This window comes from Clupea harengus, chromosome 26 (genome assembly GCF_900700415.2).
Source record: "Clupea harengus chromosome 26, Ch_v2.0.2, whole genome shotgun sequence".
In the NCBI taxonomy this organism is placed as follows: domain Eukaryota; kingdom Metazoa; phylum Chordata; class Actinopteri; order Clupeiformes; family Clupeidae; genus Clupea; species Clupea harengus.
In genome coordinates, this window is record NC_045177.1 from 3,572,809 (window position 1) to 3,695,696 (window position 122,888).

General features: G+C 40.5%; 5 protein-coding genes, 1 long non-coding RNA gene and 1 pseudogene across 6 annotated transcripts; 5 read left to right on the forward strand and 2 right to left on the reverse strand.

Moving 5' to 3' along the window:
• The first annotated feature begins 24,802 nt into the window (after positions 1 to 24,802).
• Positions 24,803 to 31,671, forward strand: LOC116219721 (zinc finger protein OZF-like). Its single transcript, XM_042703832.1, has 3 exons — positions 24,803 to 24,842; positions 30,137 to 30,579; positions 30,748 to 31,671. Exons 1-3 carry the CDS (start codon positions 24,803 to 24,805, stop codon positions 31,624 to 31,626), a joined length of 1,362 nt encoding a protein of 453 aa, XP_042559766.1. The 3' UTR covers positions 31,627 to 31,671.
• A 13,999-nt stretch (positions 31,672 to 45,670) lies between these two features.
• Positions 45,671 to 47,916, forward strand: LOC116219807 (annotated as a pseudogene).
• A 16,932-nt stretch (positions 47,917 to 64,848) lies between these two features.
• Positions 64,849 to 70,401, forward strand: LOC122128895. The gene is made up of 3 exons (XR_006151680.1): positions 64,849 to 65,072; positions 68,437 to 68,738; positions 70,276 to 70,401. It is a non-coding gene; the product is annotated as an uncharacterized LOC122128895 (long non-coding RNA).
• Positions 70,402 to 70,958: 557 nt separating this feature from the next.
• On the forward strand, positions 70,959 to 72,702 carry LOC116219722 (zinc finger protein 665-like; the record flags this gene model as incomplete). The annotated part of the gene is made up of 1 exon (XM_042703833.1): positions 70,959 to 72,702. A coding segment is annotated over one exon (1,584 nt), but the record flags the coding sequence as incomplete, so codon positions are not given.
• Positions 72,703 to 87,011: 14,309 nt separating this feature from the next.
• On the forward strand, positions 87,012 to 88,070 carry LOC116219806 (zinc finger protein 239-like). Its single transcript, XM_031563752.2, has one exon. The coding sequence runs from the start codon at positions 87,164 to 87,166 to the stop codon at positions 87,914 to 87,916; it is 753 nt and encodes a 250-aa protein (XP_031419612.1). The 5' UTR covers positions 87,012 to 87,163; the 3' UTR covers positions 87,917 to 88,070.
• Positions 88,071 to 96,979: 8,909 nt separating this feature from the next.
• Positions 96,980 to 100,430, reverse strand: LOC116219802 (zinc finger protein 239-like). The gene is made up of 2 exons (XM_031563742.2): positions 100,404 to 100,430; positions 96,980 to 97,870 (listed from the first exon to the last, which is right to left on the reverse strand). The coding sequence occupies exons 1-2, from the start codon at positions 100,428 to 100,430 to the stop codon at positions 96,980 to 96,982; spliced, it is 918 nt and encodes a 305-aa protein (XP_031419602.1).
• A 695-nt stretch (positions 100,431 to 101,125) lies between these two features.
• Positions 101,126 to 111,192, reverse strand: LOC122128874 (gastrula zinc finger protein XlCGF49.1-like). The gene is made up of 3 exons (XM_042703834.1): positions 111,138 to 111,192; positions 110,437 to 110,499; positions 101,126 to 101,993 (listed from the first exon to the last, which is right to left on the reverse strand). The coding sequence occupies exons 1-3, from the start codon at positions 111,190 to 111,192 to the stop codon at positions 101,365 to 101,367; spliced, it is 747 nt and encodes a 248-aa protein (XP_042559768.1). The 3' UTR covers positions 101,126 to 101,364.
• Positions 111,193 to 122,888: the final 11,696 nt, after the last annotated feature.

Genomic DNA, 122,888 nt, shown 5'->3' on the forward strand with positions numbered 1-122,888 from the left:
TTTTATAGATGAGCGTGCATAGGTTTACAGAGTATGCATGTATGTGTGAGTGTCTCAGTAGTGAGTGTGAGTCCTAAAAGGCCCCTCATACATGCATGCGTGCGTTTCAGTCTTACAGTCATAAAAACACTTTCTGGCTTTCAAATGTAACAGACTGTAGATAGGTTTCCACGATTGAGGTATCCCATAGTATATCTATTCTCTCCATGAGTCTCACATTTTGCTAAGTAAAACACAAGTAAAACCATTCGCTAACCATTCAGTGTTTAGTAAATCTAAACGAAACATTGTAATTAATTAGATCTGAAATCTACTTTTCAGCAACTTACTTGTAGAAGAATCGTCATCACCACATTCTCTTAAATCTGGTTCCTCTTTAATTTCCATCAGAGAAGAATTTTCTTCTTTGCAGGTCAAGGTTGGTGATGTGTGTGTCTCAGTCTTACAGTCATGTTCCAGTTCAGGCTTTTCTTCCACTGTCTGAATTTCAAACAAATACTCTTGAAGGAAATTATCAGATTCTTCTTCCTCTTTAATTTCCATCAGTGAATCATTTTCTTCTTTGCAGGTCAAGGTTGGTGATGTGTGCGTCTCAGTCTTACAGTCATGTTCCAGTTCAAGTTTTTCTTCCACTGTCTGAATTTCAAACAAATACTCAGATGGGAAATAATCAAATTCTTCTTCTTTTATATTCTTCACTGACATGAGTAGTTGTGATGGTTCAGTAGATCCTGACATTGTAGACCTCAGCTGTCTTTTGCAATGGAAACCCAGCAGGACATTTCTGCAATGCAGGTAAAATATTAGCAACATGCCCAAACACCACAAAGACACAAACAGACAGAAAGACACAAAAAAAACACCAACAAAACAGCCTAACATCTGACAAAAGATAACCAGGGACAAATGGATGGTCTGTACAATATCACACAAATCAGACAAAAGTTTTTTAAAGTCAGAAAAAGAGAAACATTTTACAAAAGCATATTTGAACAAATCTGTACAGGCTTAATGTAGTCTTCATCCTACCCAAATCAGACATCTTTACTCAGTGCTAGCCATTTTGGTGCCCTAAGCATAACTCCTTTATAAAGAGCAGATCAATAACTTTGCAGCTAAAGTTGTGATTCCTGGTTGCTATGGTTATCTAGCTAAGGCTATGGTTAGCTAGCTAAGGAAACTTTTAATAACAAACGATTTAAATGGAAGATTTCAGCGTAACCTTTTTTGAGCAATTAAATATATCTCTTGTTCTGCCTGTTTTGTGATATACATGCCTAAACGATGCCTAATATTTCTATATGAAATAATATCGGCATTATAATTATTATAACTGATGATTTTTCAGTTGCCTATTTTTTGGTGCACCCACAGGAGTTGGTGCCCTACGCACAGCGCGTAGTGCGCGTTATGGGAGCGGCCGCACTGTCTGTACTGGCTTAATTTAATCACCATCCTACCTAAATCAGACATCTGTACATGCTTAAAGTAATCACCATCCTACCCAAATCAGACATCTGTACTGGCTTAATATAATCACCATCCTACCTAAATCAGACATCTGTAAGGGCTTAACGTAATCACCATCCTAGCCAAATCAGACATCTGTAGAGAATGATTTCAGGTTCAGATTTTGTAATGTTTTTCATCAAAAGCTGCCCTTTCTCTCAAATAGCCCCTGCTTGCTTGCAAAATCGCTCTGTTCCTGCTCAAAACAGTTTGTCTGCACTCAAATACTCTGTTGCTTGCAGAAATGTCCGGTGTTTCAGTTCTTGTCCTCGCCCTCGGGCCGCTTCAGCTCACAGACTTCTGCTCGCTCTCGCTCTCTCTCTGATTGTTATGAAATAATCGTAGCAAAATTCACCAACCAATACAAAATCATAACGTGAAATGAACTAAAATGCTCTCAGATTGCAAGACCACGCTCTATATTAAAGGATAACAACTTCATACATCGACAAGTTAATCAGCTATTGTTAGGCGCATATTTACATTTAGTCATTTAGCAGACGCTTTTGTTCAAAGCGACGTACAGGGGAGAAGCATATGAGCCCCAATCGCAAACTTTACACACACCAGATATGCCCGAGTTATGGTATACATACATTTGGCATCACAAGGCTACTCGGCTTACCTAGAAAACGGGAGCTCCACAGAAACTTATGTTAGGCGTCGGTCAGTCGGGGTCATATCCTCATAATGCTCACTGTGGGACCTCGTTTGCAGCCGTGTTCGGTTCCTTTTAGACGGGCAACAGCTAAATTAAAATTGTAAAGAACTATTATCCAGCCTAGAACGCATTAATAGGAACCCTTTCTTCTCTAACCACCGTAAACATCTATGCCTCTTTTCCCCGTGTTCACAACACGTTGTCTGTGATGAAAGTTCCTTGGAGCTGGCGACAATAAGCGACATTAAAACCGACAAAGAGTGTCAAAATAAAAGTCAGTTTAAAATGTTGGTTCTGCTAACGTTTATACGTTTTGCACAACATATGCCCATTGTACTGCTAGCTAGCAAAGATAAATACAGTCAGGGCCGTTGTGGGGCCACTTTTCAGCCCGGGAATTTCAGGCCCAAGATCGGCCCACCTTTTCCATGGTAGAGGAAATTGGATAAACGAAACAACAGTTCAGCTCTTACTATCCTGTAGTTTTTTTTAAATTAATACCATGGTTCAACAAATAATGTAAAGGTTAAATAATAATCCATTTAAGATGAGAAGTTAACAAAATATGTTCCACTATTCCACAAGGATAGGTTGATAAATTAACAAAAGCAGAAATAAATAAATAAAGCATTTGAAACGTATCCCACTCTTCAACAAAGAGGCATGTTGAACTAATGTTTACAGTTCAACTCACAGCACAATATACAGTTACATTGCGAATAGCACCAACAGCATCTACAGCATCAGTAGCCGCCTAAGCAGTGCACTGGTTTTAGCCACTTTATCTATAACTGTGTCCTTGCTTATAGACATGAGGATTTCCTTCTCAGTGCACATTAACATGAACGCCTCCAAGTTGTCCTGACTCAATGAGCTTCATAGCCTATTCTTCACAAATTTTAAGGTTGAGAAGCTTCTCTCACATGCAACCTGTGTGATGGACAAAGTCAACAGAAACTTATATGCTAACCCAATGACATGATAAGCATCTGTGAGGAGGTTGTACTGTGAGAGTATTAAATGGACACAAATGGCACAGTTTTTGCAGGAGGAACAGGTCCTGCTTTCACGCTCCATCTCTGGTTCTTCCATATATGGTAATCCGCCACTATCCTCCTGACCTTCCTGTGCCACCTCACTACATGCCCTGACAGTATAACCTTCAAGAGAGGACTTTTTCAGTCTCTCCCACTGGTATGCAAGGCTAGACAGCTCAGTTTGTAATTTGCTAACAGTAGCTCGGTCATCAAACGTAAGCAGACATTTGCTGATTTCCTGGAGTGCCGAGTTAGGAAGCCCATTTATCTTTATTTCAGGAAAGTTTTTAGGTTCAAGACAAGCGAAATCTGAGGCAAGTTTTGCATTTGCTGAAAACCTCCTATCCATGCCACAGTGTCCAGAATAACATTATGGCCACCCACCTCAATGGCAGCATCAGATGAGGCTACTGGTTCATCATCTAAAATCTCCCCTGGCATTCTTTTCTTTTTTCAGACACGCTTCTCTGGAAGTGTAGTCTGCACAACTAGCTCATAGTTGTCCATATCTTCCAGCTTTTCATTGGCCCAACTCACAAACTTATCAGCTGCCACTTTCACTCCCTCAAAGTCCCTCACATATTTTTAGACATTTTACTGCATACACAGATAAAGTTTGAGTTTTGTTATCAATATTTGCATAATATTTGCAAAGTCTATGGATCGCCATATATTGGGTGATATAAAAATGCTAATATTTTAATTCAATTTAATATTTTGCTTGCGAAGGTTGACAACGCTACAACGATATTAACCAACGCTACAACGTTAGCCAAATAGTTACGTTGCTAATCATTAGGCCTATGTCTCTCTTTACCAGTTGCCACTTGTGTTTGTCCTCTTGAAAATAAATCGGTAAGCTTGGCACATTTGGCAGCATCCTCCTCCAATGCCTCTCTTTTTTTCAACCTGGCTTTTTAAGCCCCTCCTGGCCTCTTCCTCCCATCCATTCACCCTGGCGCGTATCGTTGCGGTAGGGCCGGCCCAGCTATCTGTAGCCTATCTGAGAAAACTTTTTAGAAAAGGTGGGCTATGGACCCAACCAACTCTATTTGGGAGGAGAGAACTTCCTCGCATGGTACAACCCATGCAGAGGCTGCGGTGTGCTTTGGCCACTAACCCATCCACATTACATTACAAGCCTTTGACCACTAACCCATCCACATTACATTACAAGCCTTTGGAACTGACCACTAACCCATCCACATTACATTACAAGCCTTTGACCACTAACCCATCCACACTACATTACAAGCCTTTGGGGGGTTATACCCCTGGCAGGTACTACCAAGCCAGGCAGTTTTCAGGTTAGAGGCCAGTCTAAAAGCAGCAATGCCATCACCCATTGGCAGTAGGATGATTGGATGAAGATTGGGCCGATGTATTTGTTATACATATGAATGGTGTTTCTGTCTATGCGAATTATGACGTATTCAATAAGTGTGGAGCTCATGTGCATATTCAAATTCATTTCAAAAGAAACTTGTAATACAAAAAAAGTGACTTTTCATGTATACATTTACTATGTAAAGTTTTATTGTGGTAGGAGTAAAGGAAAAATGTAAGCCTATTTGGGTGTATTTTGGGCATATTCGATTAGTGTATAGCTCATTTGCATATTAAAATTAATTTTCAAAGAAACTTGTAATACAAACATTTTTACTTTTCATGGGTAGCTTCATTGTGTAAAGTTTCATTTTGATAGGAGTAAAGGAAAAAAATAGCCCCATTGGGGTGTAATGTTGCCTGGCCTTATTGGCACACATCTCGGATTGATGAGAATTTAACATATTTCCTCAACTAGGATTTCTTAGGACTTTTAGTATGTTGTTCTGGACACCTCAGAGAAATGATCTAAGCTGCAAAAAATGGTTTGTCACCAATACACACAAGAGTGAGGGTTGTCACATATCATCATCATTGTTTATTCAGGGAGAAATTGAATGAGCACAGGGCTCTTTTGCAGCAATGCCCTGATTGAGGCTACATAGTACAGAAGAACAATAAATAAACAAACCATAACAAAACAAAACAGACAAAATAAATTAAAAAAAAACACATTAAACAACTCAGAAATTAAGTATAAAAAATAAATAAATAAAATAACATAAAGTAAAAAAAATATGCTATATTGCATCAGCAAATATTGTGATTCCATTAAATTAAATTACATTTTATTTATATAGCAACTGAAATTGTCTTGAGTCTCAGAAGGAACGAGGAATATACATGAAATACACAATATAAATAGAAGATACGACACAGTGTCTTCATAAGACTACTATTATAAGGATATAAAGAGCAATGAAGCAGAAAACTACGTTAAACTTCATCAAAGCAGAGAAGAATCTTGCAAATAACCGAGAACGAAATGAACACTAACCCATCCACATTACATTACAAGCCTTTGGCCACTAACCCATCCACATTACATTACAAACCTTTGGAACTGACCGCTAACCCATCCACATTACATTACAAGCCTTTGACCACTTACCCATCCACATTACATTACAAGCCTCTGACCACTAACCCATCCACATTACATTACAAGCCTTTGGCCACTAACCCATCCACATTACATTACAAGCCTTTGGAACTGACCGCTAACCCATCCACATTACATTACAAGCCTTTGACCACTTACCCATCCACATTACATTACAAGCCTTTGACCACTAACCCATCCACATTACATTACAAGCCTTTGGAACTGGCCACTAACCCATCCACATTATATTACAAGCCTTTGGGCAACTAACCCATCCACATTACATTACAAGCCTTTGACCACTAACCCATCCTCATTACATTACAAGCGGTGGTGTGTACGTATGTCTCTGTGTGTGTGGCATTGACCCATCTTCCATACTAAAAGGACATACATACGTTCAGGAGTGGGAATAGAGACGGATATGTAGAGTCAAAATACAGGTTTAGGAAGGAGGTGAGAGATGCGAAACGTGTGTATTCTAAGAAACTTGAACACCAGTTCTCAGCCAACGACTCTGGCTCTGTCTGGAAAGGGCTTAGGCTGATTACCAATTGTAAGCCTAGAGCCCCCCACTCCACTAACGACTCACGCCTGGCCAACAACTTGATTGAGTTCTACTGTCGCTTTGATGGACAATGGAACAGTCCTGACACCATCCCCCATGACACCTCCCTCCAGCCCCAGCCCCAGCCCATCAACTGCACCGCCCCCACCACAGCAGAGGCCTGCGCCTCACAACTGCCCACCTCAGAGCCCCCTCCCTCCTCCCCCTCCACAGTGACGACTCTCTCCATCCTTGAGAGAGACGTCAACAGACTTTTTAAGAGACAGAACCCCCGCAAATCAGCCGGGCCAGACTCTGTCTCTCCATCAATCCTGAAGCACTGTGCTGATCAGCTGTCTCCGGTGTTCACAGACATTTTTAACACCTCCCTGGAGACATGCCACGTACCAGCCTGCTTCAAGACCTCCACCATCATCCCCGTCCCCAAAAAAGGGGGGATGAGTCCGCTTACAGGTGGGAGATTGATCATCTGGTGACCTGGTGTGGGCAGAAAAACCTGGAGCTAAATGCTCTGAAGACAGAGGAGATGGTCGTAGACTTTAGAAGGAACCCAGCCCCACCCACCCCCGTCACCCTGAGTGACTCCCCAGTCGACACTGCGGAGTCCTTCCGCTTCCTGGGCACCATCATCTCCCAGGACCTCAAGTGGGAGCTGAACATCAGCTCCCTCACCAAAAGAGCTCAACAGAGGATATACTTTCTGTGGCAGCTGAAGAAGTTCAAACTGCCAAAGACAATGATGGTGCACTTCTACACCTGCATCATTGAGTCCATCCTCTCCTCCTGCATCACTATCTGGTACGCTGCTGCCACTGCCAATGACAAAGGCAGACTGCAGTGTATCATCCGTTCTGCCGAGAAGGTGATTGGCTGCAATCTGCCATCTCTACAGGACCTGTTCGCCTCTAGGACCCTGAGGCGGGCAGGTAAGATTGTGGCCGATCCCTCCCACCCTCCCATCCATCAGGACCAAAACCTCACGCCACAAAACCAGCTTCTTCCCGGCTGCCGTTGGCCTTGTTAACAAGGCCCGGGACCCCCACCTGACGTGGACACTTATCCCACACCTCAAGCCTTTGTTATGTTGACACTTATCCCGCCCCCACACCTCAAGCCTGTGTTATGTTAACACACACAACATTGCACACTGCACATTGCACATCCACTTTTGCACTCCTGCCCTGCTTTTTGTATTGTAGTACTTATTGTGTTTGTGTAGTACTTATTGTGTTTGTATGTTTTATGTTCACTGTATGCACCTATACACCAGAACAAATTCCAGGTAGGTGTAAACCTACTTGGCAATAAATACTATTCTGATTCTGATTCTGCAGCGCCCACCCCTAGTGGAGACGTACCTGTAATGTTATTGCATCGCCCCTAGTGGAGACGTGCCTGTATTACAGCGCCCTCTAGTGGAGACGTGTCTGTATTGTTATTGCATCGCCCCTAGTGGAGCCTGTGATGTCACCATCATCACATCAGTGATATTAAAAGGCCCGTTTTCTGCTCTTTCTCAATGCAAACTCATCAATGAGCTCTTCAAAGTACAGTTGGCGCAGTATTTCATGCTCTATTGATGTCCTCAGTCTATGCTTAATAATTCCTAATTTTGGAGAATGATCTCTCCCCACTGGCATTACCAACGGGCAATGTAAGGTAAATCCTCAGCGCTATGTCCACATTAGGGAAAACACATTGGAGATGCCTCTCCCGTATTAATGAAATTAGGTTTCTCTGTGTTGCTGGGTCAGTGAGAGCAACTCACAAACTGCGCTATTTTGTCGGGAAAGTAATCCGCAATCTGACACTTTGTTCACGTATTTCACTGAGGGAGAGTTTTTCAAGTCGAGTAAGAAATCCAAAGTATTTACAGGTTTCTTTATAGACTGCATGCCTCTGTTGTAATGCATTTATAAGTTTGTCTATTATCACAAAGAATGTCTCCACACAGAATTTGTCCTTGCCCTCATTGACAGGGTCAGGTTCGTTGGAGTCATTGGCTCGGGTGGTGCCCTTAACAGGTCGAGTCGTTCTGTACTCTTGCGATAATGACAGTGATCTGGCTTTGGATTCAGATTTCTGACTGGCATCTCCGGCTATCTGCGTTAAAGTACCGTGAATATTTCTGAAATTTAAACGAAGAGCTTTTGTAGCCCGTGCATGTGCCGACCATCACGTGGATGAAACTCCCTTCACTGTCTCAATGCGTTTATTCTCGTTAGACTCAAGCCCATTCATTAATATTTCCTAGCGGCCAGGCGAGGGTGAGAAGTTGAAAATGGATTGAATTAGCTTAAGAAAATAAGTGGCGTCAAACCACACTACACACACCAACAAGGTTCAGGGAGTGGGCCGCACATAGAATCCAATCAACAAGGGGGCTTCTTTCCTGAATACGAGCCCTCAATCCCTTGTAAGCACCAGACATATTAGACGCATTGTCAAAGCACTGTCCCCTGCAATTTTTTATGTCGACATGCATGTGCTGTAGCACATTCGTAACTGAGTCAAAAAGGGACTCGCCTGTATGGCTAAATATCAGCAGAAATTAAACTTTGTCCTCCTGAGAAACATAATGTACCACAAGCGTTAGCTGGTCTATGTGACTTAAATCGGGTGTTGAGTCAACAATCAAAGAAAAGTACTTGGCTTTCTGCAGCTGAAGAATTATTTCTGCTTGAACCCGCTGACCCATTAGACTTATGAATTCTTCATAGATAGTGGAAGACAGATATGAGGTTGTCCCTCAGCCTTTATTCCCATATTGTTTTAAATGTTCATCAAGAAAAGGGTCGAACTTGCTCAGTAATTCCGAGATTCCCAAATAATTGCCATTGTGGACAGAGCCTAATATTTCATTGTCTCCACGGAATGCAAGGCCACGTTCTGACAAAAACATTATTACTAGTGCTGTCAAACGATTAAAATATTTAATCGCGATTAATCGAATTTATGTCATAGTTAACTCAAAATTAATCGCGATTAATCGCACATTTTTATCTATTCTAAATGTCCCTTAGTTTATTTATTTTTTCCATCATTTTATTTTTATTTGAATGCCCTTATCAACATGGAAAAGTGGATTGGCTTGCTTTATGCAAATGTTTTATTTTATTTAAAACCAATATTGCCAAACAGGGCGGTACAAAATAAAATTATAAAGTGCACATTTCAGGTAAACAAGGACTCAGCCTATAGTGCAGTTAAACCATGGCTTAATATTTTCTTTTTTTCAAGTTGGCTGGGAACATAGCAGTCAGGCATCTTATTTCAGAAACATTGAACCGTAACAGTTAGGTTACCAATAAAAGGTAAGCCTACTACTTCTTTACTGTCAGCCAGCTGCCTGTTGACATTTTCAGACAACAGTGAAGCTCGCTTCTTTTGCACAACACAACTTTTAAAAGTAAACTTTCCATTCAGAAGCTTTTTATCATCCATTTTGCCGTATCGCGCTCACCATTCACTCAAACCATAACGTTCGCCTACTACACAGTTTGCGAGGCCAAAAAGAATGTTTATCTAAAAAAAAAAAAAAAAAAAAAAAATTATAATTAAAAAAAAAAATCGCGTTAATCTCGCGATAAAAAAATTAACGGCGTTAAAATGGGTTTGCGTTAACGCCGTTAATAACGCGTTAAACTGACAGCACTAATTATTACTGCCACAATTCTCCTCAGTACTTCTCGCCAGTAACTAGCCTCATCTCTGAATTGATCCAGCAGCTCCGCATCTATCCCACGCACACACACACACACACACACACACACACACACACACACACACACCGGCTCTCTCCATTAGTATTTACTATAAATTTAGTTTTATGTATATTCCTTCTGTAAAGAGACTCGAGACAATTTCAGTTGCTATATAAATAAAATTGAATTGAATTTAATGAAATTACAATATTTGCAGATGCAATATAGCATCGACTGTATTTATATTTCCTAGCTAGCAGTACAAAGGGCATATGTTGTGCAAAACGTAGTTAAACGTTAGCAAAACCAAAATATTAAACTGACTTTTATTTTGACACTCTTCACCGGTTTTAATGTCGCTTATTGTCGCCAGCTCCAAGGAACTTGCATCACAGACAACGTGTTGTAAACACGGGAACAAGATGCAGAGATGTTTACGGTGGTTAGAGTAGAAAGGGTTCCTATTAATGCATTCTAGGCTGGATGATAGTTCTTTAATATCCTAATGAAGCTGTTGTCCGTCTAAAAGAAACCGAAGACGGCTGCAGAAGATGTCCGACAGTGAGCATTATGAGGCTATGACCCCGACTGACCGACGCCTAGCATAAGTTTCTGTGGAGCTCCCGTTTTCTAGGTAAGTCGAGTAGCCTTGTGATGCCAAATGGATGCCATTACTCGGGCAAATCTGGTGTGTGTAAAGTTTGCTATAGGGGCTCATATGCGCCTAACGATAGCTGATTAACTCACGTAAATAAACTTGTCGATGTATGACGTTTTTATCCCTTAATATAGAGCGTGGTCTTTAAATCTGGGAGATCATTTTCGTTAATTTAACGTTGTTATTTTATATTGGTTGGTGAGGGTAATTTCATAACAATCAGAGAGAGAGAGAAAGAGAGAGAGAGAGAGAGATAAAGCCAGAAAGCGAGAGCGAGCAGAAGTCTTTGAGCAGGAGGAGCCCGAGTACGAGGACAAGAACTTAAACTGAAACACTCCAAGCAACAGTGTATTTGAGTGCAGACAACCTGTTTTGAGCAGGAACAGAGCGATTTTGCAAGGAATCAGGGGCTATTTGAAAGAAAGGGCAGCTTTTGATGAAAAACATTACAAAATCTGAACCTGAAATGATCCTGTAAAGATGTGTGTTTTGGGTAGGATGGTGAACACTTTAAGCCCGTACAGATGTATGATTTAGGTAGGATGGTGATTACATTAAGCCCATACAGATGTCTGATTTGGTTAGGATGATGACTTCATTAAGCCCGTACAGATTTGTTCAAATATGCTTTTGTAAAATGTATCTCTTTTTCTGACTTTAAAAAAACTTTTGTCTGATTTGTGTGATATTGTACAGACCTTGTCCCCGGTTATCTTTTGTCTGATGTTACGGTGTTTTGTTTCTGTCTGTTTGTGTCTTTGTGGTGTTTGGGTATATTGCTAATATTTTACTTTCTATGCAGAACTGTCCTGCTGGCTTTCCATTGCAAAAGACAGCTGAGGTCTACAATGTCAGGATCTACTGAACCATCACAACTACTCATGTCAGTGAAGAATATAAAAGAAGAAGAATTTGATTATTTCCCATCGGAGTATCTGTTTGAAATTCAGACAGTGGAAGAAAAGCTGGAAAATGACTGTAAGACTGAGACGCACACATCACCAACCTTGACCTGCAAAGAAGAAAATGATTCACTGATAGAAATTAAAGAGGAAGAAGAATCTGATAATTTCCTTCAAGAGTATTTGTTTGAAATTCAGACAGTGGAAGAAAAGCCTGAACTGGAACATGACTGTAAGACTGAGATGCACACATCACCAACCTTGACTTGCAAAGAAGAAAATTCTTCTCTGATGGAAATGAAAAAGGAACCAGATTTAAGAAAATGTGCTGATGATGATTCTTCTACAAGTAAGTTGCTGAAAAGTAGGTTAAGTAGAATTCAGATCTAATTAATTCCAATGTTTCGTTTACATTTACTTAACACTGAATGGTTAGTGAATGGTTTTACCTGTGCTTTACTTAGCAAAATGTGAGTCTCATGCAGTGGCGGCGCCAGACATTTTTTTTCTGTAGGTGCTATGGGGGGGCTCAGCGTTTTACTGAGGGTGCTATGAAATGAGGGTGATAGCCTATGTGTCACATGGTTCTCTACTACAACACCTCCCCACCATATCGTCGATCATATGTTTACATGTTTGCTCTCTGAAGCGTCTTTGGTGTCCATGAAAAGCGCCAAACAAACCGATTGTATTATTGTTATCATTATCTAGGCTTCTTCCGACAGACACGCACATCTGCGAAGGTCACTGACAAAAGGCATACAGCATTTTATAGAGTCCGCAATCCCAAATACTTAATTTACTTTAAAACACTTGTGGTAGTGAGGGTTAAAGTTGGGCGCCAGGTGACCACTACCATGTCAGACAGAGTGAAATTAATCTTGGAACAGCAGATAGAATGAACTAAAACAGTCAAAGAGTCAGAAATGCGTTAAAAAGGTATATATATATTATTTCAGTTCACAATCATCAATAATCACATATGGTATGTATACCTAGCACACAGACAGACTGCTTGCCCTAGGCTAAAGAGTCTATGATTTTTTTAAGGCGGCTCCAAAAAAATCCAAAAAAGAGGAAAAAGGAAAAAAGTTAAAATCTTCGGCAAAAAAGGGCATCTCCGCTGCTAATCAACCAAAACGAGTCTTCAACAACACAGGGCAATCAATGCATGCAATCAGACAGCTTTCATTAATGTTACACAGCTAACAATACCTTAGTTACATTGTACTCCAACGATGCAAACTGTTCCAACCAGCTTTTACAAAAACTCTTTTGTTGGACTCCAAACATGCAAGATGAATATTTCTGGAGTTTTGGTCTTCTCGGACCACCCTGACAGTTCATGCTAATGTCACTGATGCTGCTAGCACCATGGTTAGCACCATCAGTAGTGGTGGAGGGTTGACCTCCTTGACCACAATGTTCCTCTCCTTAAAAATCCACACCAGATTCCCCTGGCATTTCTTCTTCTTCTACGTCACTCTCGTGTCTTAATCGTTCTTCCAAACGTGGACATTTAGGTAGCAAAAACCGATGCATTGTTGATGTTAACTTGAAACTACCACGCACTAGCTCGCTTTCTCCTTCAACTGCCTGGTACTCGTGCAACGTGAAAATTGGGTCAAAGGTAATGACAGAATGATTGCTCTGTGTCTAAAACAATCTGTTAATTTCAATCTGTTATTATTTTCTTTTGTGAGTTAAATATTATTATCACACAATAAATAACGCAGAATGAAACTATAAAAAACAATAATAAATAAACCATTATTTTCTTGGGGGTGCTATGGGGGTGCTATGGCTAATCCAGGGGGAGCTATAGCACCCCCTAGCCCCCCCCTGGCGCCGCCCCTCGTCTCATGGAGAGAATAGATATACTATGGGGATACCTCAATCATGGAAACCTATCTACAGTCTGTTACATTTGAAAGCCAGAAAGTGTTTCATGACTGTAAGACTAAAAGGCACGCATGCATGTATGAGGGGCCATTAGGACTTAACTATTGAGACACTCTGACACATACTACTAATGAAACACTCTTACATTCACTATTGAAACACTCTCACACTCACTACTGAAACACTCACACATACATACATACTCTGTAAACCTATGCACGCTCATCTATAAAACATATACTCGTCTGAAACACACATACATATGAGAAACAAGCATACATAAATTTTTCTGTGTCATATACACATACATATGAAATGCTTACATGCATACAAGTTAAACATTTATACGTATCTATCTGAAACACTCATGCATGCACATATGAAAAGGTTGTATATATATATTGTTGAACACTTATACATTCATAACTGAATCTCTTGCATATGATTACAAAGATATAAAACGTTTAGATACATGTGCAAGTGTTTCACATATATTTGTATAAATGTTTCAAATGTGTATGTACGTTTTTCAGTTATATGTATGTATGCTCTAACATGAGGATGTGCAAGCATTTCACATGTATTCATACAAGTAATTTCAGAAGTGTAGGGCCAATGATTTTCCGTTTAAAAAAAATGAGTTTTCCGTTTCACATTTGGTGAATTCCGTTTTTTCCCGTTTCGGCTCATTTTGTTCATCTTGAGATAGATTGATAGCTTAAAATGAATAAATAATATGTGCCACAAGTGACCCAAACCTTCTAAGATTGTTGTTGGCCAGCCATCAACAGAACAGAAGCCTAAAAAAACATTATTTGCAGGCGATTGGGAAGATGAGCGAATTAATGTGTAGCGTGAACCGTTGATAGGGGGGCGTGGCCGGAGCGGAGTTCAACACAGACGTGACATTTTCTGAATGTTTATTTATTTATTTTTTTAATTAATGTTTGTTCATCCTTGCAATCGTTGTTGTGCTTATTTGAAATAAATACAGTCTTGCAGGACAAAATACAGGGGAATTTGGGCGATTTTGATGCACAAAATGGTGTTACCGTTTGAAAGTTGCAATTCCGTTTGAAAGGGTACATTCCGCGAATTCCGTCCGTTTTCCGTTATCGCGGAAAATCATTGGCCTTAGAAGTGACCGTGAGAGCGTTTCAATAGTGAATGTATGAGCGTTTCAGTATTTATGAAATTTCACTAGCATACAGAAGGTACTTCGGTAACACCGGAAGGCAGAAGCAAAGAGTGCAGGTTTTGAACAGCGACAAAGCGCCAATCTTAGCCAACGCCAACGGTCAACGGTATGGCAGTGTATCCCTACTGAGGAACTTGCTTCAGTGACCTACGCTGATTTACTCGATATCTAACTCTGTAGATACACCTTTGAATGCAGCAGTTAATTCTGAAATAAGGTATCTCTCTACGAACCCGGGTCTAGCAGCATGCGCACCTGCTCCAGACAACGGCATTTGGAACTATGAAAAGATACTTACAGCCCTGGATGAACTGTATGCCTGGGTGTCACCTGATCTGAAAGCGATATTGCGTGCCATCAGCAAAAGGCGGACCTCCCTGTTCATCCATTGCTTCTGATTAGGGAAGGTGGTGATTTGTTTGAGGTTGGTGACACTGTTGATGTTGGTGTTGATAAAGTCCAGTACAGAGGAGGCATAGGCGTTGATGTCGGTGTGGGAGTCCAGTGTGGCCTGCGTGGCAAACACACTCCAGTCTGTGTGTCCAAACCGGTGCTGTAGTGCAGAGTCTGCTCCCTCTGGCCACACTTCAACTGTCCTCACTGTGGGTTTCACACGTTTGATGAGTGGTGTGTATTTTGGGGGAAGAAACAAAGAGAGGTGGTCAGACTGTCCTAGGTAGGGGAGGGGGGCAGCTTTGTAAGCATCAGCCATGTTGGTATAGACATGGTCCAAAGTCTTGTCTCCTCTCGTGTGGCAGGAGACATGTTGGTGAAATTTGGGGAGTACAGTCTTCAGGTTGGAGTGATTAAAGTCACCCGCAACAATAAAGGCTTCCTCCGGATGTAAAGTTTGTTGCTTGCTAATGGCAGCATGCAGTTCTTTCATTGCCAGCTTAGCATTAGCATCTGGGGAGATATAAGCTGCAGTCACAGCTAGGGCTGTATATATTTGCGATTTAATCGCGATATCATAGAACGCGATTTTCTAACCGCAACGTTCGCGATTAAAAACGTGATCTAAAAAAAATAAAAAATAAATAATATATATATATTTTTTTTCTTAAGATGGTACATTTTGCACACAGTGTTTAAAAAGTGCATGCCTTGTGTTTATTCTTACAATGACTTTGTTTAAATTACTTAAATGCACAGTGCCAAAGCCACCGATTTGTTGTTCTTGATTCTGTAATGAGCAGTTAAATAAACAACAATTACAATCGGGCTCACTCCCAGCACAAGGCTGAAAATGAAGCCCTGATAAACACATCGCATAAGGTTTATATACACAGAAGTTTAGTGTTCAGCAGGGATAACCACGTGGTGGATCTCTGATGTCCAAGGCAAGGATGGAAGTTTTGCACAAGGTCGGAAGAAGCTTATCACCTCTTGTTACGACCCCCTGTGCCCCTGCGCACCCTGCCTGCAGTCCCTATACTGCCAATATGGAGGCAGCAGGCTGTGGACCTCCAACGGAACATGATGAGCGGTGATTATCCGCGCCAGGTGTGGATATAAAAGCACTGCTACGTCTGATGGGAGGCCCCTTCTCAGCTTCCGCTACTCTCACACACACTTTTGGCGAACGCTCCTACTCACCTACATACCCACAACACGCATCCACGCATCTTTGAGAACCCCTGGACTTTTCAGTTGGATCGACCTTTGTAGTAAATAAATAGGCTTTTTGTTACAATCTACCACGTTGTCTGTCTTTACCGTTTCATGTTGCGACCCCACGAGCCGGGCGTAACACCTCTGGTCTAAACATGCTCTTGTAAAAATGCAGACTAAGTGGCACCTAATAATCGAAGTTCCGTACACGCAGAAACACAGAAAAGCCATGTTCCTGCTTACATAAGTACATGATTCATATAAGGTGATTAATTATACAAGGCACTTGATTATTATATTCTTAAGTCATTAACAGTGTTTGGAAATGATCTCCATCACCTATAATAACTCATCTAACCACAAGGTACACATGAAGATCCATACTGGGAAAAAGTCCCATCAGTGATCTCAGTGGAAAGGGTAATCTCAAGATACACCAGAGGATCAACACTTCCTATGTGCTGCCCTTATATTACTTGATAGATGATAATGTCCTCTGTAAAAAAAAAAATTAAATAAAAATGTGTTAGGTTCCGTGACTTCTATTTAATTCCATAGTTTTTTTAAAGTGAAGTTTCACACGGGTATGTAGGTCTGATATTATATTTACTTACTCTCTATCCTTATATCAGTATGATAGACACACACTTACATAGTAAATACTCACATATGCACACAGTATGCACAAGCTTTGAGGCAGAATAGAAGCTTCCCTCAGTTTACCACCCCAACCCAACCCAACCTTCCCCATCACTTTTCAGTTCACACCCCCAGCCCCCTACTACACTCCTCTGTGGAGTTTCTGCAGGCTGAGCTATGGCCACGCCCACCTGAGAACCATAAGACGTGTAATGAAATTCCTGCCCATAATCCTTTGATTTGATAGTTTGCATTCCAAAAGCTCCTACGGTGAGTTTAGTAATCTGACTCCACGCTGTGGTGTTAATATATTGCTTCTTCTGTCTGACCAATTATCTTCCTGCATTCAGACCTAGCCAATCAGCTTCTTCTGTCTGACCAATTATCTTCCTGCATTCAGACCTAGCCAATCAGCTTCTTCTGTCTGACCAATTATCTTCCTGCATTCAGACCTAGCCGATCAGCTTTTTCTGTCTGGCCAATTATCTTTCTGCATTCAGACCTAGCCAATCAGCTTTTTCTGTCTGGCCAATTATCTTCCTGCATTCAAAACTAGCCAATCAGCACCTTAGCTTCAGACAGAAGAAGCAATATATTAACACCACAGCGTGGAGTCAGATTACTAAACTCACCTTTTTAAGGCTGCCACTGGTGTGCTCTGGAAGTATAAAGTATTTGTAATTCACCAGCACATTTTCACTGTATCTTTGCATCCAATGTGTGACCAATTTTCTTTTTCCAAAACAGAACTGAAAACAGAAATGTCTGGATTTACTGAACCTTCACAACTGCGGACTTCAATGAAGAAGGAGATAAAAGAAGAAGAATTTGATGAGTTCCTACAAGAGTATCCGTCTACATTTAAGACAGTGGAAGAAAAGCCTAGACTCGAATATGAATGCAAAACTGAAATGAACACGTCACCCAACATGACTTTGAGAGAAGTAAAGTATTCACCAATGGAAATCGAAGATGAAGAAGAATTTGATTCAAGAGAATGTGGTGACTTAGACTATTCACCTACAAGTAAGTTGCGTGTTTATTGTCATGTGTTGTGTATATTTACAATACTTGAATTTTAGAGAATGGCTAACTTGTGCTTCACAATGTAAGACCTATTCAGAGAACAGAAACACTGTGGGTATATGTTAGTCATGGGATAATATCTGCAGTCTGTTACATTCAAAAGAGACAGTGTCTGCCACCATTTTTTTCTCCAGCTCTTTAATTCATGTGTGTGTATCTCTGTTTACATTTACATTTAGTCTCTAGGTAGACACTTTTATACTAAGTCACTTCCAAATGATGTGCAATTTTAGCAAATGGCCAATAGGTATGAATATAACAAAGGATATGTGTTTGCTGGTATTGTCGAAATTACTGAGGAGAGGGATGTTGTTGAAACTTTTTTTTGCTAACATTACAGGAGACGTTCAAATGATCCAATCTAACAAAAGAGGGAACATTGAGCAAAAAAGGAACAAAGAGAGCAGTCATAAACGCCCCCAGACTTCATACCATGAATTACATCAGCGACTGGACACCAGGGAGAAACAATATGAATGCTCCCAGTGTTTCAAAACATTTGAAAGCCATTCCTCTTTTGCAATTCATCAACGAATACACACAGGAGAAAAGCCCAATCAGTGCAGTACATGTGGGAAGGCATTTAGTCAATCATCTCATCTCAAGAGACACCAGAGGGTCCATACTGGAGAAAAGCCCCATCAGTGCAGTACATGTGGGCAGGCCTTTAGTTGCATGTCTCATCTCAAGAGACACCAGAGGGTCCATACTGGAGAAAAGCCCCATCAGTGCAGTACATGTGGGCAGGCCTTTAGTTGCACGTCTGCTCTCAAGATACACCACAAGATCCATACTAGGGAAAGGCCACACCAGTGCAGTACATGTGGGAAGGCCTTTAGTCAATCGTCTCATCTCAAGAGACATCAAAGGATCCATACTGGGGAAAAGCCACACCAGTGCAGTACATGTGGGAAGGCCTTCAGTAGATTGCCTCATCTCAAGAGACATCAGAGGATCCATACTGGGGAAAAGCCCCATCAGTGCAGTACATGTGGGAAGGCCTTCAGTACATTGTCTCATCTCAAGACACATCAGATGATCCATACTGGAGAAATGCCCCATCATTGCAGTACATGTGGGCAGGCCTTTAGTTGCATGTCTGCTCTCAAGAAACACCAGAGGATCCATACTGGGGAAAAGCCGTATCAGTGTACTTTATGTGGAAAGTATTTCAGGGTAAGCTCCAACTTATCCAAACATCAGATTACACATACAGGAGAAAAGCCACATCAGTGTTCTAAGTGTGGAAAGACCTTTAGTCAAATGTCACATCTCAAGAGACACCAGAGGATCCATTCAAATGATGTGCTGCCCTGCTAATACATGGAGTATCTCTAACTGAATTATTTCTTGAATAGCTGAGTTTTCAACAACATTTGATGTACAAGGTGAAGTATTATTTGATCATATTTGAAACTTGTGTTGGGGTAGAGTTTGAAACATAAATTGTTAGGGTACATGAATCCAATAAAACAAAAACTTGAAGTGAGTGTTTTTTTTTTCAAGTATGTTTGTTGGGATTTGTGTGTGTGTGTGGGTGTACATTTTATAATTGACCAGTAGCAGTTAGCGCTTGTACAAAAAAAAGTAGTGTTTGTGCAAGCTTCCTAGACCCATGGCCTAAACAGAACCTCATCTGAAGGCTGTGGGCTCATCAACAGCTCATAGATCTGTTAGTGTCAGAGGGGGGAGGGGAGGGGGAGACTAAATGTCTCTCTATTCCTTATTATAGGGAACTCTGTATTTCATCTGTTAAACATTCTCATGTCAAATATGTAAAAGAGTCAGTGGGGTCAGAGGGAACTGTTGTTTGACAACGTGCAAGTCATATTTATACTGAACAGAAAGAGAAATCACATGCATGGATTAAGTCATGAAAGGAACTCACTTCCTCAGATCTTCACATTTACCTGTGCGCCATCTGACTTTCAAATACTACAATCAGAAATTATAATCCATAATAATGATGATAACTATATACCCCCGTATGAGTCTGAAATTATATAGTTCCAATCTGAAGGCCCAGTCTTGGTTATGGGAGAAATGAATGGAAAGAGAACTGACAGAGAATCAGATTATATGAAATCAAATGGGAATACATACATTGATGACGCACAGATTAATCAAAGCAAACAACTTTAGACCACGTGAGAACAATGACAGTATTGTAAACAGAAATAGCAAACAGGTACTACAGCTCTATAACAGCCTGGGTCTGTTCATTTCTTATGGTCGAAAGAAAGGTGACTCTCTGGGTAGATTGACCTACTGCTCCCCTCTCTGCAGTAATGTAGTAGCTTATGCAGTCACAGATCCAAGTCCTATCAACTACTCCACAGTAAGGCCTCAGATTTCACTCTCAATCACAGCCACATCACATTAAGCTATAAACAAAAATCCTCTGAAACAGGTAAACAACCTCTATCCTCTCCAAACTCAATTTCTGTCTGTCAATATGAGATTGAACATCATAGCAAAGATACAAATTGAAAATATGATATACACATTTTATGTTTTTAAAAAGCCTCTACAGGGAGGGAAAAGAGATACTGCTCAAGGACCATTGATTGATGAATTACACAAACTAGAATCAAATATAAACTACAAACAAATAATCTGGATTCTTCTGTATCATACCGCTATGTCAGAATGAAGCATTACATCTATAAGATATGAAATTGGACAAAAGTGTGTGCAATGAGCTCGTAGTATGATGCCACCGTTGCTGAAAATGCCCAAGAAGGCCTTTAGTCAATTGTCTCATCTCAAGACACACCAGAGGAAAAAAGCCGTATCAGTGTACTTCATGTGGAAAGTGTTTCAGGGAAAGCTCCAACCTCACCAAACATCAGATTACACATACTGGAGAAAAGCAACATCAGTGTTCTCAGTGTGGAAAGGCGTTCATTCAGATGTCTGATCTAAAGAAACATCAGAGGATGAGCCACACCAGTGTAGTACATGTGGGAAGGCCTTTAGTCAAATGTCTTCTCTCAAAACACACCAGAGGATCCATACTGGGGAAAAGCCATACCAGTGCAAAACATGTGATAAGACACATTTCTATTCTAAAGGTACACAAATGTTTCCATACTAGAGAAAATCCCCATGGGTGTTCTCAGTGAGGAAAGACCTTTAGTCGAAAGGGTAATCTCAAGACACCAGAGGATCCACACTTGTGATGTGCTGCCCTGATAATACATGATAAAGTATCATTTCTTGAAATATGTTTGAGTAAATTAGTTTTAAACAACATATGTAATGTTCACAGCGATGTATAATTTCTTCATGTCTGAAGCTTTTGTTGAGGTAGAGATTGAAAACTATGTTTTTTAAAGTAGGTGTTAGGTGGGGGGGGGGGGGGGGGGGTTGTTTGTATACAAACTACAATCTACAAGCAGCTACAAGCACTTGTACAAGAAAAGGTAGTGTATGCATAAGCTTTCTATATTTAAGGCTGAAACCGGAGCCTCATATGAACGCTGTGAGCTTGGCAACAGCTGGTAGCTTGGCAACAGCTGAAATATGTGGGTGGATCTTGGGGGGGAATTACACTGGGCACCAACATAAATCTTCAGTGTTTCCTTAACTACAAGTCAGTCAGGCAGTGTCATCTTAATGACAAGTCATCTGATATACGCTGTTACGGCAGAGTTATAATGTCACACTTGTGCCAGAGTCAAAGAGGAATAAAGTGTGACCCCCCAGAGGTGTGATGTAATGAAAATCAGAACTAATGTCTTATGATTCTTATATTCACATGTACTTTATGCCCTTGTGTATCTTAGAGTTAGAGTTAAGGTTAAGCAGAGGACCTCTTGAAGTATATCTGGTTGTTACATGTGTGACTCTGTTCCTGAGCTGTATGTGTGAGGCTGAGCTCTAAGAGGAAAATAACTGAATGATTTGGGGACCTTGTGTCTCTAAAATCACTGTTAAGCCTGAGTGTATTTAGTGTGACCCATGTCAGGGGGCCTGGAGATTAACTCCTTCTCCTGTCAGACCAAGGATACTTCAACTGGGACTTTCTTTGTTCTAATTAGAGAAGTTGATGGATCTACAAGTGAAACCTTCTTCTCTCACTTGATGGGCATTATTGTAAATAAAACCTTGTTCCTCATTTTTCCACCATTGCCTGACTGAGTCTCAAATGCTGATAAAACAGCACATTTTCAAATTAACAGTAAGAATTCCAGTATATTTATACCACTAGCTCAAGATGAAGCATCACATTTACAAAAATCAAACACTTTATTCCTCTGTGTGAGACATTTGTGTGCAATGAGAATGTAGAATCAATTTCTGGAGACAAGCCTTTTGTTTGATATGAATGTGGGAAGAGCTGTCTTTGTGTGTTAAGTACTGACTTCAGAGAATCCACACTGGGGAGAAACCTTATGCAAGATGTGTGTGTGTGTGGGAAGATGTTTGCTCAAAGCTCTCAGCTTTGGAGCCATCTGAAAACAGAAACCTAATGGCACACACACACACAAAGGATGTCAAAGTGATGCTCCCTAATTCTAGAATTTGGTTACAATAAGAAGGTGTTCTACTCTGGTCTAACAATCCCGGAACCCACCGAGTGGCAGTTAAGGTAAACCTTCTATTAAAACTGATTATGACACAGTGTCACATCTCATTGGCTGCTTTAATAGTGTCACATCATCTCATTGGCTGTTAGGGTAGCAAATACTCATTGATATAGGAGTGTCATGATAAGATTACTGTACTGAGAGTTGATGTGAGATGCTAATAAACTCCTGGAGGTAAACTTTCTATTAAAAACTGATGCAATTATGTAACCAATAAGTCATGAAACAGTGTGACATCATCTCCTTGGCTGCTTTCATATTGTCATTGTGTTGAAGTGAGATGCTAATAAACCCTCTCATCATTGAACATGAGAGCTTCTATGATGTTAACTGATACTGGTAAGGTGATACTGTTGTGTCATTCTAAATAGAATGTCGTGAACCTGTTCAAGTTAGTCTGGCAGTGGCATCTTAGCGTATATGCGTCAGTTATCGGACAGTTTGTTGAAAAATCGATATGCGTCTATTTATAGATTAACGTTATGTATAAGGTTAGCCAAACTTACGGTTTTCGAGAGAGATATTTGTCCTTTTTAACTTGTAAGACTCGTTTAACACCGCAAGAAAACGTATTTCTAAAAATTTCTATTAATGTTTAGGGTGACACGTTACATGAGTACGTTTTCGCCTGCGTCAATTATAGGACACTCCCACTTTGTTCCACTTACCGCGTTGGTTTTCGAGATAATAATATGCTTTCCTCCTCCTTTGACATATACCGGTCTAATTTCTGTACAAATGACTTTGTCACAATATGTTTTGACAAGCAAATGTTAATCTAACTAGTGTTATTTTTGTTTAATTTGGGTTATTTGTGGGCTTTCTTTGACCTGATTCAGTTGTAGGTGCAGTCTATTCACTTAAACATGCACAAAACAAACATGGCATGATTATGTATGCTATGTATTAAAAATGAAGACATTTATCATAACGGTATTGTAATTGTACTTTTGTTCGTGGAAATACAACATTTTAATCTAATTCAACTTTGTTTAAGTTAAACTGTAAACGCAACTACGGAAGGCGACCTTCATCACCAAATCGCGTTATTCTCCCGCCCAATTTCTCAACAAGTGCCTTTCATATTGACATAGGTCTAAACGACCAGAGTAATCGGATTTGGTCTCTGTAAGCATCCGTACTTACATTACATCATGCTAGCTGTTTTTAGCATTTGAAATGGCAGTTTAAAATCACAGTCAAACTTCATCTGGAGAGAATAAATCTGACAGTACAACTTTAAGACCAAATAAAATATTCGTCGCGCCGCTAAGTGTTCCAAACTATAATGTACACGCAAAAGTACAACACTATTTCACAAGGTTAAATTAGATCTACAGAGTTAATTTTTTTCACAAGTAAAGCTTAAATGCCCTATTTTTGTGGGAGCTTACGTTTCTTGCCATAGTCGCCCGAAGTTGATCACGAGAGTGAATGTAAACATGACAACGCCGAATGTGTCCTATAATTGACGCATGCCGGTAATTGACGCAGCTCCGCTAACACTACAAAGTCCCAACCTGTTTTTCACTCTCTGAGGTAGTCTGCTATGCCTTATTGTTGTATATTTCACCTAACTAAAACATTGAGGCAAAAGTGCCATGTATGATTATATTCATCACAGTTAGCCATGCCTATCATGCCGTCCCCCGGGCTGCACTGGGACACTCTGACCACGTCATGGTCCATTTGATCCCTGCATACAGGCAGAAATTAAAACTCTGCAAACCTGTTGTGAGGACATCTAAGCAGTGGACCAGTGAAGCTGTGGAGGATCTTCAGGCGTGCTTGGACTGTAGTGATTGGGAGGTCTTCAGGACCGCTACCAACAGTCTGGATGAGTACACAGAAGCTGTGACATCATATATCAGCTTCTGTGAGGACAGCTGTTTATCATCACGCACCAGGGTGAGTTATAACAATGATGAAGTGTAATGGCTATGCATGCAACCCGAATTGTCCAACGCACTCCTTGACAACGACCTCTCCAACTCCAGTTTCTTGTGCCCGACAACTTGGCCATCGGAGGGTCGGACTTATATAGTGGAGATGAGGGGGAGCCTTGAAACCGGTTTGAAGTGATCAAAAGGTCCGTAAATTTCCACTGTGCACGAGCCCCACGGAACTCTGGGATCAAATGATAGGATGACCTCTCTATGGACCCCAGGCCCACACAGTGGGGTGCACAGCTGGATGCAACTGGTGGAGGCAGCATTTTTAACACTATGGCCTATGGCAAGAACCATGCACACTGCTCATAAATCCAGTGGTGACAAAGCCCCAAGTAAGCAGTTGGCTACAAAAGAGTTCCAGCCACTGATGGCATGAAGAAGCCTCACTGTTACAGGCCCACTTGTGAAGTTCCCTTTTTCTGTCACCTCTTAGTATGGAAGATGGGCCAATGCCACACACACACACACACACACACACACATACACGCCATCGCTTGTAATGTAATGTGGATGGGTTAGTGGCTAATGCCAAAGGCTTGTAATGTAATGTGGATGGGTTAGTGGCTAATGCCAAAGGCTTGTAATGTAATGTGGATGGGTTAGTGGCTAATGCCAGAGGCTTGTAATGTAATGTGGATGGGTTAGTGGTCAAAGGCTTATAATGTATTGTGGATGAGTTAGTGGTCAAAGGCTTGTAATGTAATGTGGAAGGGTTAGTGGACAGTTCTAAAGGCTTGTAATGCAATACAGATGGGTTAGTGGCTAATGCCAAAGGCTTGTAATGTAATATGGATGGGTTAGTGGTCAGTTCCAAAAGCTTGTAATATAATGTGGATGGGTTAGTGGCCAAAGGCTTGTAATGTAATGTGGATGGGTTAGTGGACAGTTCCAAAAGCTTGTCATATAATGTGGATGGGTTAGTGGCCAAATGCTTGTAATGTAATGTGGATGGGTTAGTGGACAGTTCTAAAGGCTTGTAATGTAATGTGGATGGGTTAGTGTCCAAAGGCTTGTAATGTTATGTGGATGGGGTAGTGGTCAGTTCCAAAGGCTTGTAATGTAATGTGGATGGGTTAGTGGCTAATGCCAAAGGCTTGTAATGTAATGTGGATGGGTTAGTGGCTAATGCCAAAGGCTTGTAATGTAATGTGGATGGGTTAGTGGTCAAAGGCTTGTAATGTAATGTGGATGGGTTAGTGGACAGTTCTAAAGGCTTGTAATGTAATGTGGATGGGTTAGTGGCCAAAGGCTTGTAATGTTATGTGGATGGGGTAGTGGCCAAAGGCTTGTAATGTAATGTGGATGGGTTAGTGGACAGTTCTAAAGGCTTGTAATGTAATGTGGATGGGTTAGTGGCCAAAGGCTTGTAATGTTATGTGGATGGGGTAGTGGCCAAAGGCTTGTAATGTAATGTGGATGGGTTAGTGGCCAAAGGCTTGTAATGTACTCTGGATGGGTTAGTGGACAGTTCCAAAGGCTTGTAATGTAATGTGGATGGATTAGTGTTCATTTCTTTATCGGTTATTTGCAAGATATTTCTCTGCTTTGATGTAGTTTGACGTAGTTTTCTGCTTCATTGCTCTTTTTATCCTGATAATAGTAACCTTATGAGGACACTGTGTACCCACTACGCTGTTCTACAACCAATACTCTAAATGCTGGCTCTCTCCATTAGTATCTACTATTCATATTGTGTATTGCATGTATATTCATCCTTCCTTCAGTAAAAAGACTCAAGACCATTTCAGTTGTTATATCAATACATTTGAATTTATTTTCATGAAATTACAATATTTGCAGATGCAATATAGCATACACTGCATTTATGTAGGCTAGCTGGCAGTACAATTGGTATGTGTTGTGCAAAACGTAGAAACGTTAGCCAAACCAACATTTTATACTGAACTTTGTATTGGACTTTTATTTTGACACTCTTAACCGCCTTCAACGTCTCTTATTGTCGCCAGCTCCCAGGAACATTCATCACAAACAACGTGCTTGGAACCCGGGAACAAAACACACAGATGTTTGCGGTGGTTAGAGTAGAAAGGGTTCCTAATAAGGCATTCGATGCTGGATTATAGTTGTTTAAAATCCTAATACAGCTGTTGTCCGTCTAAAATAAACCTAAGACGGCTGCAGAATATGCCCGACACTGAGCATTATGAGGCTATGACCCCGACTGACCGACGCCTAACATAAGTTTATCTGGAGCTCCCGTTTTCTAGGTAAGCCGAGTAGCCGTGTGATGCCAATAAGCCTATATATGCCATAACTCTGGCATATCTGGTGTGTGTAAAGTTTGCGATAGGGGCTCATATGCCTCTCCCTTGTACGTCGCTTTGGACAAAATTGTCTGCTAAATGACTAAATGTAAATATGCGCCTAACAATAGTTGATTAACTCACTTAAATAAAATTGTCGATGTATGAAGTTTTTATCCTTTAATATAGAGCGTGGTCTCGCAATCTGAGAGCATTTTCGTTCATTTCACGTCATGAGTTTGTATTGGTTGGTGAATTCAGGTAAGGTTATTTCATAACAATTAGAGAGAGAGAGCGCGCTAACCCGATAGTGAGCAGTCTGTGAGCAGAAGCAGCCCGAGTGCACAAGAACTTAAACTGAAACACAGGACATTTCTGCAAGCAACAGTGTATTTGAGTCCAAGAAGTTAAACTGAAACACAGGACATCTCTGCAAGCAACAGTGTATTTGAGTGCAAGAAGTTAAACTAAAACACAGGACATCTCTGCAAGCAACAGTGTATTTGAGTGCAGACAAACAGTTTTGAGCAGGAACAGAGCGATTTTGCACGCAAGCAGGGGCTATTTGAGAGAAAGGGCAGCTTTTGATGAAAAAACATGACAAAATCTGAACCTGAAATAAACCTGTACTGATGTCTGATTTGGGTAGGATGGTGATTACATTAAGCCAATACGGATTTGTTCATATATGCTTTTTGTAAAATGTTTCTTTTTTTCTCACTTTAAAAATCTTTTTCTGACTTATTGTACAGACCATCTATTTGTCCCAGTTTATATTTTGTCAGATGTTAGGTTTTTTTTGTTTTTTGTTTTTGTCTTTGTGTCTGTTTGTGTCTCTGTGGTCTTTGGGCATGTTGCTAAACTTTTACTTGTATTACAGAAATGTCCTGCTGGGTTTCCATTGCAAAAGACAGCTGAGGTCTACAATGTCAGGATCTACTGAACCATCACAACTACTCATGGCAGTGAAGAATATAAAAGAAGAAGAATCTGATCATTTCCTACAAGAGGAGTATCTGTTTGAAATTCAGACAGTGGAAGAAAAGCCTGAACTGGATCATGACTGTAAGACTGAGATGCACACATCACCAACCTTGAGCTGCAAAGAAGAAAATTCTTCTCTGATCGATATTAAAGAGGAACCAGATTTAAGAGAATGTGGTGATGACGATTCTTCTACAAGTAAGTTGCTGAATAGTTGGTTAAGTAGAATTCAGATCTAATTCATTGCCATGTTTCGTTAACATTTACTAAACACTGAATGGTTAGCAAATGGTTTTACTTGTGCTTTACTCAAGAATGTTAGTGGCATACTGGGTTAGGTACAGCCTGATTTTGCGGATGTTGTATAGCGCAAAGCGGCACGACCTGGAGACAGAGGCGATGCGGGCCGTGAATGTCAGTTGGTCATCAATAATGACCCCGAGGTTTCTTGCTGTTTTGGATGGAACAAGAGATAAAGAGTCGATATTGATATTGAGTATATGTAAAACACGTAGCGAGAACAGTTTACAGCCCTAACTAAATTAAACTAAAGTTTTTTTTTTTTTAAATGGTCCCGCTGCAATTAATACGCCGACGTCAATCAAAATCTATTGTCTATAAAGGAAAGCAATGCCATAAATCAGGGGTAAAAAAAATGTATCTCCCATTCATCACGTCCATTCGCCCCACCTTTCACGTCTCTGCGCCCCACACTTTGAGAAACGCCTACTCTTCCATCTAACTGACTGCAGGCACGCACGTAGTCTATTCCCCTGGTCCCTGGCTGTTTTCATAAATATACTCTGTTTCATTGTAAATACCCGTCTGAGACGTTACGTCCCGTGACAGCAGGGGAGCACTGGAGGCACTGCTAAGACACCGATGGCCAATGACCAGATCAGACATAGCACTGCAAATAGCTTCATGTTGAGGATGATTTGAATTGGAAAAAACTTTTGCATTTTGTCAATGTTTTTTAAGTTGGAGTACTGCCAAGAATTAAGGTATTATTATTGATATGAATTGCATACGTTCTTGTGGGGTAAATAATTGGGATTCTGGTGTAAATGATAATGTTTTCTGTGTACTTACAAAAAAAAGTTTGTTACGTTTCGTGATTTTTATTTAATTCCATAGTTCTTTTAAGTGGTATATAGGTCTGATATTATACTTACTCTATATCTTTATATCAGTATTACAGACACACACGCTTACATGAATAATCACATATGCATACAGTATAAACAAGCTTTAAGGCAGATTGGAAGCCTCCTTCAGTTTACCAGCCCAGGTGCACCTTTCCTCACCATCCCCCATCACTTCTCAGTTCACACTCCCAGCCCCCTACTACACTCCACTGTGGAGTCTGCAGGCTGCACTTCCACCTCAGGACCATCAGACGTGTAAATGGTGCTTATAAACATGTAATTACTGCCCATAACCCTTTGTGATGCTAGTTTGCATTCTAAGAGCTCCTACAGCTGATTGGCTAGGTTTGAATCCAGGAAGCTAATTGGTCAGACAGAAGAAGCAATATATTAACACCACAGCGTGGAGTCAGATTACTGAACTCATCTTTTTAAGGCTGGCACTGGGATGCTCTGGAAGTATACTGTATTTGTTATTCACCAGCAGTTCAACTATACTGTAGTTCTTTCTTTGCAGATTTTCACAGATTTTCTTTTTCCAAAACAGAACTAAAGTCAAGAATGTCTGGATTTACTGAACCTTCACAACTGCCGACTTCAGTGAAGAAGGAGATAAAAGAAGAAGAATTTGATGCTTTCCTACAAGAGAGTCTGTCGACATTTAAGACAGTGGAAGAAAAGCCTGGACTGGAATATGAATGCAGGACTGAAATTAACCCATCACCCACCATGGCCATGAAAGAAGAAAAGTATTCACCAATGGAAATTAAAAATGAAGAAGAATTTGATTCAAGAGAATATGGTGACTTCGACTCTTCACCTACAAGTAAGTTGCTTGCTTATTGTAGAGGGTTGTGTATATTTACAACACTTGAATTTTAGAGAATGCCTAACTCCTGCTTCACACTTTGAGACCTATTCAATGAACAGAAATACTGTGGGTATATTTTAGTCATGGGATAATATCTGCAGTCTGTTACATTCAAATGAGAGAGAGTTTCTGCCATCCGGTTCTGTACTTCATGTTTGTTTATCTCTGTTCTCATTTACATTTAGTCTGTAGGTAGACACTTTTCTCCTTAGTCACAATTCAAGTGACATTCAATTATATCAAATAACCAATATATAAAAAACATAAAAAATATATGTACCAGTATTGTAGAAATAACATACCAGATAGAGGAGAAGAGAGAATATATTGTTGAATTTTGTATTCTTATAATATTCTAGGAGACATTCAAAGGATCCAATCTAACAAGAAAGGGAATACTGAGGGGAAAAGAAACAAAGAGACACGTCATGAAAGCCCCCAGTGCAGAAAGACTTCATACCAGGAAATACTTCAGCGACTAGACACCAAGGAGAAACAACATGAATGCTCCCAGTGTTACAAAACATTTGCTAGACGTTCTGATCTTGTAATTCATCAAATAATTCACACAGGAGAAAATCCCCATCAGTGCGGTACATGTGGGAAGGCCTTCAGCAAAGTGTGTCATCTCAAGACACACCAGAAGATCCATACTGGGGAAAAGCTATATAAGTGCACTACATGTGGGAAGGTCTTTAAACAATTGTCTAATCTCAAGGGACACCAGATGATCCATACTGGGGAAAAGCCACACCAGTGCAGTACATGTAGGAAGGCCTTTCGTCATATGTCTGCTCTCAAGGTACACCAGAGGATCCATACTGGGGAAAAGCCCCATCAGTGCAGTACATGTGGGAAGGCCTTCAGGCAAATTACACTTCTCAAAACACACCAGAGGATCCATACTGGGGAAAATCCCCACCAGTGCAGTACATGTGGGAAGGCCTTAAGTTGCATGTCTGCTCTCAAGAGACACCAGATGATCCATACTGGGGAAAAGCCCCATCAGTGCACTACATGTGGGAAGGCCTTCAGGCAAATTACACTTCTCAAAACACACCAGAGGATCCATACTGGGGAAAATCCCCACCAGTGCAGTACATGTGGGAAGGCCTTAAGTTGCATGTCTGCTCTCAAGACACACCAGATGATCCACACTGGGGAAAAGCCACACCAGTGCAGTACATGTGGGAAGGCTTTTAGTCACATGTATCATCTCAAGACACACCAGATGGTCCATACTGGGGAAAAGCCACACCAGTGCAGTACATGTGGGAAGGCCTATAGTCACATGTGTCATCTCAAGACACACCAGATGATCCATACTGGGGAAAAGCCCCACCAGTGCAGTACATGTGGGAAGGCCTTTAGTCACTTGTCTCATCTCAAGGGACACCTGAAGATCCATACTGGGGAAAAGCCACACCAGTGCAGTACATGTGGGAAGGCCTTAAGTTGCATGTCTTCTCTCAAGACACACCAGATGATCCATACTGGGGAAAAACCACACCAGTGCAGTACATGTGGGAAGGCCTTTACTAAAATGTTTCAGCTCAAGTTACATCAGATGATCCATACTGGGGAAATGCCACACCAGTGCAGTACATGTGGGAAGGCCTTTAATCAATTGTGTCACCTCAAGAAACACCAGAAAGTCCATACTGGGGGAAAGCCGTATCGGTGTACTACATGTGGAAAGTATTTCAGGAGTAGCTCTGACCTCAACAAACATCAGATTACACATACCAGAGAAAAGCCCCATCAGTGTTGTCAGTGTGGAAAGGCCTTTAGCCGAATATCTATTCTCAAGAGGCATCAGAGGATCCATTCCAATGATGTGCTGCCCTGATAATACATGATGGAGTATCTCTTACTGAAATATTTCTTGATTAGCTGAGTTTTAAACAACAACAACAACAAGTATTTTTTATCATATTTGAAACGTATGTTAGTGTACAGATTGAAACACAAATTGTTAGGGTACATGAATTGAATAAATACAAAAACTTGAAGTGAGTTTTTTTTTTCAAGTATGTTTGTGTGGGGGGGATTCATGTATGTGTGTGGGGGTGTACAATATATAATCGACAAGCCGTAATTAGCGCCTGTACAAAAAAAGTGTTTGTGCAAGCTTCCTTGACTCATGGCCTAAACGGCACCTCATATGAAGGTTGTGGGCTCATCAACAGTTCATAGATGTGTTAGTTTCAGAGATGGGGGAGGGGGGAACTAAATGTCTCTCCCAGTGGCGTAACTAAAGGGATGCAGCAGGTGCAGTCGCACCTGGGCCCGTGAGACAGAAGTCTGACAGAAGTCTGACAGAAGTCTAAGATCCTAATTTTCACTGCTTAAATATGCTTGCGTTCAGAAATGAACTGGTATTACACTGTGGCAAGTTTCTAATGCTATATATAAACTAGAAAAGGCAAACGTATATCCGTTAACGTCGGTATTATTTGTGGGGAAAAATAGTAGCAATTAATGACAAAATGATATGCTTATCCTACATACACTATCTAAACTATTAAAAAACTATGCAATTAAATTAATAAGTTCTTATATTCTTTATTATTTTGGTATTTTTAGGTATTTTTGTCATATTCATATTTGCAATGATGATTGCTGGGTAACATGCATGTTGTTGTCCAATGTCAAGTCTCTATTTGATCATGTGACAATACAATACGATATAGCTAGTTAAACAAATTTGAAGGTCAAGACAAGCAAGTGAATTGAGCACAGCACACCTGCAAGCGTTTTAAGCATAGAAGTGGCAGTAGGAAAAAGAACCGGAGAAGGAGGTGGCAAAGCTGCCTAAATTAGATTCTTTTGGCTTTTTAACAAACAGTCCCCAGCCCAAGGGGTTCGCCACGGAGGACCCCATGCTAGCAGCAGTGCAGAAGTTCAGCTGGGATCAGCATCGCTGCCCTGAGTGGTGTGTCAGCATTCTATTATTATTACTTTAAAAAAAAAACATTACGTAAGAAATGTTCCCGTTGAGAGTCATACAAGACTTTGTTCATTGTGTACACACCCGTCACTTCTGAAATATGTAAGGTTGATTAATTAAACACTATTTATATCGATACCAAACATCTTTGTTTAGCATTTTTTTAGGCGCAGGGGCTGGAAGAAGGGAGCGCTACGATAGTAATTAGCATTCTCTAGGGCCCGTCATAAAAGCCTGCATATGGGCCCGTTGTAACTACCTTACGCCACTGGTCTCTCCATTCCTTATTATTTCTTCTGTTAAACATTCTCATGTCAAATGTGGAAGGGAGTCCGAGGGAACTGTTGTTTTGTTGAGAGAAAAACCCGCAATGAACAGAGGGGACTTCACATGTATGGATTAAGTCATAAAAGGAACTCACTTCCTCAGATATTCAAATTTGCCTGTGTGCGATCTATTTGGCGCCCCTTTCAAATACTATCATCAGAAATTATAATCCATAACAATTATGATAACTACAGTATATTAACCTGTATGAGAAATAAATTATACAGTTCCAATCTAAAGGCCCAGTCTTGGGTTATGGGAGACATGAATGGCGGGGAACTGACAGAGAATCAGATTATATGAATTCAAATGGGAATACATACATTAATGACACACAGATAAATAAAATGGGAATACATACATTAATGACACACATATAATCCAAATGGGAATACATACATTAATGACACACATATAATTCAAATGGGAATACATACATTAATGACACACATATAATCCAAATGGGAATACATACATTAATGACACACATATAATCCAAACGGGAATACATACATTAATCACACACATATAAATCAAAAGGGAATACATACATTAATGACACACAGATAAATAAAATGGGAATACATACATTGATGACACTGAGATTAATCAAATGGGGATAAATACATTGATGACCCTCAGATTAATCAAAGCAAACAACTTTAGACCACTTGAGAGCAATGCCAGTATTGTAAACAGAAATGGCAAACAGTTACTGCAGCTCTGTAAAAGCCTGGGTCTGTTCATTCCTTATGGTCGAAGGAAAGGTGACTCTCTGGGTAGATTCACCCACTGCTCCCATCTCAGCAGTAATGTAGTAGCTTATGCAGTCACAGATCCCAGTCATATCATCCTCTGAGATCCTGCTCAATAACCATTCAATAAATGAAACAAACTAGAATTACACAAATATAAATATAAACTACAAAAAAATAAACACATTTTCTGGATACCTCTGTACAGTGCCCTAGTGAATATGAGCAAAACAGGTTATAAAAAATATGTCTTTGCTGTTTATCCTCTTGGTCTTTCACTCAAAATATTCACAAAAATCTTACCTTTTCATTGAAGTAAAATTATTGAAAGAAAAAAAAAACTGTTGACATTAAATAAATATTTTCCCTAAAACATGTGTGCCACAATTATTGGCACCCCTAGAAAAATCTTATAATTAAAATCTAACTGAAGTATATTTCCAGTCATGTTTTACATTTTTAAGTTCACCTGTTTGATAAGGAACTCTTAAGAGGTCAACCATGACTTCCTGTTCCACTGGCGTACAAATATGAGGTGACACAGGCCAAATTCCATTAGTCATTCATCACTATGGGAAAGACCCAAGAACACAGTGACGATGTGCAACGGAAAGTTTTGGAGCTGCACAAATCAAGAAATGGGCACAAGAAAATCTCTAAAGAGTTGAAAATACCCATTTCCACTATCATGGAAATAATTAAAGCGACAGAAGATGTTAAGAATCAGCCTGGAAGAGGACGTGTGTGTACATTGACCCCACGCACCGTGAGGAGGATGGTTTGACTGGAAAAAGAATCTCCAAGGATCACAGCTGGAGAATTGTAGAGGTGAGTTGAGTCTTGGGGTCAGAAAGTCTCCAAAACTACCATCAGACGCCACCTACATCACCACAAGTTGTTTTGGAGGGTTGCCAGAAAAAAGCCTCTGCTGTCAATCAACTACAAACTAAAGCGCCTACAGTTTGCCAAATGTAAGTCAGACTTTCAATGGGGCCGAGTTATATGGTCAGATGAGACCAAAATAAAGCTTTTTGGCAACAAACATCAAAGGTGGGTTTGGCGTAGACAGAAAGATAGCCATACAGAAAAGACCCCCATACTCAATAAGAAGTATGGTGGCGGATCTTTGATGTTGTGGGGCTGTTTTTCTTCCAAAGGCCCTGGACATCTTGTTAGGATACATGGTATCATGGACTCCATCAAATACCAGCAGATTTTAAATGAAAACCTAACAGCCCCGTCCAATAAGCTTGAAATGGGCTGTGGTTGGACCTTCCAGCAGGTCAATGATCCGAAGCACACCTCAAAATCAACACAAAAATGGTTCACTGACCGCAGAATAAAGGTTTTGCCATGGCCATCACAGTCCCCCGACCTAAACCCCATAGAAAATCTGTGGGATGAGCTGAAGCAGAGTCTACAAACGTTGACCTCAGAATCTGAAGGATCTGGAGAGATACTGCTTGTAGGAATGGTCTGTAATGTAATGTGGATGGGTTTGTGCTCATTTCTTTATCGGTTATTTGCAAGATATTTCTCTGCTTTGATGTAGTTTGACGTAGTCCTCTGCTTCATTGCTCTTTTTATCCTGATAATATTAACCTTATGAGGACATAGTGTACCCACTACGTTGTTCTACAACCAATACTTTGAATGCTGGCTCTCTCCATTAGTATTTACTATTAATTTTGTGTATTTTATGTATATTCCTCCTTCCTTCTGTAAAGAGACTCAAGACAATTTCAGTTGCTATATGAATTAAATTGAATTGAATTGAATTTAATGAAATTACAATATTTTGCAAATGCAATATAGCATACACTGTATTTATCTTTGCTAGCTAGCATTACAAAGGGCATATGTTGTGCAAGACGTAGAAACCTGAGCCAAACCAAAATATTAAACAGACTTTTATTTTGACACTCTTCACCGGTTTTAATGTCGCTTATTGTCGCCAGCTCCAAGGAACTTGCATCGCAGAGAACGTGTTGTGAACACGGGAACAAGACGCAGAGATGATTACGGTGGTTTGAGTAGAAATGGTTCTTATTAATGCTGGATAATAGTTCTTTAAAATCCTAATGTAGCTGTTGCCCGTCTAAAAGGAACCGAAGACGGCTGCAAAAGAGGTCCGACAGTGAACATTATGATGAGGCTTTGAGTCCGACTGACCGCCTAACATTAGTTTCCTTGGAGCTCCCGTGTTCTAGGTAAGTCGAGTAGCCTTGTGATACCAAATGAATGCCATTACTCGGACATATCTGGTGTGTGTACAGTTTGCTATAGGGGCTCATATGCGCCTAACGATAGCTGAATACCTCACGTAAACAAACTTGTCGATGTATGAAGTTTTTATCCTTTAATATAGAGCGTGGTCGTGATCTGAGAGCATTTGCATTCATTTAACGTTGTTATTTTGTATTGGTTGGTGAATTTAGCTAAAGTAATTTCATAACAATCAGAGAGAGAGAGAGAGAAAGCGAGAGCGAGAGCGAGCAGAAGTCTGTGAGCAGAAGCAGCCCGAGTGCGAGGACAAGAACTTAAACTGAAACACCGGACATTTCTGCAAGCAACAGTGTATTTGAGTGCAGCCAAACCGTTTTGAGCAGGAGCAGAGCGATTTCGCAAGCAAGCAGGGGCGATTTGAGAGAAAGGGCAGCTTTTTATGAAAAACTTTACACAATCTGAATCTGAAATGATCCTGTACAGATGTCTGATTTGGGTAGGATGGTGATTACATTAAGCCCGTACAGATGTATGATTTAGGTAGGATGGTGATTACATTAGATGCTTTTGTAAAATGTTTCTCTTTTTCTGACTTTAAAGAAACTTTTGTCTGATTTGTGTGATATTGTACAGACCATCCATTTGTCCCCGGTTATCTTTTGTCTGATGTTACGGTGTTTTGTCTGTGTCTTTCTGTCTATTTGTGTCTTTGTGGTGTTTGGGTATGTTGCTAATATTTTACTTTCTATGCAGAAATGTCCTGCTGGCTTTCCATTGCAAAATAGCTGAGGTCTACAATGTCAGGATCTACTGAACCATCACAACTACTCATGGCAGTGAAGAATATAAAAGAAGAAGAATTTGATTATTTCCCATCTGAGTATTTGTTTGAAATTCAGACAGTGGAAGAAAAGCTGGAACATGACTGTAAGACTGAGACGCACACATCACCAACCTTGACCTGCAAAGAAGAAAATGATTCACTGATGGAAATTAAAGAGGAAGAAGAATCTGATAATTTCCTTCAAGAGTATCTGTTTGAAATTCAAACAGTGGAAGAAAAGCCTGAACTGGAACATGACTGTAAGACTGACACGCACACATCACCAACCTTGACCTGCAAAGAAGAAAATTCTTCTCTGATGGAAATTAAAGAGGAACCAGATGTAAGAGAATGTGGTGATGACGATTCTTCTACAAGTAAGTTGCTGAAAAGTAGAAGTAAGATCTAATGTATTCCAATGTTTCGTTTACATTTACTTAACACTGTATGGTTAGCGAATGATTTTACTTGTGCTTTACTTAATAAAATGTGAGTCTCGTGGAGAGAATAGATATACTATGGGGATACCTCAATCGTGGAAACCTGTCTACAGTCTGTTACATTTGAAAGAGAGAAAGTGTTTCATGACTGTAAGACTGAAACGCACGCATGCATGTATAAGGGGCCATTTAGGACTTAACTATTGAGACACTCTCACACTCACTACTGAGACACTCTGACACATACTAATGAAACACTTTTACATGCACTATTGAGACACTCTCACACGCACTACTGAGACACGCTGACACATACTAATGAAACACTCTTACATGCACTATTGAAACGCTCTCACACTCACTCCTGAAACACTCACACATACATGCATACTCTGTAAACCTATGCACGCTCATATATAAAACATTATACATACTCATCTGAAACACTCACACATGAGAAACACACATGCATGCATACATATATATACTTCTGTGTCATATACACATACATATGAAATGCTTACATGCATACAAGGTAAACATTTATACGTATCTATTTGAAACACTCATGCATGCACATATGAAAAGGTTGTATATATATATTGTTGAACACTTATACATTCATAACTGAATCTCTTGCATATGATTACAAAGATATAAAAAGTTTAGATACATGTGCAAGTGTTTCACATATATTTGTATAAATGTTTCAAATGTGTATGTATACATTTTTCAGTTATATGTATGTATGCTCTAACATGAGGATGTGCAAGCGTTTCACATGTATTCATACAAGTAATTTCAGAAGTGACCGTGAGAGCGTTTCAATAGTGAATGTAAGAGCGTTTTAGTAGTATGTATTAATGAAATTTCACTAGCATACGGAAGGTACTTCGGTAACACCGAAAGGCAGAAGCAAAGAGTGCAGGTTTTGAACAGCGACAGAGCGCCAATCTTAGCCAACGCCAACGGTAAACGGCATGGCAGCGGACAATAGGCTTGTGACAGCTGAGGCTGTATCCCTACTGAGGAACTTGCTTCAGTGACCTACGCTGATTTACTCAATATCTAACTCTGTAGATACACCTTCGAATGCAGCAGTTGCATTCTGAAATAAGGTCTCTCTACGAACCCGGGTCTAGCAGCATGCAACGCCCACCTGCTCCAAACAACGGCATTCGGAAATATGAAAAGATACTTACAGCCCTGTGTGAACTGTAGGCCTGGGTGTCACCTGATCTGAAAGCGATATTGCGTGCCTTCAGCAAAAGGTGGACCTCCCTGTTCATCCATGGCTTCTGATTAGGGAAGGTGGTGATTTGTTTGAGGTTGGTGACTCCCGTGGGGCAGGAGACATGTTGGTAAAATTTGGGGAGTACAGTCTTCAGGTTGGAGTGATTAAAGTCACCCGCAACAATAAAGGCTGCCTCCGGATGTAAAGTTTGTTGCTTGCTAATGGCAGCTTGTAGTTCTTTCATTGCCAGCTTAGCATTAGCATCTGGGGGGATACAAGCTGCAGTCACAGCAGTGGATGTAAACTCTGTGGGCAGATAGAACGGTCTACACTTAACCATGAGATACTCAAGGTTAGCTGAGCAGTGACTCTCGATGATCGCAGTGTCCGTACACCAAGCTTTGTTTACATAGCTGCATAGTCCACCCGCCTCTGGTCTTACAGGAGTCCTCTGCTGTTCTATCTGACCGGAGGATGTAGCGTCCCGTTAGCTCGATGGCGCTATCAGGAACGCCGCTGTTGAGCCATGTTTCTATAAAAATCATGAGTGGTGATCCGCAGCCGCAGTTCATCTATTTTATTTGCCAGAGACCGAACATTGGCGAGGAAAATGCTGGGTAGAGATAGCCGGTGAGGAGTTTGCTTTAGCCTAGCCCTTAGCCCTCCTCGCTTCCCCTGCCTTTGTTTACGGTCCCGCCGCCACCTGTGAGCACTTCCGGTCGGCGTAGCCGGGTTGGTAGCCACCGCTGTCTTGGAGATCTCTGGAATGAGGGGTATAGGCTGGACTGTTCTGAGTGAACAGACTCTAAATGAATAGGCAAAAAACTACTATTTTGCAGATTCTGGATAGACGCTGAGCCTCGTGTTGTATGCGCCGCCATCTTGGTTCTACTCTACTATATCAGTCAAATGTGAATACATTCATTTATCACACATAGATAATTTAAATGGGAATACATACAATAATGACATACAGATAAATCAGAGCAAACAGAATTGGCAGTTACTGCAGCTGTGAAAAAAAAATGAAAATATAAAATACACAGTTCTGTATTTAAAAACCTCTACTGCGAAAATAAATGACCTGCTCAAGAACCATTGATTGATGAATTACATTGATGAATTACAGAAATCAAAGATGAAGAAGAATTTGATTCAAGAGAATATGGTGACCTCAACTCTTCACCTACAGGTAAGTTGCTTGCTTATTGTAGAGGTGTATTGTGTATATTAACAATATATATATATATTATATATATATATTAACAACACTTTTTTCTCTAACTCTGTTATTCTGGGAGACTTTTATACTAAGTCAATTCTAATTGATGTGCAATTTTTAGCAAATGGCTAATATATATAAATGGTATAAATATGTCAAAAGATACATGTTTGTGGGTTTTGTAAAAATTACAGAGGAGAGAGAAATAAAAAATATATATATTACAGGAGACGTTCAAAGGATCGAATCTAACAAAAGAGGGAACTCTGAGCAAAAAAGGAAAAAAGAGAGCCGTCATAAACACACCCAGTGCAGAAAGACTTCATACCAGGAATTACATCAGCGACTGGACACGAGGAAGAAACAACATGAATGCTCCCAGTGTTTCAAAACATTTGCTAGACGTTGCAATCTTGTAATTCATCAAATAATACACACAGTAGAAAAGCCCCATCATTGCAGTACATGTGGGAAGGCCTTTAGGCAATTGTCTACTCTCAAGACACACCAGAAGATCCATACTGGGGAAAAGCCACACCAGTGCAGTACATGTGGGAAAGCCTTTAGGCAATTGTCTACTCTCAAGAAACACCAGAAGATCCATACTGGGGAAAAGCCACACCAGTGCAGTACATGTGGGAACGCCTTTAGGCAATTGTCTACTCTCAAGAAACACCAGAAGATCCATACTGGGGAAAAGCCACACCAGTGCAGTACATGTGGGAAGGCCTTTGGGCAATTGTCTACTCTCAAGACACACCAGAGAATCCATACTGGAGAAAAGCCATATCAGTGCTCTACATGTGGGAAGGCCTTTAATCGAATATCTAATCTCTACGTACATCTGAAGATCCATTCTGGGTAAAAGCCATATCAGTGTCGTTCATGTGGAAAGTATACTGTATCAGGAGTAGCTTGGCCCTCACCAGACATCAGATGACACATACTAGAGAATATCCACATCATTGTTCTCAGTGTGGAAAGGCCTGTTGTTAGGTGAAAATTCACGCTCGTTACTTCAGGACTCCGGAGCTGCATATAAGTATATTTATTAGACAAACAACAATTACAATTGGCGCCAGGTGTGGATACAAAAGCACTGCTACGCCTGATGGGTGGCCCCTTCTCAGCTTCCGCTACTCTCACACACACTTTTGGCAAACGCTCCTACTCACCTACATACCCACAACACGCATCCACGCATCTTTGAGAACCCCTGGACTTTTCAGTTGGATCGACCTTTGTAGTAAATAAATAGGCTTTTTGTTACAATCTACCACGTTGTCTGTCTCTACCGTTTTATATTGCGACCCTCAAGCCGGGCGTAACACTTCTGGCCTAAACATGCTCTTGTACAAATGCAGACTAAGTGGCACCTAATAATCTGAATAACATACACGCAGAAACACAGAAAAGCCATGTTCCTGCCTACATAAGTACATGATTCATAAAAGGTAATTAATATTACAAGGCACTTGATTATTATATTCTTAAGTCATTAACAGTGTTTGGAAATGATCTCAATCACCTATAATAACTCATCTAACCACAAGGTACACATGAAGATCCATACTGGGGAAAAGTCCCATCAGTGATCTCAGTGTGGAAAGGGTAATGTCAAGATACACCAGAGGATCAACACTTCCTATGTGCTGCCCTGATATTACTTGATAGACTATCATTTCTTTAACAGTGTTTGATTAAATTCTTTTTAAACTACATGTGATGTACATGACTGAGCATCTATCTAAAACATGTGTTGGGGAAGCGAGTTTTTCAAGTGTGTGATGGGGTTGATGAGGGGTGTGTGTGCTTGTATACGAACTACAATCTACAAGCAGCTATCAGCACTTGTACAAGAAAAAGTAGTGTATGCATAAGCTTTCTAGACATAAGGCCGAAAATGGAACGACATATGAAGGCTGTGAGCTTGGCAACAGCTGAAATATGTTGGTGGATCTTGGGGGGGGGGGGGGGGATTACACTGGGGACCAAAAGAAATGTTCAGTGTGTCCATAGGGCGCTTCTTGCCTACTTAATGTCCTGAGAGTTGTGTTGGTGTGAGATGCTAATAAACTCTCTCATCATTGATAGCTTCCATGATGTTAACTGACACTCGTAAGGTGATACTGTGGTATCATTCTAAATAAAATGTAGTCAGGCAGTGGCATCTTAATGACATGCCATCTGATATATACTGTTACGACAGAGTCAAAGAGGAATAAAGTGTGACCCCCCTGTGATGTAATGAAAATAAAAACGAATGTCTTATGATTCTAATATTCGTATGTAGTTTATGCCCTTGTGTATAATTGAGTCAGAATTATGGTTAAACAGAGGACCTCTTGAAGTATATCTGGTTGTTACATGTGTGACTCTGTTTCTGAGCTGTATGTGTGAGGCTGAGCTTAGAGGAAAATAACTGAATGATTTTGGGACCATGTGTCTCTGAAGTCACTGTTAAGCCTGAGTGTATTTAGTGTGACCCATGTCAGGGGGTCTGGAGATTAACACCTTCTCCTGTCAGACCAAGGATACTTAAACTGGGACTTTCTTTGTTCTAATTAGAGAAGTTGATGGATCTACAAGTAAACCTTCTTCTCTCACTTGATGGGCATTATTGTAAATAAAACCTTGTTCCTCATTTTTCCATCATTGCCTGAGTCTCAAATGCTGATGTAACAACACATTTTCCAATTAACAGTAAGAATTCCAGTATAATCATACCACTAGCTCAGGATGAAGCATTACATCTACAAAAATCAAATTGGACAAAAGTGTGTCAGACATTTGTGCGCAATGAGGAAATATTATGATGCCACCATTGCTGAAAATGCACTGCAGGGGAGCACTGGAGGCACTGCTAAGACACTGATGGCCAACGACCAGATCAGTCGGAGCACTGCAAATAGCTTCATGTCGAGGATGACTTGTATTTTAAAACTTTTGCATTTTGTCATTGTTTTTTTAGTTGGAGTACTGCCAAGAATTAAGCTATTATTATTATTGATGTGAATTGCATACGTTCTTGTTGTAGTCTTAAAGTAGGGTACATGATCATATTTGAATTGTGCTGGACACACCACTGCCATCCACAGTAAGGCAAAAACAGATGAAAAGTAAAATATTCAGAATTAACTGGGGTGAACGTCTAGGATTCTGGTGCAAATGATAATGTCCTCTGTAAAAAAAAAAATGTGTCAGGTTCCGTGATTTCTATTTAATTCCATAGTTTTTTTAAGTGAAGTTTCACACTGGTATGTTGGTCTGATATTATACTTACGGACCATCCATATATCAGTGTGATAGACACACACACACTTACATAAATGCTCACATATGCATACAGTATAAACAAGCTTTGAGGCAGAATGGAAGCTTCCCTCAGTTTACCACCCCAACCCAACCCCACCTTCCCCAGCACTTCTCAGTTCACACCCCTCCCTCTACCTACCTCCCTCTGTGGAGTTTCTGCAGGCTGAGCTATGGCCATGCCCACCTGAGGACCATCAGACGTGTAATGAAAATCCTGTCCATAATCCTCTGTCTTGCTAGTTTGCATTCCAAAAGCTCCTACAGCTGATTGGCTAGGTCTGAATGCAGGAAGATAATTGGTCAGACAGAAGAAGCACTATATTAACACCACAGCGTGGCGTCAGATTACTAAACTCACCTTTTTAAGGGTGCCACTGGTATGCTCTGGAAGTATAAAGTATTTGTAATTCACCAGCAGATTTTCACTGTATCTTTGCATCCAATGTGTGACCAATTTTCTTTTTCCAAAACAGAACTGAAGTCAGAAATGTCTGGATTTACTGAACATTCACAACTGCCCACTTCAGTGAAGAAGGAGATAAAAGAAGAAGAATTGGATGATTTCCTACCGGAATATCCGTCTACAATCCAGACAGTGGAAGAAAAGCCTGGACTGGAATATGAATGCAAGACTGAAATGAAAACATCACCCACCATGACCTTGAAAGAAGAAAAGTATTCACCAATAGAAATCGAGGATGAAGAAGAATTAGATTCAAGAGAATATGGTGACTTTGACTCTTCACCTACAAGTAAGTTGCTTGTTTATTGTAATGTGTTGTGTATATTTATAATACTTGAGTTGTAGTGAATGGCTAGCTTGTGCTCTACAATGTGAGACCTATTCAGAGAACAGAAACACTGTGGGTATATGTTAGTCATAGGATAATATCTGCAGCCTGTTACATTCAACATCTTTTTCAGAAGCTCTGTAATTCATGTATAAAGTGCCCTCCACAATTATTGGCACCCCTAGTGAATATGAGCAAAACAGGCTATAAAAAAATATGTCTTTGCTGTTTTTCCTCTTGGTCTTTCACTCAAAATATTCACAAAAATCTTACCTTTTCATTGAAGTAAAACTATTGAAAGAAAAAAAAACTGTTGACATTAAATACATATTTTTCCCCAAAACATGTGTGCCACAATTATTGGCACCCCTTAATTTAATGTTTTGTGCAGCCTCCCTTTGCCAAGATAACAGCTCTGAGTCTTCTCCTATAATGCGTGATGAGGTTGGTGAACACATGGCACGGGATCTGAGACCATTCCTACATGCAGTATCTCTCCAGATCCTTCAGATTCTGAGGTCAACGTTTGTAGACTCGGCTTCAGCTCATCCCACAGATTTTCAATGGGGTTTAGGTCGGGGGACTGTGATGGCCATGGCAAAACCTTTATTCTGCGGTCGGTGAACCATTTTTGTGTTGATTTTGAGGTGTGCTTCGGATCATTGACCTGCTGGAAGGTCCAACCACAGCCCATTTTAAGCTTTTCTGGAGGGGGCTGTTAGGTTTTCATTTAATATCTGCCGGTATTTGATCGAGTCCATGATACCATGTATCCTAACAAGATGTCCAGGGCCTTTGGAAGAAAAACAGCCCCACAACATCAAAGATCCGCCACCATTCTTCACATTGGGTATGGGGGTCTTTTCTGTATGGCTATCTTTCTGTCTACGCCAAACCCACCTTTGATGTTTGTTGCCAAAAAGCTTTATTTTGGTCTCATCTGACCATATAACTCGACCCCATTGAAAGTCTGACTTACATTTGGCAAACTGTAGGCGCTTTAGTTTGTAGTTGATTGACAGCAGAGGCTTTTTTCTGGCAACCCTCCAAAACAACTTGTGGTGATGTAGGTGGCGTCTGATGGTAGTTTTGGAGACTTTCTGACCCCAAGACTTAACTCACCTCTACAATTCTCCAGCTGTGATCCTTGGAGATTCTTTTGCCAGTCGAACCATCCTCCTCACGGTGCGTGGGGTCAATGTACACACACGTCCTCTTCCAGGCTGATTCTTAACATCTCCTGTCGCTTTAAACTTCTTAATTATTTCCATGATAGTGGAAATGGGTATTTTCAACTCTTTAGAGATTTTCTTGTGTCCATTTCTTGATTTGTGCAGCTCCACAACTTTCCGTCGCACATTGTCACTGTGTTCTTGGGTCTTTCCCATAGTGATGAATGACTAATGGAATTTGGCCTGTGTCACCTCATATTTGTTCGCCAGTGGCACAGGAAGTCATGGTTGACCTCTTAAGAGTTCCTTATCAAACAGGTGAACTTAAAAATGTAAAACAGGACTGGAAATATACTTCAGTTAGATTTTATTTATAAGATTTTTCTAGGGGTGCCAATAATTGTGGCACACATGTTTTGGGGAAAAATATTTATTTAATGTCAACAGTTTTTGTTTTTTTTCAATAATTTTACTTTACAATAATTGTGGAGGGCACTGTATGTACCTCTGTTTACATTTACATTTAGTCTCTAGGTAGACACTTTTATCCTAAGTCACTTCTAAGTGATTTTGTAGCAATTCTAGCAAATAACCAATATATATATATATTTGTATTTTTTAAAGGCATATGTTGCCTTTATTGTAGAAATTATGTACTAATTAGAGGAGAAGAGAAATATGGCTGACAAATTATTTTCTAATATTATAGGAGACTTTCAAATGATCCAATCTAACAAAAGAAGCAAAACGGAGCAAAAAAGAAACAAAGAGAGCCGTCACAAACGCCCCCAGTGCAGAAAGACTTCATACCATGAATTACATAAGCGACTGGACACCAGTGAGAAACAGCATGAATGCTCCCAGTGTTTCAAAACATTTGCTAGACGTTCCGATCTTTCAATTCATCAAAGAATACACACAGGTGAAAAGCCCCATCAGTGCGTTACATGTGGGAAGGCCTTTAGTCAATTGGGTCATCTCAAGACACACCAGAGGATCCATACTGGGGAAAAGCCACACCAGTGCAGTACATGTGGGGAGGCCTTTAGTCAATTGTCTACTCTCAAGACACACCAGAGGATCCATACTGGGGAAAAGCCTTATCAGTGCAATACATGTGGGAAGGCCTTTAATCGAATGACTAATCTCAAGAAACACCAGAGGATCCATACTGGGGAAAAGCCTTATCAGTGCAATACATGTGGGAAGGCCTTTAATCGAATGACTAATCTCAAGAATCACCAAATGATCCATACTGGGGAAAAGCCACACCAGTGCACTACATGTGGGAAGGCCTATGGTCAGATGTCTCATCTCAAGATACACCAGATGATCCATTCAGGGGAAAAGCCATATCAGTGCTCTACATGTGGGAAGGCCTTTAATCGAATGTCTAATCTCAAGGTACATCTGAAGATCCATTCTGGATAAAAGCCACATCAGTGTACTTCATGTGGAAAGTATTTCCGGGAAAGCTCGGCCTCACCAGACATCAGATAACACATACTGGAAAAAAGCCACGTCATTGTTCTCAGTGTGGAAAGGCCTATTGTTAGGTGAAAATTCACCCTTGTTACTTCAGGACTCCGGAGTTGCATATAAGTATATTTATTAGACAAACAACAAATGCAATCAGGTTCACTCCCAGCACAAGGCCAAAAGTGAAGCCCTGATAAACACATTTCATAAGGTTTATATAGACAGAAGTTTAGCGTTCAACAGGGATAACCATGTGGTGGATCTCTGACGTCCGAGGCAAGGATGGAATACGGGGGGAAAGCCACACCAGTGCAGTACATGCGGGAAGGCCTTCAATGTCACATCTAACCTCAAGGCACACATGAGGATCCATACACGGGAAGAGCCCTATCATTGTTCTCATTGTGGAAAGGCCTTTAATCAATTGTCTTCTCTCAAGAAACACCTTTGGATCCATACTGGGTAAAAGACATATCAGTGTACTACATGTGGAAAGTATTCCAGGAGTAGCTCTGACCTCACCAAAACATCAGATTACACATACTGGAGAAAAGCCACATCCGTGTTCTCAGTATGGAAAGGCCTTTATCCAAATGTGTAATCTCAAGAGACACCAGAGGATCCCTACTGCAGAAAAGCCATATAAGTGTTCTCAGTGTAGTAAGAACTTTAGCCTAATGTCTACTCTCAAGACTGTTGAATGAATTGCAGAAAGATGGACCCGCCAGCCACGACATCGAACCTTATGCATTTTATGCTTGAGTTATGTTTGATAAACCTATAACAAATGTATGCTTGCTGAAATAGTTTGAGTCATGTTTAACAAACTTATATAAATGTATGCTTGCTGAAAACGGCTTAAGGGTAAAATAACAGGATCAGGAAACAACCATTGATAGAATAGAACATGCTGTGTGAAATGTGCTTACATGCTGTAGAACAATGTATGTGTTTAAGTATGCTGAAATATTTGTACGTGTCTGTAAGAAAATGTGATGAACTGTGTTGTAAGACGAAAGAGCAGGCAGAGAAAAAGAGGAAGTGTACGTTGGGACCCTGAGTGTCAGTGAGGAAATGTGCAAAGTAAAAATAACGAACAAGTCAGACAGAGGCGAACACATGCGTGTTTGGGGAGAATATGTACAGTATGTTGCAGAAAGAGGCCTTAAGCAACCGACTAGGAAACGGAAGACCAAATATGGGTTAATCAACCAACTAGGAAACGGACGACCAAATATGGATAAGGTCTGTGGCCTGCAAAGGAGGCAGAGGGATATAAAAAAGTGAACACAGTGTGTTAGAGAGAGTCTTGCGTTGGTGTTTGGAGAAGAGTTACGAATTTTGTTTAAAAGGGAGTACCCTTTTTTGAGTTGGTTTTGTAGTTTGTATTTGCTTTTATCTTTTTTTACCTCTTTGACAATAAATCTTTGAGGTGCTTATTCAATACTAAGAACCCGCTTTTGCGTCCGTTTATGGAGTAGGTTCCCCCGCGCCGTGACACGCCTCACCTTAGTACACATGTCAGATCAGCAGCCTGTAGCTTGGAACATCCTCTACCTAAGAAAGCTAGGGGGTCTCTGGTACAGAAAAATCTGTCGACTGCGTGAAAAAGTTGAGTTGTCCCTCTCTTTCACTTTGGAAGAGAGTACGTAGAGGTGACCTCAGGGGATATCCTGATTCATCCCTTTTCTTATCTCGGCTAGAACACACTATAAGGCTTGGTATAATGTGACATGATTTTCCGAACTAGTCTTGACTAGTCTGATTTGCGTGACCTAAAACCGCAGTGGTGAGCTGTGAGGATATTTGAAAAACCGTGCATTGAAAGGCACTCAGCAATCACTGTAGGTGTACACAACTACTAAGCATAATCTTAACAAGACACACCAGAGGATCCATACTGGTGAAAAGCCACATCATTGGTCTTAGTGTGGAAAGGCCTTTAGCCAAATAGGTCATCTGAAGACACATCAGAGGATCCATTCAAATGATGGGCTGCCCTGCTAATACATGATGGAGTATCACTTACTGAAAAATATCTTGATTAGCTTGATTATAGTTTTAAACAACGTTTGATGTACAAGATGAAGTATTTGTTATTATATTTGAACGAGTTTTGGGGTAGAGATTGAAATATGAATTGTTAGGGCACATAAATTGAATTAAAAAAAAAAAACTTGAGTGTTTTTTTCAAGTATGTTTGTGTGTGTGTCGATGGGATTTGTGTACGTGTGTGTGGGTGTACAATATATAATCGACAAGCAGTAATTAGCTAAACTAATTATCCATTCCCCATTACAGGGAACTCTGTATTTCTTCTGTTAAACATTCTCATGTCAAATGTGGAAAAGAGTCAGAGGGAACTGTTGTTTTGTTGACCGAAAAACTTGCAAGTCATATTTATCCTGAACAGAAAGGGACTTCACAAGTATGGATTAAGTTACAAAAGGAACTCACTTTCTCAGATATTCACATTTACTTTTGTGCCTTCTATATAATTCCCCTTTCAAATACTACAATCAGAAATTATAACCCATAATAAATATAATAATATATGTCTGTATGACACAGAAATGATAAAGTTCCAATCTGAAGGCCCAGTCTTGGTTACTCTCAGATCACAGCCGTGTCACATTAAGTCTAAAAAAGAATAATAATCCTGAATCATCCTCTGAGATCCTGATCAAGAACCATTGATTGATAAATTACACAAATGGCTTTAACTTGTGCTTTACCCAATAAAATGTTAGATCTGTACAGAGAGTAGAGAGACACTGCAGAGTCCTTCCGCTCCCTGGGCACCATCATCTCCCAGGACCTCAAGTGGGAGCTGAACATCAGCTCCCTCACCAAAAGAGCTCAACAGAGGATGTACTTTCTGCGGCAGCTGAAGAAGTTCAAGCTGCCAAAGACAATGGGCCTCATTCTCGAACGCAGTTAAGAAGAATTTAAGAGGAATTTAAGAGGAATTGGATTTAGGACAACATTTGGCATTCATGAAAGTTTTCTCATCTGGGATTTGCTCTGAACTTCAGAAGACTTTCCGAACTCGAAATAGCAGTCGTAACTCGGCCAGAGTTTTCTCAAATGCGATTCCTTAAAAAACCACAAGATGGCCCCGTGGGCCATCTTGTGGTTTTTTGGGGAATCGCATTTAAGAAAACTCTCCGTGTTAATGAATTTGTGAGAAATCGTTGGTGATTGCGTTCACATCAACTCTACAGATCCTCGGATTAAAGTATCATTAACAATTACGTTTCACATGTAGGCCTATAGTCATGATTCTACGAGGCACTGTGATGTCATAAAATAAATAAAAGCACTACACCGGAATGCTGCGCTCGTCTAGTGAGCGTCTTTTGGCACTGCCGTCTGTGCAAGTACGGCAATCCAGAATTTTCAAGTAGTTCCACGTTGGTGGAACGAACTGCCTAGCACTACCAGAGCAGGCGCGTCCCTCTCTACCTTTAAGAAGCTTTTGAAGACCCAACTCTTCAGAGAGCACCTCCCTTCCTAACTGGCACTTCGACTAGTGCTTAACTTGCACTTATAGCAGTTACATTCCTGCACTTCGTTTTTATTTCCTATTTCGTTTTTCTATTTCTTATGTAAAGTAGTATTTATTGTTACACTAGGTCTCTATTGCTCGTAGCTTGACTGTTCTATCCCTTGTACGTCGCTTTGGACAAAAGTGTCTGCTAAATGACTAAATGTGTGTAATGTACACGAACACTGCAAATGCACTGCACTGCAAATGTAAGTGAATAAATAAATAAGCACTAAACTCAATCACGTTGATATAGCTATAGTGGAATAGAATGGACACATCTACATCCTGCAACAGTCCATCTCTGCACCGTTCAAGTCATAGACATATATAGTTGAAGTTAGATCTGCGTTTACTCGAGGGTGATCGCTTTCCGCTTTGACATGACTCGTTTACGAGTTGCTTTCGTGTAGATTCGGTCGATTCCGACTGCACACGTCACTACGGTTGCGTGCCCTTATAAGGAGCTGGCAGGGCGTGTATGTATGCAAATTCAGGAGCACGAGAACGCGCTTTCAATTTAAGAAAACTCTTCCGGGGGAGCACAGCCCAGAAAACTTCTGCTGCGTAGGACCACATTTTCAAGCGTGTATGAATTTGGCGGATGTCTTTTGCTTACGTTGTTTTTCCGAAGCCCGTAAGAAACATTTCAGAAGAAACTTCAGAAAATGTTCGAGAATGAGGGCCAATGATGGTGCACTTCTACACCTGCATCATCGAGTCCATCCTCACTTCCTGCATCACCATCTGGTATGCTGCTGCTGCTGCCACTGCCAATGACAAAGGCAGACTGCAGCGTATCATCCGTTCTGCCGAGAAGGTGATTGGCTGCAATCTGCCATCTCTACAGGACCTGTTCGCCTCTAGGACCCTGAGGCGGGCAGGTAAGATTGTGGCCGATCCCTCCCACCCGGGTCATAAACTCTTCAAGGTCCTTCCCTCCGGCAGGAGGCTGCGGTCCATCAGGACCCAAATCTCACGACACAAAACCAGCTTCTTCCCGGCTGCCGTTGGCCTTATTAACAAGGCCCGGGACCCCCACCTGACGTGGATTCTTATCCTGCCCCCACACCCCAAGTCTGTGTTATGTTAACACATACTACATTGCACACTGCACTTTGCACATTTGCACTCCTGCCCTGCTTTTTGCATTTTTACCTCCAATATACTTTTTTATATAATTTTGTTTTATATATATTGTATCCTATATACTGTGTTTTATCTGAAATACTTCTCTCATGTATAGTACTTAGTGTGTTTTTATGTTTTCTATGTTATGTGTAGTACTTGTGTTTGTATGTTTTATGTTCACTGTATGCACCTATACACCAGAACAAACCTAAACCTACTTGGCAATAAATACTATTCTGATTCTGATTCTGATAGGGTTAGTGGTCAAAGGCTTGTAATATAATGTGGATGGGTTAGTGGCCAAAGGCTTGTAATGTAATGTGGATGAGTTAGTGGCTAATGACAAAGGCTTGTAATGTAATGTGGATGGGTAAGTGGCCAAAGGCTTGTAATGAAATGTGGATGGGTTAGTGGTCAGTTCCAAAGGCTTGTAATGTAATATGGATGGGTTAGTTGCCAAAGGCTTGTAATGTAATGTGGATGGGTTAGTGGCCAAAGGCTTGTAATGTAATGTGGATGGGTTAGTGGTCAGTTCCAAAGGCTTGTAATGTAATGTGGATGGGTTAGTGGTCAAAGGCTTCTTACGTAATGTGGATGGGTTAGTGTTCATTTCTTTCTCGGTTATTTGCAATATTTTTCTCTGCTTTGATGAAGTGTAACAAAGTTTTCTACTTAATTGCACTTTTTATCCTTATGATAGTAACCTTATGAGGACACTGTTTAGTATCTTATATTTATATTGTGTATTTCATGTATATTGCTCCTTCCTTTTGAGACTCGAGACAATTTCAGTTGCTATATAAATACAATTGTATTGGATTTAATGAAATTACAATATTTGCACATGCAATATAGCACACACTGCATTTATCTAGGCTAGCTAGCAGTACAATGGGCATATGTTGTGTAAAACGTAGAAACGTTAGCAAAACCAACATTTTAAACTGAACTTTGAATTGGACTTTTATTTTGACACTCTTAACCGACTTTAATGTCTCTTATTGTCGCCAGCTCCAAGGAACTTTCATCACAAACAATGTGCTTGGAACCCGGGAACAAAGCACGGTTTATTCGAGTGCAATAACTTAAACTGAAACACAGGACATTTCTGCAAGCAACAGTGTATTTGAGTGCAATAACTTAAACTGAAACACAGGACATTTCTGCAAGCAACAGTGTATTTGAGTGCAATAACTTAAACTGAAACACAGGACATTTCTGCAAGCAACAGTGTATTTGAGTGCAGACAACCCGTTTTGAGCAGGAGCAGAGCGATTTTGCACGCAAGCAGGGGCTATTTGAGAGAAAGGGCAGCTTTTGATGAAAAAACATTACAAAATCTGAACCTGAAATAAACCACACGTACAGATGTATGATTTGGGTAGGATGATGGCTACATTAAGCCCATACGGAGTTGTTCAAATATGCTTTTTGTAAAATGTTTCTTTTTTTCTGACTTTAAAAAACTTTTGTCCGACTTGTGTGATATTGTATAGACCATCCATTTGTCCCTGGTTATCTTTTGTCAGATGTTACGGTGTTTTTTTTGTCTTTGTCTGTTTGTGTCTTTGTGGTCTTTGGGCATGTTGCTAAAATTTTACTTGCATTGCAGAAATGTCCTGCTGGGTTTCCATTGCAAAAGACCGCTGAGGTCTACAATGTCAGGATCTACTGAACCATCACAACTACTCATGTCAGTGAAGAATATAAAAGAAGAAGAATCTGATCATTTCCTACAAGAGTGTTTCTTTGAAATTCAGACAGTGGAAGAAAAGCCTGAACTGGAACATGACTGTAAGACTGAGACGCACACATCACCAACCTTGACCTGCAAAGAAGAAAATTCTTCTTCTTACCTGTGTGCCATCTATATGACTCCCCTTTCAAATGCTACACACATTATGAAAGACAGATAAATCACATGGGAATACATACATTAATGACACACAGATAAATCACATGGGAATACATACATTATGACACACAGATACATCGAATGGGAATACATACATTAATGACACACAGATAAATCAAAGCAAACATCTTGAAAGACCACTTGAGAGCAATGACAGTATTATAAACAGAAATGTCAAACAGTTACTGCAGCTCTGTGAAAGCCTGCGTCTCTTCATTCCTTATGGTGGAAGGAACAGTGACTCTCTGGGTAGATTCACCTACTGCTCCCCTCTCTGCAGTAATGTAGCAGCTTATGCAGTCACAGATCAAGTCATATCAACTACTCTACAGTAAGGCCTTAAATATCACTCTCAAATCACAGCCATGTCACATTAAGTCTTAAAAAGATCAACAACCCTGAAACATCCTGCTCAAGAAGCATTGATTGATGAATTACACAAACTAGAATCAAATATAATGTACAAACAATTAAACAAAATATCTGGATACTTCTGTATGATACCGCTATGTCAGGATGAAGCATTACATCTACAAAATAAAAAGTTGGACTAAAGCGTGTCAGACTTTTGTGTGTAATGAGGACGAAGTATGATGCCACGGTTGCTGAAAATGCACTACAGGGTAGTTCTGGAGGCAGGCCCTGCTAAGACCCTGATGGCCATTGATCAGTTCAGACATAGCACTTGTAATAACTTCATGTTGAGGATGAGTTGTATTGTAAAACCTTTGCATTTTGTCAATGTTTTTTTAAGTTGGAGTACTGCCAAGAATGAAGCTATTATTATTATTACTATTATTATTATTATTATTGTTGTGAATTGCATACGCTCTTGTAGTATTTGTACTCTCTATCCTTATATCAGAATGATATACACACACATGCTTACATAAATACTCACATATGCATACAGTATGAACAAGCTTTGAGGCAGAATAGAAGCTTTCTTCAGTTTACCACCCCAACCCAACCCCACCTTCCCTCACCATCCCCATCACTTCTCAGTTCACACTCCCAGCCCCCTACTACACTCCTCTGTGGAGCTATGGCCACACCCACCTGAGGATTATCAGACGTGTAAACGGTGCTCATAGACATGGAATTCCAGCCTGTGATCCTATGTGATGCTAGTTGGCATTCCAAAGGGCCCTATAGCTGATTGGCTAGGTTTGAATCCAGTAAGATAGTAGGTCAGACAGCAATATATTAAGAAGCAATATATTAACACCACAGTCAGATTACTAAACTTACCTTTTTATGCTCTGGAAGTATACTGTATGTGTAATTCACCAGCAGTTCAACTATACTGTAGTTCTTTCTTTGCAGATTCTCACTGTGTCCTTGCATCAAAGGATAGTGTGACCAATTTTCTTTTTCCAAAACAGAACTGTCAGAAATGTCTGGATTTACTGAACCATCACAACTACCTATTTCAGTGAAGAAGGAGAAGAATTGGATGATTTCCTACAAGAGTATCCGTCTACATTCCAGACAGTGGAAGAAAAGCCTGGACTGGAATATGAATGCAAGACTGAAATGTACACGTCACCCACCATGACCGTGAAAGAAGAAAAGTATTCACCAATGGAAATTAAAGAATTTGATTCAAGAGAATATGGTGACTTCAACTCTTCATCTACAAGTATTTTTTATCATATTTGAAACGTGTCTTGGGGTAGAGAGAAACATAAATTGTTAGGGTACATAAATTCAATAAAACAAAAACTTGAAGTGAGAGTTTTTTTTTCAAATATGTTTGTGTGTGTGTAGGTGTACATTATATAATCGACAAGCAGTAGTGTGAAAAAAAGTAGTGTTTGTGCGAGCTTCCTAGAGTCATGGCCTAAACGTCACCTCATCTGAAGGCTGTAGGCTCATCAACAGCTCATAGATCTGTTAGTGTCACAGGGGGAGGGGAGGGGGAGACTAAATGTCTCTCCATGGATTAAGTTAAAAAAAGGAACTCACTTTCTCAGATATTCACATTAACCAATGTGCCATTTATATGACTCCCCTTTCAAATACTACAATCAGAAATGATAACCCATAATAAATATAATAATATATGTCTGCATGACTCAGAAATGATAAAGTTCCAATCTGAAAGCCCAGTCTTGGTTACTCACAGATCACAGCCGTGTCACATTAAGTCTAAAAAAGAATAATAACCCTGAATCCCTGATTCCCTGGTCCTGCTCAAGATAAATTACACAAACTAGAATCAAATATAAATATAAACTACAAACAAATAAGCAAATATTCTGGATACATCTGTGTATATATATATAGAGAGAGAGTGAGAGAGCGAGAGAATATGGTCGCGATGACTCTTCTACAAGCAATTTGCAGATTATTTTGAATCATGAGGAAGTAAAAAAAATAAACAACATTCATTGCAGTGTGTTATTTATATTTACAACACCTGGGTTTTGGTGAATGGCTTTAACTTGTGCTTTACTCAATAAAATGTTAGATCTGTACAGAGAGTAGACATCATTTGCATACTACCTTAATCATGGGATACTATTGCAGTCTGTTACATTTGAAAGAGAGAAACCGTCTGCCATTTTAACAAAGGAAGGAACAGAAGAAAAAAATCACGAAAATGTTAACTGGGTAAATATTGTTCAATAAGTATTTCTGATATTATATTTCTCCTTTATCCTCCTAAGGAGTTATATACTATTACAAAACATACATGCAAACATTGGCTTTCTTCAGTTCATCAGCCCACCCACACTTCTCAGTTCACACATCCACCCCACCCCCACCTACCTCCCTTTGTGGAGTTTCTGCAGCAAGAGCAATTGCCATGCCCACCTGTGAACCATCAGTCGTGTAAACGGTGCTCATAGACATGTAATTCCTGCCCATAATCCTTTGTCATGCTAGTTTACATTCCAAAGGCTCCTACAGCTGATTGGCTACGTTTGAATCCAGGAAGCTAATTGGTTAGACAGAAGAAGCTATATATTAACACCACAGCATGGAGTCACCTTAAGGCTGGCACTGGTATGCTCTGGAAGTATACTGTATGTGTAATTCACCAGCATAAGAACTATACTGTAGTTCTTTCTTTGCAGATTCTCACCGTATCCTTGCCACAAAGGATAGTTTTCTAACCAGAACTGAAGTCAGAAATGTCCGGATTTACTGAACCATCACAGATGCCCACGTCAGTGAAGCTGGAGGTAAAAGAAGAAGAATTTGATGATTTCCTACAAGAGTATCTGTCTGCATTTAAGACAGTGGAAGAAAAGCCTGGACTGGATTATGAATACAAGACTGAAATGAACACGTCACCCATCATGATCTTGAAAGAAGAAAAGTATTCACGAATGGAAATCAAAGATGAAGAAGAATTTGATTCAAGAGAATATGGTGACGTTGACTCTTCACCTACAAGTAAGTTGCTTGTTTATTGTAATGTATTATGTATATTTACAATACCTGGATTTTAGAGAACAGCTTACTTGTGCTTCACAATGTGAGACCTATTCAGAGAACAGAGATATTGTGGGAATACCTTACTTATGGGATATTATCTGCAGTCTGTTACATTCAAAAGAGAGAATGTGTCTGCCATCATTTTTTCTCTAACTCTGTTACTCATTTGTGTGTGTATCTCAGCTTACATTTACATTTAGTCTCTAGGTAGACTTTGTAGACTTTTATGCTAAGTCACTTCCAAGTTATGTACATGTCTAGCAAATAACCAATGTATCAAAAACCATATCCAAAATTACATCCCAGATTATTGCTGAACTTTATTTATAATATTATAGGACATGTTCAAAGGATCCAATCTAACAGAAGACGGAACTCTGAGGAAAAAGTAAACAAAGAGAGATGTCACAAACGCCCCCAGTGCAGAAAGACTTCATACCAGGAATTACATCAGCGACTGGACACCAGGAAGGAACTATTTGAATGCTCCCTGTGTTTCAAAACATTTGCTAGACGTTTCAATCTTGCAAGTCATCAAAGAATACACACAGGAGAAAAGCCCTATCAGTGCAGTACATGTGGAAAGGCCTTTAGCCACATGGGTCATCTCAAGACACACCAGAGGATCCATACTGGGGAAAAGCCATATCACTGCACTACTTGTGGGAAGAGTTTCAGGAGTACCTCAGATCTCACCAGCCATCAGAAGACACATACTGGAAAAAAGCCACATCACTGTTCAGAGTGTGGAAAGGCCTTTAGAGACATATCTCATCTGAAGGTACACAAAAGGATCCATTCTGGGGAAATGCCGTATCAGTGTGCTACATGTGGGAAGTTTTTTAGGTCTAGCTCTGACCTCAACAGCCATCAGGTTACACACACAGGAGAAAAGCCACATCAGTGTTCTCAGTGTGGAAAGAGCTTCAGTCAAATGACTAATCTCAGGATACACCAGAGGGTCCATACTGGGGAAAAGCCACACCAGTGCAGTACCTGTGGGAAGGCCTTTAGTCAAATATCTACTCTCAAGACACACCAGAGGATCCATACTGGGGAAAAGCCCCATCATTGTTCTCAATGTGGAAAGGCCTTTAGCCAAATGTCTAATCTCAAGAAACACCAGAAGATCCATTCAAATGATGTGCTGCCCTGCTAATACATGATGGTGTATCACTTACAGAAATATTTCTTGATTAGCTGAGTTTTAAACAACGTTTGATGTACAAGATGAAGTATTATTTTATCATATTTGAAACGTATGATGGTGTGGAGTTTGAAACATAAATTGTTAGGGTACATGAATTCAATAAAAGGAAACTTGAAATGAGTGTTTTTTCAAGTATGTTTTTGTGGTGGGGATTTGTGTCTGTGTGGTTGTACAATATATAATCGACAAGCAGTTGTTGGCGCCAAAAAAGTAGTTTTTGTGCGAGCTTCCTAGACTCATGGCCTAAACGTCACCTAATATGAAGGCTCTGGGCTCATCAACAGCTCATAGATATGTTAATATCAGAGATGGGTGAGGGGGAGACTAAATGTCTCTCCATTCCTCAATATAGCTAACTCTGTATTTCTTCTGTTAAACATTCTCATGTCAAATGTGGAAAAGAGTCTGAGGGAATTGTTGTATTGTTGACAGAAAAACTTGCAAGTCATATTCATCCTGAACAGAAAGGGACTTCACATGTATGGATTATGTTAATAAGGAACTCAATTCCTCAGATATTCACATTTACCTGTGTGCCATCTTTATGACTCCCCTTTCAAATACTACAATCAGAAATTATAATCGATCAAAGATATAATGACTATATACCCCCGTATGTCTCAGACATTTTATGTTCCAGTTCTGCTAATCTAAATTCTCCACACTGCACCATTAATACTAAAATTAGGACATTTCTCGGAAACTTTGAAAGAAAATCTAATTGTCCCAATTTTCAAAGACGGGGACAAATACTACCGAAACAGCTGTAGAGGTATTACATCTCACAACAATTTAGAGAAACTGTTCTGCAATATCATTAAGAGAATTATGCCATTTCTTCTGGAAAATAAGGTCCTCAGTTGGTTCCAGATTGGTCTCATGCCAGAGCACAGAACCACCGATCAGATTTATACGCTGCTAACACTTATAGATAGGTGTGTACACAATAGGAATACAGGGGAAATATTTTCATGAAATGGAATAGGAGGGAAAAATGTACATCAACAATAGGTGCTGGTTAAAGAAGAACTTGCTAATTTAGACAGACCAAATTAGTTTGACAAGGATGTTGGTCTCAGCCAAACAATATTTAACTATTTAAATATAAATGAATTGGCAACATCCATCTAAAAATGGTGCAGGTGTCCATGAATCACTGTGACAAGAACCACATGGGTTAACACAAATATAGAGTAGTACATTTTAAAGATAAGTTAATTTAAAGTGTCATGCCCATCGTAAAGGGAATGGGGACGCTACATACAATGGAGGCGCTGCAATAACATTAGACACACGTCTCCACTAGGGGGTGCTGCTATAACATTACAGACACGTCTCTACTAGGGGACACTGCAATAACATTACAGTCTCCACTAGTGGGCGCTGCAATACCATTACAGACACGTAATGCTGACAGCCGTGCTGGTGCTTTCTGACGGCCTGTCTCCCCCTCAAGATCCAGAACCGTCGCCTTAGCTCAGCAAACACCCTCTCCGGGCCTGAATGCATGAGCCGGCTGTCACCGTCCTGGATGATGAGCTTGGTGATGGGGTGATGAGGATCCAGCACTATGGGGTGCAATGCGTCCTCCTCCAGGGACTCACACCTGCGGAGCCGACCCCCCACACGGATCAGCTGGACCTTTGCGTCGAACTCAGGAGCCAACCTGAGCAGTCTGCTGGCTGCAGAGACAGGTTTCCCTGTAGAAATAAGAATGAATTCCTCCGGGAAGCAGTCTCTCTGAACTGTCCGGAGGAGAGCAAGCTCAGCTTGCCTGACGTCCTCTGCTGCTGGGTCTGTGGGCGTGGCCGCCCCATGACATGCTCTGATAGAGGCCTCCAGCAGCTCTTGGTAGCTGCTGAAACCCCCTGCATCTTGAAGAGACTGAGCAGAGGTCCCAGAGACGTGACCACAGAAGGATGACTTCCGCAGGTCAGCAGGCTTGTGGAGGGATGACTCGTCTCTACCTGCTGGCTGTGATGATTTATTCCTTTTCTTGCTGTGTGCCTCTGCACGGATGGACTCCTGACACATCCCGTGTCCTGTTGACATCCCTCTGCCTGGGTTTGGTCCCCTGACAGCGATGCTCAGTGGAAGGAGTCTCATTACCAGTGAGTAGACACTGAGGGGTGGAGGACTGATGCATGGGTACCTTGAAAGGGCCTTGCAGTGTCCAACCGAGGCGTGTGCGCAGTGCAGCCGGTCCACCTGGTGGGCCTAGGTGCACTCGCTCAACTGGGGTGAGGAGATGAGGGTAGTCAGACCTGATGAGGCGCAGTGGTTGGACTGAATGAATGAAGGGGCAGGCCTCTGAGGTGGTGATAGGCCTTCTGCAGGGCTTTGACTGGGTATGAGTTGGTGGACAAGCCAAGCTCTGTTGAGGTGAAAGCTTGCTCTATCCTGAACCGCTTCTGAGGGTGACTGGCTGATGCCACGGAAAATGAGACTGACCTCCCTGGCACAGACCTGATGCCCTGACGGATAGTCCTGAGTGCCAGATTCTTACTCCGTCCGTGAAGACCCAGCTCTTGAGCAGCACTGTGAAGTAGCATTGTGCGCTCGGAACCGTCGTCCAAGATGGCGTATGTCTCCATCTTCTTGTTGATATTGAACAGGCACACCTTCACCATTTTCAGCAGTACGCTACCACCCCTCCTGGCAGGATTGAGGTAGTACGCCACCGGCTGACTGGCTTCGGGGGCTGGCTTCTCCGGTCTGGCATTCACCTCGTGCAGCACTTCCAGATGCGTCAGATTGCAGGTCTGGCATCTGGCCTTGAGGTAGCACTGCACGGTTGGATGGTCTCTCCCACACCTCCAGCATCGTTTCCCTGTCTTGATCCAGCTGACCTTCTGATCCTTAGTCAGCTGCTTGAATGCTGTGCACTGATTTAAATAGTGCTGAATGTTGTTGCAGAACGGACAGTACTTCTGCAGCTGCTCTGCCTTCCGTGGTGGGGGCTGTGCTGTCTTGGTGGGCTCGACTGCCTTAACAGGTGAGTCACACCCAAGCAGGACAGTGGTGGAATGCACGGCTGGGCTCTGATTCGACCTGACGCCTTTCTGGCGGTCAGGTGGCTCTTCCAGCGGTGCTCTGGAGTGGATGAATGGCACCTCATCCTGCTGAACACGGACCTCCTTCTCCAGCCAGTAAGAAAAGTCCAGCAGTGTGGGGATTGGTGTCCGAATGGGGTCGATGTAGCGTTTGAACTGGATGCGCAGGTCATGTGGAAGCTTTGACAGCAGTCGTGACACATGTGACCCACACTCCAGTTCTGTTCGCCCTTCTTTCCCCAGCTGGTCCAACATCCCCACAAGGGCCCTCACCTTTAGTGCAAACAGGCGGAAACCCCGTGCTGTCACCGATCTTGACTGGAGGTTCAGCAAGGACCTCGTTGATGCGCTGCAGAGCCAGCCTGTGTGGCTGGCCATACAGCTCGATGAGTGATGCCATGGTGTTGGTGTATGGATACCGGCTGTTGCAGTAGGAGTCTGCTATCAGCAGAGCATCCTTCAGCTTCAGGTTGTCGACCAGGATCTGGTACTTGAACCGCTCAGTCGCATCCGCAGGCAGGATGTTCTCCAATGCCAGCTTCAGGCGGGCAAACTGGCGAGGGTCTTCATCTGTGAAGCACGGGATGTGAGGCTTTGGTCCTCTGTTAGGTGCTCTCTCGTCGGGGAGGAGTAGGTAGCCCATCGTAAGGACCCTGCCCCAGTGGCCTCAGACCAGCAACCTGGTATGATGGGTTGTAAGGACGGGCTGATGAGGTGCAAGGAGGAGTGAATGGCACTATGTACTGCGGTGTTGGTACCTGAGATGGCGGTGCGTGAGCAGCTGGGCTGTGCTCTGGACGCATATGCATGCTCCGCATATGGTCAGTCAACTCAGCCACAAGCTGTTGGGGTGGATGATGTGGGCGTTGCACCTGCCACGGAGATCTCTGTGTTGCTGCACTGACCATGTCGTGGTACAACACTGGCTGAGGTGGTGGGGGAACGTGTCATCATCTGGTTGGACCACCAGCTGAGAATGATGAGACGTAGTCCACGGCACACCTTGCAGGTCATCCACTGGCTGAAGGAAGGGCTGCCTGGTTGTCAGCGGCGTGGACGAGAAGTCCAGGAAAGGAAGCCTTGAATAGGATACCCCACTGTCTGCGACGTGGGGTCGTCCTCTGGATGCGGCAGTGAAGCTGGTGGTTGGAGCTGGTGGTGCATCTGATGCACGCGGTGAGAGGGCTTGGACAATTTGCTGCATATCAATCCTTCATTGTTGATTGTCATCCCTCATCTCTCTGAGGGCTGAGAGGAATGCCTCTGGGAGTGGGCTTGACTGCTTCTGTCCAGCAGGTGGTGCTAGAGCGTCCACATGGCTTGGACTGATGGCTCCACCAACGGCTTGGTCTGGAAGGGTGCGTGGAAGGAGACGTCTCGGAAGTTCCAACAAGAAGTCATCCAAGTATAGGGGCTGACGGCCATCACGGCGAGCACGGGTGTTGTCTCTGGGAATAGACATCCTGAACTGTGGTAATTGTAATTCTCCGGCAAGAAGGACCATATAAGATAGGGGATATGTGAGTTGAATAAATCCCAAAGGACTGTATGCTGATTACTTGAAATAGGTGACAATCGCCACAGACTGTCTGGTTAGAACAAGAATGATGTCAATGTCCCAATGATGACGGATGTAATGAAGTATTTATTGCACACACACACAAAGTGAAGACATGAAGTGGTTGATGAATGAATGATGCTCGTGAATATAATTATCTTTGTAAAGGACTATCCATTGGCTGACAATGATCGAATGATCCATGAACCGTGATTGACTATCCGTGGTTTCTATGGAATGACACAATGACAAATATACAAATATTAACAATTACCTACAATAAAGATGAACCATTATATACAACCCGAATGTATATGATATATACAAGATGAATGTTATGAATCAGATGAAGATATGTTCCTTGCCGCCGTGCCGTAACGGTGAACATTCTATTTATCCGTATCAACCGTAACTTGTTGATTAACGGTAACAGATTGAAACATGACATGACAGTGAATAATTACCACACTACATAAACTTGATATCCATTGATATGAAACAGATTAGATAACTAACACACATATACACAAACACTCACATTCTCAGTGACGCACGGCAATGATGAAGTGTAATGGCTTATATAGTGGAGATGAGGGGGAGCCTTGAAACCGGTTTGAAGTGATCAAAAGGTCCGTAAATTTCCACTGTGCACGAGCCCTACGGAACTCTGGGATCAAATGATAGGATGACCTCTCTATGGACCCCAGGTCCCGTGAGTGGCCCACACAGTGGGGTGCACAGCTGGATGCAACTGGTGGAGGCAGCATTTTTAACACTATGGCCTATGGCAAGAACCATGCACACTGCTCATAAATCCAGTGGTGACAAAGCCCCAAGTAAGCAGTTGGCTACAAAAGTGTTCCAGCCACTGATGGCATGAAGAAGCCTCACTGTTACAGGCCCACTTGTGAAGTTCCCTTTTTCTGTCACCTCTTAGTATGGAAGATGGGCCAATGCCACACACACACACACACACACATACACGCCATCGCTTGTAATGTAATGTGGATGGGTTAGTGGCTAATGCCAGAGGCTTGTAATGTAATGTGGATGGGTTAGTTGCTAATGCCAGAGGCTTGTAATGTAATGTGGATGGGTTAGTGGCTAATGCCAGAGGCTTGTAATGTAATGTGGATGGGTTAGTGGCCAAAGGCTTGTAATGTAATGTGGATGGGTTAGTGGTCAAAGGCTTGTAATGTAATGTGGATGGGTTAGTGGACAGTTCTAAAGGCTTGTAATGTAATGTGGATGGGTTAGTGGACAGTTCTAAAGGCTTGTAATGTAATGTGGATGGGTTAGTGGCCAAAGGCTTGTAATGTTATGTGGATGGGGTAGTGGCCAAAGGCTTGTAATGTAATGTGGATGGGTTAGTGGTCAAAGGCTTATAATGTATTGTGGATGAGTTAGTGGTCAAAGGCTTGTAATGTAATGTGGAAGGGTTAGTGGACAGTTCTAAAGGCTTGTAATGCAATACAGATGGGTTAGTGGCTAATGCCAAAGGCTTGTAATGTAATATGGATGGGTTAGTGGTCAGTTCCAAAAGCTTGTAATATAATGTGGATGGGTTAGTGGCCAAAGGCTTGTAATGTAATGTGGATGGGTTAGTGGACAGTTCCAAAAGCTTGTAATATAATGTGGATGGGTTAGTGGCTAATGCCAAAGGCTTGTAATGTAATGTGGATGGGTTAGTGGCTAATGCCAAAGGCTTGTAATGTAATGTGGATGGGTTAGTGGTCAAAGGCTTGTAATGTAATGTGGAAGGGTTAGTGGACAGTTCTAAAGGCTTGTAATGTAATGTGGATGGGTTAGTGGCCAAAGGCTTGTAATGTAATGTGGAAGGGTTAGTGGACAGTTCTAAAGGCTTGTAATGTTATGTGGATGGGGTAGTGGCCAAAGGCTTGTAATGTAATGTGGATGGGTTAGTGGCCAAAGGCTTGTAATGTACTCTGGATGGGTTAGTGGACAGTTCCAAAGGCTTGTAATGTAATGTGGATGGATTAGTGTTCATTTCTTTATCGGTTATTTGCAAGATATTTCTCTGCTTTGATGTAGTTTGACGTAGTTTTCTGCTTCATTGCTCTTTTTATCCTGATAATAGTAACCTTATGAGGACACTGTGTACCCACTACGCTGTTCTACAACCAATACTCTAAATGCTGGCTCTCTCCATTAGTATCTACTATTCATATTGTGTATTGCATGTATATTCATCCTTCCTTCAGTAAAAAGACTCAAGACCATTTCAGTTGTTATATCAATACATTTGAATTTAATTTCATGAAATTACAATATTTGCAGATGCAATATAGCATACACTGCATTTATGTAGGCTAGCTGGCAGTACAATTGGTATGTGTTGTGCAAAACGTAGAAACGTTGGCCAAACCAACATTTTATTTTGACACTCTTAACCGCCTTCAATGTTTCTTATTGTCGCCAGCTCAAGGGAACTTTAATCACAAACAACATGCTCCGAACCCGAGAACAAAACACACAGAAGTTTACGGTGTTTAGAGTAGAAAGGGCTCCTATTAATGCGTTCTAGGCTGGATTATATTTCTTTAAAATACTCATGTAACTGTCCGTCTAAAAGAAAACGAGGACGGCTGCAGAAGAAGTCCGACAATGAGCATTATGAGGCTATGACCCCGACCGACCGACGCCTAATAAGTTTCTGTGTAGCTCCCATTTTCTATCTAGGTAAGTCGAGTAGCCTTGTGATGCCAAATGTATATATGCCATAACTCTGAGGCTGCGTCAGGGGCTCGTATGCGCCTAACGATAGATGATAACTCACGTAAATAAAACGTGTCGATGTATGGCGTTTTTATTCTTTTATATAGGCTACAGCTTGGTTTTTCAATCTGAGAGCATCTTTGTTCATATCACGTCATGATTTTGTATTGGTTGGTGAATTATGGTAACGTTATTTCATATCAATCAGAGAGAGAGAGAGAGAGAGAGTGAGATAGCGAGAGCGAGCAGAAGTCTGTAAGCAGAAGCAACAAGTGGGCGAGTGCGAGAACTTCAACTGAAACACCGGACATATCTGCAAGCAACAGTGTATTTGAGTGCAGACAACCCGTTTTGAGCAGGAGCAGAGTGGTTTTACACGCAAGCAGGGGCTATTTGAGAGAAAGGGCAGCTTTTGATGAAAAAAACATTACAAAATCGGAAGATGAAATGATCCTGTACAGATGTCTGATTTGGGCTGGATGTCAGTTTAAGTTAACAATAGCAAGTTGACAACAACTACCTTAGCCCGTCAGATAGTAACTTTATTCATTGATAATCCTGTCACTTCTTGCCGTCGTATTAACGTTTCGTCACTTTATCCAGTTTCAATCGGTTGATCACCTTAGATGAAAGCTTTAGAGTTTTACATTCTGTGCCATATATGTACTTCAGTTTTGCTGGAAGCACTCTAATGTTGAACCGGTCTGGAGTCTTAAATGAACGTGATAACTCGAATAGTTACTGCAGTGTACAAAACTACTGAAAAAATAACAAAGTACACAAAAAAAGACAATTACATTAACATAAGTAAATGTAATTCATTACTTTCCACCTCTGGCTTGTACAGATGTCTGATTTGGCTAGGATGGTGATTACATTAAGCCCGTACAGATGTCTGATTTGGGTAGGATGGTGATTACATTAAAACCCGTACAGATGTCTGATTTGTTCAAATATTGCTTTTTGTAAAATGTTCCTATTTTTCTCACTTTAAAAAAAACTTTTTTCTGACTTGTGTGATATTGTACAGACCATCCATTTGTCCCTGGTTATCTTTTGTCAGATGTTAGGGTGTTTTTTTTTTCTTTCTTTCTGTCTGTTTGTGTCTTTGTGGTGTTTGGGCATTGTGCTAATATTTTACTTGCATTGCAGAAATGTCCTGCTGGGTTTCCATTGCAAAAGACAGCTGAGGTCTACAATGTCAGAATTTACTGAACCATCACAACTACTCATGTCAGTGAAGAATATAAAAGAAGAAGAATCTGATAATTTCCTTCAAGAGGAGTATCTGTTTGAAATTCAGACAGTGGAAGAAACGCCTGAACTGGAACATGACTGTAAGACTGAGACGCACACATCACCAACCTTGAACTGCAAAGAAGAAAATTCTTCTCTGATGGAAATTAAAGAGTAACCCGATTTAAGAGAATATGGTGATGACGATTCTTCTACAAGTAAGTTGCTGAATAGTTGGTTAAGTACAATTCAGATGGAATGAATTCCAATGTTTCGTTTACATTTGCTAAACACTGAATGGTTAGCGAATGGTTTGACTTGTGCTTCACTTAGCAAAATGTGAGTCTTATGGAGAGAATAGAGATACTATGGGGATACCTCAATCATGGAAACCTATCTTCAGTCTGTTACATTTGAAAGAGAGAAAGTGTTTCATGACTGTTAGACTGAGACGCACATGTCACCAACCTTGACCTGCAAAGAAGGTAAAATATAAAGTAAAGTATATGGACACTATCTGCAGTCTGTTTCATTGTGAAGAGATACTATGGAAAAACCCTAGTCATGAGGACACGGTTTAGTATCTTCTATTTATATTGTGTATTTCATGTTAATTCCTCCTTCCTTCTGATACTCAAGACCATTTCAGTTGCTATATAAATAAAATTGAATTGAATTTAATGAAATTACAATATTTGCAGATGCAATATAGCATACACTGCATTTATGTAGGCTAGCTGGCAGTACAATTGGTATGTGTTGTGCAAAACGTAGAAACGTTAGCCAAACCAACATTTTATACTGAACTTTGTGTTGGACTTTTATTTTGACACTCTTAACCGCCTTCAACGTCTCTTATTGTCGCCAGCTCCCAGGAACATTCATCACAAACAACGTGCTTGGAACCCGGGAACAAAACACACAGATGTTTGCGGTGGTTAGAGTAGAAAGGGTTCCTAATAAGGCATTCGATGCTGGATTATAGTTGTTTAAAATCCTAATACAGCTGTTGTCCGTCTAAAATAAACCTTAGACGGCTGCAGAATATGCCTGACACTGAGCATTATGAGGCTATGACCCCGACTGACCGACGCCTAACATAAGTTTATCTGGAGCTCCCGTTTTCTAGGTAAGCCGAGTAGCCGTGTGATGCCAATAAGCCTATATATGCCATAACTCTGGCATATCTGGTGTGTGTAAAGTTTGCGATAGGGGCTCATATGCCTCTCCCTTGTACGTCGCTTTGGACAAAATTGTCTGCTAAATGACTAAATGTAAATATGCGCCTAACAATAGTTGATTAACTCACTTAAATAAAATTGTCGATGTATGAAGTTTTTATCCTTTAATATAGAGCGTGGTCTCGCAATCTGAGAGCATTTTCGTTCATTTCACGTCATGAGTTTGTATTGGTTGGTGAATTTAGGTAAGGTTATTTCATAACAATTAGAGAGAGAGAGCGCGCTAACCCGATAGTGAGCAGAAGTCTGTGAGCAGAAGCAGCCCGAGTGCACAAGAACTTAAACTGAAACACAGGACATTTCTGCAAGCAACAGTGTATTTGAGTCCAAGAAGTTAAACTGAAACACAGGACATCTCTGCAAGCAACAGTGTATTTGAGTGCAAGAAGTTAAACTAAAACACAGGACATCTCTGCAAGCAACAGTGTATTTGAGTGCAGACAAACAGTTTTGAGCAGGAACAGAGCGATTTTGCACGCAAGCAGGGGCTATTGGAGAGAAAGGGCAGCTTTTGATGAAAAAACATGACAAAATCTGAACCTGAAATAAACCTGTACTGATGTATGATTTGGGTAGGATGGTGATTACATTAAGCATGTACAGATGTCTGATTTGGGTAGGAGGATGACTACATTAAGCCAATACGGATTTGTTCATATATGCTTTTTGTAAAATGTTTATTTTTTTCTCACTTTAAAAATCTTTTTCTGACTTATTGTACAGACCATCTATTTGTCCCAGTTTATATTTTGTCAGATGTTAGGTTTTTTTTGTTTTTTGTTTTTGTCTTTGTGTCTGTTTGTGTTTCTGTGGTCTTTGGGCATGTTGCTAAACTTTTACTTGTATTACAGAAATGTCCTGCTGGGTTTCCATTGCAAAAGACAGCTGAGGTCTACAATGTCAGGATCTACTGAACCATCACAACTACTCATGTCAGTGAAGAATATAAAAGAAGAAGAATCTGATCATTTCCTACAAGAGGAGTATTTGTTTGAAATTCAGACAGTGGAAGAAAAGCCTGAACTGGATCATGACTGTAAGACTGAGATGCACACATCACCAACCTTGAGCTGCAAAGAAGAAAATTCTTCTCTGATCGATATTAAAGAGGAACCAGATTTAAGAGAATGTGGTGATGACGATTCTTCTACAAGTAAGTTGCTGAATAGTTGGTTAAGTAGAATTCAGATCTAATTCATTGCCATGTTTCGTTAACATTTACTAAACACTGAATGGTTAGCAAATGGTTTTACTTGTGCTTTACTCAAGAATGTTAGTGGCATACTGGGTTAGGTACAGCCTGATTTTGCGGATGTTGTATAGCGCAAAGCGGCACGACCTGGAGACAGAGGCGATGTGGGCCGTGAATATCAGTTGGTCATCAATAATGACCCCGAGGTTTCTTGCTGCTTTGGATGGAACAAGAGATAAAGAGTCGATATTGATATTGAGTATATGTAAAACACGTAGCGAGAACAGTTTACAGCCCTAACTAAATTAAACTAAAGTTTTTTTTTTTTTAAATGGTCCCGCTGCAATTAATACGCCGACGTCAATCAAAATCTATTGTCTATAAAGGAAAGCAATGCCATAAATCAGGGGTAAAAAAAAATGTATCTCCCATTCATCACGTCCATTCGCCCCACCTTTCACGTCTCTGCGCCCCACACTTTGAGAAACGCCTACTCTTCCATCTAACTGACTGCAGGCACGCACGTAGTCTATTCCCCTGGTCCCTTGCTGTTTTCATAAATATACTCTGTTTCATTGTAAATACCCGTCTGAGACGTTACGTCCCGTGACAGCAGGGGAGCACTGGAGGCACTGCTAAGACACCGATGACCAATGACCAGATCAGACATAGCACTGCTAATACACCGATGGCCAATGACCAGATCAGTCGGAGCACTGCAAATAGCTTCATGTTGAGGATGATTTGAATTGGAAAAAACTTTTGCATTTTGTCAATGTTTTTTAAGTTGGAGTACTGCCAAGAATGAAGCTATTATTATTGATATGAATTGCATACGTTCTTGTGGGGTAAATAATTGGGATTCTGGTGTAAATGATAATGTTTTCTGTGTACTTACAAAAAAAAGTTGGTTACGTTTCGTGATTTTTATTTAATTCCATAGTTCTTTTAAGTGGTATATAGGTCTGATATTATACTTACACTATCTTTATATCAGTATTACAGACACACACGCTTACGTGAATAATCACATATGCATACAGTATAAACAAGCTTTAAGGCAGATTGGAAGCCTCCTTCAGTTTACCAGCCCAGGTGCAGCTTCCCTCTCCTTCCCCATCACTTCTCAGTTCACACCCCCAGCCCCCTACTACACTCCACTGTGGAGTCTGCAGGCTGCACGCCCACGCCAGGACCACCAGAAGTGTAAATGGTGCTTATAAACATGTAATTACTGCCCATAACCCTTTGTGATGCTAGTTTGCATTCTAAGAGCTCCTACAGCTGATTGGCTAGGTTTGAATCCAGGAAGCTAATTGGTCAGACAGAAGAAGCAATATATTAACACCACAGCGTGGAGTCAGATTACTGAACTCATCTTTTTAAGGCTGGCACTGGGATGCTCTGGAAGTATACTGTATTTGTTATTCACCAGCAGTTCAACTATACTGTAGTTCTTTCTTTGCAGATTTTCACAGATTTTCTTTTTCCAAAACAGAACTAAAGTCAAGAATGTCTGGATTTACTGAACCTTCACAACTGCCGACTTCAGTGAAGAAGGAGATAAAAGAAGAAGAATTTGATGCTTTCCTACAAGAGAGTCTGTCTACATTTAAGACAGTGGAAGAAAAGCCTGGACTGGAAAATGAAAGGAAGGCCGAAATGTCCAAGTCACCCACCATGACCTTGAAAGAAGAAAACTATTCACCAATGGAAATTAAAGATGAAGAAGAATTTGATTCAAGAGAATATGGTGACTTCGACTCTTCACCTACAAGTAAGTTGCGTGTTTATTGTCATGTGTTGTGTATATTTACAACACTTGAATTTTAGAGAATGCCTAACTCCTGCTTCACACTTTGAGACCTATTTAATGAACAGAAATACTGTGGGTTTATTTTAGTCATGTGATAATATCTGCAGTCTGTTACATTCAAATGAGAGAGAGTTTCTGCCATCATTTTTTCTCCGGTTCTGTACTTCATGTTTGTTTATCTCTGTTCTCATTTACATTTAGTCTCTAGGCAGACACTTTTTTCCTTAGTCACAATTCAAGTGACATTCAATTATATTAAATAACCAATATATAAAAAACATAAAAAATATATGTACCAGTATTGTAGAAATAACATACCAGATAGAGGAGAAGAGAGAATATATTGTTGAATTTTGTATTCTTATAATATTCTAGGAGACATTCAAAGGATCCAATCTAACAAGAAAGGGAATACTGAGGGGAAAAGAAACAAAGAGACACGTCATGAAAGCCCCCAGCGCAGAAAGACTTCATACCAGGAAATACTTCAGCGACTAGACACCAAGGAGAAACAACATGAATGCTCCCAGTGTTACAAAACATTTGCTAGACGTTCTGATCTTGTAATTCATCAAATAATTCACACAGGAGAAAATCCCCATCAGTGCGGTACATGTGGGAAGGCCTTCAGCAAAGTGTGTCATCTCAAGACACACCAGAAGATCCATACTGGGGAAAAGCTATATAAGTGCACTACATGTGGGAAGGTCTTTAAACAATTGTCTAATCTCAAGGGACACCAGATGATCCATACTGGGGAAAAGCCACACCAGTGCAGTACATGTAGGAAGGCCTTTCGTCATATGTCTGCTCTCAAGGTACACCAGAGGATCCATACTGGGGAAAAGCCCCATCAGTGCAGTACATGTGGGAAGGCCTTCAGGCAAATTACACTTCTCAAAACACACCAGAGGATCCATACTGGGGAAAATCCCCACCAGTGCAGTACATGTGGGAAGGCCTTAAGTTGCATGTCTGCTCTCAAGAGACACCAGATGATCCATACTGGGGAAAAGCCCCATCAGTGCACTACATGTGGGAAGGCCTTCAGGCAAATTACACTTCTCAAAACACACCAGAGGATCCATACTGGGGAAAATCCCCACCAGTGCAGTACATGTGGGAAGGCCTTTAGTTGCATGTCTGCTCTCAAGACACACCAGATGATCCACACTGGGGAAAAGCCACACCAGTGCAGTACATGTGGGAAGGCTTTTAGTCACATGTATCATCTCAAGACACACCAGATGGTCCATACTGGGGAAAAGCCACACCAGTGCAGTACATGTGGGAAGGCCTATAGTCACATGTGTCATCTCAAGACACACCAGATGATCCATACTGGGGAAAAGCCACACCAGTGCAGTACATGTGGGAAGGCCTTTAGTCGCATGTATCATCTCAAGAAACACCAGATGATCCATACTGGGGAAAATCCCCACCAGTGCAGTACATGTGGGAAGGCCTTAAGTTGCATGTCTTCTCTCAAGACACACCAGATGATCCATACTGGGGAAAAACCACACCAGTGCAGTACATGTGGGAAGGCCTTTACTAAAATGTTTCAGCTCAAGTTACACCAGATGATCCATACTGGGGAAATGCCACACCAGTGCAGTACATGTGGGAAGGCCTTTAATCAATTGTGTCACCTCAAGAAACACCAGAAAGTCCATACTGGGGGAAAGCCGTATCGGTGTACTACATGTGGAAAGTATTTCAGGAGTAGCTCTGACCTCAACAAACATCAGATTACACATACCAGAGAAAAGCCACATCAGTGTTCTCAATGTGGAAAGGCCTTTAGCCATATGTCTGTTCTCAAGAGACACCAGAGGATCCATACTGGGGAAAAGCCCCATCAGTGTTGTCAGTGTGGAAAGGCCTTTAGCCGAATATCTATTCTCAAGAGGCATCAGAGGATCCATTCCAATGATGTGCTGCCCTGATAATACATGATGGAGTATCTCTTACTGAAATATTTCTTGATTAGCTGAGTTTTAAACAACAACAACAAGTATTTTTTATCATATTTGAAACGTATGTTAGTGTACAGATTGAAACACAAATTGTTAGGGTACATGAATTGAATAAATACAAAAACTTGAAGTGAGTTTTTTTTTTCAAGTATGTTTGTGTGGGGGGGATTTATGTATGTGTGTGGGGGTGTACAATATATAATCGACAAGCCGTAATTAGCGCCTGTACAAAAAAAGTGTTTGTGCAAGCTTCCTTGACTCACGACCTAAACGGCACCTCATATGAAGGTTGTGGGCTCATCAACAGTTCATAGATGTGTTAGTTTCAGAGATGGGGGAGGGGGGAACTAAATGTCTCTCCCAGTGGCATAACTAAAGGGATGCAGCAGGTGCAGTCGCACCTGGGCCCGTGAGACAGAAGTCTGACAGAAGTCTGACAGAAGTCTAAGATCCTAATTTTCACTGCTTAAATATGCTTGCGTTCAGAAATGAACTGGTATTACACTGTGGCAAGTTTCTAATGCTATATATAAACTATAAAAGGCAAACGTATATCTGTTAACGTCGGTATTATTTGTGGGGAAAAATAGTAGCAATTAATGACAAAATGATATGCTTATCCTACATACACTATCTAAACTATTAAAAAACTATGCAATTAAATTAATAAGTTCTTATATTCTTTATTATTTTGGTATTTTTAGGTATTTTTGTCATATTCATATTTGCAATGATGATTGCTGGGTAACATGCATGTTGTTGTCCAATGTCAAGTCTCTATTTGATCATGTGACGATACAATACGATATAGCTAGTTAAACAAATTTGAAGGTCAAGACAAGCAAGTGAATTGAGCACAGCACACCTGCAAGCGTTTTAAGCATAGAAGTGGCAGTAGGAAAAAGAACCGGAGAAGGAGGTGGCAAAGCTGCCTAAATTAGATTCTTTTGGCTTTTTAACAAACAGTCCCCAGCCCAAGGGGTCCGCCACGGAGGACCCCATGCTAGCAGCAGTGCAGAAGTTCAGCTGGGATCAGCATCGCTGCCCTGAGTGGTGTGTCAGCATTCTATTATTATTACTTTTAAAAAAAAACATTACGGTAAGAAATGTTCCCGCTGAGAGTCATACAAGACTTTGTTCATTGTGTACACACCCGTCACTTCTGAAATATGTAAGGTTGATTAATTAAACACTATTTATATCGATACCAAACATCTTTGTTTAGCATTTTTTTAGGCGCAGGGGCTGGAAGAAGGGAGCGCTACGATAGTAATTAGCATTCTCTAGGGCCCGTCATAAAAGCCTGCATATGGGCCCGTTGTAACTACCTTACGCCACTGGTCTCTCCATTCCTTATTATTTCTTCTGTTAAACATTCTCATGTTAAATGTGGAAGGGAGTCCGAGGGAACTGTTGTTTTGTTGAGAGAAAAACCCGCAATGAACAGAGGGGACTTCACATGTATGGATTAAGTCATAAAAGGAACTCACTTCCTCAGATATTCAAATTTGCCTCTGTGCAATCTATTTGGCGCCCCTTTCAAATACTATCATCAGAAATTATAATCCATAACAATTATGATAACTACAGTATATTAACCTGTATGAGAAAGAAATTATACAGTTCCAATCTAAAGGCCCAGTCTTGGGTTATGGGAGACATGAATGGCGGGGAACTGACAGAGAATCAGATTATATTAATTCAAATGGGAATACATACATTAATGACACACAGATAATCCAAATGGGAATACATACATTAATCACACACAGATAAATAAAATGGGAATACATACATTGATGACACTGAGATTAATCAAATGGGGATAAATACATTGATGACCCTCAGATTAATCAAAGCAAACTACTTTAGACCACTTGAGAGCAATGCCAGTATTGTAAACAGAAATGGCAAACAGTTACTGCAGCTCTGTAAAAGCCTGGGTCTGTTCATTCCTTATGGTCGAAGGAAAGGTGACTCTCTGGGTAGATTCACCCACTGCTCCCATCTCAGCAGTAATGTAGTAGCTTATGCAGTCACAGATCCCAGTCATATCATCCTCTGAGATCCTGCTCAATAACCATTCAATAAATGAAACAAACTAGAATTACACAAATATAAATATAAACTACAAAAAAATAAACACATTTTCTGGATACCTCTGTACAGTGCCCTAGTGAATATGAGCAAAACAGGCTATAAAAAATATGTCTTTGCTGTTTATCCTCTTGGTCTTTCACTCAAAATATTCACAAAAATCTTACCTTTTCATTAAAGTAAAATTATTGAAAGAAAAAAAAAACTGTTGACATTAAATAAATATTTTCCCTAAAACATGTGTGCCACAATTATTGGCACCCCTAGAAAAATCTTATAATTAAAATCTAACTGAAGTATATTTCCAGTCATGTTTTACATTTTTAAGTTCACCTGTTTGATAAGGAACTCTTAAGAGGTCAACCATGACTTCCTGTTCCACTGGCGTACAAATATGAGGTGACACAGGCCAAATTCCATTAGTCATTCATCACTATGGGAAAGACCCAAGAACACAGTGACGATGTGCAACGGAAAGTTTTGGAGCTGCACAAATCAAGAAATGGGCACAAGAAAATCTCTAAAGAGTTGAAAATACCCATTTCCACTATCATGGAAATAATTAAAGCGACAGAAGATGTTAAGAATCAGCCTGGAAGAGGACGTGTGTGTACATTGACCCCACGCACCGTGAGGAGGATGGTTTGACTGGAAAAAGAATCTCCAAGGATCACAGCTGGAGAATTGTAGAGGTGAGTTGAGTCTTGGGGTCAGAAAGTCTCCAAAACTACCATCAGACGCCACCTACATCACCACAAGTTGTTTTGGAGGGTTGCCAGAAAAAAGCCTCTGCTGTCAATCAACTACAAACTAAAGCGCCTACAGTTTGCCAAATGTAAGTCAGACTTTCAATGGGGCCGAGTTATATGGTCAGATGAGACCAAAATAAAGCTTTTTGGCAACAAACATCAAAGGTGGGTTTGGCGTAGACAGAAAGATAGCCATACAGAAAAGACCCCCATACCCAATAAGAAGTATGGTGGCGGATCTTTGATGTTGTGGGGCTGTTTTTCTTCCAAAGGCCCTGGACATCTTGTTAGGATACATGGTATCATGGACTCCATCAAATAGCAGCAGATTTTAAATGAAAACCTAACAGCCCCGTCCAATAAGCTTGAAATGGGCTGTGGTTGGACCTTCCAGCAGGTCAATGATCCGAAGCACACCTCAAAATCAACACAAAAATGGTTCACTGACCGCAGAATAAAGGTTTTGCCATGGCCATCACAGTCCCCCGACCTAAACCCCATAGAAAATCTGTGGGATGAGCTGAAGCAGAGTCTACAAACGTTGACCTCAGAATCTGAAGGATCTGGAGAGATACTGCTTGTAGGAATGGTCTGTAATGTAATGTGGATGGGTTAGTGCTCCTTTCTTTATCGGTTATTTGCAAGATATTTCTCTGCTTTGATGTAGTTTGACGTAGTCCTCTGCTTCATTGCTCTTTTTATCCTGATAATATTAACCTTATGAGGACATAGTGTACGACATAGTGCACCAATACTTTGAATGCTGGCTCTCTCCATTAGTATTTACTATTCATTTTGTGTATTTTATGTATATTCCTCCTTCCTTCTGTAAAGAGACTCAAGACAATTTCAGTTGCTATATGAATTAAATTGAATTTAATTTAATGAAATTACAATATTTTGCAAATGCAATATAGCATACACTGTATTTATCTTTGCTAGCTAGCATTACAAAGGGCATATGTTGTGCAAGACGTAGAAACCTGAGCCAAACCAAAATATTAAACAGACTTTTATTTTGACACTCTTCACCGGTTTTAATGTCGCTTATTGTCGCCAGCTCCAAGGAACTTGCATCGCAGAGAACGTGTTGTGAACACGGGAACAAGACGCAGAGATGATTACGGTGGTTTGAGTAGAAATGGTTCTTATTAATGCTGGATCTAGGCTGGATAATAGTTCTTTAAAATCCTAATGTAGCTGTTGCCCGTCTAAAAGGAACCGAAGACGGCTGCAAAAGAGGTCCGACAGTGAACATTATGACGAGGCTTTGAGTCCGACTGACCGCCTAACATTAGTTTCCTTGGAGCTCCCGTGTTCTAGGTAAGTCGAGTAGCCTTGTGATACCAAATGAATGCCATTACTCGGACATATCTGGTGTGTGTACAGTTTGCTATAGGGGCTCATATGCGCCTAACGATAGCTGAATACCTCACGTAAACAAACTTGTCGATGTATGAAGTTTTTATCCTTTAATATAGAGCGTGGTCTTTAAATCTGAGAGCATTTGCATTCATTTAACGTTGTTATTCTGTATTGGTTGGTGAATTTAGCTAAAGTAATTTCATAACAATCAGAGAGAGAGAGAGAGAGAAAGCGAGAGCGAGCAGAAGTCTGTGAGCAGAAGCAGCCCGAGTGCGAGGACAAGAACTTAAACTGAAACACCGGACATTTCTGCAAGCAACAGTGTATTTGAGTGCAGCCAAACCGTTTTGAGCAGGAGCAGAGCGATTTCGCAAGCCAGCAGGGGCGATTTGAGAGAAAGGGCAGCCTTTTATGAAAAACTCTACACAATCTGAATCTGAAATGATCCTGTACAGATGTCTGATTTGGGTAGGATGGTGATTACATTAAGCCCGTACAGATGTATGATTTGGGTAGGATGGTGATTACATTAATCCCGTACAGATGTCTGATTTGGGTAGGATGGTGATTACATTAAGCATGTACAGATGTTTGATTTGGTTAGGAGGATGACTACATTAAGCTCGTACAGATGTTTGATTTGGTTAGGAGGATGACTACATTAGATGCTTTTGTAAAATGTTTCTCTTTTTCTGACTTTAAAGAAACTTTTGTCTGATTTGTGTGATATTGTACTGACCATCCATTTGTCCCCGGTTATCTTTTGTCTGATGTTACGGTGTTTTGTCTGTGTCTTTCTGTCTATTTGTGTCTTTGTGGTGTTTGGGTATGTTGCTAATATTTTACTTTCTATGCAGAAATGTCCTGCTGGCTTTCCATTGCAAAATAGCTGAGGTCTACAATGTCAGAATCTACTGAACCATCACAACTACTCATGTCAGTGAAGAATATAAAAGAAGAAGAATATGATTATATCCCATCTGAGTATTTGTTTGAAATTCAGACAGTGGAAGAAAAGCTGGAACATGACTGTAAGACTGAGATGCACACATCACCAACCTTGACCTGCAAAGAAGAAAATGATTCACTGATGGAAATTAAAGAGGAAGAAGAATCTGATAATTTCCTTCAAGAGTATCTGTTTGAAATTCAAACAGTGGAAGAAAAGCCTGAACTGGAACATGACTGTAAGACTGAGACGCACACATCACCAACCTTGACCTGCAAAGAAGAAAATTCTTCTCTGATGGAAATTAAAGAGGAACCAGATGTAAGAGAATGTGGTGATGACGATTCTTCTACAAGTAAGTTGCTGAATAGTAGAAGTAAGATCTAATGTATTCCAATGTTTCGTTTACATTTACTTAACACTGTATGGTTAGCGAATGATTTTACTTGTGCTTTACTTAATAAAATGTGAGTCTCGTGGAGAGAATAGATATACTATGGGGATACCTCAATCGTGGAAACCTATCTACAGTCTGTTACATTTGAAAGCCAGAAAGTGTTTCATGACTGTAAGACTGAAACGCACACATGCATGTATAAGGGGCCATTTAGGACTTAACTATTGAGACACACTCACACTCACTACTGAGACACTCTGACACATACTAATGAAACACTCTTACATGCACTATTGAGACACTCTCACACTCACTACTGAAACACTCACACATACATGCATACTCTGTAAACCTATGCACGCTCATATATAAAACATTATACATACTCATCTGAAACACTCACACATGAGAAACACACATGCATACATATATATACTTCTGTGTCATATACACATACATATGAAATGCTTACATGCATACAAGGTAAACATTTATACGTATCTATTTGAAACACTCATGCATGCACATATGAAAAGGTTGTATATATATATTGTTGAACACTTATACATTCATAACTGAATCTCTTGCATATGATTACAAAGATATAAAAAGTTTAGATACATGTGCAAGTGTTTCACATATATTTGTATAAATGTTTCAAATGTGTATGTATACGTTTTTCAGTTATATGTATGTATGCTCTAACATGAGGATGTGCAAGCGTTTCACATGTATTCATACAAGTAATTTCAGAAGTGACCGTGAGAGCGTTTCAATAGTGAATGTAAGAGCGTTTCAGTAGTATGAATTTATAAAATTTCACTAGCATACGGAAGGTACTTCGGTAACACCGAAAGGCAGAAGCAAAGAGTGCAGGTTTTGAACAGCGACAGAGCGCCAATCTTAGCCAACGCCAACGGTAAACGGTATGGCAGCGGACAATAGGCTTGTGACAGCTGAGGCTGTATCCCTACTGAGGAACTTGCTTCAGTGACCTACGCTGATTTACTCGATATCTAACTCTGTAGATACACCTTCGAATGCAGCAGTTGCATTCTGAAATAAGGTCTCTCTACGAACCTGGGTCTAGCAGCATGTAACGCGCACCTGCTCCAAACAACGGAAATATGAAAAGATACTTACAGCCCTGTGTGAACTGTAGGCCTGGGTGTCACCTGATCTGAAAGCGATATTGCGTGCCTTCAGCAAAAGGCGGACCTCCCTGTTCATACATGGCTTCTGATTAGGGAAGGTGGTGATTTGTTTGAGGTTGGTGACACTGTTGATGTTGGTGTTGATAAAGTCCAGTACAGAGGAGGCATAGGCGTTGATGTCCGTGTGGGAGTCCAGTGTGGCCTGGGTGGCAAACACACTCCAGTCTGTGTGTCCAAACCGGTGCTGTAGTGCAGAGTCTGCTCCCTCTGGCCACACTTTAACTGTCCTCACTGTGGGTTTCACACATTTGATGAGTGGTGTGTATTTTGGGGGAAGAAACAAAGAGAGGTGGTCAGACTGTGCTAGGTAGGGGAGGGGGGCAGCTTTGTAAGCATCAGCCATGTTGGTATAGACATGGTCCAAAGTCTTGTCTCCTCCCGTGGGGCAGGAGACATGTTGGTAAAATTTGGGGAGTACAGTCTTCAGGTTGGAGTGATTAAAGTCACCCGCAACAATAAAGGCTGCCTCCGGATGTAAAGTTTGTTGCTTGCTAATGGCAGCTTGTAGTTCTTTCATTGCCAGCTTAGCATTAGCATCTGGGGGGATACAAGCTGCAGTCACAGCAGTGGATGTAAACTCTGTGGGCAGATAGAACGGTCTACACTTAACCATGAGATACTCAAGGTTAGCTGAGCAGTGACTCTCGATGATCGCAGTGTCCGTACACCAAGCTTTGTTTACATAGCTGCATAGTCCACCCGCCTCTGGTCTTACAGGAGTCCTCTGCTGTTCTATCTGACCGGAGGATGTAGCGTCCCGTTAGCTCGATGTCGCTATCAGGAACGCCGCTGTTGAGCCATGTTTCTGTAAAAATCATGAGTGGTGATCCGCAGCCGCAGTTCATCTATTTTATTTGCCAGAGACCGAACATTGGCGAGGAAAATGCTGGGTAGAGATAGCCGGTGAGGAGTTTGCTTTAGCCTAGCCCTTAGCCCTCCTCGCTTCCCCTGCCTTTGTTTACGGTCTCGCCGCCGCCTGTGAGCACTTCCGGTCGGCGTAGCCGGGTTGGTAGCCACCGCTGTCTTGGAGATCTCTGGAATGAGGGGTATAGGCTGGACTGTTCTGAGTGAACAGACTCTAAATGAATAGGCAAAAAACTACTATTTTGCAGATTCTGGATAGACGCTGAGCCTCGTGTTGTATGCGCCGCCATCTTGGTTCTACTCTACTATATCAGTCAAATGTGAATACATTCATTTATCACACATAGATAATTTAAATGGGAATACATACAATAATGACATACAGATAAATCAGAGCAAACAGAATTGGCAGTTACTGCAGCTGTGAAAAAAAAATGAAAATATAAAATACACAGTTCTGTATTTAAAAACCTCTACTGCGAAAATAAATGACCTGCTCAAGAACCATTGATTGATGAATTACATTGATGAATTACAGAAATCAAAGATGAAGAAGAATTTGATTCAAGAGAATATGGTGACCTCAACTCTTCACCTACAGGTAAGTTGCTTGCTTATTGTAGAGGTGTATTGTGTATATTAACAATACTTGAATTTTAGAGAATGGTTAACTCCTGCTTCACAATTTGAGACCTATTCAATGAACTGGAATACTGTGGGTATATTTTAGTCATGGGATAATATTTGCAGTCTGTTACATTCAAAAGACAGAAATTGTCTGCCATCCTTTTTTCTCTAACTCTGTTATTCTGGGAGACTTTTATACTAAGTCAATTCTAATTGATGTGCAATTTTTAGCAAATGGCTAATATATATAAATGGTATAAATATGTCAAAAGATACATGTTTGTGGGTTTTGTAAAAATTACAGAGGAGAGAGAAATAAAAAATATATATATTACAGGAGACGTTCAAAGGATCGAATCTAACAAAAGAGGGAACTCTGAGCAAAAAAGGAAAAAAGAGAGCCGTCATAAACGCACCCAGTGCAGAAAGACTTCATACCAGGAATTACATCAGCGACTGGACACCCGGGAGAAACAACATGAATGCTCCCAGTGTTTCAAAACATTTGCTAGACGTTGCAATCTTGTAATTCATCAAATAATACACACAGTAGAAAAGCCCCATCATTGCAGTACATGTGGGAAGGCCTTTAGGCAATTGTCTACTCTCAAGGCACACCAGAAGATCCATACTGGGGAAAAGCCACACCAGTGCAGTACATGTGGGAAAGCCTTTAGGCAATTGTCTACTCTCAAGAAACACCAGAAGATCCATACTGGGGAAAAGCCACACCAGTGCAGTACATGTGGGAAGGCCTTTAGGCAATTGTCTACTCTCAAGAAACACCAGAAGATCCATACTGGGGAAAAGCCACACCAGTGCAGTACATGTGGGAAGGCCTTTGGGCAATTGTCTACTCTCAAGACACACCAGAGAATCCATACTGGAGAAAAGCCATATCAGTGCTCTACATGTGGGAAGGCCTTTAATCGAATATCTAATCTCTACGTACATCTGAAGATCCATTCTGGGTAAAAGCCATATCAGTGTCGTTCATGTGGAAAGTATACTGTATCAGGAGTAGCTTGGCCCTCACCAGACATCAGATGACACATACTAGAGAATATCCACATCACTGTTCTCAGTGTGGAAAGGCCTGTTGTTAGGTGAAAATTCACGCTCGTTACTTCAGGACTCCGGAGCTGCATATAAGTATATTTATTAGACAAACAACAATTACAATTGGCGCCAGGTGTGGATACAAAAGCACTGCTACGCCTGATGGGTGGCCCCTTCTCAGCTTCCGCTACTCTCACACACACTTTTGGCAAACGCTCCTACTCACCTACATACCCAAAACACGCATCCACGCATCTTTGAGAACCCCTGGACTTTTCAGTTGGATCGACCTTTGTAGTAAATAAATAGGCTTTTTGTTACAATCTACCACGTTGTCTGTCTCTACCGTTTTATATTGCGACCCTCAAGCCGGGCGTAACACTTCTGGCCTAAACATGCTCTTGTACAAATGGCTAAAGGTATAACGAGTGTAACCAGTGTAACGATGGTCAAGCAACGGGGAGACGGAGGCGAATCTGTTGAACTTTCTTTTATTTTCCTTTAGAAAATAAATCAAAACATTGCCATCAGGCTTTGGTGTGAACGTACAGCATCCGATCAAAAGCATAGGCTTCTCTGCTGATTACTTCAGTAATAGAAAATATGTACAAAACTTTTAACTTCCCATACACAGTGGAATGGGCATAACTGTAGCCTAAGTGCACAGAGTTACAGCACTTCATTCAAACCTATTTACATTATGGAGCCACATACCTTTAGAAAATAAATCAAAACATTGCCATCAGGCTTTGGTGTGAACGTACAGCATCTGCACAAGCAAAATATAAAGCGTTACATATAGGCAACATCCATGTCAATATCCTATTGTACACTATCAGCGCTTGCTAGCCAGCAATGCGCCAGACAGAATGTCTGAACACATGGAACGATAGCTAATTAACGTTCGGTTAAACTAGCTAACATTCGCTGTCATAATAATAATAATAATTCATACTTCATACTTAATACTTAATACGTAATAATACTTTCAATGCATGTTTAACTAAACAGTTAAATCCCTGCATGTTATATTGAACAGTACATTTAAAGCATGGACGTGGCTAGCGGAGTTTACGGCTAGTCAGGAGCATATCAGGTACAGTGCTTTGTACAGTCAACCTACCCGATCAAAAGCATAGGCTTCTCTTCTCTTCTTCTCTTCTAAGTGGCACCTAATAATCTAAGTTACACACACGCAGAAACACAGAAAAGCCATGTTCCTGCCTACATAAGTACATTATTCATAAAAGGTAATTAATATTACAAGGCACTTGATTACACTGGGGACCAAAAGAAATGTTCAGTGTGTAGTGTGTCCGTAGGGCGCTTCTTGCTTACTTAATGTCCTGAGAGTTGTGTTGGTGTGAGATGCTAATAAACTCTCTCATCATTGATAGCTTCCATGATGTTAACTGACACTCGTAAGGTGATACTGTTGTATCATTCTAAATAAAATGTAGTCAGGCAGTGGCATCTTAATGACATGCCATCTGATATATACTGTTACGACAGAGTCAAAGAGGAATAAAGTGTGACCCCCCTGTGATGTAATGAAAATAAAAACTAATGTCTTATGATTCTAATATTCGTATGTAGTTTATGCCCTTGTGTATAATTGAGTCAGAATTATGGTTAAACAGAGGACCTCTTGAAGTATATCTGGTTGTTACATGTGTGACTCTGTTCCTGAGCTGTATGTGTGAGGCTGAGCTTAGAGGAAAATAACTGAATGATTTTGGGACCATGTGTCTCTGAAGTCACTGTTAAGCCTGAGTGTACTTAGTGTGACCCATGTCAGGGGGCCTGGAGATTAACACCTTCTCCTGTCAGACCAAGGATACTTCAACTGGGACTTTCTTTGTTCTAATTAGAGAAGTTGATGGATCTACAAGTGAAACCTTCTTCTCTCACTTGATGGGCATTATTGTAAATAAAACCTTGTTCCTCATTTTTCCACCATTGCCTGACTGAGTCTCAAATGCTGATGTAACAACACATTTTCCAATTAACAGTAAGAATTCCAGTATAATCATACCACTAGCTCAGGATGAAGCATTACATCTACAAAAATCAAATTGGACAAAAGTGTGTCAGACATTTGTGCGCAATGAGGAAATATTATGATGCCACCATTGCTGAAAATGCACTGCAGGGGAGCACTGGAGGCACTGCTAAGACCCTGATGGCCAATGACCAGATCAGACATAGCACTGCTAATACACTGATGGCCAATGACCAGATCAGTCGGAGCACTGCAAATAGCTTCATGTCGAGGATGACTTGTATTTTAAAACTTTTGCATTTTGTCATTGTTTTTTTAGTTGGAGTACTGCCAAGAATTAAGCTATTATTATTATTGATGTGAATTGCATACGTTCTTGTTGTAGTCTTAAAGTAGGGTCCATGATCATATTTTAATTGTGCTGGACCCACCACTGCCAAACACAGTAAGGCAAAATCAGATGAAAAGTAAAATATTCAGAATGAACTGGGGTGAACGTCTAGGATTCTGGTGCAAATGATAATGTCCTCTGTAAAAAAAAAAATGTGTCAGGTTCCGTGATTTCTATTTAATTCCATAGTTTTTTTAAGTGAAGTTTCACACTGGTATGTTGGTCTGATATTATACTTACGGACCATCCATATATCAGTATGATAGACACACACACACTTACATAAATGCTCACATATGCATACAGTATAAACAAGCTTTGAGGCAGAATAGAAGCTTCCCTCAGTTTACCACCCCAACCCAACCCCACCTTCCCCAGCACTTCTCAGTTCACACCCCCAGCCCCTTACTACCTCCCTCTGTGGAGTTTCTGCAGGCTGAGCTATGGCCATGCCCACCTGAGGACCATCAGACGTGTAATGAAAATCCTGCCCATAATCCTCTGTCTTGCTAGTTTGCATTCCAAAAGCTCCTACAGCTGATTGGCTAGGTCTGAATGCAGGAAGATAATTGGTCAGACAGAAGAAGCACTATATTAACACCACAGCGTGGCGTCAGATTACTAAACTCACCTTTTTAAGGGTGCCACTGGTATGCTCTGGAAGTATAAAGTATTTGTAATTCACCAGCAGATTTTCACTGTATCTTTGCATCCAATGTGTGACCAATTTTCTTTTTCCAAAACAGAACTGAAGTCAGAAATGTCTGGATTTACTGAACATTCACAACTGCCCACTTCAGTGAAGAAGGAGATAAAAGAAGAAGAATTGGATGATTTCCTACCGGAATATCCGTCTACAATCCAGACAGTGGAAGAAAAGCCTGGACTGGAATATGAATGCAAGACTGAAATGAAAACATCACCCACCATGACCTTGAAAGAAGAAAAGTATTCACCAATGGAAATCGAGGATGAAGAAGAATTAGATTCAAGAGAATATGGTGACTTTGACTCTTCACCTACAAGTAAGTTGCTTGTTTATTGTAATGTGTTGTGTATATTTATAATACTTGAGTTGTAGAGAATGGCTAGCTTGTGCTCTACAATGTGAGACCTATTCAGCGAACAGAAACACTGTGGGTATATGTTAGTCATGGGATAATATCTGCAGCCTGTTACATTCAACTTCTTTTTCAGAAGCTCTGTAATTCATGTATACAGTGCCCTCCACAATTATTGGCACCCTTAGTGAATATGAGCAAAACAGGCTATAAAAAAATATGTCTTTGCTGTTTATCCTCTTGGTCTTTCACTCAAAATATTCACACAAATCTTACCTTTTCATTGAAGTAAAACTATTGAAAGAAAAAAAAACTGTTGACATTAAATAAATATTTTTCCCCAAAACATGTGTGCCACAATTATTGGCACCCCTTAATTTAATGTTTTGTGCAGCCTCGCTTTGCCAAGATAACAGCTCTGAGTCTTCTCCTATAATGCGTGATGAGGTTGGTGAACACATGGCATGGGATCTGAGACCATTCCTACATGCAGTATCTCTCCAAATCCTTCAGATTCTGAGGTCAACGTTTGTAGACTCGGCTTCAGCTCATCCCACAGATTTTCTATGGGGTTTAGGTCGGGGGACTGTGATGGCCATGGCGGTGAACCATTTTTGTGTTGATTTTGAGGTATACTTCGGATCATTGACCTGCTGGAAGGTCCAACCACAGCCCATTTTAAGCTTTTCTGGAGGGGGCTGTTAGGTTTTCATTTAATATCTGCCGGTATTTGATCGAGTCCATGATACCATGTATCCTAACAAGATATCCAGGGCCTTTGGAAGAAAAACAGCCCCACAACATCAAAGATCCGCCACCATTCTTCACATTGGGTATGGGGGTCTTTTCTGTATGGCTATCTTTCTGTCTACGCCAAACCCACCTTTGATGTTTGTTGCCAAAAAGCTTTATTTTGGTCTCATCTGACCATATAACTCGGCCCCATTGAAAGTCTGACTTACATTTGGCAAACTGTAGGCGCTTTAGTTTGTAGTTGATTGACAGCAGAGGCTTTTTCTGGCAACCCTCCAAAACAACTTGTGGTGATGTAGGTGGTGTCTGATGGTAGTTTTGGAGACTTTCTGACCCCAAGACTCAACTCACCTCTACAATTCTCCAGCTGTGATCCTTGGAGATTCTTTTGCCAGTCGAACCATCCTCCTCACGGTGCGTGGGGTCAATGTACACACACGTCCTCTTCCAGGCTGATTCTTAACATCTTCTGTCGCTTTAATTATTTCCATGATAGTGGAAATGGGTATTTTCAACTCTTTAGAGATTTTCTTGTGTCCATTTCTTGATTTGTGCAGCTCCACAACTTTCCGTCGCACATTGTCACTGTGTTCTTGGGTCTTTCCCATAGTGATGAATGACTAATGGAATTTGGCCTGTGTCACCTCATATTTGTTCGCTAGTGGAACAGGAAGTCATGGTTGACCTCTTAAGAGTTATCAAACTTATCAAACAGGTCAACTTAAAAATGTAAAACAGGACTGGAAATATACTTCAGTTAGATTTTAATTATAAGATTTTTCTAGGGGTGCCAATAATTGTGGCACACATGTTTTGGGGAAAAATATTTATTTAATGTCAACAGTTTTTTTTTCTTTCAATAATTTTACTTTACAATAATTGTGGAGGGCACTGTATGTACCTCTGTTTACATTTACATTTAGTCTCTAGGTAGACACTTTTATCCTAAGTGATTTTGTAGCAATTCTAGCAAATAACCAATACATATATATATTTGTATTTTTTAAAGGCATATGTTGCCTTTATTGTAGAAATTATGTACTAATTAGAGGAGAAGAGAAATATGGCTGACAAATTATTTTCTAATATTATAGGAGACTTTCAAATGATCCAATCTAACAAAAGAAGCAAAACGGAGCAAAAAAGAAACAAAGAGAGCCGTCACAAACGCCCCCAGTGCAGAAAGACTTCATACCATGAATTACATAAGCGACTGGACACCAGTGAGAAACAGCATGAATGCTCCCAGTGTTTCAAAACATTTGCTAGACGTTCCGATCTTTCAATTCATCAAAGAATACACACAGGTGAAAAGCCCCATCAGTGCGTTACATGTGGGAAGGCCTTTAGTCAATTGGGTCATCTCAAGACACACCAGAGGATCCATACTGGGGAAAAGCCACACCAGTGCAATACATGTGGGGAGGCCTTTAGTCAATTGTCTACTCTCAAGACACACCAGAGGATCCATACTGGGGAAAAGCCTTATCAGTGCAATACATGTGGGAAGGCCTTTAATCGAATGACTAATCTCAAGAAACACCAGAGGATCCATACTGGGGAAAAGCCTTATCAGTGCAATACATGTGGGAAGGCCTTTAATCGAATGACTAATCTCAAGAATCACCAAATGATCCATACTGGGGAAAAGCCACACCAGTGCAGTACATGTGGGAAGGCCTATGGTCAGATGTCTCATCTCAAGATACACCAGATGATCCATTCAGGGGAAAAGCCATATCAGTGCTCTACATGTGGGAAGGCCTTTAATCGAATGTCTAATCTCAAGGTACATCTGAAGATCCATTCTGGATAAAAGCCACATCAGTGTACTTCATGTGGAAAGTATTTCCGGGAAAGCTCGGCCTCACCAGACATCAGATAACACATACTGGAAAAAAGCCACGTCATTGTTCTCAGTGTGGAAAGGCCTATTGTTAGGTGAAAATTCACCCTTGTTACTTCAGGACTCCGGAGTTGCATATAAGTATATTTATTAGACAAACAACAAATGCAATCAGGTTCACTCCCAGCACAAGGCCAAAAGTGAAGCCCTGATAAACACATTTCATAAGGTTTATATAGACAGAAGTTTAGCGTTCAACAGGGATAACCATGTGGTGGATCTCTGACGTCCGAGGCAAGGATGGAATACAGGGGAAAAGCCACACCAGTGCAGTACATGCGGGAAGGCCTTCAATGTCACATCTAACCTCAAGGCACACATGAGGATCCATACACGGGAAGAGCCCTATCATTGTTCTCAGTGTGGAAAGGCCTTTAATCAATTGTCTTCTCTCAAGAAACACCTTTGGATCCATACTGGGTAAAAGACATATCAGTGTACTACATGTGGAAAGTATTCCAGGAGTAGCTCTGACCTCACCAAAACATCAGATTACACATACTGGAGAAAAGCCACATCCGTGTTCTCAGTGTGGAAAGGCCTTTATCCAAATGTGTAATCTCAAGAGACACCAGAGGATCCCTACTGCAGAAAAGCCATATAAGTGTTCTCAGTGTAGTAAGAACTTTAGCCTAATGTCTACTCTCAAGACTGTTGAATGAATTGCAAAAAGATGGACCCGCCAGCCACGACATCGAACCTTATGCATTTTATGCTTGAGTTATGTTTGATAAACCTATAACAAATGTATGCTTGCTGAAATAGTTTGAGTCATGTTTAACAAACTTATATAAATGTATGCTTGCTGAAAACGGCTTAAGGGTAAAATAACAGGATCAGGAAACAACCATTGATAGAATAGAACATGCTGTTTGAAATGTGCTTACATGCTGTAGAACAATGTATGTGTGTAAGTATGCTGAAATATTTGTACGTGTCTGTAAGAAATGTGATGAACTGTGTTGTAAGACGAAAGAGCAGGCAGAGAAAAAGAGGAAGTGTACGTTGGGACCCTGAGTGTCAGTGAGGAAATGTGCAAAGTAAAAATAACGAACAAGTCAGACAGAGGCGAACACATGCGTGTTGGGGGAGAATATGTACAGTATGTTGCAGAAAGAGGCCTTAAGCAACCGACTAGGAAACGGAAGACCAAATATGGGTTAATCAACCAACTAGGAAACGGACGACCAAATATGGATAAGGTCTGTGGCCTGCAAAGGAGGCAGAGGGATTTAAAAAAGCGAACACAGTGTGTTAGAGAGAGTCTTGCGTTGGTGTTACGAATTTCGTTTAAAAGGGAGTACCCTTTTTTGAGTTGGTTTTGTAGTTTGCATTTGCTTTTATCTTTTTTTACCTCTTTGACAATAAATCTTTGAGGTGCTTATTCAATACTAAGAACTCGCTTTTGCGTCCGTTTATGGAGTAGGTTCTCCCGCGCCCGTGACACGCCTCACCTTAGTACACATGTCAGATCAGCAGCCTGTAGCTTGGAACATCCTCTACCTAAGAAAGCTAGGGGGTCTCTGGTACAGAAAAATCTGTCGACTGCGTGAAAAAGGTGAGTTGTCCCTCTCTTTCACTTTGGAAGAGAGTACGTAGAGGTGACCTCAGGGGATATCCTGATTCATCCCTTTTCGTATCTCAGCTAGAACACACTATAAGGCTTGGTATAATGTGACATGATTTTCCGAACTAGTCTTGACTAGTCTGATTTGCGTGACCTAAAACCGCAGTGGTGAGCTGTGAGGATATTCGAAAAACCGTGCATCGAAAGGCACTCAGCGATCACTGTAGGTGTACACAACTACTAAGCATAATCTTAACAAGACACACCAGAGGATCCATACTGGTGAAAAGCCACATCATTGGTCTTAGTGTGGAAAGGCCTTTAGCCAAATAGGTCATCTGAAGACACATCAGAGGATCCATTCAAATGATGTGCTACCATGCTAATACATGATGGAGTATCACTTACTGAAAAATATCTTGATTAGCTTGATTATAGTTTTAAACAACATTTGATGTACAAGATGAAGTATTTGTTATTATATTTGAACGAGTTTTGGGGTAGAGATTGAAATATGAATTGTAAGGGCACATAAATTGAATAAAAAAAAAAAAACTTGAGTGTTTTTTTCAAGTATGTTTGTGTGTGTGTCGAGGGGATTTGTGTACGTGTGTGTGGGTGTACAATATCTAATCGACAAGCAGTAATTAGCTAAACTAATTATCCATTCCCCATTACAGGGAACTCTGTATTTCTTCTGTTAAACATTCTCATGTCAAATGTGGAAAAGAGTCAGAGGGAACTGTTAAACTGTTTTGTTAAACCGAAAAACTTGCAAGTCATATTTATCCTGAACAGAAAGGGACTTCACAAGTATGGATTAAGTTAAAAAAGGAACTCACTTTCTCAGATATTCACATTTACCTTTGTGCCTTCTATTTAATTCCCCTTTCAAATACTACAATCAGAAATTATAACCCATAATAAATATAATAATATATATGTCTGTATGACATTATAAAGTTCCAATCTGAAGGCCCAGTCTTGGTTACTCTCAGATCACAGCCGTGTCACATTAAGTCTAAAAAAGAATAATAATCCTGAAGCATCCTCTGAGATCCTGCTCAAGAGCCATTGATTGATAAATTACACAAATGGCTTTAACTTGTGCTTTACCCAATAAAATGTTAGATCTGTACAGAGAGTAGAGAGACTCCCCAGTCGACACTGCGGAGTCCTTCCGCTCCCTGGGCACCATCATCTCCCAGGACCTCAAGTGGGAGCTGAACATCAGCTCCCTCACCAAAAGAGCTCAACAGAGGATGTACTTTCTGCGGCAGCTGAAGAAGTTCAAGCTGCCAAAGACAATGATGGTGCACTTCTACACCTGCATCATCGAGTCCATCCTCACCTCCTGCATCACCATCTGGTATGCTGCTGCTGCTGCCACTGCCAATGACAAAGGCAGACTGCATCATCCGTTCTGCCGAGAAGGTGATTGGCTGCAATCTGCCATCTCTACAGGACCTGTTCGCCTCTAGGACCCTGAGGCGGGCAGGTAAGATTGTGGCCGATCCCTCCCACCCGGGTCATAAACTCTTCAAGGTCCTCCCCTCCGGCAGGAGGCTGCGGTCCATCAGGACCCAAATCTCACGACACAAAACCAGCTTCTTCCCGGCTGCCGTTGGCCTTATTAACAAGGCCCGGGACCCCCACCTGACGTGGATTCTTATCCTGCCCCCACACCCCAAGTCTGTGTTATGTTAACACATACTACATTGCACACTGCACATTGCACATTTGCACTCCTGCCCTGCTTTTTGCATTTTTACCTCCAATATACTTTTTTATATAATTTTTTTTATATATATCGTATCCTATATACTGTGTTTTATCTGAAATACTTCTCTCATGTATAGTACTTAGTGTGTTTTTATGTTTTTTATGTTATGTGTAGTACTTGTGTTTGTATGTTTTATGTTCACTGTATGCACCTATACACCTGAACAAACCTAAACCTACTTGGCAATAAATACTATTCTGATTCTGATTCTGATTCTGATAGGGTTAGTGGTCAAAGGCTTGTAATGTAATGTGGATGGGTTAGTGGCTAATGACAAAGGCTTGTAATGTAATGTGGATGGGTTAGTGGTCAAAGGCTTGTAATGTAATGTGGATGGGTTAGTGGTCAGTGGTCAAATGCTTGTAATGTAATGTGGATGGGTTAGTGGTCAGTGGTCAAATGCTTGTAATGTAATGTGGATGGGTAAGTGGCCAAAGGCTTGTAATGTAATGTGGATGGGTTAGTGGCCAAAGGCTTGTAATGTAATGTGGATGGGTTAGTGGTCAGTTCCAAAGACTTGTAATGTAATGTGGATGGGTTAGTGGTCAAAGGCTTCTTACGTAATGTGGATGGGTTAGTGTTAATTTCTTTCTCGGTTATTTGCAATATTTTTCTCTGCTTTGATGAAGTGTAACAAAGTTTTCTACTTCATTGCTCTTTTTATCCTTATGATAGTAACCTTATGAGGACACTGTTTAGTATCTTATATTTATATTGTGTATTTCATGTATATTGCTCCTTCCTTTTGAGACTCGAGACAATTGCAGTTGCTATATAAATACAATTGTATTGGATTAAATGAAATTACAATATTTGCACATGCAATATAGCACACACTGCATTTATCTAGGCTAGCTAGCAGTACAATGGGCATATGTTGTGCAAAATGTAGAAACGTTAGCAAAACCAACATTTTAAGCAACAGTGTATTTGAGTGCAATAACTTAAACTGAAACACAGGACATTTCTGCAAGCAACAGTGTATTTGAGTGCAGACAACCCGTTTTGAGCAGGAGCAGAGCGATTTTGCACGCAAGCAGGGGCTATTTGAGAGAAAGGGCAGCTTTTGATGAAAAAGCATTACAAAATCTGAACCTGAAATAAACCACACGTGCAGATGCATGATTTGGGTAGGATGATGGCTACATTAAGCCCATACGGAGTTGTTCAAATATGCTTTTTGTAAAATGTTTCTTTTTTTCTCACTTTAAAAAACTTTTGTCCGACTTGTGTGATATTGTATAGACCATCCATTTGTCCCTGGTTATCTTTTGTCAGATGTAAGGGTGTTTCTTTCTTTTTTGTCTTTCTGTCTGTTTGTGTCTTTGTGGTGTTTTGGCATGTTGCTAATATTTTACTTGCATTGCAGAAATGTCCTGCTGGGTTTCCATTGCAAAAGACAGATGAGGTCTACAATGTCAGGATCTACTGAACCATCACAACTACTCATGTCAGTGAAGAATATAAAAGAAGAAGAATCTGATAATTTCCTACAAGAGTATTTCTTTGAAATTCAGACAGTGGAAGAAAAGCCTGAACTGGAACATGACTGTAAGACTGAGACGCACACATCACCAACCTTGACCTGCAAAGAAGAAAATTCTTCTTCTTACCTGTGTGCCATCTATATGACTCCCCTTTCCCCATATGACATTATGAAAGACAGATAAATCACATGGGAATACATACATTAATGACACACAGATAAATCACATGGGAATACATACATTAATGACACACAGATAAATCAAAGCAAACATCTTGAAAGACCACTTGAGAGCAATGACAGTATTATAAACAGAAATGTCAAACAGTTACTGCAGCTCTGTGAAAGCCTGCGTCTCTTCATTCCTTATGGTGGAAGGAACAGTGACTCTCTGGGTAGATTCACCTACTGCTCCCCTCTCTGCAGTAATGTAGCAGCTTATGCAGTCACAGATCCAAGTCATATCAACTACTCTACAGTAAGGCCTTAAATATCACTCTCAAATCACAGCCATGTCACATTAAGTCTTAAAAAGATCAACAACCCTGAAACATCCTGCTCAAGAAGCATTGATTGATGAATTACACAAACTAGAATCAAATATAATGTACAAACAATTAAACAAAAAATCTGGATACTTCTGTATGATACCGCTATGTCAGGATGAAGCATTACATCTACAAAATATAAAGTTGGACAAAAGCGTGTCAGACGTTTGTGTGTAATGAGGACGAAGTATGATGCCACGGTTGCTGAAAATGCACTACAGGGTAGTTCTGGAGGCAGGCCCTGCTAAGACCCCGATGGCCATTGATCAGTTCAGACATAGCACTTGTAATAACTTCATGTTGAGGATGAGTTGTATTGTAAAACCTTTGCATTTTGTCAATGTTTTTTTAAGTTGGAGTACTGCCAAGAATGAAGCTATTATTATTATTATTATTATTATTATTATTATTGTTGTTAATTGCATATACTCTTGTAGTATTTGTACTCTCTATCCTTATATCAGAATGATATACACACACATGCTTACATAAATACTCACATATGCGTACAGTATAAACAAGCTTTGAGGCAGAATAGAAGCTTTCTTCAGTTTACCAGTACCTCCCCTCACCATCCCCCATCACTTCTCAGTTCACACCCCAGCACCCTACTACACTCCTCTGTGGAGCTATAGCCACGCCCACCTGAGGATTATCAGACTTGTAAACGGTGCTCATAGACATGGAATTCCAGCCTGTGATCCTTTGTGATGCTAGTTGGCATTCCAAAGGGCCCTATACGACAATTCAACGTGACGTCACAACAACAAATAACTTACTTCCGGGTGGCTAACGTCGCCCCTGCCCATAGTAAACCTTAACAAACCAACAGGATTTTCCATGTAATTTAACCAGGCTACAAACACGTTTATTCATAATTGTGAATATGATAACAACACGATTTATGAGTATGATCTTGTGAACTGAAAAAAGAGACGTTCCCGATGTCGTTGCTGTTGATATTTGTTAGCGAGTAACGGTCATATTGTAATGGTTTATTGTATCAAACTCGTAGTGACTGAGATCGCTACAATATCCAACTTAACGATGAACAATTTTCAGGACTGTTTGTAGCTTTCCAGCTATCTGTCTGGACACAAGAATGTTTCCATACAGATATTAATAAAGTACATATCTATCTATCTTATTGACAGTATTGAAAACTTTGTCATTGTATTGTAGATGAGCAGTTTTAAGGGTTTGTGCTCTCTTAGCAGATGTGGTTGGACTGGAGTTAGCTAACTCAGGTCCCAGGTGTTGTGATTGGGCAAAATCAGTGTGATCAGCAGGGTTTGGCCGACCTGCATTATAAAAAAAGATTAAGTAACCGTATCATAGCCAAGCCAGATCACGCCACTGTGTGTGGTTTGTTTATTTACAACAACGGGACTAGCATTCTCACGCTAGCAAGCTTGCACGATATGCTACCCAACGTTATGCTACCATTATGCTACCCAACAGCAACCCAACAAAAACGTTTTATAAATGACCTGTGAGAAAATGTCTTCCGCAAATCCGGTCATGAGTGGTTGGTTGCCAGCCTGTCCACAGTTTGGTACCGTTAGATGCAACGAGACCGCCCGGTAAACGTACTAAGGCTGGATCTGTGCTAGCGTTATCCACCTGTCTTAGTCTCTGTATCCAGATTTTCTGTTGGGTCGATTTAGATTTTACCGTGGGAAAACGGAAAAAAAGCCTAAACCTAATTCTTTACATTCCTTGGTACATCTGGTATTACAACCCCAAACACAACACGTCTTCGGCATGACGTTAATCGATTCGTAAATTAACTACTATTGTACTGTCCTCGTTGAGGTGTGATAACTAGACAGCGAGCTAAACTCTCTTATATTCATAAAGATGAAGAATGTCTTGTATTCTTGTTTGCAGATTTATTCTTCAAATTGTACTGAATCCACGACAATAAATTCAAGTGATCAAAGGGTGAAAGAGTAAACTAGAACACAAAAAGCTAAATGTTGCAATTAGCCAAGTCACCTAGTTCCATGAAGTAAAGAAAGCACATGTTAAGCTAACTGTTAACATTTCCTAATAGCATCCACGTTTTAACATTGCCTTTTTTAGCATTATAACTACGTTTTTAAACAATGAAATGAACTTAGTTATAACAAGATACAGCGATGCCTCTGCTGGGGAATCAACCTGTAATAAGGAATCTCTCCGGTGTAATGACCGTCAGCCTGCCGTTTCTACATTATTCTGAACAATTTTACCTGTCTACTTCCTGCACGGCTCAAAATTACAACGTCAAAATCAAAGTCTGGATGAAACTGAAATTTTTACAAATTCGACCATTCAAAATAAATGCCTAGAGGCAGAACAACTATAAACTACTATGCTATGCTACTATACTAACAACTGTTGACAGGATGACAGTTAGCCACCCGGAAGTACCTTGGCAACCTTTGTTTACAAACATTCTGATTAGGTGACAGAAATTCAGTTTGTATTGGATAGAGTTTGTTTACCTGTTTCAGAGGATATTTGTTTATAGCTTAATGTGATGTGGTTGTGTTCTGAGAGTGGAATCTGAGGCCACTACATTACTGCAGAGGGGGGAGCAGTAGGTCAATCTACCCAGAGTCACCTTTCCTTCCACCATAAGTAATGAACAGACAAAGGCTTTTACAGAGATGCAGTAACTGTTTGCCATTTCTGTTTACAATACCGTCATTGCTCTCAAGTGGTTTAAAGTTGTTTGCTTTGATTAATCTGTGCGTCATCAATGTATGTATTCCCATTTGATACATCTCTGTGTGATTAATGTATGTATTCCCTTTTGAATTCATATAATCTGATTCTCTGTCAGTTCTCTTTCCATTCATGTCTCCCATAACCAAGACTGGACCTTTAGATTGGAACTGTATTATTTCAGAATCATACAGGGGTGTATAGTTATCATTATTATTATGGATTATAATTTCTGATTGTAGTATTTGAAAGGGGAGTCATATTGATGGCACACAGGTAAATGTGAAGATCTGAGGAAGTGAGTTCCTTTTTTAACTTAATCCATACTTGTGATGTCCCTTTCTGTTCAGGATAAATATGACTTGCACGCTTTTCTGTCAACAAAACAACAGTTCCCTCTGACTCTCTTCCACATTTGACATGAGAATGTTTAACAGAAGAAATACAGAGTTCCCTATAATGAGGAATGGAGAGACATTTAGTCTCTCCCTCCCCCATCTCTGACACCAACACATCTATGATCTGTTGATGAGCCCACAGCCTTCAGATGAGGTGCCGTTTAGGCCGTGAGTCGAGGAAGCTTGCACAAACACTACTTTTTTTTGTACAAGCGCTAATTTCTTGTCTATTATATAATGTTACACCCACACCACACAAATCCCTTCCACACAACACACTTCAAGACACTCACTTCACGTTTTGGTTTTATTGAATTCATGTACCCTTAACAATTTATGTTTCAATCTCTACCCCAACAAATGGTTCAAATATGATCAAATAAATATTTCATCTTGTACATCAAATGTTGTTGAAAACTCAGCTAATCAAAAACAATTTCAATTAGAGATACTCCAACATGTATTAGCAGGGCAGCAGATCAATTTAAATGGACCTTCTGGTGTCTCTTCAGGTCAGCCATTCTATTGAAGGTCTTTCCACACTGAAAACACTTATGTGGCTTTTCTCCTGTATGTGTAATCTGATGTCTGGATAGGTTGGAGCTTTCCCTGAAATACTTTCCACATAAGGTACATTGATACGGCTTTTCCCCAGTATGAATCTTCTGGTGTGTCTTGAGAGAAGATATTTTAATAAAGGCCTTCCCACATGTACTGCACTGATGGGGCTTTTCCCCAGTATGGATCTTCATGTGTGTCTTGAGAGCAGACGATTGACTAAAGGTCTTCCCACATGTACTGCACTGGTGTGGCTTTTCCCCAGTATGGATCCTCTGGTGTGTCTTGAGATTAGACATTGAACTAAAGGCCTTCCCACATGTACTGCACTGGTGTGGCTTTCCCCCAGTATGGATCATCTGGTGTGACTTGAGAGAGGACATTCGACTAAAGACCTTCCCACATGTACTGCACTGGTGTGGCTTTTCCCCAGTGTGGATCTTCTGGTGTATCTTGAGACCAGACAACTGATTAAAGACCTTCCCACATGCAGAGCACTTGTAAGGCTTTTCCCCAGTATGGATCCTCTGGTGTCTCTTGAGATCAGACATTGTACTAAAGGCCTTCCCACATGTACTGCACTGATGGGGCTTTTCTCCTGTGTGTATTCGTTGATGAATTGCAAGAGAGGCAGGGCTTTCAAATGTTTTGAAACACTGGGAGCATTCATGTTGTTTCTTCCTCGTGTTCAGTCGCTGATGTATTTCCTGGGATGAAGTCTTTTTGCACTGGCGGCGTTTATGTCGTGTCTTTTCGTTCCTTTTTTGCTCAGTGTTCCCTCTTTTTGTCAGATTGAATCCTTTGAACTTCTCCTGTAATGTTAGAAACAAAAATAGTTTCAACAACACCCCTCTCCTCTGTAATTTCTACAATAAAAGCAAACATATATCTTTATATATATGTATACTGACATATATATATATATATATATTGGCCTTTGCTAAAATTTCACCTCATTTGGAAGTGACTTAGTATAAAAGTGTCTACCTAGAGACTAAATGTAAATGTAAATAGAGATACACACACAAATTAATGTAAAAAAAAAATAATTTCTTTCAATAAATTTATTTCAATGAAAAGGTAAGAATTTTGTGAATATTTTGAGTGAAAGACCAGGAGGATAACAGCAAAGACACATTTTTTCAATAGCCTGTTTTGCCCGTATTCACTAAGGGTGCCCAATAATTGTGGAGGGCACTGTATAATATCAGACCTACATACCAGTGTGAAGCTCCACTTAAAAAAAACTATGGAATTAAATAGAAATCACAGAACCTTTTTTACACAGAGGGACATTATCATTTGCACCAGAATCCTAGACATTTACCCCAGTTCATTCTGAATATTTTACTTTTCATCTGTTTTTGCCTTACTGTGGATGGCAGTGGTGGGTCCAGCACAATTCAAATATGATCATGGACCCTACTTTAAGATTACAACAAGAACGTATGCAATTCACATCAATAATAATAGCTTCAGTCTTGGCAAAAATGCAAACGTTTTTCAATACAATTCATCCTCAACATGAAGCTATTAGCGGTGCTATGTCTGATCTGGTCATTTGGCCATCCGGGTCTTAGCAGTGCTATGTCCTGATCTGGTCATTGGCCATCAGTGTCTTAGCAGTGCTATGTCTGATCTGGTCATTGGCCATCCGGGTCTTAGCAGTGCCTCCAGAGCTACCCTGCAAAGCATTTTCAGCAACGGTGGCATCATACTACATCCTCTTTGCAGACTAATGTCTGACACACTTTGTCCAATTTGATTTTTGTAAATGAAATGCTTCATCCTGAGCTAGTGGTATGATTATACTGGAAATTCTTACTGTTAATTGGAAAATGTGCTGTTTTATCAGCATTTGAGACTCAGTCAGGCAATGGTGGAGAAATGAGGAACAAGGTTTTATTTACAATAATGCCCATCTAGTGAGAGAAGAAGGTTTCACTTGTAGATCCATCAACTTCTCTAATTAGAACAAAGAAAGTCCCAGTTGAAGTATCCTTGGTCTGACAGGAGAAGGTGTTAATCTCCAGGCCCCCTGACATGGGTCACACTAAATACACTCAGGCTTAACAGTGATTTTAGAGACACATGGTCCCCAAATCATTCAGTTCTTCTCCTCTTAGAGCTCAGCCTCACACATACAGCTCAGAAACAGAGTCACACATGTAACAACCAGATATACTTCAAGAGGTCCTCTGCTTAACCATTATTCTGACTCAATTATACATAAGGGCATAAACTACATACGAATATTAGAATCATAAGACATTAGTTCTGATTTTCATTACATCACAGCTCTGGGGGGGGTCACACTTTATTCCTCTTTGACTCTGGCACAAGTGTGACATTATAACTCTGTTGTAACAGCGTATATCAGATGACATGTCATTAAGATGACACTGCCTGACTGACTTGTAGTTAAGGAAACACTGAAGATTTATTTTGGTGCCCAGTGTAATTCCCCCCCAAGATCCACCCACATATTTCAGCTGTTGCCAAGCTCACAGCCTTCATATGACGTTCCGTTTTCGGCCTTATGTCTAGAAAGCTTATGCATAGACTACTTTTTCTTGTACAAGTGCTAGTAGCTGCTTGTAAGATTCTAGTTTGTATACAAACAAACCACCCCTCCTCAACACCAAAACTCGCTGCCCCAATAGATGCTTAGTCATGTAACATCACATGTTGTTTAAAAATAATTTAATCAAACACAGTTAAAGAAATGATACTCTATCAAGTAATATCAGGTCAAGTCCTGTCAAGTAATATCAGGGCAGCACATCAGAAGTGTGGATCCTCTGTGTATCTTGAGATTACCCTTTCCACACTGAGTTCACTGATGGGACTTTTCCCCAGTATGGATCTTCATGTGTACCTTGTGGTTAGATGAGTTATTATAGGTGATGGAGATTATTTCCAAAACACTGTTAATGACTTAAGAATATAAATAATCAAGTGCCTTGTATTATTAAATACCTTATATGAATCATGTACTTATGTAAGCAGGAACATGGCTTTTCTGTGTTTCTGCGTGTATGGAACTTCGATTATTAGGTGCCACTTAAGTCTGCATTTGTACAAGAGCATGTTTAGACCAGAGGTGTTACGCCCGGCTCGTGGGGTCGCAACATGAAACGGTAAAGACAGACAACGTGGTAGATTGTAACAAAAAGCCTATTTATTTACTACAAAGGTCGATCTAACTGAAAAATCCAGCGGTTTTCAAAGATGCGTGGATGCGTGTTGTGGGTATGTAGGAGTGTTTGCCAAAAGTGTGTGTGAGAGTAGCGGAAGCTAAGAAGGGGCCTCCCATCAGACGTAGCAGTGCTTTTGTATCCACACCTGGCGCGGATAATCACCGCTCCTCATGCTCCGTTGCAGGTCCACAGCTGCACAGCTGCTGCGTCCATACGGCCAGTATAGCGACTGCAGGCAGGGTGCGCAGGGGCACAGGGTGTCGTAACATCTTCTCTCTTCTCCTCTATCTGGTACATAATTTCTACAATAAAGGCAAACATATGCCTTTAAAAAATATATACAGTATATATATTGGTTATTTGCTAGAATTGCTAGACAGACTTGAAAGTGATTTGGTATGAAAGTGTCTACCTAGAGACCAGGGGCTGCTTGTCCATAAGGGCACTGCCTACGGGAAAAGTAGCCTACTGCTGCTGATAAATGCTTTGGATAAAAGCGTCTGCTAAATGATAATGTAAATGTATATGTAATTTGTTTTTTTTCTATCGGATTCTACCACTAGACCGTATGATCTGCCTCTGAATATCATTGTCCCAATCAGGTAACAGTCAGGCAGTCAGGAAAAAGTCGTGCTTCAAATGGCTGCTCATCATGTTCGTTGGAGGTCCACAGCCTGCTGCCTCCATATTGCCAGTATAGGGACTGCAGGCAGAGTGTGCCAGGGGCACAGGGGGTCGTACAAAGAGGTGATAAAGCTTCTTCCGACCTTGTTGCGAAACTTCCATCCTTGCCTTGGACATCAGAGATCCACCACGTGGATATCCCTGCTGAACACTAAACTTCTGTCTATATAAACCTTATGCGATGTGTTTATCAGGGCTTCACTTTCAGCCTTGTGCTGGGAGTGAGCCCGATTGTAATTGTTGTTTGTCTAATAAATAAACTTATATGCAGCTTCGGAGTCCTGAAGTAACGAGGGTGAATTTTCACCTTCCAACAGGCCTTTCCACACTGAGAACAATGATGTGGCTTTTCTCTAGTATGTGTAATCTGATGTCTGGTGAGGGCCAAGCTACTCCTGATATACTTTCCACTGATATGGCTTTTACCCAGAATGGATCTTCAGATGTACCTTGAGATTAGACATTCGATTAAAGGCCTTCCCACATGTAGAGCACTGATATGGCTTTTCTCCAGTATGTGTTATCTGATGTTTGGTGAGGGTGGAGCTTTCCCTGAAATACTTTCCACATGAAGTACACGGATACGGCTTTTCCCCAGTATGGATCTTCTGGTGTTTCTTGAGAGCAGACAAGTGATTAAAGGCCTTCCCACATGTACTGCACTGGTGTGGCTTTTCCCCAGTATGGATCTTCAGGTGTCCCTTGAGAGTAGACAATTGCCTAAAGGCCTTCCCACATGTACTGCACTGGTGTGGCTTTTCCCCAGTATGGATCCTCTGGTGTGTCTTGAGAGTAGACAATTGACTAAAGGCCTTCCCACATGTACTGCAATGATGGGGCTTTTCTACTGTGTGTATTATTTGATGAATTACAAGATTGCAACGTCTAGCAAATGTTTTGAAACACTGGGAGCATTCATGTTGTTTCTTCCTCGTGTCCAGTCGCTGATGTAATTCCTGGTATGAAGTCTTTCTGTGTTCATGACGGCTCTCCTTTTTCCTTTTTTGCTCAGAGTTCCCTCTTTTGTTATATTGGATCCTTTGAACGTCTCCTGTAATATATATATTTTTTATTTCTCTCTCCTCTGTAATTTTTACAAAACCCACAAACATGTATCTTTTGACATATTTATACCATTTATATATATATACAGTACCAGTCAAAAGTTTGGACACACCTTCTCATTCAATGGTTTTTCTTTATTTTAATTTTTTTCTACATTGCAGATTAATATTGAAGACATCAAAACTATGAAGGAACACGTATGGAGTCATGTGGTAAACAAAAAAAGTGTTAAATAAACCAGAATATGGTTTATATTTTAGATTATTCAAAGTAGCCACCTTTTGCTGTGATGACAATTTTGCACATTTGGCATTCTTTCAAGCAGCTTCACGAGGTAGTCACCTGGAATGGTTTTCAATTAACAGGTGTGCCTTGTCAACCGTTAATTTGTGGAATTTCTTGCCTTCTTAATGTGTTTGCAACCATCAGTTGTGTTGTGCAGAGGCAGGATTGGTGCACAGTCCTATACAGTGAATAGGCCTATTCGACTACAGTTCTAATCCACATTAAGGCAAGAACCACTCAACTAAGTAAAGAGAAACAACAGTCCATCATTACTTTAAGACAGGAAGGTCAGTCAATCCGGAAGATTTCAAGAACTTTGAATGTATCCTCAAGTGCAGTAGCGAAAACCACAAACGCTATGATGAAACTGGCTCTCATGAGGACCACCCCAGGACAGGAAGACCAAGAGTTACCTCTTTTGCAGAAGATAAGTCAGTGTTTCCCCTAGGGGGGCACGTTGTGCGGCGCGGTGCGCGGTGTGCGGCGTGGTGCGCGGTGTGCGGCGCGGCCACCGACACAAACGCTTAAGGAATCATGGTGTTCATGTGTTTCTTTTAATGACACCAGTCAATATAACAACTGAACAATTATTTTAACTGTACATTGAACTAAACATCGGAACATGTCTTTTTATGACAATTATCCCCAAAGTGTGCAGCTTTTGTCACTGCAGTTTACCTTTTTGGCCTTCTGGAAGAAAATGTTTTGAGATATTTGCGGCCTAAAATTCCTGATTTCGCAGGAGCTTTTCCAAAAAGTTCCGATGAAAGTTTTTATTTGTAGGTGTTTTTTACAATGAAATTGCCGAAAACAAGTGAAAGTTGGGATATAAAGTTGCGAATTGTCCTCTTTGTAATTATAATTGAATTATTTGTTGAAAAATAACTGATTAATAAACAAACATTAATTCATCAAGAACAAAACGATTGAGAAATGGTCCTCTTAATAACCTCACCAATATGCCAAACAAAAGATTACCAGGACTACAAAAATGTAGCAGAATAGGCTTTACTTATCCACAACGAAGTGCACATGTTGGCATTACAAAAGAACCATCAGTAAGACTGAATAAAATGTTATGAATGTCTCAGCCTTCATATGACGAAAAAAAACTATGATCTGTCTCGTCATCTAACGTCCGGCCTGTGTTTCTGCCGTTCTCATTCTATGCTTATCAATCTGTTTTGCTATCCTTGTTTATTTATTTTATCCGTATAGGTGTTAATGTTCAATTTCATATATTAATTTAAAGTCGTCCAATTTAAAGTCATCCATTCTTCAACACTAGCTGCTACCTTATCTTTAAACAGAAAGTAACGTTAAATCTCCATGGCAACAGCTCGAGGGTTTGGGAAATAATCAGATGTATTGCTTCCTTCATTATTCACAGCAAAATAAATAATGTTCATTACATGTCATAGATTTATTACCAGACTCTATGTAAAAAGGGCCACGCACAACTCACGGAAAATGATAAAAAATGGAAGCCAGATCTATTTCTGAATTTTCGGTGCGGACATGGGCGTACGTTCTGTTTCCACGTCTGTTGTAGCCATTCTCATTAGGCCTCTTTCTCGACCCTACCTAGGAAAAGATCGCTGGATTCATGAACGCCTGGAAATGTGTTTTTTAAAGCTTAAGTGTCTGTAGCTGTGCACTGATTCTTAAGCCCAATTCTGTCCGCTGGTGGGAGCGTGCTCAGCTGTGTGTGCGCGCACGTGTCTGTGTGTGTGTTTGTGCGCATCGTGGCGGAACTCCGCCATGCGTGATACAGAGAGCAGAGAATTGTAATCGCAGAAATGACAGAAAGACAGAAATTACATGCCGTCGTGTAAATAAGATAAATAACATAAGGCTATTTATTTTGTTCAATAAAATAACAAGCTATAGACCTGTTCTATAGGAAAGGTAATCTTAAATGACTTCCGTTGTGATCTGGCGCTTTATAGAAAATAAAATTGAACAAAATTAACTTGACCTTCCAGGAGGGGCGGGGGGTGCCGTTGGGGGGGCGGGGCACCCCCCTAATATAACGGTAGGGGAAACACTGTAAGTTCATTAGAGTTACCAGCCTCAGAAACCGCCAATTAACTGCACCTCAGATTAGAGCCCACATAAATGCTTTGCAGAGTTCAAGTAGCAGACACATCTCAACATCAACTGTTCAGAAGAGACTGCGTGAATCAGGCCTTCATCGTGGAATTGCTGCAAAGAAACCACTACTGAGGAAGAACAACAAGAAGAAGAGACTTGCTTGGGCCAAGAAACACAAGGAATGGACATTATCCCTCTAATCCCCATAGCGGCCGCCGACGGCATGTTAGAATTTCCCCATAGCGGCCGCGGCCGGCCGCAACTTTTAAAGACACAGTTTTTATACTACAACATTAATTCATGAAATAATACTCCGCTAGAGGATACATGAACATCTTACTTTTATTTTGAAACCGGAAACTGGGTATGCTGTCATTGACTTTTCTGAAGTATTTGTTAACTAAACTTCGCTACTGACAGATGGCCTGAGGATTACAGTGTCTCTTGCAGTAAAGGCTAGCAATCAGAGACGTCTGCATCTGTTCTCACTGGATGAGACCGTATTTTTGTGCACCAAAGACGACGACTCATCACGTTTGTATGACAGTGACGACCATGTTTGAAAAATCTAAATAAAAAAAACGTATTAAAAATAGTAATATTAGTATCCTCCTGTTTTTTTTCTGACTAGCTAACTCTCCAGTAACGTCTTCGTATGGCGGTCACTGAGAAGTGTTGGTTTACAATAGCACCAGCCTCATCGTTCTCCAAATTGATAAGACATAGCTAGATCAATGAAATTTGAATGGATTGTAAACCCATGACACTTTTATTTGCAGAGATATGTAACATTTAATTATTGGTCTTTGAGAGACGTTCAATAAAGCTAATTTTCACGTTACCTCACTTGTGGAAATGACTGTCAATTTGTGACTTTCGCAACCTACGAAGCAAGCACCTGCGTCTGTGGGTGAGAGCAATTTTGTGCACAAATAACGACGACATGGGTAATCGACTGTGTTTTCTGTTTGTCAGAAGAAAATGTATTTTAAAATTTGGATCGTCATCTCAATTTTCATGACTAATTTTCCAGCTATTTTGCTAGCTATCTACATTGACTGAGGTAACGTAAGTCTGAGGAGTTCGAGCCAGTCAGGAGTTGGTTGATAGCTAGCTAGTGACTGCATCAGCCTCATTACTAAACTGATCCGATTTAGATAAATAACATGTATAGTAAAAAAGAAAAAAGTGAAAATGGGTCACTTTTTTTTATTCTCACTTCTAATTATTCTTCGTTCGTCTCTACTAGTTATTCAAATCCCTCCATTCTTTTTGGAGCTGTAAGCTCATGGTAACAACAGTAGCTAAAGACAATCAATAGCAAGATAACCATTTATAATATATTTAAAACCTCATATTGGAAAGGCATTCAGCAGATTATTCAACAACCAGCTAGTAATATGTTGTGATGTTAAATTTTAAGCTGGTAGAGCTTTTAAGCTGTAGAAAGCCAATCACAATGAAATCAGTGCTCATATAGGACCATAGTATAGGACATCAATACTACATAAAATGTATAGTAGATGTGCAATAGCTAGTCCGTATGTAGTTCACACTGGGATATTGAGCCGATGATGTGACCGAAAACAATTGACAGAAAAATGGAGGAAACACTAATGGCTTCCACTGTGATGGCTTACAATAATGGGATAGTTTTTTCTTTTATGTGTCAGGATGTCGGGTGTTCCAGCTCATCTGAGAGTAGAGAAGTGAGTGAGGGTGCTGTGGCAGCAGAGAGAAGTGAGGACATGGGGGGAGAGGAAAAGCGAGAGGCCTGATGAGCGTAAGGAAGCTTCAGTAGGACAGAGTAGGTTTCTCACTAAAGGAATTGAAGAACAAAAGTTGTCAGCTGACAAGTGGTGGTGTTTGTATAGGTTGTCTGACATAAAATCCATTACTACCCTCTATCCCAAACCCAAATATCATCTGCCACACACCCCTCGTTGCCTGTTTATACATTGAATGCTAGCAAATGTTCTCTCTCAGAGAACAATGACCTAAAAAACACTAACAACTTGAAGCATTGCCAATTGCATATATAACATGTTGCTGTATCCTCTAGATTGGCATAGATTACTGTAGGTTTGCATTGCAAAAAGGAGAAAAAACACACAGGCAAACATTTCTTTGGACTACAGTAAATATTGTTATATTACAGTGAACAAACAATTCTAAAATGCTGCAATATGTGTCATTACAGTCATATGCTAAAATTGCACGTGTTACTGCACTATATAGGCTTACTACAGGACAACAAAAAGGCATAAATATGCTAAGCATTTACTGTAGTATTTCCAATATTTACATCAACACAAGATACAGTCTACGAAAGTACTGTAATACCACTATAATTCTACTGTAGCCCTAATGCTGATCCATTCTGTCCTCTGTATTTGGTGTCAAACTTTTACATGTTTGAACTTCACATTTACGGTAACATTCTCCTTTGCATTGCATCTTGGAAATACGTCAATCCAAGCTAACTATCTGAAGACAGTGTTCATATGTTAGTTTTCTTCTCACAATAGATGTCACTATTGAGTGGGTACATTTACTGTAATTGCATTCTTCAATCACTGTCCTTCACTGATAGCCTATGACTTACATATAGAGCAGTACTGTAATAGTGGAAACAACTCTTCAGGAACAGCTACATCTATGCTTGCCTTCTGTAGAGATAGTAAGAAGTCTGCAAGCCAAAACAACAAAATAATCTAACTAAACTTTCTGCTAAAATAAGAATACTTTGTCTTATTCAAGCATATACCTTAATTTGTCTGTCCAAATACAGCATCTTTCCATGTACAGTAATCTAAATCTGTATTTTAAAATTTGGATCGTCATCTCAATTTTCATGACTAATTTTCCAGCTATTTTGCTAGCTATCTACATTGACTGAGGTAACGTAAGTCTGAGGAGTTCGAGCCAGTCAGGAGTTGGTTGATAGCTAGCTAGTGACTGCATCAGCCTCATTACTTACTAAACTGATCCGATTTAGATAAATAACATGTATAGTAAAAAAGAAAAAAGTGAAAATGGGTCACTTTTTTTTATTCTCACTTCTAATTATTCTTCGTTTGTCTCTACTAGTTATTCAAATCCCTCCATTCTTTTTTGAGCTGTAAGCTCATGGTAACAACAGTAGCTAAAGACAATCAATAGCAAGATAACCATTTATAATATATTTAAAACCTCATATTGAAAAGGCATTCAGCAGATTATTCGACAACCAGCTAGTAATATGTTGTGATGTTAAATTTTAAGCTGGTAGAGCTTTTAAGCTGTGGAAAGCCAATCACAATGAAATCAGTGCTCATATAGGACCATAGTATAGGACATCAATACTACATAAAATGTATAGTAGATGTGCAATAGCTAGTCCTTATGTAGTTCACACTGGGATATTGAGCCGATGATGTGACCGAAAACAATTGACAGAAAAATGGAGGAAACACTAATGGCTTCCACTGTGATGGCTTACAATAATAGGATAGTTTTTTCTTTTATGTGTCAGGAAAAATTATATTGTAAGTCACTTTGGATATACATGTTTGTTGTAGTTCCCTTTTTGGGTCACTTTGTCTCGTTGTTGGCCCATGAATTTCATATGCAGCCGTATTAGTGGGAAAATGTCTTCAGTGACACTTACAGTACCAGTCAAAAGTTTGGACACACCTTCCTCATTTTTTGAGAAGATTTTTCTTTGATTTTATTATTTTCTACATGGTAGATAAAACTTTTTTTGTTTAGTACATCATTCCAAATGTGTTCTTTCGTAGTTGAAATGTCTTCAGTATAAATCTACAATGTAGAAAATAATAAAAGTAAAGAAAACACTTCTCAAAAAAATGAAAGGTGTGTCCAAACTTTTGACTGGTACTGTACATCTATATTTTACACACATGTACATTTCAACACAAATGCTGTACTGCAGTATAGTTGGCAGCAAGGCTGCAAACAAACAAAACAAAGATGGAAACTAAATACATTTATGAATATTAGTAAAAAACTAAATCTGTCTTATTTGAAGTGTATCATTTCATTTGTCTGTGAAAATACAGCATCTTTCCATCTACAGTGATCTAAATTGTGTCTGGTTTTGAACTGAAAGTTAACTGTTTTGAACAGAGTATCTAAATATCTGAAAAAATGCTGTAGTTGCACAGCGTTTTGCTAGTGGTGAACATTGACTGAGACAGGTATCCATGAATTTTGGAAGAAGTGGTCATTGACTGCATTTTGTATCTAAGCAATGGAAAAGTATCCCATTTAGTTCACATAGTCTACTGATATGCTGGATATGTTAAGTGTTTTGAGAAAGTGTACATGGTATTGAACCAAGTGTGAAAATGATTGGAAAAAACTGTAATGGTCTCACTCTCTGAAGCTTGTCACCTGAGTCTGCTATCCCTAGGTTTGAACAGGGTAGGTATCTGCATAACTCCTCATACCTATCTCGTGGCATGGTGTCTGCCACATAGGACACTTGTAAGGCTGGATCAAATGAACAGTAGTCAAGATAAGAGGGTAAATGATGGATACCCATGAGGATGTTTATTCTCACAAACACCTTCACCTCCTTCACAAATGTATTGCACCCGGATGCATTTGAAGAGGCATAGAGGTTGGTGTTTTCCACCAAATTAGCAAAAATGTTGGTTATCTAGTGTTAATATTTAAATATTAAGTTTAATATGTAATAATTAATTTACAAAATATAAAACAAATACTAATTAAATACATTAAGATGATATACATGTAATAAATAGGTCTGCAGTACGGTTCAAAACTTATGAATTTGAACTTTAGGGTGTATGTAAAGCTATGTATTTTAATATTTGTAGATGTCACTAATACATATTTGATATCATATTAACAAACAATGTATGCCCTTTTAAACAAAACAAACTTGTAATTGTAATTTTTCTTTTGTTTTCTAACTGTAACTGTTTGTTTACAGAATAACAAAAAATACAGGAATTCTCTGATTTTCGCAGTAATTTGCTGCAGTGTTCTAGAATTCTATTGGGGTATAGAGGGTTAAACCAGTGGAAATCTACTTTGGTCTGATGAGTCCAAATTTGAGATTTTTGGTTCCACCTGCCGTGTCTTTGTAAGACGCAGAAGAGGTGAGCGGATGGTTTCTACATGTGTGGTTCCCACCGTGAAACATTGAGGAGGAGGTGTAATGGTGTGGGCATACTAAACTAGCATGGCTACCAAAGCATTCTGCAGCGTCATGCCATCCCATCTGGTTCGTGCTTAGTGGGACCAGCATTTGTATTTCAACAGGACAATGACCCCAAACACACCTCCGGGCTATGTAAGGGCTATTTGACCAAGAAGGAGAGTGATGGAGTGCTGGGTCAGATGACCTGGCCCCAACAATCACCCAACCTAAACCCAGTTGAGATGGTCTGGGATGAGTTGGACCGCGGAGTGAAGGCAAAGCAGCCAACAAGTGCTCAGCACCTCTGGGAACTCCTTCAAGACTGTTGGAAAGCCATTCCAGGTGACTACCTCATGAAGCTAAGTTAAAGAATGCCAAGAGTGTGCAAAGCTGTTATCAAAGCAACAGGTGGCTACTTCTAAAAAGATCTAAGAATCTAAAATCTAAAATATATTCTGGTTTGTTGAGCATTTTTTAGTTTACCACATAATTCCATATGTGTTCCTTCATAGTTTGGATGTCTTCAATATTAATCTACAATGCATAAAAAATTAAAAATAAAGAAAAACCATTGAATGAGAAGCTGTGTCCAAACTTTTGACTGGTACTGTATATATATGAGCCATTTGCTAAAATTGCACATCAATTAGAAGTGACTCAGTATAAAAGTCTCCCAGAATAACAGTTAGAGAAAAAAGAATGGCAGACACTTTCTGTCTTTTGAATGTAACAAACTGCAAATATTATCACATGACTAAAATATACCCATAGTATTTCAGTTCATTGAATAGGTCTCACATTGTGAAGCAGGAGTTAACCATTCTCTAAAATTCAAGTATTGTTAATATACACAACCCTCTACAATAAGCAAGCAACTTACCTGTAGGTGAAGAGTCGAGGTCACCATATTCTCTTGAATCAAATTCTTCTTCATCTTTGTATTCTGTAATTCATCAATCAATGGTTCTTGAGCAGGATGTCAATAATTTTCGCAGTAGAGGTTTTTAAATACAGAAATGTGTATGTTATATTTTCATTTTTTTTCACAGCTGCAGTAACTGCCACTTCTGTTTGCTTTAATGTATCTGTGAGTCAGTATTGTATGTATTCCCATTTAAATTATCTATGCGTCATGAATGAATGAAGTCACATTTGAATGATATAGTAGAGTAGAACCAAGATGGCGGCGCGTGAACAACACGAGGCTCAGCGTCTATCCAGAATCTGCAAAATAGTAGTTTTTAGCCTATTCATTTCGAGTCTGTTCACTCAGAACAGTCTTGCCTATACCTCATACACCCGACAGCAACTTTTGGACATCGGATCTTGCGATTTCGACAACTTTATCGACGGTCTCCGGCTCATTCCAAAGATCTCTAAGACAGCGGTGGCTACCAACCCGGCTACGCCGACCGGAAGTGCTCACAGGCGGCGTCGAGACCGTAAACAAAGGCAGGGGGAGCGAGGAGGGCTAAGAGCTAGGCTAAAGCAAACTCCTCACCGGCTATCTCTACCCAGCATTTTCCTCGCCAATGTTCTGTCTCTGGCAAATAAAATGGATGAACTGCGGCTGCGGATCACCACTCATGATTTTTACAGAAACATGGCTCAACAGCGGCGTTCCTGATAGCGCCATCGGGCTAACGGGGCGCTACATCCTCCGGTCGGATCGAACAGCAGAGGACTCCGGTAAGACCAGAGGTGGTGGACTATGCATCTATGTAAACAAAGCTTGGTTTACGGACACTGCTATCATCGAGGGTCACTGCTCTGCTAACCTTGAGTATCTCATGGTTAAGTGTAGACCGTTCTATTTGCCCAGAGAGTTTCAAATTCATACTACTGAAACGCTCTTACATTCACTATTGAAACGCTTTCACGGTCACTTCTGAAATTATTTGTATGAATACATGTGAAATGCTTGCACATCCTCATGTTAGAGCATACATACAAATAACTGAAAAACGTATACATACACATTTGAAACATTTATACAAATATACAGTACCAGTCAAAAGTTTGGACACACTTTCTCATTTTTTGAGAAGATTTTTCTTTGATTTTATTATTTTCTACATGGTAGATAAAACTTTTTTGTTTAGTACATCATTCCATATGTGTTCTTTCGTAGTTGAAATGTCTTCAGTATAAATCTACAATGTAGAAAATAATAAAAGTAAAGAAAACACTTCTCAAAAAAATGAAAGGTGTGTCCAAACTTTTGACTGGTACTGTATGTAAAACACTTGCACATGTATCTAAACTTTTTATATCTTTGTAATCATATGCAAGAGATTCAGTTATGAATGTATAAGTGTTCAACAATATATATATACAACCTTTTCATATGTGCATGCATGAGTGTTTCAGATAGATACGTATAAATGGTTAACTTGTATGCATGTAAGCATTTCATATGTATGTGTATATGACACAGAAGTATGCATGCCTGTGTGCTTCTCATATGTATGTGTTAGTGTTTCAGACGAGTATGTATAATGTTTTATAGATGAGCGTGCATAGGTTTACAGAGTATGCATGTATGTGTGAGTGTCTCAGTAGTGAGTGTGAGTCCTAAAAGGCCCCTCATACATGCATGCGTGCGTTTCAGTCTTACAGTCATAAAAACACTTTCTGGCTTTCAAATGTAACAGACTGTAGATAGGTTTCCACGATTGAGGTATCCCATAGTATATCTATTCTCTCCATGAGTCTCACATTTTGCTAAGTAAAACACAAGTAAAACCATTCGCTAACCATTCAGTGTTTAGTAAATCTAAACGAAACATTGTAATTAATTAGATCTGAAATCTACTTTTCAGCAACTTACTTGTAGAAGAATCGTCATCACCACATTCTCTTAAATCTGGTTCCTCTTTAATTTCCATCAGAGAAGAATTTTCTTCTTTGCAGGTCAAGGTTGGTGATGTGTGTGTCTCAGTCTTACAGTCATGTTCCAGTTCAGGCTTTTCTTCCACTGTCTGAATTTCAAACAAATACTCTTGAAGGAAATTATCAGATTCTTCTTCCTCTTTAATTTCCATCAGTGAATCATTTTCTTCTTTGCAGGTCAAGGTTGGTGATGTGTGCGTCTCAGTCTTACAGTCATGTTCCAGTTCAAGTTTTTCTTCCACTGTCTGAATTTCAAACAAATACTCAGATGGGAAATAATCAAATTCTTCTTCTTTTATATTCTTCACTGACATGAGTAGTTGTGATGGTTCAGTAGATCCTGACATTGTAGACCTCAGCTGTCTTTTGCAATGGAAACCCAGCAGGACATTTCTGCAATGCAGGTAAAATATTAGCAACATGCCCAAACACCACAAAGACACAAACAGACAGAAAGACACAAAAAAAACACCAACAAAACAGCCTAACATCTGACAAAAGATAACCAGGGACAAATGGATGGTCTGTACAATATCACACAAATCAGACAAAAGTTTTTTAAAGTCAGAAAAAGAGAAACATTTTACAAAAGCATATTTGAACAAATCTGTACAGGCTTAATGTAGTCTTCATCCTACCCAAATCAGACATCTTTACTCAGTGCTAGCCATTTTGGTGCCCTAAGCATAACTCCTTTATAAAGAGCAGATCAATAACTTTGCAGCTAAAGTTGTGATTCCTGGTTGCTATGGTTATCTAGCTAAGGCTATGGTTAGCTAGCTAAGGAAACTTTTAATAACAAACGATTTAAATGGAAGATTTCAGCGTAACCTTTTTTGAGCAATTAAATATATCTCTTGTTCTGCCTGTTTTGTGATATACATGCCTAAACGATGCCTAATATTTCTATATGAAATAATATCGGCATTATAATTATTATAACTGATGATTTTTCAGTTGCCTATTTTTTGGTGCACCCACAGGAGTTGGTGCCCTACGCACAGCGCGTAGTGCGCGTTATGGGAGCGGCCGCACTGTCTGTACTGGCTTAATTTAATCACCATCCTACCTAAATCAGACATCTGTACATGCTTAAAGTAATCACCATCCTACCCAAATCAGACATCTGTACTGGCTTAATATAATCACCATCCTACCTAAATCAGACATCTGTAAGGGCTTAACGTAATCACCATCCTAGCCAAATCAGACATCTGTAGAGAATGATTTCAGGTTCAGATTTTGTAATGTTTTTCATCAAAAGCTGCCCTTTCTCTCAAATAGCCCCTGCTTGCTTGCAAAATCGCTCTGTTCCTGCTCAAAACAGTTTGTCTGCACTCAAATACTCTGTTGCTTGCAGAAATGTCCGGTGTTTCAGTTCTTGTCCTCGCCCTCGGGCCGCTTCAGCTCACAGACTTCTGCTCGCTCTCGCTCTCTCTCTGATTGTTATGAAATAATCGTAGCAAAATTCACCAACCAATACAAAATCATAACGTGAAATGAACTAAAATGCTCTCAGATTGCAAGACCACGCTCTATATTAAAGGATAACAACTTCATACATCGACAAGTTAATCAGCTATTGTTAGGCGCATATTTACATTTAGTCATTTAGCAGACGCTTTTGTTCAAAGCGACGTACAGGGGAGAAGCATATGAGCCCCAATCGCAAACTTTACACACACCAGATATGCCCGAGTTATGGTATACATACATTTGGCATCACAAGGCTACTCGGCTTACCTAGAAAACGGGAGCTCCACAGAAACTTATGTTAGGCGTCGGTCAGTCGGGGTCATATCCTCATAATGCTCACTGTGGGACCTCGTTTGCAGCCGTGTTCGGTTCCTTTTAGACGGGCAACAGCTAAATTAAAATTGTAAAGAACTATTATCCAGCCTAGAACGCATTAATAGGAACCCTTTCTTCTCTAACCACCGTAAACATCTATGCCTCTTTTCCCCGTGTTCACAACACGTTGTCTGTGATGAAAGTTCCTTGGAGCTGGCGACAATAAGCGACATTAAAACCGACAAAGAGTGTCAAAATAAAAGTCAGTTTAAAATGTTGGTTCTGCTAACGTTTATACGTTTTGCACAACATATGCCCATTGTACTGCTAGCTAGCAAAGATAAATACAGTCAGGGCCGTTGTGGGGCCACTTTTCAGCCCGGGAATTTCAGGCCCAAGATCGGCCCACCTTTTCCATGGTAGAGGAAATTGGATAAACGAAACAACAGTTCAGCTCTTACTATCCTGTAGTTTTTTTTAAATTAATACCATGGTTCAACAAATAATGTAAAGGTTAAATAATAATCCATTTAAGATGAGAAGTTAACAAAATATGTTCCACTATTCCACAAGGATAGGTTGATAAATTAACAAAAGCAGAAATAAATAAATAAAGCATTTGAAACGTATCCCACTCTTCAACAAAGAGGCATGTTGAACTAATGTTTACAGTTCAACTCACAGCACAATATACAGTTACATTGCGAATAGCACCAACAGCATCTACAGCATCAGTAGCCGCCTAAGCAGTGCACTGGTTTTAGCCACTTTATCTATAACTGTGTCCTTGCTTATAGACATGAGGATTTCCTTCTCAGTGCACATTAACATGAACGCCTCCAAGTTGTCCTGACTCAATGAGCTTCATAGCCTATTCTTCACAAATTTTAAGGTTGAGAAGCTTCTCTCACATGCAACCTGTGTGATGGACAAAGTCAACAGAAACTTATATGCTAACCCAATGACATGATAAGCATCTGTGAGGAGGTTGTACTGTGAGAGTATTAAATGGACACAAATGGCACAGTTTTTGCAGGAGGAACAGGTCCTGCTTTCACGCTCCATCTCTGGTTCTTCCATATATGGTAATCCGCCACTATCCTCCTGACCTTCCTGTGCCACCTCACTACATGCCCTGACAGTATAACCTTCAAGAGAGGACTTTTTCAGTCTCTCCCACTGGTATGCAAGGCTAGACAGCTCAGTTTGTAATTTGCTAACAGTAGCTCGGTCATCAAACGTAAGCAGACATTTGCTGATTTCCTGGAGTGCCGAGTTAGGAAGCCCATTTATCTTTATTTCAGGAAAGTTTTTAGGTTCAAGACAAGCGAAATCTGAGGCAAGTTTTGCATTTGCTGAAAACCTCCTATCCATGCCACAGTGTCCAGAATAACATTATGGCCACCCACCTCAATGGCAGCATCAGATGAGGCTACTGGTTCATCATCTAAAATCTCCCCTGGCATTCTTTTCTTTTTTCAGACACGCTTCTCTGGAAGTGTAGTCTGCACAACTAGCTCATAGTTGTCCATATCTTCCAGCTTTTCATTGGCCCAACTCACAAACTTATCAGCTGCCACTTTCACTCCCTCAAAGTCCCTCACATATTTTTAGACATTTTACTGCATACACAGATAAAGTTTGAGTTTTGTTATCAATATTTGCATAATATTTGCAAAGTCTATGGATCGCCATATATTGGGTGATATAAAAATGCTAATATTTTAATTCAATTTAATATTTTGCTTGCGAAGGTTGACAACGCTACAACGATATTAACCAACGCTACAACGTTAGCCAAATAGTTACGTTGCTAATCATTAGGCCTATGTCTCTCTTTACCAGTTGCCACTTGTGTTTGTCCTCTTGAAAATAAATCGGTAAGCTTGGCACATTTGGCAGCATCCTCCTCCAATGCCTCTCTTTTTTTCAACCTGGCTTTTTAAGCCCCTCCTGGCCTCTTCCTCCCATCCATTCACCCTGGCGCGTATCGTTGCGGTAGGGCCGGCCCAGCTATCTGTAGCCTATCTGAGAAAACTTTTTAGAAAAGGTGGGCTATGGACCCAACCAACTCTATTTGGGAGGAGAGAACTTCCTCGCATGGTACAACCCATGCAGAGGCTGCGGTGTGCTTTGGCCACTAACCCATCCACATTACATTACAAGCCTTTGACCACTAACCCATCCACATTACATTACAAGCCTTTGGAACTGACCACTAACCCATCCACATTACATTACAAGCCTTTGACCACTAACCCATCCACACTACATTACAAGCCTTTGGGGGGTTATACCCCTGGCAGGTACTACCAAGCCAGGCAGTTTTCAGGTTAGAGGCCAGTCTAAAAGCAGCAATGCCATCACCCATTGGCAGTAGGATGATTGGATGAAGATTGGGCCGATGTATTTGTTATACATATGAATGGTGTTTCTGTCTATGCGAATTATGACGTATTCAATAAGTGTGGAGCTCATGTGCATATTCAAATTCATTTCAAAAGAAACTTGTAATACAAAAAAAGTGACTTTTCATGTATACATTTACTATGTAAAGTTTTATTGTGGTAGGAGTAAAGGAAAAATGTAAGCCTATTTGGGTGTATTTTGGGCATATTCGATTAGTGTATAGCTCATTTGCATATTAAAATTAATTTTCAAAGAAACTTGTAATACAAACATTTTTACTTTTCATGGGTAGCTTCATTGTGTAAAGTTTCATTTTGATAGGAGTAAAGGAAAAAAATAGCCCCATTGGGGTGTAATGTTGCCTGGCCTTATTGGCACACATCTCGGATTGATGAGAATTTAACATATTTCCTCAACTAGGATTTCTTAGGACTTTTAGTATGTTGTTCTGGACACCTCAGAGAAATGATCTAAGCTGCAAAAAATGGTTTGTCACCAATACACACAAGAGTGAGGGTTGTCACATATCATCATCATTGTTTATTCAGGGAGAAATTGAATGAGCACAGGGCTCTTTTGCAGCAATGCCCTGATTGAGGCTACATAGTACAGAAGAACAATAAATAAACAAACCATAACAAAACAAAACAGACAAAATAAATTAAAAAAAAACACATTAAACAACTCAGAAATTAAGTATAAAAAATAAATAAATAAAATAACATAAAGTAAAAAAAATATGCTATATTGCATCAGCAAATATTGTGATTCCATTAAATTAAATTACATTTTATTTATATAGCAACTGAAATTGTCTTGAGTCTCAGAAGGAACGAGGAATATACATGAAATACACAATATAAATAGAAGATACGACACAGTGTCTTCATAAGACTACTATTATAAGGATATAAAGAGCAATGAAGCAGAAAACTACGTTAAACTTCATCAAAGCAGAGAAGAATCTTGCAAATAACCGAGAACGAAATGAACACTAACCCATCCACATTACATTACAAGCCTTTGGCCACTAACCCATCCACATTACATTACAAACCTTTGGAACTGACCGCTAACCCATCCACATTACATTACAAGCCTTTGACCACTTACCCATCCACATTACATTACAAGCCTCTGACCACTAACCCATCCACATTACATTACAAGCCTTTGGCCACTAACCCATCCACATTACATTACAAGCCTTTGGAACTGACCGCTAACCCATCCACATTACATTACAAGCCTTTGACCACTTACCCATCCACATTACATTACAAGCCTTTGACCACTAACCCATCCACATTACATTACAAGCCTTTGGAACTGGCCACTAACCCATCCACATTATATTACAAGCCTTTGGGCAACTAACCCATCCACATTACATTACAAGCCTTTGACCACTAACCCATCCTCATTACATTACAAGCGGTGGTGTGTACGTATGTCTCTGTGTGTGTGGCATTGACCCATCTTCCATACTAAAAGGACATACATACGTTCAGGAGTGGGAATAGAGACGGATATGTAGAGTCAAAATACAGGTTTAGGAAGGAGGTGAGAGATGCGAAACGTGTGTATTCTAAGAAACTTGAACACCAGTTCTCAGCCAACGACTCTGGCTCTGTCTGGAAAGGGCTTAGGCTGATTACCAATTGTAAGCCTAGAGCCCCCCACTCCACTAACGACTCACGCCTGGCCAACAACTTGATTGAGTTCTACTGTCGCTTTGATGGACAATGGAACAGTCCTGACACCATCCCCCATGACACCTCCCTCCAGCCCCAGCCCCAGCCCATCAACTGCACCGCCCCCACCACAGCAGAGGCCTGCGCCTCACAACTGCCCACCTCAGAGCCCCCTCCCTCCTCCCCCTCCACAGTGACGACTCTCTCCATCCTTGAGAGAGACGTCAACAGACTTTTTAAGAGACAGAACCCCCGCAAATCAGCCGGGCCAGACTCTGTCTCTCCATCAATCCTGAAGCACTGTGCTGATCAGCTGTCTCCGGTGTTCACAGACATTTTTAACACCTCCCTGGAGACATGCCACGTACCAGCCTGCTTCAAGACCTCCACCATCATCCCCGTCCCCAAAAAAGGGGGGATGAGTCCGCTTACAGGTGGGAGATTGATCATCTGGTGACCTGGTGTGGGCAGAAAAACCTGGAGCTAAATGCTCTGAAGACAGAGGAGATGGTCGTAGACTTTAGAAGGAACCCAGCCCCACCCACCCCCGTCACCCTGAGTGACTCCCCAGTCGACACTGCGGAGTCCTTCCGCTTCCTGGGCACCATCATCTCCCAGGACCTCAAGTGGGAGCTGAACATCAGCTCCCTCACCAAAAGAGCTCAACAGAGGATATACTTTCTGTGGCAGCTGAAGAAGTTCAAACTGCCAAAGACAATGATGGTGCACTTCTACACCTGCATCATTGAGTCCATCCTCTCCTCCTGCATCACTATCTGGTACGCTGCTGCCACTGCCAATGACAAAGGCAGACTGCAGTGTATCATCCGTTCTGCCGAGAAGGTGATTGGCTGCAATCTGCCATCTCTACAGGACCTGTTCGCCTCTAGGACCCTGAGGCGGGCAGGTAAGATTGTGGCCGATCCCTCCCACCCTCCCATCCATCAGGACCAAAACCTCACGCCACAAAACCAGCTTCTTCCCGGCTGCCGTTGGCCTTGTTAACAAGGCCCGGGACCCCCACCTGACGTGGACACTTATCCCACACCTCAAGCCTTTGTTATGTTGACACTTATCCCGCCCCCACACCTCAAGCCTGTGTTATGTTAACACACACAACATTGCACACTGCACATTGCACATCCACTTTTGCACTCCTGCCCTGCTTTTTGTATTGTAGTACTTATTGTGTTTGTGTAGTACTTATTGTGTTTGTATGTTTTATGTTCACTGTATGCACCTATACACCAGAACAAATTCCAGGTAGGTGTAAACCTACTTGGCAATAAATACTATTCTGATTCTGATTCTGCAGCGCCCACCCCTAGTGGAGACGTACCTGTAATGTTATTGCATCGCCCCTAGTGGAGACGTGCCTGTATTACAGCGCCCTCTAGTGGAGACGTGTCTGTATTGTTATTGCATCGCCCCTAGTGGAGCCTGTGATGTCACCATCATCACATCAGTGATATTAAAAGGCCCGTTTTCTGCTCTTTCTCAATGCAAACTCATCAATGAGCTCTTCAAAGTACAGTTGGCGCAGTATTTCATGCTCTATTGATGTCCTCAGTCTATGCTTAATAATTCCTAATTTTGGAGAATGATCTCTCCCCACTGGCATTACCAACGGGCAATGTAAGGTAAATCCTCAGCGCTATGTCCACATTAGGGAAAACACATTGGAGATGCCTCTCCCGTATTAATGAAATTAGGTTTCTCTGTGTTGCTGGGTCAGTGAGAGCAACTCACAAACTGCGCTATTTTGTCGGGAAAGTAATCCGCAATCTGACACTTTGTTCACGTATTTCACTGAGGGAGAGTTTTTCAAGTCGAGTAAGAAATCCAAAGTATTTACAGGTTTCTTTATAGACTGCATGCCTCTGTTGTAATGCATTTATAAGTTTGTCTATTATCACAAAGAATGTCTCCACACAGAATTTGTCCTTGCCCTCATTGACAGGGTCAGGTTCGTTGGAGTCATTGGCTCGGGTGGTGCCCTTAACAGGTCGAGTCGTTCTGTACTCTTGCGATAATGACAGTGATCTGGCTTTGGATTCAGATTTCTGACTGGCATCTCCGGCTATCTGCGTTAAAGTACCGTGAATATTTCTGAAATTTAAACGAAGAGCTTTTGTAGCCCGTGCATGTGCCGACCATCACGTGGATGAAACTCCCTTCACTGTCTCAATGCGTTTATTCTCGTTAGACTCAAGCCCATTCATTAATATTTCCTAGCGGCCAGGCGAGGGTGAGAAGTTGAAAATGGATTGAATTAGCTTAAGAAAATAAGTGGCGTCAAACCACACTACACACACCAACAAGGTTCAGGGAGTGGGCCGCACATAGAATCCAATCAACAAGGGGGCTTCTTTCCTGAATACGAGCCCTCAATCCCTTGTAAGCACCAGACATATTAGACGCATTGTCAAAGCACTGTCCCCTGCAATTTTTTATGTCGACATGCATGTGCTGTAGCACATTCGTAACTGAGTCAAAAAGGGACTCGCCTGTATGGCTAAATATCAGCAGAAATTAAACTTTGTCCTCCTGAGAAACATAATGTACCACAAGCGTTAGCTGGTCTATGTGACTTAAATCGGGTGTTGAGTCAACAATCAAAGAAAAGTACTTGGCTTTCTGCAGCTGAAGAATTATTTCTGCTTGAACCCGCTGACCCATTAGACTTATGAATTCTTCATAGATAGTGGAAGACAGATATGAGGTTGTCCCTCAGCCTTTATTCCCATATTGTTTTAAATGTTCATCAAGAAAAGGGTCGAACTTGCTCAGTAATTCCGAGATTCCCAAATAATTGCCATTGTGGACAGAGCCTAATATTTCATTGTCTCCACGGAATGCAAGGCCACGTTCTGACAAAAACATTATTACTAGTGCTGTCAAACGATTAAAATATTTAATCGCGATTAATCGAATTTATGTCATAGTTAACTCAAAATTAATCGCGATTAATCGCACATTTTTATCTATTCTAAATGTCCCTTAGTTTATTTATTTTTTCCATCATTTTATTTTTATTTGAATGCCCTTATCAACATGGAAAAGTGGATTGGCTTGCTTTATGCAAATGTTTTATTTTATTTAAAACCAATATTGCCAAACAGGGCGGTACAAAATAAAATTATAAAGTGCACATTTCAGGTAAACAAGGACTCAGCCTATAGTGCAGTTAAACCATGGCTTAATATTTTCTTTTTTTCAAGTTGGCTGGGAACATAGCAGTCAGGCATCTTATTTCAGAAACATTGAACCGTAACAGTTAGGTTACCAATAAAAGGTAAGCCTACTACTTCTTTACTGTCAGCCAGCTGCCTGTTGACATTTTCAGACAACAGTGAAGCTCGCTTCTTTTGCACAACACAACTTTTAAAAGTAAACTTTCCATTCAGAAGCTTTTTATCATCCATTTTGCCGTATCGCGCTCACCATTCACTCAAACCATAACGTTCGCCTACTACACAGTTTGCGAGGCCAAAAAGAATGTTTATCTAAAAAAAAAAAAAAAAAAAAAAAATTATAATTAAAAAAAAAAATCGCGTTAATCTCGCGATAAAAAAATTAACGGCGTTAAAATGGGTTTGCGTTAACGCCGTTAATAACGCGTTAAACTGACAGCACTAATTATTACTGCCACAATTCTCCTCAGTACTTCTCGCCAGTAACTAGCCTCATCTCTGAATTGATCCAGCAGCTCCGCATCTATCCATTTAATCGCGATATCATAGAACGCGATTTTCTAACCGCAACGTTCGCGATTAAAAACGTGATCTAAAAAAAATAAAAAATAAATAATATATATATATTTTTTTTCTTAAGATGGTACATTTTGCACACAGTGTTTAAAAAGTGCATGCCTTGTGTTTATTCTTACAATGACTTTGTTTAAATTACTTAAATGCACAGTGCCAAAGCCACCGATTTGTTGTTCTTGATTCTGTAATGAGCAGTTAAATAAACAACAATTACAATCGGGCTCACTCCCAGCACAAGGCTGAAAATGAAGCCCTGATAAACACATCGCATAAGGTTTATATACACAGAAGTTTAGTGTTCAGCAGGGATAACCACGTGGTGGATCTCTGATGTCCAAGGCAAGGATGGAAGTTTTGCACAAGGTCGGAAGAAGCTTATCACCTCTTGTTACGACCCCCTGTGCCCCTGCGCACCCTGCCTGCAGTCCCTATACTGCCAATATGGAGGCAGCAGGCTGTGGACCTCCAACGGAACATGATGAGCGGTGATTATCCGCGCCAGGTGTGGATATAAAAGCACTGCTACGTCTGATGGGAGGCCCCTTCTCAGCTTCCGCTACTCTCACACACACTTTTGGCGAACGCTCCTACTCACCTACATACCCACAACACGCATCCACGCATCTTTGAGAACCCCTGGACTTTTCAGTTGGATCGACCTTTGTAGTAAATAAATAGGCTTTTTGTTACAATCTACCACGTTGTCTGTCTTTACCGTTTCATGTTGCGACCCCACGAGCCGGGCGTAACACCTCTGGTCTAAACATGCTCTTGTA

What these genes read in the sequence shown, in the direction of transcription:
- LOC116219802 (XM_031563742.2), bottom strand. Translation starts at nt 100,430, where the DNA reads ATGAGGAGCGGTGATTATCCGCGCCAG. An exon ending in GCGGTGATTATCCGCGCCAG is followed by an intron (nt 97,871 to 100,403) that starts GTGTGGATACAA and finishes CTAACATTACAG; the next exon opens with GAGAAGTTCAAAGGATTCAA.
- LOC116219721 (XM_042703832.1), top strand. Translation starts at nt 24,803, where the DNA reads ATGCACACTGCTCATAAATCCAGTGGTGACAAAGCCCCAA. An exon ending in CAGTGGTGACAAAGCCCCAA is followed by an intron (nt 24,843 to 30,136) that starts GTAAGCAGTTGG and finishes ATAATATTCTAG; the next exon opens with GAGACATTCAAAGGATCCAA. An exon ending in GTCATATGTCTGCTCTCAAG is followed by an intron (nt 30,580 to 30,747) that starts GTACACCAGAGG and finishes TCTGCTCTCAAG; the next exon opens with AGACACCAGATGATCCATAC.
- LOC122128874 (XM_042703834.1), bottom strand. Translation starts at nt 111,192, where the DNA reads ATGGCGCTATCAGGAACGCCGCTGTTGAGCCATGTTTCTGTAAAAATC. An exon ending in TTCTGTAAAAATCATGAGTG is followed by an intron (nt 110,500 to 111,137) that starts GTGATCCGCAGC and finishes GATGAATTACAG; the next exon opens with AATACAAAGATGAAGAAGAA. An exon ending in CCTCGACTCTTCACCTACAG is followed by an intron (nt 101,994 to 110,436) that starts GTAAGTTGCTTG and finishes TATATATTACAG; the next exon opens with GAGACGTTCAAAGGATCCAA.
- LOC116219806 (XM_031563752.2), top strand. Translation starts at nt 87,164, where the DNA reads ATGGCTGACAAATTATTTTCTAATATTATAGGAGACTTTCAAATGATC.